Below are 124,809 nucleotides of genomic sequence, written 5' to 3'. Positions count from 1 at the left end.
TTTATATCACTTCAGGAAATTTACTTTTGTTTTTATTGGTACCAGAGATGGCACCCTTTCTCTAAGGAAGGATTAAGAATTCCAGAGTGATCATACTGGACACAGTTTTACACACCAGAACTGTGGAGAGAGAAAAACAAGGAGGGAATGTTCCTTTGCAGCAATTTCCAGTCACATATAAGGGTGACCCTTCAATGAGGATCAACTTTTAAAATCAGCCTTTTAAAATAAAGATTATTTAAACAAACTTATTTAAAATTATTTTAAATATAATTCATTTGCCTTGCTCTTGCCTTCTAACATTAGCCATTTCCCGGAGACGCTGAAATTTATACCCCACAGCCCCCCCCAAAAAATGTGGGAACACATTTTAATGGGAGTAAGGTTTTAAAAATTTGAGAAAGGGTAAAGACTTACAGATACACATCTTCTTAGCTGTATCCTTCCTTTGATATATAGGTACCTAGGCTCTTATTTTCTTCTCCCTGCTCCCTGTCAAACAGGAGGCAGGGAATCTGGTCATTTCCTTAGCACAATGCTTACTTCTTTGCCTTGAAACATTGATTGGGCATATCACCTGCTGGGCCAGTGACAGGAAGTCTTAATCCCAAGTCAGTGATTCCCGTTTCCTAGTTTTGGGAACTACTAAGTCACTCAATTTTTCGAAACAAGTAAATCAAAATTGATTTAAAATATTTAATGTGCCATATAGTTCTGTTCCTTGTTTTAATGAGCCCCACCCCCACCCCCCACCATGGAGGAATAAAGAAAGGGCAAAGATGATCCCAAAAGAGGCCTTTGGGTTGCTATTCTTAGGAACCCGGATGTCATTGTTGTAATTCTGTTGTCTGTATAAACCCAGCCTTTGCCTGGATATAATCGCCTGTGGCTTTGTACATCCAGTGGGCAGTAGTAATAGCCAGAGAAACTAGTGTGAAGGTAATCTGTGAGGGTTGATTTTGTGATACCTGTATGCATATTAAAGGCCAGAAAATAGTTTCTTGAGACCTTTTTGGCTACCATTTCTCCTTCACCAGAGTTCAACAGAAAAGGGTCCTTTTTTGGACTTAATCATATTTTCCCTGCATTCTACACATTCTGTGTGAGCCTGGGAGTTTTTCTACTAAAGTCAGGATTAGCTTGAGGCAGTCCAGATATGCCGGGAAGAAGTGTTAAGGACCTTCTTAAACAGTTTCTAGTTTTGCTCATATGCCTCTTCCCTGGTACTGCACTTTACCTGACTGTGCCTCTGGTCTTAAGGCCAGCCATTGGAACATATTACTCACCTTCTCCTCTGTTATAGCAAAGGACCAGCCTGGATGGTACACATTAAGTAATCAAACACCTGAAAGACAAGTACAGCTGATGTTTCTCACTGTTGCCTTATTCTCTGAGCCATCTTTGATTCCAATCTTGTAAAAAAAAAACTTACTAGGTAGAAGGAAAACTGTTAAACTCAGAACTTGTATGTGATGGTCATCCAACATCCTTATTTCTAGATTTGTGTAATCTTTTTTTTGTCTCATGCATGTATTCATATGCTACATAAACACGAGCCAGTTTTCATTGAAAATATTGGGCATAATATCCAAATTAGTGTTATTTTGGATGACTGCATAATCTTCATTAGAGATTTCATGAGGCATAGAAGGTAACTCTTCACTTGCAACTTAAGCTTAAAAAAAAAAAAGATGATCCTGAGTATTTATTTTTTTGGTTCAGCTGTGTGTTCAGTTATACATCATACTATGTCATAGGAACTTAATGTTTACTTTAGCTAGATGCCCTCTTCACTTTTCTGGATCTCTGTGCCCCATACCCTAAGTCTTAAAACCATTTTTCATCTGTGAGGTCATTGAGGCACTGGACTTGATTATATTGGTAACCTTTAAGCGGAGTCGAATTGTTGATCTTCCAAGAAGAAAGGGACCAGACAGTGTTGCTTAAAATGCTGCAGTTGTGTTACTGTGAAGAAAAGATTTGTTTCCACTTTCAGCAGGCCACATATATATTCATTTTGGTAAAAAATAGGTGGAAAAATCTGAGAACATAATCACCTTCACAAATTATTTATAGATACACTGGGCAAGAAGCTTACTGTAGGGCAGTCAGGAAAAAAACCTAACTGTAATGCTCTCAATAGTGTAATATTTGTATCTATTTCCATGCTGGCAATGTCCGCTGTGCACTGTGTCCTATTACTGTAAATCACCTGGTTTATAATTCTAATAGGAGCTAACTTGTTTTGTAATGGAATCCAGAGCAGATGTGTATAATATAATCAGGATTGTCCTACAGTTGTAAATAAGAATAGGTCCTGTTTATTTTGACATCTTTTTACAAATGCATTGTATTAGGGTGTGAATATTCTGAACCATGCTCTTGTTTAAAGTTTTGAAATTTTTATTGGTAAATGTAACATTTTAATGGTTGTAATAATTATTTGTATAGATATGAAATAGTATTTTATTTAAGAAAATAAACTTTGCATTTTTGCATTTTGAGTTCTGTCTTTTCTGATCATTGCATGTGCCTCTTCAAGCCTGGTATTTAAATGACTTCTCTTTAAAACTAAAGTCTTATATTCAGGTAATCTTTATTTGCTAAAGTGTCTGAAATGATAACATGACACATTTCCCCTTGGGATTGTGTTACTGATTAGAGAGTCAACTTCAAATAAATCATAATTATGAGCCCCACTATATATTTTAGAGCAAACTAATATACCTCTATGCTTATTATAAAAAGTAAAATTAGAATTTAAGATCTGGAAGAATATTGAGAGATGACTCAGTTTACACTCTCCTCCTTGCTTATTATAGTGGAGGAAACTGAAGCACAGAACTTCAGAACAAGAATTAAGTCTTTTCATTATAACCACAGAACTTGGTCACATCTCACCTGTATTAAGTTTGAGGGAAAAAATATGTTGCAGAGAAACTCGTACAGGATAAAGCTATATAAAGCTTAAGTGCCTATAAATTAAACATTGTTTAGGGATAGTCTACAGAAATGGTAAAAATTATGAATTCAGGAAATGATAAAGTTCAGAATAATGGATACTTTTTAAGGGCAATAATATCAAGGACGGTACTTCAAAATAAAATACTCAGGTGTTTATACTCAGATTTTTGTCTTAAAAATGTACAAAGTATGTCCCAAATTTAAAACAGGTAGGGATCATTAACTTCCATATGTGCTACATAAAATTAATACAGCCCTGGCTGGTGTGGCTCAGTGGATTGAGTGCCAGCCTGTGAACAAAAGGGTCGCTGGTTCAATTCCCAGGCAGGGCACAATTGGGGGCGTGTGAGAGACGACCACGAATTGATGTTTCTTTCCCTCTCTTTCTCCCTTCCCCTCTCTCTAAAAATAAAAAAAAATCTTTTATAAAAAAGAAAATACAGTATTTTTCTTGTTTCAGCTTCTTGGAAGTTCAGATTAAAACTCAGTATTCTGACTCAAGTATTTAGTGTTCTTTCTATTGCACATTGCCTGTCACACAGAGGCCACGGATGTATCATATATTTTGATAATATAGGGAGCCCTTATGTGCCCTAAAGGGTATGCAACCCATAAAAACATAAACACTGCACAAATTCAATCTCCCTAAGGTGAAAGTCCAAGTTATAATAGCTATATAAAACTTTATTGGCTTTCCAGTTTAGTTAGGTGTTTGAGGGAAAATGATTTTAATTACATATTTCTTTAAAAAACTATGCAGGGGATTTTCACTGTTAGGTAGTATGTAGAAGCTAGCAGCAGGTCAGCAGTCCCATTACAACAACTAGAACAAAAAGGTAAGTTGGAATAATCATATTTCAAGAGATAATAAAACCCATCAACTATAAACTAGACCAATGGATTTTAACATGACAATACATAAAAAGTTCACTGATATGGTTTCAAATTCCACATTGCAATTTTGGGAAAATAGCATTTGTTGAGTTTAGGTATCATGAAAGAATAGCTACAATGATCTGGGAAGGCTACTTCCTCTTCCAACTACATATATCTGTAAGGCTAGATTTTCTTCACATACTTCAAGCAAAATACAAACTGCAGCAGAGTAAAGCAGAATCTAATCTGAGAATCCAGCTGTCTTCTATTAAGCCATATGTTAAAAGATTTACGAAAAATGTAAAACACTGTTCTCACAATTTTTGGGGGGGGTGGAATTTCAGGTTGGTGCAAAAGTAATGTCCGACTTTTTAAAAATAAAGTTTTAGGTAGTATAGTATTTATTAAATTTGTGTCATAATTTTTTGATGTCACAGTGACTTATTTATACCTTATTTTTTCAGATTATTGAAGTATTGTTCATAACCGTCTGCAATATTTGTACCCATGTTCATCCTATCTAAAGACCACATTAGAAATGTTTTACTCTATGAGTTTCATAAAGGTGCCAATGCAAGTACAGCAGCAAAGTCTATTCAGAGCGCTTATGGGGACGATGCAGTAAAGAAAAATGTTGCAGGAGGTAATTTTCCCATTTCTGAAATGGGGATTTCAGTTTGAAAAACGAGCCAAAAGAGGGTCATCCAGAGAAACTTGATTCCGAAGTGTTGGAAGCTGTTGTCACAGAAAACCCCATCATTACCTCTAGGGAACTTGCAGAACAATTTAATGTAGCCCATATAACCGTGCTACGCCAACTGAAAAGGATTGGAAAGGTTTCAGTAGTTGGAAAATGAGTCGCGCACGAACTGTCTCCAGAGAATCTGCAACAGCATGTTGCTTGTTGTGAGTCATTGCTTTCATGACACCTTCAGGCACCATTTTTAGGTAGTCTTGTTACAGGTGCTGAGAAGTGGATCCTTTACCATAACGTTACATGCTGCCGGTCGTGGATCAGTCGAGAAGGAAGAAGAGTTCAACAACCAAGAGGAGGACTTTATCCAAAGAAGACCTTGTTGAGTGTATGGTTGGATATGGAAGGAATTGTCCATTATGAACTGTTAGACAACAACCAAACAATTACTGCTAATCTTTACTATGAACAACTTCGTCATTTGAAAGAAGCTTTGAACCAAAAGCGACCCTCCATAAAAGGGTGTCATCTTTCATCACGATAATGCTCGTCCTCACACAGCTTGACTCACCAAAAATTTCTTTAAAGAACATGGATGGGAAATATTGCTTCATCCTCCATATTCTCCTGACCTTGCTCCTTCTGATTATCACTTATTTTGGGGACCACAGAACCATTTTGATGGTCTTAGGTTGACATCAAGAGAAGAGGTTGAAAATGAGTTGGATTCATATTTTGCTTCAACACCTAAAGAATTTTAAAAGTGTGACATTTAGAAGGTAGTTGACAGATGGAATGAGGTTCTAGAAAGCAAAGGAGGTTATTTTAACGAATAAATATTTTCATAATCATGGGCTTTTTTATTTTAAAAATAGACCTTGAAATAGGACATTATTTTTGTAAATTTTATTTAAAAATTATTTGTATTCTATAATGAGTTTATTACTATCTTTAAATGAATTGATGTTTTAAATTTTCCATTTTTATTTCTAGCATGGTAAATATTGATAGATATAATTTACATAGACAAAAGTCTTTGGGGTCCTGAATAATCTTTAGGAGTATAAATGGGTCCTGAGACCAAATAATTTGAGAACTAGTATTCTAGAAAAAAAAAGCACAGGAAATATTATGTGAGCATAACCATAAAAGAAAAAATTGTTATACTGTATTAGACTTACTAAAATTAAGAATTTCTCAGCATCAAATCACAGACTGGCAAAGATTACATATAACAAAAAGAAAAAGATTCATAAGCTGATTTTTAAAAAATAGGCACAGAACGTGAAAAATTCTTTGCATATATGGCCAAAAAGTCTATGAGAAAGTGCTTAACATCAGTAGTCTTCAGCGAAATGCAAAATAAATTGAAATACATTACACTCTCACCCAGAAAGGTTAAAATGGAAGGAATTGACAAGTTAGTTTCAAGTGTTGGCAAAGATGTAGAATAACTAGAAATCTCATCAGCGATAATGGGAGTGTAAATTGGTATAACCACTTTGGAAAATTGTTGGCAGTTTCCTTTAAAACTAAAGACTTTCCTATCCTGTAACTGAGAAATTCCATAGGTCATTGTGTATGTACCCTGGAAAAGAATGTTTGTATAAGTTTACCAAAAGATATGTATAAGAATATTCATAAAAGCCTTCTTTACACTAGCCCCAAACTGGAAACGATCCAAACACCCATCAATAGGAGAATGGGTAAATGAAATGTTAAATTCACAAAACGAAGTGACCGATACACACAGATGAACCTCACAGACACTATATCAAGTGAAAAGTGCCAGGCAAAAAGGAGCACATACTACATAATTCCATTTATATGAAGTTCAAGAGCAAGCAAAATTCATCTATGAGGAGAAAAATCAGAATAGTGGAACAGACACGAGGATGCTATAAATGTTTTGTATCTTAATGTGGGTGTTGGTTAGATACACGTATATGTGTCAAAATTCACTGATCTATATAAACTTTAATAAGTGCACATGTTGTGTATTACTGAACATACTTTATACATAAATAAAAAGGTTAAGAAAAACTACGTATGAAAGTCTGAACTGATGTTGGTTTTCTTTCTGCTAAGTTTCTTGAGTCAGCCAAATCCAAATCTTTAGAAAAAGAGCGAGCCATGACACCATTTTGTATGAGGTTGCCATTATTGCTCTGTGTGACTTCGGGCAAGTAGCATAACTTCTTTGCACCTTAGTTTATTTGTTGGTATAGTATCTGTCCTCTCTCCTTCACAGGGTTGTTGTGAAGGACAAAGAAGTTTTATATTTGAAGTGTTTTCACACAGTTGCAAAGAAATATTTAAATGTCAAATGGCAATTCTTTTCCATGACCTTCCTCATTTCCATCCCCCTTCACACGTGAGACTGAAATGCAGGGCTCTGCTGGAATATAGTTTATTGGTCAGCGACAACAGTTCCTTTGACCCGTTTTTCTTTTTGTGAGAAATTAAGGAGATAAATGCTAATTTGCTGCATACTGAAGTTCAGAAGTCAGGTAGGTTGATTACTAGTATCAATGTGCTCCTTAATTTTTCACATAAGCAAATAAGCTACAGAGTTTTGAGAAGATATGAAAATGCAGCTTCTAGCTATGTTTGTGCTGTGCAGTTCTTGCTTAGTGGTATCTTCTTGCATGGTTTAATCACATTCAGATCTGTGGTTTGGAAAGAGGCTGAAGCTAAATTGTAGTAGTGGAGAACTGACTGCCTCAGGGAACTTTTCTGGGAGTTCATGAATTCAATTAGGTTAAATTGCTGAGTGGCGAATGTGCAAATTCACATTAAATATTTTTTTTGAAAGCCTTAGAGACAGCTTAGTGTAGGAGAAGAAAATTGGTTAGTATGTCAGTGTTTCAAAGCAAGTCCCATTGCTTGTTGTCTTAACTCTGGACAAATTTAGAAATGCTTATCACCATTAATATTGTGCCCCAAATGAAGAAGTATGATTTCCCAGTTCATTGCAGGCTAGCTCTCCTGCCTCAGTCTGGCAGATGAAAGCCCTCCTTTATAGGAAGGGAGGGCTGGGCCCAGCCCTGGAACACAAAGATGGTTCAGCATCAGGTGGAGGCAAGATTCTGTCCGATCTACTGGGTCTGCATGGATTAGTTTGGAGGCAGCTTTGGAGGACTTTTTGACTCTTGAGAGAGAGAGAGAGAGAGAGAGAGAGAGAGAGAGAGAGAGAGAGAGAGAGAGAGAGAGAGAGTGTGTGTGTGTGTGTGTGTGTGTGTGTGTGTGTGTGTGTGAATGTTTTTTGGGAAATAAAAAAGCCCTGCATTCCCATGCTTTCTCTCCATTGTTAATTTTGGTTCTGAATCAACAGCCTCCTAGTGGAAAGCTGACACTTTATGCAACATGTATTTTAATTTAAAATGAATCTTTGAGTTTATTGCTATTTGCCAAATGCAGTCACTGAGTTTATAAAAAAGACTTTGGTCTTAACTTTACAAGCTTAGAAATTGAAGCAGCAGTCCTCCTATGAATCCAGCTGTTCCAGTTTAGAGAGCCAAAACCATCCAAAGCAGCAGTTTTATTGGATGGCTTCCTTAAAAGCACAGTAAGTTTCACTGTACTCAGATTTATATAACAGACACATATCTTCTGAATTTTGGAAAAATCTCTCTTTTTAAAAATTTTATTGTAAATATTTTACTTTATTTTTTTTTAGAGAGAGGAGGAGGGAAGAGAGAAAGAGGGAGAGAAACATTGATGTGTGAGAGAAACATCAATCCTCTCACACGCCCCCAACTGCAACTCAGGTAATTGAACTGGTGACCTTTCAGTTCCAGGCCAGCACTCAATCCACTGAGCCACACCTGCCAGGGCAAAACTTTCTCTTTTTGTTAAGTTCAAGAGTTACCTCATTTTAGGCTGTGTGTTTTACATATATAGATACATGCACAGGCAAGTGTTCAGTCATTATTGTGCCAAAATCTGTCTTTCTTTTCTTTGGCGTTGTTACTTGAACTACTCATTTTTGACTACTAATCCAGGTTTCTGCAATATTTGCTTCATAGGGAACAGTGACTTCCTCTATGTTTCAGTTTCTCCATTCGGGAAACGGGGCTAATAATAACACCAGCTTCCCAGAGGACGTGTTCCAGGATTAAATATGGTAATGTATACAAAACCCTTGGCAGAAGGCCTGATGACAGACATTGACTATTTTAATGACCAGTTCTGCCAACTTTACTCTTTCAGGGGCTGGAGATGGGAACTGAGGGCAACAGTTTCCTTTAGTAAGATTCTACTGAAAGGGCAGACCCAGAGCCTCAGTGCCATGCTTGTCCTCCAGCTGGGCAGTGTTGCAGTTCCTAAAAATTAGGGAGCTAATTCTTGGAGCTCTTTGCCCACTTACAATGAACAAATTATAATGATCTGTTTCATGTACATCTTCCCTGTTGAATCGTAGGCCCCATGATGGAAGGAACTGTGTGTTTTGCCCATGGCTGTGTCCAGCTCCTTACAGGGCCTGCCCAAATATTTCTTGATTGTCCACTGACTGAAGCAGTATTTCTGATTCTACATAAGTGAACAGTGATATAGCAAGGAAGGAGAGGATAAAGGGGAAATAGACCCTTAAAGAGCAGGTTGCTTTACAAGATGTCCCATGTTGAGAGAGCAGCAGAGTAAACCTCAAGTCTGAATTTGTCCTCAGTACCTAGAACCAGGTACTGAGCTTTGCGAAAGGCTCAGATAAGTGACATGATAAAAATCATAAAATGCAAATCAACACTTTAAGGCTGCTCTGTGTTAAAATATGGTGATCAGCTAGTGTTGTTCTCCAGTGAAATGAATGTCTTAGATGAAATGGTTTTTTTTTTAAAATTTAGAGTTCAGGGAAAATTATGAAATCTAATCTAGAGATAGATAGGAAGAGGGCAGAGCTCCATTTCCCTAAGATTTGGGGGAGTAAGGAATAATTCTATGTGAGTGATGGGAACCACTTAGTCTTCTTTGTAGTTTACCATGAATAGAAAGATCACACTTCCGGAAAACCATGTGATGAATTCCAACCTTCCTTGGAGCTCAGAGAATGGGGTCTTTTTGCGGAGGAGTCCTGTCCAAGTGAAAACTCTCTTACTACGGCCTTTTAGAAACTCAGTGGTGAATGCTGATCTGTGCCTCTTGCCAATCTTATTTGAATTCATGTGTGTTAAGGCCCAAGATTTAGCAGGCACTTAACCTTGCTGAGAGTGATGCCTTCATATAGAGGAGCTATTAAAACTTAGCCACGTGGGTTTATCTTCTCCAAACAGCATTAAAAACAAAACAACACCCCCCCCCCCCCCAAGCCCTACTTTTAACTGGGCAGAATAGTGGTAAGCAAGGGTTTATATTGCTTCGGGCAGAGGCAAATGGTAGCTTACTCATAATGTTCTTCCTAATTTCACCAGAGGATGTTAGAGTCATGTCCAAACCTGAGTGACCACCCATGCTTCCTCTCTTTGGGACCTGTTTTTAACTGGCAGGCTGAAGCCCTTCTTCATACAAGCTGAACACCCAGGCTTGCCCCACAGCACATTTGGTGGCCAGGGTGGGGAAGATGTGGGGAACATTTGCCCACAGCATGCCCTTGACCACAGTAGTAACAGCTGCGCAAGGGAGGAGAACACCCAGGGCAGAGATGGGAATAATGAAGGGTGACACCATACCCAGCTAGACCTCCCCCATGGTAGCACTTTCTCATCTGAGTCAGAATATGAGTATTAAGGGCCAGAGGCAGTAAAATGCAGCAATAAGGGGCAAGGAAGGGGCTAGGAGCTTGGAGAGCTCTGAGCAGAATCTCAGAAGGTGAGGTGGCTGCCCACCCCCTCAGGGCCTCCTGGAATGGAGGACAGGGAACAGAACAGCTGGTTTCAGTGGAGTCTCACATCTCCACCTCTGTCACCTTCGCGTAGTGTTAGCCTCGCGTAGATGGGGAAGGTGAGAATCCTCAAGTTCCAGCAGCTTACCGGAGGTCACATGGCAAATGTATTTGGACTAAAGCCTGACTCAAGAATCCTTCTCCAACTTTACTGTTCCTTTTACAAATAATATTTCTCTTTGCTTCTCCCTTTCTCCCAAGTTTTACACAGAGAGATTGTCTCCCAGAATGAGAAACATATGGGTATTATTTAATTTACTGACATGTGCATTTTGTGGTCCCACGGAACATTCTGGTGGCTGTTTGGAGCTACCAAGGAAGCAGCTGCCACCTTCTCTGTCCCAGGAGCTGGCTCGGTGATTTTCAGTTGTGGAAAGTCCCCGTCCTCAGACAGACTCCAGTTTCAAGTGCTGCTAAAATAAAACCGGACTAAGCTCTCAACCATCCAGCACCAACAGGTGGCGTGGCCTCTCCAGCATTCGTCAGAGGTGTGAAGAGGTTATTTTTTATGTGCCTGCTTGCCCCTCTGGCTGCCACATCTCAGTCCTGCTCCGGCTGACCTGTTCTTATTACCTCTGGGCCTGCTCTGCGGGGAACCTCTTTGCAGTGGCTGTTTTTCTCCAGTTACCCTCCTGCTGAACTCGGCTTTCACAGTTGCTTTCCCTTTTCTTTTTTTTTTTTATAGAATATTGTAATCATTTATTTTAACATTCTCTAACACTTCAATGTTTATTTTATTTTTTAAATAGTTTATTTGTTTGTTTATTTAATTTTTTTAGAGAGAGGGGAAGGGAGAAAGAGAGGGAAAGAAACATCACTGTATGGTTGCCTCTCACTCACACCCCCAACTGGGGACCTGACGTGCAACCTAGTCATGTGCCCTGACTGGGAATTGAATCAGCCACACTTGGCTCGCAGGCCCCCCCTTTTTTTTAAAGAGTGAAGTCCACCAGCACAGGCAGAAGTTGCACAGGCATTGCACTACATAAGGACAAGGGATCGGTCAGCTCTGAAAATCTCTGCTTGCCCCTCCACCCCACGCTTCCATCCACCCCTCAGGTGCAGTTGAACTACTTCCTTGAGTCTTCCAACCACAAGATGGGTACTGTAGGAAGAAGAAGCAACAAATGGGCTTGGTCCGGGTTTTTAGTCCTGCTGTGGAGAATAAAACAGACCATAACGTGTGAGTTTATAACACAACACAGGCGGTAGAAAACGGTCAGGAATACAGGAGCACGATTCATCCATTTCAACAGGGCCGTCCCCATGTTCATGGATGTATTTTCTAAACAAGCTACCAAACAGGTGATGTGTCTGAGAATTTATTCACTTCAGGCTACAGGGCTCCTTGAACAGTCTTTGTTTACATTTCCTTAGTGGATCTTTTTTGGGGGGATTTGAAATGATAAGCACATGAAAAGAATTGGTTCAAATCAGCCATAGTTAAACAAATTTGAAATTTCTTTTAGGTGTTAGATTAACAAAACCATTTAATAGGTGACCTTCATATGTCTTGTGAAAGCCAACAATATATATATATTTTTACATTTGCATATGAGTTTTTATTTTATAGAACACTTTTCACTAGTATTAACTTATCTGATTATACCAGGATCATGTGAGGCAAGGGTTTTGTCTTCAGAATCGGATGCCAACAATTTTTAAGGAATGAAGAGTAACAGAAAACCAATAACAAATTTGGGGGCATTTTAGGGAAAAAAATCACAAAATATTTCATTAACAGCATCTTCGTGTTTTTAAAATTAGGGAAAGTTTGCTATTCAACTTCCAAAATGTGTTTTTGAACATTAGGCAGATATTTGAGAGAGAATAGTAGTTTAAAAAGAAAAAGACCCATTTCTCTAATGAATGACCAGGAAAGTGGAGGTGAGAGGTGACTTGTTTCACAGGCACATATATCTATGTGCGCACATCAGCGTGCACGTTTTCCAATGCCATCGTTCTCGGGTAACAAGGAGCCTAGTCCAAGTGGGACTCTCAGGGGCAAGGCTGCCAGATGGCATGGAGGGAAGTGGGATGCTGGGCTTTCAACACCTTACTAAGGAGACCATGAGAATCAGGGGCAATCAAGACAATCCTAAATTCGTCTGTGCTCTTTGCAACTAGAAAGTTAGAGTAAAACGCATTCACCCCGAGAGTCACTTCTAGAGACTCCAGGGAGCAAGTCTGGAGGCCTGCTCTGCACAAAGTGATGTCAAAAGGGCTGGGTCAGTGGTAGAGGAGCCCTACAGCAGTGTCCCTGGTTAAACACCTGTTCCTTCCCCAAAGGTCAAGTGGGCACAGAATCAAGCTGTTTGAGTTGGAGGTAGGCGGAAGTCCTTCTGCCTTGGCTGAATTTGCTCCAGGAGCCCAGGGCCTGTTTGCCTGATGCTGACTGATGTCGCCTGTCTCTTAGCACTGTCGGTCATTTCTCTTGCTGCTCCTGCTTCTACAAAAGTTCTCTCATGTCCCTTCCACCTTGGAGCCCATCTGTGGAATAACAGGGCTTTCTCAAGAAGGCAGAGCCTGAGTTATGTGGTCAACACACAGCAGTGAGATGAAGATGCTAAGGAATGAGTAAGCACTCAAGCTCTGGTCCCAGAGATGCGTCAGGAGTGTGTGACAAGCGCAATCTAGAGTCTCCCTAAGGAGGTCAGGAACCAGGGGGAAACAAACAGCATTCCTTCTGAGGAAGTGACAGCTGGTGCTGATAAAACATCTGTCCCAATTGGGTAGGGCATGGGTCCACCCACTACCAGACTTTGAGGAACCACGTCATCCCAGGACCCTGGAGAAGTGAGATGGTGCTTTGCGATGTCTAGAGCAGCAGATGTTGCAAAGGGGGCCCACCTAAGTTTCTGGGTGTAGAATCTGAGCTGCAGACCTTTGTGAGCAGGGGTACAGCTGGAGGGAAGAGTGCAGCATCGTTCTGCCATTGCTGGCAAGTCCCAGGTGAGGTGGGAGCAGTCCCTAGACAGTGAGTGGACTTTGATGCAGTGTTTATCTGTGTTCAGAGTTACAACATAAGGGAATGGGGCTTTCTCCACTCTTCAGAGCTCGCCTCTGTCTTTCTCCCTCCCTTCTTGCAGATTTGAATCTCCTCCGTTCCTGTCCTCCCATGTGAATGTATGCAGAGTTGACTCCACAGGGGCTTAGCGGAGCATTTGGCAGTGGTTACTTTGCTGTAGACCCTGCATTTTTTAAATGAAACAGCACCAAGATCGATGGCTCCCTCTCTCCCCTCTTAATGCTGGAGGCTCAGAAGACAGGGATCTGGTCCCTCCGAACCACATCCAGGTCATCATCCAGGGTTAACAAAACCTGAAAGGTGAGGGGCGAAGAAATGAAATGAACACACAGTAAGTTTCTGCTTTCTCTCTGAGACTCACCCAGACTGATCCCACAAGTGTCTGACTCATTTTCATGTCTTCCGCAGCTTTCTACAATGCCGTGTTTTTGACATAATTAATTAATTCAAATGTTTATCAAGGGTCTATCATGTACTTTTCCAGGCTCTGGAGATGGAGTTTGCAATGAAAGAGGCAAAAAATCCTACCCTCCTGGAGCTTACATTTGAGAGAGAGCTTCAGATAGGAAGAAAATATGTGAGTAAAACATATGTAATGTATTAGATAGAAGTGTGCTAAGTATAGTATGTTAGATGGTAATATGTACTAGGGCTAAAAATTAAATTGTGGAGAGAACATGGGAAGTATTGGGTGGAAGAGGTAAAATAATTTTGAGAAGGTGGCTGGGGAAGTCATTACTTAGAAGGACCATTGAGGTCAAGGTCTAAAGGAAATAAAGTCTTATTGCATGAAATGTTGCTATACACAAAGTGTACCCTCCTCTTCCTTTTTTATACCCCACACCACCACTCTCTCCGCTTGGAACCCTTCACTTCACTTCTGTTGTCTCTTTCTTTCTAATGAAAGAGACTCAAAAATAAAAAAGCCTTAAGGAATGATTATACAGATTAGTTAAACTTCCAAAACTGGCCACTAGGGAGTAGCCCTGCTCCACTTTTGAGGTCATACGGCTGGCAGAGCCTGTTTAAAGCAGGCAGCGTGCAGAGTCCTGGAGACCTGCTCCTGTTATTTGTCAACTGAAGCTGTACAGGTACCATAGGCTTTTATTTGGAAAATAAAAATTAATATGAAAGGATGCCAGGAGGCATTATCCAAGACTCTTATAATACACCTAGCTTCTGGGAAAATGTTTGAGTAAAAAAAAAAAAAAAAAATGGAGGGACTACAGGGAAGATTTGGAACCAACTGGTGAGAAGGCAACAGAAGCCCGGTTGCTTTCGTGAGCTGCTCCAGGACCTTGTAAATTATTTGTAAGCTAGTCCATGAGACTGGAAGAGGAGGAGGAATATGAGTCTAGCATAAGAAGGAATAACCTAATGTTTTTAAAATCTTAATGGCGGCCCCATGATGCCTGGGGGATTTTGCACATGTGAGTTCCAATGACCAGTTCACTCCAAGCCTTGCACAGCTGCAGGAAAACCACTTAAAATACTGAAGAGTAAAGGAAAATAAAAAGAACTGTCAAACCCAACGATAAACAATGTAAAGAAAGAGAAAATCTGTACACTGAATTACAATGAGAAATTGGAAAGGGAAATTAAGAGAGAAGTATAGTAGAGGGTGTAAAGAAGAGGGTAAGAAAACAAAAGAGAGTATAGGATTCAAGAGAGAAGAAATTAACAAAAAGGTATTATAAACTCACCAAGAATGAGAAAAACAGGGCAGTGGCAGAGAGGAAGTGCCAGATGTCATGGTCGTCAAAGAAATCCAGCAGGACACATTCCCGGTTCCTCTCCCGGGACTCAGCCGGGGTTCCCTGCGGGAAAGCAGGGCAGGACGTGGGTGAGCATCCCCACCATTCAGCTGTTCAGAGGGCTGAGCACCCAAAGCTACACAAATGCAACTAGATGCCTGGCTCAAAAAGTTAGCTTCCAAGAAAACATATGTTCACATACACACACACACACACACACACACACACACAAAATCTGTACATATATGTTCACAGCAGCATCATTCCTGAGAATCCCAAAGGGGAATAACATAAATGTCCATCAACTGATGAGTGAGTAGGTAAAATGTAGTGTATCCATACGATGGAATATTATTGAGCAATAAAAAGACATGAAATACTGATCCATGCCACAACATGGATGAATCTAGGAAACATTATGCTAAGTGAAGGAAGTCAGACTAAGAAGCCACAGAGTATATGGTTTCACTTATATGAACTGTCCAGAATGGGCAGATCTAAAGAGACAAAAGACAGATAAGTGGTTGCCCAGGGCTAAGGGGTTCAGGGGAAATGAGGAGTTAATTTCTGGAGTGATAAAAATGTTCTAAAATCGATTGTGGTGATTGTGGAGATGGAGTGGAAGGTTCCTTGTTTGATGCCCCAGCAAAAGCACTAGTTTCCTAGGCCTCAGCTTTCTAATCTATGAAATGTATTTGTAAACACCTGCACTTGAATATTTGTTTATGGATGGTGATTACAACGAAAAAGGTGGAGAAAATATCACTAATTGTTGTTTTACACGTTAAACATTCTTTGGGAACAGGATCATAACACAGCACATAAGGAAGATCAAATTTGTAGAGTCTGTGGGGCTTATACATTTATGAATGCTACCCTGATAATGATGGCAACGTGCCTTTCATTGAGATACCAAAGCTTTTAGAGACAGCTCTTGCTTTAGACAATACCAGAAAGATGAACAGCAGCAAGCATATGAAGAGAAGGAGGCAGGATGGTGAAAAGGCAGAATGGAGAGAGAATATCACGCTGGGAAAGAAAACTGTTCTCTTACCTCCCAGCTGCTGAGATTCTGGAAGAAAAAGTACAGGGCAGCAGCCCACAGCACAGCGGTGGCCACGATGCAGAAGAGCGGGATGGGGAGGACCTTCTCTGAGCTGCGGAGCTGTGGGTGAGAAGCAGAGGCCTCCATTCACATTGCCAGCCTTAGATGGGGCACTGCAGGCCCCCAACCACCTCACTTACCTTCATAATGATGTAAAAGGCCAGGTAGAGCAGCAGGTTACAGATGAAGATGCCCAGCATGTAGGAAGCAAAGTCCCTGGGTCGGCAGATCAGTCCAAAGAGGGCGCTGAGCACATGGACAGAAATGATTTTGCATCCATGTGCGTGGATTTGTAACATTATTGACTTTTTGGCTTTCCCATTCCCATTCCCATTTTTGCAAGGAGGGGAATTGAAATAAAAAACAAAACACCTCTTTAACATATAAGTAACTTTTAACTGAATACATCACCTTCAGAACATTCATTTTTAAAGATTGTAAGGTTCCCATAAGTGGATGCACCATAAAGAATTATATTTTCTGTCCTGTTGAAATGAGTTTTTCCTTCACATGACATTCAAGGAAAGCTAAACCACAGTGTCACAGTCATTAATAAAGGAGAAACAAAAAAATGTGTTTTCCTGGGATTACTTACAAGGACCAGTTAACCAGATTCCCCACAATGAGCAACACCATTCTGTCCTGAAAAAGGAGGGAAGAAAACCTTGAAAAACCCTGAGCCTCCATTCCCTCCATTTTTAGTGCCTACAGCTCCTATCCAGGCTCTAGGTGGCAAAGGGGTTCCCACGCTCCTTTTTATAAACATCCTTCTGATTACAAACTGTTAGCAGGTGCTTAGTGAGCCCCTGTGTGCCAGGCCCCAAAGCATCACTGGTTTTGAGCCCCGCTCTGTGTCAAGGCTGGGGCAAAAGCTCAGAGGAGGCAGGGGGCTTCCTGGGGTCACTGGCCAGTGAGCAGAGACACAGCCGCGATCAGGGTGCCGATTCCTCCGCTCAGCGTACAAATGTATAACACACCGGAAACTACAATGGAGAATTTTTAAAAGTTGTGTTTCAACCATTAAGCAATAATGACAGTTTTAAAAAAATATCCTTGCTCATTATAAAAAACAATGGATAAAGATCAAATAAATGTATAACGTGGAAAGTGTACGTTCCAAATGAAAGTGACTGAGTGGCCATAGGTCCCAGTTTGCTTGGGACAGTCTGGTTTCTACCTGCTGTGCTGGTGCAATTATTAGTAGTGCCCTCTTCCACTTACACAGTGAAATAACCTTACCTCTTTGGATGGTTCTTTATAGAGACCGACACCCCCACAGCAGCGATCGTTGTTTAACAGTTTTGTACACACACACACACACACACACACGCATTTCTTTATGTACTAGCAATCTCTCATGTACAAAAATGGGACCATCCCAGTTTGTTTCTTACAAACAAGAAGAGTAAGCCACATGCTTCTTCCCCCTAACTGGGGCCATCTGGGGCCATCTGGCCCTCTAGGTTTGGGGCGCCTGAGTGACTGCCCTGAGCCCGCCCTCCCGAGGCCCCGCTCCCTGGGAGGAGGCCAGGAGTGCAGGAGCACACGCACCATGTACAGAGGCCGGCTGCACTGATGGACGCAGTCCGTGTAGAGCACCATGGCGGCCCGCCGGAACATCCCCAAATCTGCTGGTGACACAACCGCACAGTCAAAAGGCTTAGTCAGAGATAATACAAAATGCTCCATTTGGCCCAAGCTTTTGGGGCCAGAATGATGTCATCTTCACCTATTAAAACAGTACTTTGCACCTAATAGGTGCGCAATAAATGTTTGCTTTAAAAAGCGGCACCACCTGCTTTCATGGAGAGAGTGCTGTCTCCATGGGTCACACTGCAGAAAGGGAGCCAGATGTGCATGAGGAACCAGCAGTCACCAATAATTTGGGTGCCTGACCAAGCCTTCTATGGCCTCCTTCAGCTAAGTTTCCCTTTTTTACAATTTACTCCAATGGTGTTTCCTTTATAGCAGAGGTGTATGGGGCCCCTCAAACCCACCTTAAAATGTGTGCTCTCTCTAGAGGATGGGAAATGTTAGCTTGTCAAAGTTCTAATCTGTAAGTACTTCTCAATCTGGTTATGAGTCAGTAAGAATTGAACCAAGGGATACGGGGGTTTACTGAGGAGGTTCAGAAAGCCTAAACCTGTACTGAAATAACAATCAAAGGAATTTAGTTAAGATGGGGAGAGAAAGACAGGAAAGATTTTTAAAAACTCAGTTCTTCAAAAGGATGGTATGAAACACAGTGAGTGTTGGTGATATAACTGTCATAAGAAGAGTCAGTATCACAGTGGGGCTGTCTTTCTCTGAGCCGTCCACCTCATGCAAGGCTGGGTGAGCATTCAGTGAGAGAGGATCCCAGCTCTGTTGGGAATGCTATCCCTGGTGTCAATTTAATTAGCCCCTGCTAGACTCTCAGGTACACGGAGGGAAGAAGGAGGCCTGGGGCATGCGCATGCAATAGCCCAAAAGAGGTGTGCAGCCTGGCTGGACTGAGCCTTGCCTCTGAGCCCCTCTCTGGCTCCCCTGCTCACCAAGCCTGCGCAACCTGGAAGGAGATGTTCAGGCAGCAGAGCCAGTAGGACACCCAGGAGGGTCGCTTTGTTAAGAAAACAATCTAGAACCCCGAAAAGGGCCGCTGAACATTACCTGTATCAGACACATCTGAATCAGTGGAGAGCAGAGGAGAAATGAGAAAAAGAAAGGTTTGTAAGAAGGTAGCCAAACAGGTAAATTACTGGTCATTTTATATTTCTCTCTAAATGGATGACTTGAATGTTCTTTTCTGATTATAAAAGTAATGTTTGCTCATCATAAAGAATAGAATTTTTCTGCCTCTCCTGAACATTTATTATTCCTCAAAGAGGGAATCAGACTTTTCCTTCTCGCTGTCTCCTTTTGTGCAAGCTTAAAATTTATAACCCATCCTCTCTCATGGGCACTCCCTGTGGTCTTTGCTGGCCTCTGACAGCACATTAGTAACCTGGGCAAGTAGTTCTCCAGTTTTCTGTCCCACTTATGAAATGCTCTGCCTCACTGCTCTTGCCTTTCCTGTGTCCATGCATGTTTCCACGTGTAGCCTGAGGGCCATAGAGAAAGGGGCATGGGACTTGAGAAAGTAAAGTGAACTTTTGAAATGGGCAGCCAGGGGCCTGTACCTCTCTGTCCACTAACTCAACTTCCTGCCTTTGAACTAAATCTAGATGCAATCTTTGTCCCAATCAAATAGGGAGTTTTCCTTTTGACTCTGATAAATCCATAACCACTTGGGAAAGGAAGACTCCTGGGTAAGGAAATTGAAAGTATTCAGTTAAGCTAGAGGCTGGCTATCTTCCATCTGCCCTTTCAGACTGCTTGCCGGGCATGCCTCTCTGTCCTGCACCTGCCCAGGAGGCACACTGTACGGGCAGCAGTGGATTTCCTCACCCTCCATGGATTTGGACAATGGGAAATGCCAGCAGGAGACTGGGGGAATGGAGGGAGAAGAGTGAGCTCTGAGTGTTTCCCTTCCTGGTGCCTTGCCTGTGTTTGCCAACCAAAGGTCACTGCTCTCTTCAGAGTGGCTCCCTCCCCATAATGCTCTCTTGCCACGTGTTGGTAACTGCTTCCTGCCTGTTCTTTTGGGTTTATGGAGAGTAACAGTTCTCAGCTACTAACCTGGGGTTACCACGCTATCTCTCCCTTTCATTCTTCCCTGCCGCACCCTTGTCTTAGGAATAGTCCTTTGTGAACCAATTCTTGTCAATCTTTGTGTGACAGCTATTTTCTACCCAGATCCTGATATATGTTACGTGGTGATAATGGATTAAATTTCTCCTTTTTCAAAAGGTAAATAATTCAGCTTTGCAAGACTGTAGGCAGTAAAGGTGGTATAAAATATAGTCAAAGCTCCTCTCTGTATTAATGGTCACCATTACATGTACAGTGGTCCCCTTTTGTTCATGCTTTTGCTTTCTGCAGTTTCACAACCGGGGTCTGAAAATATTACATCAAAAATTCCAGGAATAAAGTTTATAAGTTTTAGATTGTGCACTATTCTGAGTGGCATGGTGAAATCTCCTAAATCCCATGCATTTGCCTGGGATGTGACTCATCCCTTTGTCCAGCATCTCCACACTGTATAGCCAACTTGCCCATTAGTCACTTACAGCCATCTAGGTTCTCAGATGCACTGTCATGATACCCTGGTGCTTGTGTTCAGGTAACCCTTATTTTATTTAATAATGGCTCCAAAGTGCAAGAATATTGATGCTGGCAATTTCAATATGCTACAGAGAAGCTGTAAAGTGCTTTCCTGAAGTGAAAACGTGAGTACTGTACACTAAGATATTTTGAGAGACTGACCACATTCACATAACTTTTATTACAACAATTGTTACAATTGTTCTACTTCATTATTAGTTGTTATTGTTAACCTCTTACCATGCCTAATTTGTAATAAATTAAACTTTATCATAAGTATGTGTGTATAGGAAAAACAGTATATACAGGGTTCAGTAGTTTCCATGGTCTCAGGCATCCACCGGGGGACTTAGAACACATCCTCTACGGATAAGAGGTGGGGGACTACCGCATCTATATTCATTTATTTTTTCAACGCTAGGAGAACCCAGAACAACAATGCTTCAACTTACTTTCCTTTTGAAAATTGACTTTGTATGACTTAACTCACCTGTGAGTCTGGAGGATGGGAAATGACCAGTGCACCAACCCCAATATTCTATACAACCAGCTAATGGTGTTTCCACTGGGGGATATGAAGGTGCACTGACTATGTTACTGCCAAGGGTAAACCTGCTGACCATACCAAAAAGGAAACCTAAACTGCCAAAATAAGAAAATGTTTTATTCAGTCTCCTACTCTTAAACAAGCTACTTGTTTATGTAGAATCACTCTTAGACCTGGGCAAGAGGGGTTCCATATTTTAGAGGCCCTTGATCCCCCCAAGGGCAGAATCTGCAGGGCAACGGGACTACTCTTTCCCCTTCTAGATCATATTCTGAATTCCTGGACCCCACAATATCCTGCCCTGATGACTCTGAGCCTGCTCTCAGGGTCCGTACAGTCCCATTCCCTGGTCTATCTTCCTGCAGGCAGATGGAACCATTAGGGTATGTACTTGTAAAGGCAAGAAGTGGTCACCTGGGTGTTGAACAAAGGGTCTACATGTATACCTGTGAGATCCCTTAAGATGCAGGACAGAGGCAGAGGTGGGCAGAAAGAAGAGGCAGGGGCTGCGGACCAGCTCTCCTGTGTAGCTATGTTCCGAGGAACCAAGAATTCTAAACCTGGACTGTCTAGGTTATAACGAAGGCATATTTATCAATTTGTTGGACTTTCTTCCTGTTTTCCTTCCATGTATTTAATGGTTTTTAAGTCTGCTTTATCACTTTAAAATCTTTATACATATGATATGTAAGCATTTATTTGCGATCTTGCCTTGGGCTCTGCAAACATTCGAAGTAGTCCTATTTTTACATATCACATTTTTACTTGACATAGACAAAAGATATTTAAGTCTGACTTCATGGACCTTAAAATGGCTGATGAAATGTAACTGCTCTGAGATGACTGGAACTTGTTCCCATGTTTGATGACTGACACTGATTTCTGGCCAACACTCAGTGTCCTGATGGTCACACTATCACAGGGCTTTCAGGAGCTGTTTTGCCTCTAAGAGTGATGAGTTGGTCTCAAAAAGTTCCAGAACCAGAATTTGAAAATAGTATATAATTCATTCTTAAAAAAAAAAAGACTTTATTTACTTATTTTTAGAGAGAGGGGAAGGGAGAGAAATAGGGATAGAAACCTCTAGTTGCCTCCTATACACCCTACCAAGTAGGGACCTGGCCTGAATGGGAATCAAACCAGCGACATTTCGGTTCACAGGCTGGTACCCAATTCACTGAGTCATACCAGCCAGGACTATATAATGCATTCCTGATAATATTTTAGTATGGTTAAAGAAATGCTCCTTTTAAATGCTACAAACTGGAAAATATCCCCTAGGTAGAAAAAAAGAGTGGTATGATAATCATATTGTTCTGCAAATATACTTTCAAAGTCTGGTGGATTGTGAAGTGTTTGGGACTAGGAACTGGAGGTGAGCTCAGCTCTCAGGTATGGCAAGCTTAGTTTCTCAGGTGATTAGAACTAGTGATAACAGTTTATTGCAATTCAATAAAGGAGAGGAAGCTTTTAGAGAGAATATTTGCTTTTAAACACAACACAGAATTCAGGGCATTGTATTCACAATGACCCGTAACACTTACATTTAGGATCAGTGAAAACAATGTTTTTGCAGTATGTTTAGTGTAATAGGCGACTCACCTATCTTGAAACGACCCATGTAGTAGATCTGGGTACTGAGGGCCAGAGAGGCAAGTATGTGGATCACAGAGAAGACGAGCCAGAACCACACGTCATTTTTTCCAAACACCTAGGAGTAAAGCTGGAAGTTACCTTCACTGGGGTTTTTCCCAGAGAAGTTTTCAAAATCAGCTCTGTCTCATATTTGTGTAAGGAATCAAAAACTGAGCTGTGCATACACTCTGACCCCCCACCCCCAACCCCTGCTTCTCTGACTTCACAGGGGCCTTACTACATGCAAGGCAGGAAAAAGAATGGCTACCTGGCCAAATAAAAGTGAAAAAGGGAAGAAATGGGTGGGGCAGCTGAACAACAATGGTGAAGGAGCAGTAGGTTTCAAGTTGGGGGCTGCTGCTCTTCAAATAGCTGTAGACAACGAACACTTGTGCATGCACATTTAGAAAGTAGTTTCTAATCTTTTAATTCAGGCTCTTCAGTCTTGCACATCCCTCTTTCGGTCTCATATGAGTCCAGTCCCAGCTTTACATTAAAACCCTTCAGGGATAGTTTTACTGGTACCAATTGCATTATAAATGGTAAGTAGCTAAGTAAGTAAATACAATGCCATGAATTGATCGATGATGACAGTGCCATGAAGCAAGGATTATGATTATGATTAATTTAGTTCTATTCACCTGAGCTCCGACAAACAAACAACAAAAAAACCTCTCAAGAGGGCACTTTTTGGAAGGGAGGCGGCAGGCCGCGGGCTGGGACGCACCACTCCAAGGACGGTGAGGGTGATGACGAAGGCGAAGGAGGCATAGGCGGCATAGGCACTGGCATTGATGTCTGGGTGGCGGGTCTGATAGAGCTTCAGCATGCAAAGGCCGGCGATCATGTACATGAAGGACGTGTCTGAGGGCGCAGAGGAGGAGCCAAGACCATCAGGGAACAGACAGATTTCTCCCTGACCTGGAAAACCCCCTCCCTTGGGGCCTTGGAGTGTTTTTTGCCCTCAGACCTTGCAGAGATCTCTAGCACTCCCGCCTCCCAGTTACATTTTCTAGGCAAACCCTGCATACTCCATTTCCAAATCCCACCAAAGCCGCTCCTAGTTTACAGAAGAAAATCATCTAATGATACGATAAATAAGTGACTATTCCCGCTTGCAGGGTATTTGTGTTTAAACGCTGGTGTTCAACAACAATAACAAGGAAGCCCTAATGGTGACAGTTATGCAGAGGGATGATAAAATGAGTATGGGAGGTCGTTCTCAGCATCCTGACATATAACCACATTGATTACTGCTGCTGTATAGCTTTCTAGCCTCACAATGAAAAATAGCTAGAAATTAAATGTGGCTTATCTGCAGGAGAGTTATGGAAATGCAAATTCAAACAACAATGTAATATTCCATGTTATTAAAAAATACAATAAAAATTTAAATGTCTGACAATAACACATGCCAGCAATGATGTGGGGAAATGGGAAATCTCACACAGCTGGCAGAAGTTGGAATTAATGCTCTGGAGAGAAACTTGTCAATTTTTGGTAAAACGGAAGATGCATAATTTGCATTGCAGGTGACTCCAAAATTCTACTTCCAGGTATTCCAGAGAACCTCTCTCACCCGCCCACAGAGCTGTACATAAGGATGTTCATTGTAGCACTGTCTGTGACAGCAAAACATTGGTAACATCTGAAGGTTGTTCAACAGAAATTAATAACTGTGGTATATTTTCAGTACAGAATATGATAATCCTTAAAAGTGAATGAACTGATAAAATCCACCACCCATTTATCATATAAACTCTCAGAAGAGTGGGATTGGAGGGAATATACCTAAACATAATAAAAGCCATATCTGACAAACCCACTACCAGCATCATACTCAATGGGCAAAAACTACATATGTTCCCCTTACGATCAGGAACAAGTTAGGGATGTCCGCTTTCACCTCTCTTATTCAACATAGTACTGGAAGTCCTAGCCACAGCAATCAGATAAGGAGAAAAATAAAAGGCACCCAAAATGGAAAGGAAAAGTAAAACTATCTCTATTTGCAGATGACATGATACTGTACACAGAAAACCCCAAAGATTCAACCAAGAAACTACTAGGACTGATAATTGAATTGAGCAAAGGAGCAGAGTACAAAATAAATATCCAGAAAACAGTTGCATTTCTATATGCAAATAATGATGTAAAAGAAAGGGAAGTTAAGAAAAAAATCCCATTCACAGAATAAAATGCCTGGGAATAAACCTAACCGAGGATGTAAAAGACCTGTACTCAGAAAATTAGAAGACACTAAAGAAAGAAATTGAATAAGGTTCAAAGAAGTGGAAGCACGTACTGTGTTCATGGATAGGAAGAATTAACATAATTAAAATGTCCATACTACCCAAAGCAATCTATAGATTCAGTGCGATTTCTATCAAGATTCCAATGACATATTTCATAGGACTAGAAAAAATATTTCCAAAATTTATATGGAAACACAAAGACCAAACATAGCAACAGTGATCTTAGAAAGAAGAACAAAGTTGGAGGAATTGTACTACCTCATATGAAACTATACTATAAGGCCATAGTAATCAAAACAGAAACATAGATCAATGGAACAGAATAGAGAGCCCAGGAATAAACCCACACCTTTATAGTCAATTAATATTCAGCAGAGGAAGCAAGCACATACAATGGGCTAAAGATAGTTTAATAAATGGTGTTGGGAAAATTGGACAGATACATGCAGAAAAATGAAAACAGACCACCTTCTTACACCTCCCTCAAGAATAAATTCAAAATGGATTAAAGACTTAAATGTTAGACTCAAAAGCATAAAAATCCTAGAAACCATCGGAAGCAAAATCTCAGATATTACTTGTAGCAATTTTTTATCGGATATATCTCCTCAGGCAAGGGAAGCAAAAGAAAAAATAAACAAATGGAAATACATCAAACTAAAAAGTTTCTGCACAGCAAAAACAAAAACAAAACAAAACAAAAACACAACAAAATAAAAAGACAGTCCACAGAATGGGACATATTGGCTGATACACCTGATAAGGGGTTAATATACAAAATTTATTTAAAAACTTAACAAAACTCAACACTAAAAAACAACAACAACAACAACAAAAAACCAACCCAGTTAAAAAATGGGCAAAGGAACTGAATAGACACTTCTCCAAAGAGGACATACAGATGGGCAATAGACGTGAAAAAGGGCTCAATGTCACTAATTATCAGAGAAATGGAAATTAAAACCACAATGAGATATCACCTCACACCTGTCAGAATGGCTGTCATCAATAAATCAACAAATAGCAAGTGCTGGCGAGGATGTGGAGAAAGGGGAACCCTCTGGCACCGTTGGTAAGAATGCAGATTGGTGCAGCCACTGTGGAAAACAGTATGAAGATACCTAAAAAATAGGAATGGATCTGCCATTTTGACCCAGCAATCTCTTTTCTGAGAATATATCTGAAGGAACCCAAAACACTAATTTGAAAGAACATAGCATCCCTATGTTCATTGCACTGTTATTTACAGTCACCAAGCTATGGAAACAGCCCAAGTGTTCATTACAGATGAATGGGTAAAACAGCTATAAGATATTTACATAAAAGAATACTACTTGGCTGTAAAAAAAATAAGAAAATTTTACCCTTGCAACAATGTGGATGGACCTGGAGGACATTATGCTAAGTGAAATAACCCAGTCAGAGAAAGAAAGACATACCATATGATTTCACTCATATGTGGAATCTAATGAACAAACTCAACTAACAAGCAAAACAGAGACAGACTCATAGACAGAGAGCAGGATGACAGCTAAGATGGGGGGAAGTTAGGGGGTAGAGGGACTGAGCAAAAAGGAAAAAGGATCAATGGACATGGACAATAGTGTGGTGATTGTGGATGGGGGTAAGGGGGGTATAAAGGGGCTAAATGTAATGAAAAAAATTAAAAAAATGAATGAACTAGCTATCATTGATCAATATTAATAACTCTTTAAAACATATTGTTAGATGAAAAAAGAAGGTTGCATACACACTATGGTAAATTAATATCAATTTAATATAAAGGTAGTAAAACTATAAAAATGAACTGGAAGAATAAATACCAAATTAATCACAGTTGTCTCTGGGGAGGGAAAGAGTGGAATAAATTTGGAAAGCAGTTCTAAAAAAGGACTTTAACTTTACACAATATTTTATTTATTAAAAAGTAGATTTAAGGCAAATATTTTAAAATATTGTCATTTGTTCATTCAGGGTGGTGAGTGCTATTGTTCTGTATATTTTTCCCTATTAAAAAGTTTTGTAATTTTAAAGAATTAACATGTGACAGAGAATTTCTGTGGTGTTCTCACTTAACAGCCAGAGGCTAGAACACAAACATAAGAATGACTGTTTTAAAAATCCTTATTCTTGATTGTGGAGGACACTGTTAATTGCCTCCTCCCAGCATCAGCTCCTCTCCTGCCTCCTTCCTGACAGCATCTCAATACTAACTCAAATTTCTTAGCCCCGTTTCCAGTTCAGAAAGGCACACCTTTCCAGGCAATTTGCTCCAGGAAGGCTAACCTCATCCTTGGTACCAGAGGTGGGCCCCATTGATCTAAAGGTAAACCCACCTCCATTGCCACCATGACTGGTGTAGCCACCCAGCCCTGAGCTAACCAGTACACAGAGAACAGTTCTGGAATGGGCTCATGTCTGGATAAGCTATTGAGGTGTAATGGGGCATTATCTGGGGGCTGGGGGAGGTTAGAAAAGATGTTTCCTTGCTCTTAAATGAAGGCTCCTGGAAGCCAGCTTGCTGTGTTCTCCAGACATTGTGGAGTGGGGACAGGGAGCCAGAACCTACTGTGGCTGTATGTGCCACTATGAGTTCCTTGATAGCCTGAGAATAAAAGCAACATGTGAGAAGAGGAGCCAGAGCCCTCCTCTGCAGTTTCAGATGGTGAACTGATAAATGTCCTCATTATTCAATTCAATTCAATTTGAATTGGCTTTTCTATTACGTTCATCGCAAGGTAGTCTAACTGCTAAGGTAGGCCAAGTTGCACAGAAGAACCTTTCCAGACACTTGTTGGTGAGTTCTATCCAACTTGCTGCCTAATTCTTAGCCCATGGCCCACCTGTAGATCTAGCCATGAGACCATTACTGAGCGTTGAGATTTCTCGTCTAAAAGGTGGTCAAAGAGAAAAAAAATAGTACAATATGTGAAAACTATGCCCTGTGGTGCGGTGCCTTCACATCACTTTTGCTCATGTAAAATGCCACTTAATTCTTACATATATGACCTTGGCATTTCTGGAAGGATCCTAGGATAAGACTCTTATAACTGAAATCTATGTAGTTAATGTAAATTCTAATTACCAAATTGGAAGTTGGAGTAATTAGGGCAGATGTGGTAACAAGCACTGAGCACTCCTTCCATCATCAATGCGATGCCCATGGCATAGAAGAGACCAAAGTGTTTGGGAATCCCATACTCCTGAAAAAGGAGAAAGCATGGTCAACAAAAAGATACCAGTGAGTGACACAGCCACAGAATCTGGAAGCCCATGCTTCTGGCCTCAAGCATCATAATTCATCGTCACCATCAAGCCAGGTGTCCTTTCTTTTTGCAGACCGTGTTTAGAATCATAATCATTCTTAGCTCCCACTCCCAGTGTGCCTATCCTCTTCTCACCATGGCAAAGAGGTCCTTGGCTTCTAGGGCTCTTCGATGGAGAATGTCCCGGCGCAAGACTATCAGCAAGAAGAGGAAGCCCAAGAGCACGTGTCCCAGGTTACTGAGAATGTTGTTGAAGGCACTAAATGGATGAGAGAGACAGACCATGAGAGAGTCCGGCCATCAGAGAGATTTAAAGAGTGAAGGCACAAATTAATGAGGGAATTGAGCATTTGTATTTTCCACTGATAACCTCTTCATGAGATCCCAGGACTGGAAAATAATCAGAGGTCATCTTTAAACTTTCATTTCAGGGTACTTCACTTGTAAGATATGTGTTTCCTCTTGGGGTGCCCACCAGGCTTCCCTCACACCCTCCCATCCTCTCTGATCCCAATGGCACTGGCATGGAATGAATCCAAAGGTGTGCAGTTCTGTTGAGTGTTTCAGATATATTGGGAGAGGGAATTCTCATAGATGGGCCCATGTTAGATATCCCCACTCAGCTCTGTAGGCGTGGATTTCAGGATAAGTGTTAGAGGGTCATAACCAGTGTCTTTAATTCAGGAAACTGAGGCTAGTTCAATTCTAGAACAAGAAGCCAGGCTCCCTATTCCCAGGCACATGTTCTTTCTGCTTCTGGTGGCTACAGCATGGTCTTGGGGGCAGCAAGTGTGGGTTCAAGTTGCCACATCACTAACAGCTAAAGGACCTTCTTAAGCTTTTGTATCTTCATCTAAGAAGGGGATGATAATAACAATGCTACCTTTCTCATGAGGTTGTCTAATGAATTGCATGTACTAGCACCTAATGCCCATGGAAGGGCATCATTGCAAGTAGGGACCTGCTGTTTTCAAAAATATCCCTGTCCTTGCCTTGGCCAATTGTTCTTGGGAATAATCCAGGTATGAGAGAAGCATACCTGGTCTCAACTTCTTGATTTCACTCCTTTTTACCCATGACTGGGGTAGTTTTCCACAGGTGTTTTCAATATTTTTAAAAATTGAAATCACAGCATTACACAGAAAGGCATTTCCAAAGCCTCATGGGGAACCCGTGGGCTGCGCTTACCTCAGGACACCCAAGGGGTGAGCACAGAGGAAGTTGTAGTAGCAGATGTCCTGGTTTCCAGTGACATTTACCACCTGCAAAATCAAGAGCGAGGAGATGCAGTTTTCCTCCATCCCCTGAGCCAAGCCCGAAATCACAAAGAGCAGACATGACTCCCAGTGATACACTGTCAGCAATTCCCAGTGGAACCAGCGCTCCTTCTCCTCAGGGCTGGGTCATTATCTGCCTCTTGTACACAGTACAGGCACATTTCCTTTCGTTACTTACTTATTTATATTGTTCATTCAATTTATTGGAGTAAAATTGGCTCAAAATTATACAGGTTTCAGGGGCACAAAAATGCTACCCTCTGTCTTGGAATTGAAATATTATGTCTTCCTCATTATATGGCCTCAAGGTGCAATTCAACTATGTTTCCTTTGTTCTCATGGTAAAAGGAGTATCATTGGAATATGCTACTAGGACTGTCACGGTGCGCCCCATTTTCTAGATGAGCACCGGAGGATAGGAAGCTGTCCCATCCTCTGTGGAAATGATACCCACAGGCAGACAGGTATGCGCACATGGTGTTCAGTTTTCCACAGTCATCACTGTCTCTACCATTAAGAACCTTCCCAGACCACAGCATATCTATGTCTTCTGACAGGGTCCCAAAGTATTCAGAGAATATTTAGGTTATAAAGTGTGGTATGCAAATCTCATAAAGTCCTTGTCTGCATCATGTAGTAAGTACAAAATTGGCTAAGTATTATTAGACCATTGGCTCTCATACTTGGATGTACATTGGAATCACAGGGAGTTTAATCAATTCTGATGCCTTGTTCCACTCCCGGAGACTCCGATGTAATTGCTGTGGGGCACAGCCTGGACACTGGGATTTTTTAAAGTTCCCCAGATGATTTTAATGTACAGCAAAGTTTGAGGCCACTGCATAAGACACACATTCAGCCTTGTACTATTCTAAGTGGGTTTTCTCATGCAGAATAAGTCGTAGAGAAGGTTACTTAAGTGACCTGGATCCTTGGATTCCAGAAAGGAGTAGTAGAGATTCTTGAGCTGTTTTAATTATTATTTTTGTTTGTTTTATTTTAGTTTTTATTTTGTTTTCTTTTAATTTAACATTTTATTAATTTTATGAAGCTCTTTTTATTTTTACCAAAAAACACTTCCCCTTAGTGAAAACGCACAGGCTACAAGAGGCATTCGGTTTCTTTGTTTTGTTCTGGAACTTTATTTACTCTGCCCATTACTCTGGTCAAAATTTCAGACTGGTAACTAATAGATGAAATTGATAGATACTATGATTGAATGAATGCAAGACTGGTAGACAAAATAATACAAGTAGTCCCAGATCCATTTGTGATAAGACAATTGGGAATTAGATTTAAAGGTCAGTCAAAAATAAAATATTGGAATAGTTGAATTAGAATCCTAATGGGGAATTGATTTTTGGACCAATTCCAACTTTTACCTTTCTCTATACATCACAGCAAAGATCTCTCCCCATAGCACGAAAGCTGGGATGTTGGGGTTCAGGGCATCACTTACCGTCTGGTAGGTGATGACCAGCTGGATCACAGGTAGTGCATAGAACACAGCAATAGTGATGATATTCCTATGCATGCAGAAAGAACCCAAAATAGTTATTTCCAAATTAACAGTGGAATCTTTGTTCAACTGTTAAAAAAGAAATGCTTTCACCCCATAATTCCGTAGTCAACTTACAAAAGCAGTTATAAACTGATATTGTGGTTCTTGTTTCTCCAGTCATTTGTAAAACAGTGTAAATAATACTTAACTCTGGCTTAACTAAATTATTAATGAGAACTTATTTCTTAAGAATGATGTTAGAGTAAAAGTCATCAAAATGTAAGTAATGGGAGGTGGATCTCATGAAGGGATGTGGCTCTCTTAGATTCCTTAGTTCCAAAGTGAAGGCCCCACTGTGAAATTCCATGAGGCCCCCATTGTTCCTTGTTTTCCTCTAATATCTGTATCCAATTAAAGGGGAAAGAATTGGGAAGAGTAAAGAATGGGAAGATCTGTCACAGTGTCAGCCTGGGGTTTCTGAGAGGAGAGAGGGATCCCTGCCAGGCAGCTCAGCCTCTTAGCCTGAAGGGAGAAGTTGCATCTGTGTGATTGACCATTACAAGGCTTTATATCATTGGCTGGTAGTATCATTGCCCGGGGTAATTTACAGCTGCTCAGAGATAGATGCTCTAGACATCTAGTTCCTGAAGCTACTGCTTCTTCCAAGAACAAGGCCTGGTGAGGAGAAAAGGGGATGACTGCAGTTTAGTGTGTCCCATGCAAGGAAGTGATGTTAATGTCATTGTTACATTAGCCTTCTGGAAGAGGATTTAGTGAGCTTCCTACACACATGGGAGTCTACTGCTATTCTTATTTTTCCTTTGTATTTATTTAAGTTAGGGTCAGTTGCCTTTTGTAGCCTATTTTTGTTTTTCCTATGGAATGCGAGCATGGATCCTTGAAACACATATACCTGTCCCTCATTAAACACTGAAACCTGTGATCTAACTGACTGTACCTTATACAAAGAGAACTTAAATTTTAATAAAGATAACTATGGCCCTCCTGGTCATCTACTCACCAGAAATAAATCTTATATTTTTTGCTGACAATTCTCCGATCCTTCCTGGACAAGTCTGACAGGTAAAGGAACATCTGGGAAGCCAAAAACAAAGAGAATGCAAAATTGTACTTGTTTTGTACAATATACAAAAGAGATCTTCACAAATTTCAGTTCAATTCTTTACTAGGGATTAAAATTATGTAACAAGATTTTTCTTTTAATTTTGCTTATCTGAGGATACCTTAATAAAAATCCCAGTATGCCTCTTGGCTGATGTGGGAAAACAATTGGGAATCGAATGCTTCCTATATCTCAAGAATTGATTTCCCAGCTTTTGGAGATGTCCACATTGTGATTCTTGAATTGTAGGACTGAAACTGTGCAATTCACCTTTGTCTCCCTTACTGGACACAACACAATATAATAAACATATACCAGAAAGAAACAAACTTTACTCCTGAAGGATGATATGTACAGAACCAGAAAGTTTTCCAGCTGCACCCCTCAATGAATCCTTCCTTCCATCTGGTTGGATTCCTTCCTCCTTTATTGTCCACGATCTGTCACTTCAGACCTTAAGTGCATTTTAATGCTCTCACTTTTTTCCTCCAGAATGAAGTGCTAATTAGAGGACTGCTTTTAGGCTATAGTTATATTTTACCTAAAAAGCCCTCAGGGAGATTTGACTTCTCCTGAAGGGAAAAAAATTAAAGGAGACTAAGGCATTGCTGACGTGGTATTTAACTGCCAAACTTTCTGCCCTCTCACAGAGTATAGCTAGGCAGAGGTACCTTGGTCCTGATGACATTCTTATCACTCTCAATGTCTGGCATGGTGTCGAAGTCACTCTCCTCCACGGAGCTGTCCGTGTCCGACTGGCATGGCTGGCCCCCATCAGAGGAGGACACCTGTCTGCCGGGACTGGAGCTTGACTCATCTGAAACAGAGAATGCTCACCTGCCTTCCAAAGCCAAGGAGAACCAAGGGAGCCATTCTTCTCTGCCAAAAGCACAGTGCTGACTCATACTTAAAAATGTCAGTAAAAATTAACTCTTTACCCACAACACCTGACGTTTCTCCTGATTTCTCCTCAATGAACTTTTAATTTTCCTCTTCTCCTATTTTTACATTTAAATGTCTAGTTATATACATATCAAGCATATAAAGACATCTGATACTAAGACATCTATTCTGTTAACTATTGGGTATAAAGATAATATGCTGTACTTCATGTTTCATATTTAAAATATGAACATAAATAATGTAAACATGCACATGCACATAGTTATGTATAGCATCTACCACATATATGTGTAAGTACACTCATATCCAGCATCTATACATGGCTTGTGGATGAAGTATTTGTACACAGGAATCCCCCACATGCCGCATCTAGGATTACATAATGTAAACATCATTCTCAGGAATAAGAATTCTTGTGTTCCTGTGAACATTTCCCAGAGCAGATGGGATTTGTGCTGCTTGATGAACATATGAACTGAACCTACATTCTGCTTTATTTCTTCTGTTCAGATGGTGAAACAAAAAACAACAAAACAAAACAAAAAAAATAAGCCCTGTTTTGGCAGAGCCAGAAATAAATCTTATTCACTGAGACCACAAGGCTTCTTAAAGTTACAGCATAACAGGGCAGGAATACAGGATTGTCAGTCCCTCTACACTGACATTTTGAAGTGCACCATTCATAGGCCCGCAAGCGTCATGGAAATACATGGCAGCATCAAAGTACTCCTACTCTAACAGGATGGCTAGGAATTCTGTTCCTTTCAGGCCACTTAATGAACACTGAGGGCTGCCATGTGAATGACTGGGTGGCAGTAAGCAGGTTCAATTATGAAGTTAGCCAAAAAGAAAGACTGTTGGACCTCAGCCGTGTTCACCTGCACCTTAGCCTTAGTCTTCTGATGGCCCTTCCTCCACTGAAACCTGGGGTTAAAACAGCTGGTCAATTGAGGCCGAGTTCCCTGACATCAGATGCTGACACATCTTTCAAGTCCTAAAGTCAGGCTGGGTATGAAATATTCCCCATGGGGGCCTTGGCAGTTGATGGCAACCCTGGTAGGGAATTCTGCTCCAGTGTGGCCAGAAGATCCAAGAAGAAGAAGAATAGAACTGGAGAATGTTAGAACCGGAAGGAACCTTCCAGACCATCCAACCAACTCATCTTATAAGGACAATACACACTAATGTGATGCCTTCCTTGCCCACTCTCGCAGTTACCAGTGGCTGGAGGACCTTTGTGTCCTGCTCGCTGGAGAACTAGGAAACACTTCCATGAATGGACTCATAGAAAATACCTATTGCCCCATAATTGCTCCCTTCAGGGGTGCTGGCAGCAATGGGATGGGACACCGCCATAGTTCCAGAGCCTGCAAAAAGGAAAAGCAAAGAGGCAAACACTTTAGTCCAGCTGCTAAAACAAAAGAACACAGCACAACTTTAAGTAGTCTGAATGATCAGGGCACAATATTTTAAATTTGATACACTTTTCACTCTAATACAGGAGTCATCAAACTATGGCCTACAGGCCAAATCTAGCCTGCCACCTGTTTTTGTATGGCCCTTGAACTAAGAATGATTATTAAATTATTGGATGGAAAACCAAAATAAAAATAGTATTTCATGACATGTAAAAATTCTAGGACATTCAAATTTCAGTATTCATATATAAAGTTTAAATGAAATAGAGTCACATTTATTTGGATATGTCTATGGCTGGTTTTGGTTACAGTGGCAGAGTTGAGCAGTTGTGACAGAGATTACATGGCTGGCAAAGCTTAAAATATTTACTATTTGGCACTTCAGAGAAAAGTTGTTGGTTCTTGCTTAAGAGTATTGCAGAATCACAAGAACAAAGGGGCATGGGTCTTGAAATCACTGTGAGGAAGGCCACCACTGAACAAAAAACATCAAAAACAAATGTCTGTGATTAAAGCACTGTCACATGCACATTTGTTTGTTAGAACAGTTAGCAGTACCCTCACTAGAGGTGGAAAAAGCCCAGATAAGAAAGGAAATTGCTGCACTCCTTGGAGCAATAAATAATGACAGCATGAAATAAGGATGTGTATGAACATTGGATATTTTGAGAGGTTTTCAGGAGGTAGAATAGGCATATCTATTGTCAAGTGGTTGTTAGTAAGAGAAAAATAAAGACTCTAAAAAATGTTCTTCAAACTTTTTCAGTGAGGTGCTCCTTGCAACAAGGAGAGTTAACTCATGGAGAATCGGGAAGTCATCTGGAGCCACCTCACCACAAGCATCAGAGACAAAGATTGCCCACCTTTCTCACACGTTGTTAGGCAAGGTTCTGTCCCATTAAGTCTACCCATTTGTGAGAGTTAGGTGGAGCTGAACAAAAAGAGCAGAAATCACATCTAAGCAGGTATCTAGGCAGTTTCTGACTCTGACTTAGAGCCACTGTATTTCCAGGAGCCACACTCATCTGTGGTGATGCACAAGAATGTTCCTTCACTTCCTCCTGAGCTTGGCCAAGGATGTGGGATGTTGTTGGGCTGGTGGGAATTTTTATTGGTATTTTCTTGCTGAGAGATGAGATTGCTTGTATCACAATACAGGCAAAAATTCTGTGAGTTAACGTCAGTCTCTTGTGCTCTTGCAGGGAAATATATTTTTAGTGAAGACACATAACTGAGAATATTCTTTAATACCCTCACTGTAAGTATATTTCAATTTCTTCATTGAGAACATAGTTCATTATAGTTTACATTAATGCTGCAGTGTGTAACACATGTGAAAGAACAAAAAGCCTCAAACAATTCATTGCTTGTCACAGTCAACTCTCTTCATCCAGCTCTCAAACTTCACACATTGGTGGGCAGTAAAAACATTCACAGTTGCAAGCCAACTTTGTAGGCTTTTCATGTTTTTTACTTTTTGTGTGCCCATTCATTTTCTCCATGAAGAAAAGTAATTAAATGCCCAGTTCAAAATATTTAGCCAGATGATGAGAGACAAATCTGATGGCTTTGGAGACTAAATTTCCTTCCTCACTTTGATGGCTCAACTAGACAGCAATACCTTGGGGCTAATGCAGCATTCTTGGCAGGCAAGGCAGAATGCAGACTCTCTGGCATTGCTCCTAGGCTTGGAGGTCCCTTGATATATTTCTTCTTATTATAAAAAAAGTAGATGTTTCTTGGCAATTCTTGGGCTTACCCATAATAACAGGTATCAGCACTATCTAAACTTTGTATCCAACTTTGAGGTATAGAAACAAGTTACTTTCAGACTCCTAAGTATGGGAGATTAAATCTTTTGAGCAAAATAACAGAGTTTGGGAAGATCAGGTGTCTACAGTTTGACTATGTTTTTTTGACCTAGGACAGTTTTGGTCACAGTTACAGCACAGTGCTCTGCTGCTACTATTGACTATAACAAATATTAATAATGCCCTGGTCAGTGTGGTTCAGTTGGTCGGAGTGTTGTCCTATAGATCAAAAGGTCACAGGTTTGATTCCTGGTCAGGATACATATCCAGGTTGCGGGTTTGGTCCCCAGTTGGGGTGTGTGTGCAAAGGTAACCAATGGATATTTCTCTCTCTCTCTCTTCCCTCTTCCCCTTTCTCTAAAAGCAATTAAAAATGTTCTCAGGTGAGGATAAAAAAATAAATAAAATTAAAAAAAATAAAAAAATAAACAAGTACTTATACTATTACCGCCACTACGACTGCTACTACGAATGCTTCTGCCACTATTACTTCTGCTGAGGTAGCTGCTGCTAATACTACTATCACAACTACTGGTTAATGGTTACTGAAAACTTACTGTGTGTCAGACACTCTTTTGAGTTCTTTACAAACCTTTTAATCTTTGAGGTGGGTACTATTGTCATCACCATTTTGAAGACAACAAAAGGGAGGTGCTGAAAGATCAGTAATTTTTCCAGAGTGACTCAGATATTGGATGGATATTGGATTATCATATTGCTCTCAATTACAATTTATTTTCTTAACTGAAAAAATACACAGGTTTTTCTTCAAAATATGAATAACTGACAGTAAGCATGTTACTTTGGTGGAGTGCTCAAAAATATCTTTCAGAAGAGACAAGGAAGTGGAGGCTCATATACCTCTCCACGATACAAACTCTCTCTCTATATATACACACAGTATTCCCTCACTTATCGTGGGTATTACATTCTAGACCCACCCGCGAAGTAGGAACCTTACATTTATTCTACACTCTTAAACCTACATAACTTTAACAACATATGTACACAGCACCGCAAATTCCCACAATATAGCAAAAAATCCGCGATAAATAATTAAATAAAATATTTTTAAAAATCCCGCAATACAGTGAGGCCACAATATAGAGAGGGACTACTGTGTATATATATTTAGGTTTTTACACCAGGTTTATCGAGGGAAGGGGGGAAAGGGGTTAGAGGTAGGAGGAAAACTCCTGGTTCAACTCGAGGGCCCACAGGAAAAAGGGAAGGGGGAAGGGGGAAGAAGATGGAAGAAGAAAGGGGGGTGAAGGGGGAAGGGAGAAGAGGAAAGGGGAGTGGAGACGGCCGGTTGCACAGAAGGGCCTATAGGAATTGCCTCTTCATAAACTCATATTTTAAAACAGTATCTAAGGACAACCTTTGCTTCTCAGATTGGCTGTTGTGCTTGTTAATGATGCCCTCTTTGGCCATGCTTGTGTCTTCTTTCCGTCTAGCTCATTTTGGGAAGTCTTACAAAAATCACTGTATTGGTTTTACCCCTAGGTGCTATCTGTAGTCTTTTACATTTTGATTTCCCTCAGTCTCTTTCACATATTTTTCTTTTCAAGCTTAAGCTCCCTATTTACAACCATTAATGTCTATCTCTTACTTATGATTTAACTTAAGAAATATTAAATGTGCAAACAGTAAGTGAAGAATGATGTTAAAATAACAAAACCCAGAATTTTTGGCATTTTGGTGCCACTGGAAAGTCCTCTGAGAAGGTAAATAGAAGTGTGATCAGGAGAATGTTGAGGTCAGTTATGGCCAGAAATTGAAATGGTTTGTGGGAACCAATGTTTTGTTTTGTTTTTTTGTCTGTATAATCAAAAGAGAAAAAAACACACACACACACACACACAAAACTAAAATCAAAGCAAGTGAGAAAAGAAAACCACTGTTTTGTTAAGTGATTACTTCATTAAAAAGAAAAAGCCAGCTCAGACTTGGATGTATTGCCGATTTCTTCACTCTGCTCTGGCTCATAATTGAGCCTGATCTGCTTGTGATGTAGTCACTAACCCTGTCCATTCTGAGGCAACAACAGTGGTTCTGTGGTGATTAAGAGCATCAAGATTTTCATGTGCAATACAATTGCCAGCACATAAAGTGTTTTCACTTTGTGGGCTTTTACAGGCACAATTTAAATATAAGATTGGTCAACATTGGATAAGTTTTCTTATGTCTAAGGCTTTTCAGAATGCAAAATCCTAAGCATTTTCTCACAGTCTTCAAGTATGATCAATGGTCCTAGAAGGCAAACCATATTTATACTTAATTTTATGGTATTTCAAAAGCAGAATTAAATAAAAAATATATTAACTCATAGGACAGACCAAGATGTTCTGGCTGAAAATAAGCAAACATATAAGGTTGTGAATGAGCTTATCTAACTGAGGAAACTTGTTCTGGAATGTTTTTCTCTGATCACAACCCCCCTGCCATCTGTCTACTTTACTAACAGAATAGAATGTGCTTTCATGCTTACTTTTTATGCTAAATACTCTATGTAAGGGGGAAAAGTTCATTTAATTTTGAGCATGTTTGGAACCTTCAGAGACTTCATATTTTTAACTGTTCCTGCCTCTTTCTGTCTCTGAACTCAGGAGGTTGGAAGCCAAAGAGGGAGTCAGAAATAATGTGAACTAGCTGCCATGAAATTCCATTTTTATGCCGACTGGCTGCCTACCTCAACTAATTTCATGTTTTGTTTCAAAAGTTGAGGAGAAAATGAAGAAAACCACTAATCTTTGCAGAGGGATATAAAATTCCTCTTGAAGAAAAAACAGGGCAGGAAAAATTAAGGGACTTTGGATAAAGAAGAGTAGAGAGTCAGGACTAGCATTAGAGACCCATTGCCCCAGACCCTGGTGATGGCTTGTGCTCCCTGACCCCTCCAAACTCAACACACTGCTTGTTTTTTCCCTCCAGACCCTGCTCTTTGCTAAGAGGCTGGTTCAGTAATGGCTCTCTACAGGGAAGGATGTGCTTGACCATTTGGTTCTTAAGTCTACAAACTTGACACATTTATCAAGCTATCACAGTTAAAAATGTAGCCTGCTCTTTTGCTGCACCCCATGCTCATGGTGACAGCTCACCGGGTCCCACAGGCCTGGGAGGCATGCTTCATTCATCTCTCTTCCCAGGTGGTAACTGAATTTCTGTATAGACTCTTTAACAATGATGTGAAATGTAGCTTTCTCCACTGATGCAGCCAGTGGAGGAAATGTTTTTTTATGGAGAGTACACTGCCCATCCATGCATACCACAGGAAAAATGTCTCTTGAAGGACCGAAGGAGCTCTTTACCAACACTATTTTCACTTCAGCTGGTTCTAAGGTCTCATCTCCTTTTTCATCCCATGAAGTTTAAAATAAACTCTCTTTTTAGAATAGCTGTAGCCAATGTTGACACTTTTCAAATGCAACTCAAAGAACTGCAGACAAATCAAAGAAAAACAAAAGCAGAGTAGTCGGCAGGTTTTCCAAATGCATCCTGCCCATGGTTGCCTAACCAAAACAGAGCTGCCATCAGTACCCAAAGCCTTTCCTGAGGCTCTGAGCTTCACTGAACTTCCTGTAGCTCTACCTTTACACTAATCTTGGCACCTGGAGAGAGAGACATTCCTGAATCCTGGTCCTCTCCAAGGGTTCTTGCCTGAATGTCTCACGTTAGCTTTCAGATGAGGTCCCTCATGCAGGCTGGCTTATTGATGTTCTGGTGATAGGCTTAAGAGAGTCATTAACTGGTTTTTCTCTTGGGTAGAGCTTGTCTTCTTTGCTCTTGTTTTTGTTGTTGTTGTTGTTGTTCACCACTGTATTCGTTCTTTCCCTTTTTATTTAGTTTATTGGGCTGACACTGGTTAACAAAATTATACAGGTTTCAGGTACAAAATTCTACCACACATCATCTGTACTCTATATTGTGTATTCACCACCCTAAGTCAAGTCTCTATCCTCTCTGCTTTTGTTTAATCATCTTAAGTCTTTCCCTGGTTGGGTAGCTCAGTTCGTTAGTGTCATCCACATACACCAAGGTTATGGGTTTGATCCCTGGTCAGGGCACATATAAGAATCAACCAATGGATGTGTAAATAAGTGGAACAACAAATTAATGTTTCTCTCTCTCCCTTTGCAGTGAACATTCTTATTCCCTACTTCCTAACTAAGTTGGGATTTTGTTCAGATACCCTCATCTGTGCCTGGCAGCCCAAATGTGTAAGTCAGTGATTCTCAGTCAGGGGTAGGAAAACTGTTTTGCCCCCAAGATGACATTTGGCAATGTTTGGAGATATTTTAATTGTCACAGAGAGGAATATTTCAAATATTTCAGTTTCCTAGATACTTGAACAAAAAGGTATCTCAATTTAGGTAAAGTAAACCCCAGATTAGAGTTAACACAATACATTTTTAATATTGTTCATAAATCAACTTTGGGATAAGATAGGTATAAACAATTTTTATCCCAGAAAAGATTAAACTTTATAAAAGGCGACTGGCTGACAAATGGGCTGTGGGTAATTGCAAGGGACATTCCAAGCAAAGGTTTTTAGTGTGAGTTCCATATCTCAGTAATTATCAACTTTAAAATTTGGTTCTCACTCAGCTCTATTTTCTGTAGAAGGACTGCAGATTAGACTACTCTGTGAGTTATGAATTAAGGGAGGGTTTGGAAATTACAAAAAACAGAGAGAAGAAATACCAAATGGGAGTGTTACCATATACATGACACCAATTTTATTTCAAATCAAGGAATTTTCTTACCATCATTGGAACCAAAGCTTCCATCAATGGATTTTCTCTGAAACCTGCAAAAAAAACCAAACAAACAAAACAAAACAAAACAAAAAAAAAGCACATATACATGGTCCTAAAGCAGTGAAAATCTCAGCATTTTACATTTGTCCCTTATAGACTATATTGAAAATTTGTCTGCTAGAATCTTTTAAAAATGGGCGTCAGGATGTGGAGAAATTGGGACTCTGATACTTTGCTAGTAGGGTTGTAAAGTGGTATAGCCACTTAGGAAAACAATTTGTCAGTTCCTTAAAAAGTTAAACATAGAGTTACCATATGATCCAGCAGTTCTACCCCTAGGCATATACACACATAGATACATAGATTCATTACTTTATTTTCAGGTTCACTTATTTTCAGATAATTCACATACACTTTAATATACAAAATTCAATGAGTTTTAGTATGTTCACAAAGTTGTACAACCATCACTGTTATCTCATTCTGGAACATTTTCATCATCCCCTCAAAAATCTCAAACCTATTAGTTGTTTGCCTTCCTCCCAACCCTTGGCAACCACTAATATACTTTCTGTTTCTACAAATTTAATCTCTCCTGGACATTTCATATAAATAAAATTATACTATATGTGGTCTTTTTTGACTGGCTTTTTTCACTTAGCATAATGTTTTCAAGGTTCATCTACATGGTGCATGAATCAATACTTTAGTCATTTTATGGCTAAATAATATTCCATTGTATGAATATACCACATATATCTGCTCATTCTTAATCAAAATTTTGTTGTTTTCACTTTTTGGCTATATAAATAGCATTTCTATGAACATTTGTATACAGGTTTTTGTGTGAATATGTGTATTAAGATCTCTTGGCATATACCTAGGAGTAGAAGTGCTGGGCATGAGGTAATTCCATGTTCAACTTTTTTTCAAAACTGTTTATAGGAGCTCTACAACATATTATAAACTATTTTACATCCCTACTAGCAATGTAGAAGGTTCTAATTTCTCTAAAACCTTACCAATTCTTGTCATTTTTCATTAAATGTTTTTTATTATAGCCATGAAGTGATATCTTATTGTAGTTTTAATTTATATATAGGGAAGTGTAAGATCGCTAATAATATTGAACATCTTTTCACATACTTATTAGCCATTCATATATCTTCTTTGGAGAAATGTCTATTTAAACCCCTTGCCCATTTTCACCGTGGGTCATTTTTCTTTTTTATCAGTGGGTTGTAAGAAACATTTATATAGAGTGGATACTAGACTCTTACAAAATATATAATTTAAAAACATTTTCTCCAATTTTGTGTGTTGTATTTTCACTTCCTTGATAAAGTCTTTTAAAAACACAAAGTTTTAATTTTGATGAAGTCCAATTTATCTATTTTTCTTTTGTTACTTGTGCTTTTGGTGTCATACCTGAGAAACTATTGCCTCATCCAAGACCACAAAGATTTATACCTATGTTTTTTCTAAGAGTTTTACAGATTTAGTTCTTATATTTAGATCTGTGGTCTATTTTGAGTTAATTCTTAAATATAGTGTGAGGTAGGGGTACAACTTCATTCTTTTTCATGTGGATAACCAGTTGTCTTAATACCATTTGTTGAAAAGAATATCCTTTCTCCACTTAATTGTCTTGGTACCCTTGTCAAAATAGATTGATCATAAATGTAAAGGTTTATTTCTGAATCCTCAATTCTATTCCGTTGATTTAAATATTGTTTCTTACATCAGTGCCAGAATGTACAAAGCTGTAGCTTTGTACTAAGTTTTGATATCAGGAAGTGTAAGACCTCCAGCTTTTTTATTTTTATTTTTCATGATTGTTTAGGCTTTTCTGAGTCCCTTGGATTCCCATAGGAATTTTAAGATCAGTTTGTCAATTTCTATAAGAAAATCACCTGGGCCTTTGATTAGGATTGTGTTGAATCTATAGATGAAGTTGGGAAGTACTGTCATGAGTTTTATTGCTGCTGTAAAAAATTTCAGAAACTTAGTGTTTCAGACAATACGAATTTATTATCTTATAGTTCTGGATGTCAGGATTCCTAAATGAGTTTATGTTGCTAAAATCAAGATATCAGCAAGGCTGTATTCCTTCTACAGGTTGCATAGGAGAATCCATTTCCTTGCCTTTTCCAGCTTCTAGAGGTGGTCTGCATTCCTTGACTCATGACCCCTTCCTCTATCTTCAAAGTGCATCACTGCAATCTCTGCTTCCATCATCACATCTCCTCCTGTCTTTGACCCTCTTGCCTCCCTTTTATAAGAACCCTTTTGATTACATTAAACCCATATGGATGATCCAGGATAATCTCCATACTTTTATCACATCTGCAAAATCTCTTTTTTCATGTAATATTCACAGGTTCTGGATATTGGGATATGGACATTTTGGGGGAGTCATTATTCTGTCTACTACACCATCTTAACAATATTAAGTCTTCCATCCAACCCATGAACATGGGACATCTTTCCATTTATTTAGGCCCTCTTTAATTTCCCTCAAGGATGTTTTCTAGTTTTCAATGTATAAATCTCATATTTAATTTGTTAAATGTATTATTAAGTATTTTATTATTCTGATGCTATTGTAAATGAAATTGTTTTCTTAATTTCATGTTTGAATTGTTCATTGCTAGTGTATAAAAATCCAATTTATTTTTGTATATTGATTTTATACTCTCAGTGAACTCAGGGCTTCTTTTTGGAGGTGATGAAAATTAGGTTGTGGTGATGGTTGTGCAACTGTGAAAACCACTGAATTGTATACTTTAAAAGGGTGGATTTTACGGTCTGTGAATTATGTCTCAACAAAGCTATTATTAAAAAAAACAACAACTATGTATACCATTTGGGAATGTCTACCAAAAATTAAAATGTGAATTACCTTCTTCCCCAAAATGAGCCTCCCTTTTGGATGTGAATGAGGTTGGAGTGGAGGAGGAGGGGGTTTGGGAGCAAATGCACCTGTGCTTTGGTATATACTTATTTCTTTCCAGATGGAGACTCTAGAAGTTGTACACTCCTGATCTTGGTATGTTTGGTGGAGAACCTTCTCTTTGTACCTCTTTTGTCCCTATACATAGCAAACTCATCGCTGCCACGGGTCTTTTGCTCTTGTGCCTGGGCCACTCTCTTTCCAGATCCTCACATCGTTGGCTTCTCCTTGCTATTCAAGTCTTGCTTCTGAGAGGTCTTCCTCACTGAACAAATCAAATCTAAAGTAGCTTCTTCAATCCAATCATTCTCTAGCACACCAGAGTCTTTATCCTCCTCCTGTCATTAGCTGAAATTATTTTCTTTGTTAATTGCTTGCTTGCTTCTATGTGTCTCCTCTGTATCATGTAAGCTCTATTAGAGTAGGACTCTAGATAGTCTTTTTCACCACTGTGTCCTTAACCTCTAAGACAGGCCCTGTCACATAGGAAATGTAACTAAGTATTTGTTGAATGAAAAAGGTACGTATCATTAGGGAGAGCAGTTACAATCTGGCCTAACTGTTCTAGTTGGCAAATGAGGCACTAGTGAAGTCCCCTTTTAAAACAGTTTTAGTGATATTAACTGAAAAGCAATTATTTGGGCTCATAGAAGATGATGTGTTTGGATTGTGTGTTTGTATTAACAGGCTTTACTCACTCTAGCCCTAGATTAGGGAGCTGATAAAATTTTTCATTAGAGGAGTTCAATGATTTACAAAGCTAGGGTAAGTCAGGCAGTATCAAGGGAGCAAAAGAAAAAACTAAATGAGAACTGTGCTAGACTGATTAAAAAATGGCTACACCTCATCTTGTATCCAGCTCCTTTAATCAAAAGTGGAGTCTGTATTTTCACATCTTGAATCTGGACTGGCCTCATGACTTGTTTTGACCAACAGAATGAGGGGGAAGTAATACTGTGCCACTTCTGAACCTACATCTTAAGAAGGCCCTTATCTCTCCTGCAGACACAATAAACCAGGGTGGCTCTGCAGAAGGAGAGGCTGAGTGTAGTCGAGGGCAGTCTAGAAGAGCCAGCTCCTAGATGGTCTGCCAGCTAGTTGCATTCTAGGACCATATTCAGTTGAGATCTCTGAGCCCAGTCCAGCTGGCCCATAGATTTGTGAGCCAACTTAAATATTTATTGATATATGCCACTGGAGTTTTTATGCCGCATTATTGTGGCAATAAATGACTAACACAGGAGTCAAGAGAAGGACAAGCATTCAGAAACGAGCAGTTCGAACTCAATGTCTGGCAGAGTGGTTGAGAGGAATAAATGAGAGAATATATACGCAGTACTTGGGCCAGGGCCCGCACATTCATTGTGGGTGCTTCATGATAACTTGTTGAATAGACTGGGTCTGGGGACGGGGAGGGGAATGGTATTTAGTCTGTGTTCAGCCAATGTACCATAAACACACTTTGGATTCTTAGCTCCCTGAGGGCCAGGTCATGTCTCTTACCAGTGTTTTCAGCCTGATTTCACAGCATGTATGAAAACTCCATATGTATTAATAATAAGGTACAGGGGACTCATTGAGAAAATTGCTTTATTCTCCAAAACTAGTTTCATTTGGTTTTGTAGAAAGTTTTGTTATTTATTCTTAGTTCAATGAAGGAAGAGTTGTATTAGCATTTTCCCTCAGTCTATTTTTCTATTTAGATGCCAAATAGTTCTTATGCCTTCAGATTCCTATTTTTAGTTTGCTTATATTTGGAAAGAACCTCTGCTCATGCAATTGACTCCAACAAAGTAATCTGGCAGCTAGAGGTTTCAACAGAGCCTTATACCACAACTTTGAAAAACAGCGCTTGCTTCAGTAGGTTGAGTAACAGTTATAGAGAGATAGATATTTAGCTATTAATTTAATTTTTGTTTGTACAAAGGGGGGTCCCAAAAAACCAGAATTATCTTCTGAAGAGTGGGTCCTTTGTAGTACAGGCTTCTCCCATTTGGTGAGTGTTCTAGGAACCTATCTGTATCAGCATACAACCTGGTGTTGTTATGAGAGGCTGCATTCAGCTTCTGTGAATTTTTCTGAAGACTCAATTTGTTTGCCCATTTTATGATGGGTGATTTGTGAGTGTACCTCCCCATACCGTGCTGACCAAAAATGGCATGACCCCCATACCCTACCCTCCTTATTCACCCAATCTTGCCCTGAACAATTTTCTTTTTTGTTTCCCTGTGTAAAAAAGGGAAATGTTTTGTTGTGGAAGAGATGAAACAAACAAAGAAAATAACAGCAGAAGCACTAAAAGACATGAAAATCAATGGACAGTCTTCCTAGGAGAAGCAGAAGAGGCAAACTTCTTTTTCCATGACATTGAAGCTCATCTGAATCAAAACAGGAAGCTTTTGGACCTTTCTGCAGTTGAATCCATGCTGGGGGTCCAGGCGTTTGGTCTGGCCTCCTTGATCAGGACTGTCCTCCCTCACATGCCCTGACCACTCTACACCCATTTGACCTGCTTTCTTAAGAGCTAAGGCTCAAGAGTCAGGCTGCTTGGGTTCAGATCCCAGCTCATTCATTTACTGGCTGTGAATTCTTGGTCAAATTGCTTCATTTCTCTATGCCTCAATTTCCATAACAAATGATGATAATCCTAGCACCCATTGTTGTGGGTCATTAGATGAGATCATCTGCTTAGAGAGTTTGGCACAGAGCAGGTACTTGTTAAATGTGATTGTCATGTGATAAATTAATTGAGCTGATAATTAATGTATGTACTTTCGAGGTATAGTATTTGCCTGTAGACTAGAGTTTTTGTTTTTAACTTTTTATTTGAAAATAACCTCAAGTTTGCAAAAAGGTTTTAAAAATAAGAATAGAACACCCATATACTCTGTACCTAGATTTACCTATTGTTAGCATGTTACTCCATTTGCTCTGTTATCCTGTCCCCTCTCTGTGTGTGTGTATATATATATATATATATATATATATATATATATATATATATTTGAATATATAAATATGTTTTTCTGAACCATTTGAAAGTAAGTTACATATCATGAACTCTTATGCCTAAATATTTCCAAAGAATAAAGCTAACCTCTTACATAACCACAATATAGTTGTCAAATTTAATATATAATACTCTTTTTAAATTTATTTATTTATTTTTATTGTATTTTTTCCATTACCATTTAGGCCCTTTATACACCCCTCGCCCCAGGCAATCACCACACTGTTTTGCATGTCCATGAGTCCTTTTTCCTTTTTGCTCAATCCCTCCACCCGCTAACCTCCTCTTAGCTGTTATCCTGTTCTCCATTTATGAGTCTGTCTCCATTTTTCTTGTTAGTTCAGTTTGTTCATTAGATTCCATATGTGAGTGAAATCATATGGTATTTGTTTTTCTTTGACTGGCTTATTTCACTTAGCATAATTTTCTCCAGGTCCATCCACATTGTTGCAAAGGGTAAAATTTTCTTCTTTCTTATAGCCAAGTAGTATTCCATTGTGTAAATGTCCTATACTTGTTTTATCCACTCATCTATGATGGACACTTGGTTGCTTCCATATCTTGGTGATTGTAAATAATATTGCAATGAACATAGGGGTGCTTATATTCTTTCAAATTAGTGTTTTGGTTTCCTTTGGATACATTCCCAGAAGTGGAATCACTGGGTAAAAATGGCAGATCCATTCTTAATTTTTTGAGATATCTCCATACTGTTTTCCACAGTGGCTGCACCAATCTGCATTCCCACCAACAGTGCAAAAGGGTTCCACTTTTTTACATCCTCGCCAGCACTTGTTCTTCATTGATATATTGATGATAGCCATTCAGACAGATGTGAGATGGTATCTCATTGAGGTTTTAATTTGCATCTCTCTGATGATTAGTAATGTTGAGCATCTTTTCATATGCCTGTTGGCCACCTGTATGTCCTCTCTGGAAAAATGTCTATTCAAGTCCTTTGCCCATTTAAAATTTGTGTGTGTGTGTTAAGTTTTGTTAAGTTGTTTATAAATTTTGGATATTAACCATTTATGAGGTGTATCAATGAATATGTTCTCCCATTCGGTGCATTGTCTTTTTATTTTGTTGATGTTTTTCTATGCTGTACAAAAAGTTTTTAGTTTGATGTAGTCACATTTGTTTGTTTGTTTGTTTGTTTTTGTTTCCCTTGTCTGGGGAGCTATACCCCATTAAAAATTGCTACAAGCAATGTCCAGAATTTTGCTGCCTATGTTTTCTTCTATGATCTTTATGGTTTTGAGTTTAATATTTAAGTCTCTAATCAATTTTGAATTTATTCTTGAGTATGGTGTAAGAATATGGTCTAGTTTCATTTTTCTGCACATGTCTGTCCAATTTTTCCAACATCATTTATTGAATAAATTATCTTTAGCTTTCTCTGTCAAATATTAATTGACTATAAAGTCATGGGTTTATTTCTGGGTTTTCTATTCTGTTCTATTGATCTATATGTCTGTTTTTATGCCAGAACCATGCTGTTTTGATTACTATGGCCTTATAGTTTCATATTAGGTAGCGTGATTCCTCAAACTTTGTTCTTCTTTCTTAGGATCACTGTTGCTATGTGCAGGTTTTGTAGTTCCATATACATTTTTGGAATATTTGTTTTAGTTCTGTGAAATATGTCATTGAAGTCTTGATAGGAATTGCATTGAATCTATAGATTGCTTTGGGTAACATGGACGTTTTAATGATGTGAATTCTTCCTGTCCATGAACACAGTGTGTGCTTCCACTTCTTCGTATCTCCTTCAATTTCTTTCTTCAATGTCTTATAATTTTCTGAGTACACGTCTCTTACATCCTTGGTTAGGTTTACTCCTAAGCATTTTATTCTGTGAATGGAATTGTTTTCTTAACTTCCATTTCTGTTATTTCATTATTTGCAGCTGATTTCTGGATATTAATTTTATATCCTGCTACTTCACTGAATTCAATGGTCAGTTCTAGTAGTTTGTTGGTGAAATCTTTGGGGTTTTTTATGTACTCATGTCATCTGAAAAGAAATAAATTTTACTTTTTTCTTTCCAATTTGGATGCCTTTTATTACTTCTCCTTGTCTGATACTGTGACTAGGACTTACAGTACAATGTAGAATAAAAGAGGTGAAAGAGGACATCCTTGTCTTGTTCTTGATCTTAAGGAGAACACTTGTAGCTTTTTCCCATTGGGTTTGTCATATATGACCTTTATTATGTTTAGTTATGTTTCCTCTAGTCCTACTTTGCTGAGAGTTTTTATCATAAAGAGTGCTGGATTTTATCAAATGTTTTTTCTGCATCTATTGATATAACCATGTGGTTTTTGTTCTTCATGCTGTTTATTTGGTGAATCTCATTCATTGATTTGTGAATGAATGTTGTACCAACCTTGCATTCCCAGAATAAATCCCACTTGATCATGGTGTATGATCTTTTTGATGCATTGTTGTATTCAGTTTGCTAATATTTGGTGATGAATTTAGTGTTTATATTCATCAGGTCTATAATTTTTTTTTGTAGTGTCTTTATCTGGTTTTGGAATCAGAATAATTCTGGCCTTGTAAAATAAGCTTGGGAGTCTTTCCTCCTCTTGAACTTTTTGAAATAGTTTGAGAAGGAGAGGTATTAGTTCTTCTCAGAATGGTAAAATTCACCTGTGAAGCCATCTGATCCAGGCTCTTATCCAATCTACTGTCTGTACTACAATTTGTCCCTTATAACATTTTTTCTTCTAGTAAGAGATCCACTCTGAGATCAGGTATCATCTTTAGTTGTCATACCTCTTTAGTTTCCTTCAATCTGGAACATTTCCACAGCCTTTCTTTGTCTTTTATGACACATGTTAATAGAATGATCCTCATTCTAAGTTTAATTTTTCCTTTTGATTATATTTAAAACAATATGTTTCTCGCTGGAATACTGTATATGTGACATTGTGTCCTTCTCAGGGTGTCACATCTTGGGGCAGATGATGTTCATCTTTTCTTTGGTCATATCAATTTCAATCACCCACCCAGTCGTTTATTGCTGGATTTCTTTACTGTATGGTTGCTATTTTCCCCCTTACAACTACTAAGCAATCTGTGAGGATATTCTTTAAGGCCAAGCAAATATCTTGATCCTCATAAGATTTTCCTCCTAGTTTTAATATCCATTGAAGTTTCTTAACCTGATCTATGCAAAAATGATGGTGTTCCAATTCCAACACTCCCTCTATATTTACATCAGCTTTTGGCATTGTGCTGTAGACAAAAGCCCTCCTTCCACTGTAAGTATTTGTTAATAACCCCTTTCCCTAATGTGTACTTGTTTTAGTAACTTTGTTGAATTCATTGGATGTATATCTACAAGTATTTAGGTTGTTTCTCATTCCCTCCCTTCCTTCATATATCAATATAAATCCATGAATTTCTGTTTTTCTCAATGATTAATAATTCATTATTCTCCTTAATTGTTTTGGTGCTCAGACTATCCTGGATATAACTAGTGATGAATCCAGGGTTTCAGAAGTCAATTTATTGATGAAAAGTTTCATAAAGGCCACAAAAGACAATTATTTATGAATCAGAGACTGGCCTGTGTCACTGAGATAGCTGTATCACTATAGTGGCAATGAGCCGCTTCTACAGATGGGAGAGGAGAAAGAACATTTATGTATTGTAAGCCTCCTGCCATTCTTTTGTCTTTTGCAGAGGCCGCAACAAGTACAGAATTCTCAAGGTTCTTGCCCATTGAGGGCAGTAAGGAAAGATGAGAGATCATTTTATTAGAGACTCCAAACTCTGGGAAAGGGCATTTCCTTGATCAAATCATAGCTCTATTATTTCCTTTTATTTCTCTCAAGGAACATTTTACCTGAAAATTGATGGTACAACAGTAAGAAAGCACCTGGTAATGCAGTATCAAAGCATATTACTCATGCTATTAATAACTAACTCCTGCTAAAATAACTAACACTTTACCAGCACTTACTCTGTTCAGAACACTGATGTAAACACTGCAGTGATACCATTCTATAAAGTAAATTATTATCTCATTTTACAGATGAAGAAACTGAAACACAGAGAGGTTAAGTAACTTGTCCAATATCGCACAGTTAATGGCTGAGTAGATTTAAATCCAGCCAATATGGCTCTAAAGCCTGAAGCCTAATTAGTAAGCAGAGATAGGCAATGGAGGTTAACATTTCTTGAAACTCTTGACCTACCTGATATGATGAACAAACGCGATCAGCAGGCACCCCAAATAAAAGGAGAAGAAGATGAGGAAGCTGAGAAGAATGGATTTCACAAAAACAGAATCTGAGGGAAGAGAAAGAACTTTAGTCAGGATGTCTTCAGGAGAAAAGAGGGCCATGTTAGGGACAAAGCAGCTTCAAATGCCTATCTTCATCATACTTATTCTTAAGTCCTGAGATATCTCCACTTAAAGCAGCAAAGCTACTGGGAGTCATCCAGATATTTAATCTACAAAGGGCAGCATTTTACTATGATGACTTCCCAGTGGAAGCTGGGAAGAGACTTCCTGTATACAACAACTTCATAATTGAGGTCCCTTTCTTTCCAGAAGGGATTTAACAAATGCTTTGATTCTCTCTTCTATCTCTAAGGTGAACATTAGTTTTCTTGTATTTCTCTGGAAGGATGATGTTAGCATTGAATTATATAATTGACTGCCTGACATAGGACTCTCTCCACTGAATCCTAAAGCCAATTCTGACCTTTAATGGAAGGAACAATGGTCACTTTAAGGTTCTTTGTTCGTTGCAGATTCCAGGTCTGGTTCTCATTTTCTGGTAAAAAAAAAAAAAAAAAAAAAAAAAAAGTCAAAATGTACCAGACACTAGGCTCTTGGCCTCTCATCTGAGCAGTTGTTTAAAAACTGCCCAAAATTAACTCTGGTTGCAAATGTTCTTTTAGCAAGAACTAGAGGAAGACCTAACCCCCAAACCTTCAAACCATCTCATGCTCCTCCTGGTTAAACTTTCAATTTGGCCTTTGCTTGGGAGCATTTTGATAGCACTAACAAATGCAAATGAGACTTCAGCCTCCCCACTTGAATGGAGAAGGCTTGACTCTTTCTCTGCCATCCATGTGGCTTAACATATGACAGGCATATGAAGAAAACAGCTACAAAAATAGGAACCTACATTGCCTTTTGGTTTGCATTTTCTAGCCAGTAAGAACTTGTTTTTTCTTATATAGTCATCAAGGAGCTTGTAGTTTAGCAAAGAACATTGGACATTAGCAAAACTCTATACAGCTATGTAATTAAGAGATTAAATAATACAGGAATAGAAATTTCACCTAAATACCAAGGGAACCATGTTCCACTTAACAGTAAACATCCTCTGTGTTGATCACATATCACGTCAGCTGCTGGGGACCTGTGTTTTCAATCAACAGCCTATTCCATTCCCAAGGTAGTTACTGGGTAACTAGACAGTTACTCATAACCATTTGTACTATGCCTCAGAGCTCACACAGCTCCTGTCATTGAGCAAGTTGTCCCTCTTTATTATTTTGCAAGGTACAAATTGAGAACACAATTTTCCTTGCACATCCTTGTGGAAATGATGACTACTGATAAATGTGAGTGACTTTCTTACTGCCAGCTACCAAAATGATCTTAGAAAATGGACCTTGGTCTGCTCTATACAAATCATTACTTCTTAGTAGCAAATATTTGTGGAGTAAAGAGTCAATTTCACATAGTCTAAGGGAGCACAACATTTTGGAATGGTGCAATACACTAAGTGACATTTTGTAGTATCACTAATATCTCTAGGTCTATCATTTTCTTCTCTTTATTTTTTTTCCCAAGTATTTCTCAGACTGCCTGACCAAGTCACTGCTGATTGACCCTCACTTAGTGGGAACTAGAAATGGTTGTAAAAGGCTAAAGTGAGCTTTTGATTTCCCTTCCATCCCCTCGGTCAGGTTTTTCTAAGTAGCCTAGTATTCCTCACTACCTCTTACCCTGAATGAAGAAAGATCCTCCGCAAGCATAATCTTCAGGCTTTATCACAAACACCACGAAGAACTGCTCGGCTGGAAAATCCTTCTTCTGCATAAGACATAACAATCTTATGATATGCTCGTATGTTCTTATGATAAGAAAGTTAGAGGAAGAGATAAAGTCCATGGCAGTGGGGTGGGAGTAGAAAGAAAGAGGAAAAAGAAGAAAGGTAAAGTTCACCCCTGCCTCTTTATTTCTTAGAAGGAACTTTCACAGATCCACAATCTACTCTAGTTTACCCAAAATAAAGTAATCGCCACATCCAAGAAATTAGGGTAAATATAGGCACTACTCTAACTTCAACCTATCTTGTGCCCACTTGAGTGCTTAAAACTGTATAGGCAACACATAAGTAATATGTTAATAGCCTATGTGTAATAATTAACACTTGTACATTGTTTTTAAAGTTAATAAACTTTATTTTAAAGGCAGTTTTAAATTCACTATGTTAAATTTTTATTATTTTAAAATCTAATGATAAATGACTTTGCTAAATGCCATGCAGTCAGCAGTTAAATAAATAGTTTAGTTTAGGGAGGCAAAGATAAGTCAGGAGACCTGAGCTAGCCATGGCTTTGACTCTCTCTAAGTGGGCTTCTTTGTGTCCCAGTTTCCTTACCCATGAGGGAAGCATGGTTGGCAAGATGATCTTTAAGGTCTGTTCTATTCTACAACTTTGTTTTCTTTTAATATCCCCAGATTTCTGGTATCATCACTGAGAAATGGCCCAAGACTGAATCATGGGTCCAGAGAAGTAGCAATTTATTGCCAAATATATTCAAAGTAAAGATGTACTTATATACTTTGCACTTTGTTAATTTAGTGTCCTCACTGATGTGAAATATGAGTTCTTTATTACAATTATTTTTCTGTCCTTTTTTACTTGGAGACCATGTAATGTGGGACTGCTGAGGAAGAAGCAAATATCTGAGGCAGTAGAAAATTAAAGCTGGACTAATAGAAATTTTAGGTCTGATACCTAAATTATAATTAATCTCTTTGCTATTATTTAACAAACAGCGTCAAGTCACAGATCCCTCAAGTAATACCATCCCAAAGCCAGGAACAGAATCTCTTAGAAAATATCTGCCTTGTGTGTATATTTTTGCTATACAATTGCCATTGAAATGATAATTTAATTACAGACACCAAAAGGGCAAATTGCTGCACAGATATATGGTTCATATTCTTTTGAAACTGTCTGTTCTGCCCAGAGTTGAAGTCCTCTTTTGCTTACCATTACTGCTACAAATTATTATTCAACTATGCTTAATTGCTTTAAATGGATGAGATAAACCTGACCCTAAATTGGCAACCCCCATTAAGTAGATTGAAATATTCTGCCTTTACCTTTTTAAGCAATCTGTCAGATATATAACCCACTGCATCATGGGTTCCCAAGATTCCACCATTGCCCAAGCTCCGATTTCAGGCACAGCAATCTCTCTTTTAAAACCACCAGAAAGGGAAGAGATCCAAGGCACACAGTGAATGGAAATCCCTTGTGGATGCTGCTCCAGGAGGTAAACTGACACACTATCATTGACAATAGTGACCACACAAGTGATGTCTCACCTGTAGTGTGATGGCAGCTTTCTTGGTCATGGACTGATAGACACCATTAAATTCCACATTGTGGTCAAGATCATACACTGGGCACTGCAATGTATAGGAGGGATAAAAAGGAAAGCATCACTAATGTCATATGTAATGCTGCACATGCCACACATATGGAGCAGGGGGTTCCTTACCGAGTCATAAACCATAAAATGTTTACCCCTAGAACAGTCATGAAACACTCTCCTAAAACTTGGTGCCTTGTCCTCTAAAGTCAAGGTTACTTTATATCAAAGAGAACTGAAGAGTTATCTTAAAGTTTATAATGCCTTTCCATTTTTTATTAATACCCTGACAGAAAGGACCTAATGTTACAATAAAATTTTTAAAATTAAATTTATTGAGGTAACATTGGTTAACCTTTTATAAATTTCAGGTGTATGACGTTATAATTCTGTATCTGTATACATTCTTGCACACTCACGACCAAAAGTCTAATTCTTTTAATCAGAACATATTTGACTTCCTTTACTCAAGTCACGTTTTCCCCGAACCCTCTTCCCATTCTATTGTCTATATCTATGAATTTGTTTTTATTTTGTTAGTTCATTTGTTACTTTTTTGCTTTCTATTCCATGTATGAATGAAATCATACAGTTTTTGTCATTTAAAAAACCTAGGCCCTGACCAGTGTAGCTCAGTTGGTTGGGCATTGTACTACAAAGTGAAAGGTCACTGGTTTGATTCCCAGTCAGGGCACATGCCTGGGCTGAAGGTTCAGTTCCCAGTCAGGCATGTATGCTTAGGCACGTACAAGAGGCAACCAATCGATGTTTCTCTCTTGTATCTGTGTTTCTCTCTCTCCTTCTCCCTCCCTTTCCCTCTCTCTTAAAAAAAAAAATTTTTTTTAAAAAGAAAGAAGTAAATATTAGAACAAGTGGGATGTTTCTATTTTTCCTCCTATATTCCACGACTTCATCTTCCTTGTGCTTTGTCATGATCATATGCCGCCACCCCCCTCCCTGCGCCCCGCCTGCCTTGTTTCCTCCCTTTGCTTGATTCGGTGAGGAGTCAACTATTCACTATCGCTCCAAACCGATTTCTCCAAATATTGACTGTCCAAGATACTGTTGTTATAATTTAGCAGTTTTGCAGGAGATACATAGATATTCCTCCACCCTTCTCTTTCTTTGATCCTGGGACAATATAATGCTCCATATTGGAAGGCTGACAAGTTATTAAGACTCACCATGATATTCTGGACTGAGACAACAGAACATGGATAAGCCATTCTAGACACAACTTTAATGATAACTGAGTCCACATCTTCAGGAAATTTGTATAGAAAATACTGAGAATAAGGAAAAGAAATACATGATTCATTAATATTAATAAAAGTTTACAATCACAAACTCAAACTGTTTTCACATGACTAGGATCATTTTCTCTAATATTAGGCACAAAATTCAGGTGCAAATCCCAGTAAACCTCTGTTAATTCAGTCAGCCATTCAGCTCACAGGTATTGAGCAACTGCTCTCTACAGGGCTCTGTGCCAGACATGAGGAACATATCAATCGGTAAAACAAAGTAGCCATTTCATACAATATAGCCATTCAGTTTTCTATAGTTTTTCTTTCTCAACTCTACTTCCCTATACTTCCTTGAGGTTTCTACTTAAGAAGATCACTCCAGCCTTTGAATTAGGGACATGTGGGATGTAATATGAGATGATTTACTTCTGTATGGGCATTTTGAAATACGAAGCTCCACCTTGAAAAGTAGGTAAGCCTGTTGTTCAAGAATCTTAACCATTTTTCTTTCTTTCTTTCTTTTTAAAACTGTTGTTAGATTACAGTTGTCCCATTTTTCCCTGGTTGCTCTCCCCTGCCCTACCCAGTCCCCCACAGTCAATCCCCAACCTGTTGTCCATGTCCATGGGTCATTTATACCTGTTCCTTGACTAGACCCTTCCCCTTCTTTCTTTCCTTCTTCCTCTCCCTCCACCTCACCTGGTCTCTGTCAGTCTGTTCCTTGTCTCCATGCCTCTGGTTCTATTTTGTTCTTTTGTTCTAACCACCTTTCCATAGGCAAGAATTAGCACTAGACCCACCTTTACCCTACACTTTTTCTAAAGAATTTATCTCTTGGCTGGAATAGAGTGAGATGACATTTAGATTCAAAGACAAAACTTTATATCCAGCCCCCTGAAATAAATGTTCACAATTTTGGGCAGGCTGAGATATCTCTAAAGTATTTCTCAAATATCTTCAGAATCAGGAAACATAATATAGAGAGGTTATACTATTTACCTACTTAGATTATAAATGCCCTGAAAAAATTAACTCTACCTTTTAAAGATGTCACTAATAATGAAGAAAAGGGTTTCTGCCCAATAATCATACATATGGTAACTGGTTGAGAAACCTGACATAAAATACATGACCCAAAATTTGAGGGAACCACCCTGGCCAGTGAGGCTCAGTGGATTGAGTGCCAACCTGAGAACTGAAAGGTCACCGGTTCATTCAATGTATCTCACACATCGATTTTTCTCTCCTTCTCTTTCTCCCTTCCTTCATCTCTCTCTAAAAATAAATAAAATTTTAGGGAACCAACAAAAGCAAGTCCCATATTTTAGGACTCATAAATCTATCACTTTAAAGGAGAGGCAAAACATGTCAAAGTTTAGTTTTGCATCCCAACATCCTCTTTACTAACCTTATTCTGAGAACAAGAGCAATAAAAATAGAATGTTTTTCAATAATCCAAAGCCTTTTGATGGGGAGGGGGGGTGGAATCTAGGATTAAGAACTGTCATTTAATGCTGCTATTTGGAAATCTGTTCATGCCTTGTAACAGATGGCTACACTTCCAAGAGCACACTTTCTTTTGTGCTTTCATTTTGCAGCTTGATTCAAATGCACATAACACAAGGCTCTTCCAAAAGTAAATCCTCTAGAATTAGCAAGAGGTGCTCTTGCTTTTTAGTGAAACCAACCTTTCTAACTCAAGAGCAAATCTATGATTATTATTAGCAACAATGAGCAACAGATACAAATACACACACACACACACACACACACACACACATCAAAGGAGTTGGTTTTGTGCAAGCAGTAGACCTCTACTGAAGCCTTAGATGAGGCAAAATATTATCAATATTTATCTCTAACTTAGCATAAATCCCATATAAATGTTTTTGACCTTTGCCTTGATAATCTAACTTTTTTTATCAGAAATAAGCAAATAACAAGTACCCAAAGCAATGGCTGGAATTTAGGCCAAAAATAATCGTCTTGGGTCCTGATTACCTGCCAGTTTCTATAATGTGCTTCTCTCTACAAGAATAGAGGCAGAAAATGATGATGACATTTGTCTGAGAATGTGCAATAGTTTGGATGTGTTTAAAATCTTTTCTATAGTTGAGGAGGATATAAAATTCAGGCCGAAATGGGAACAAATATAGTAAAGTAAGACTTTCATAGATACCAAAGAGTTTCTATTCTGTTTTAACAGTTCGTTCTAAGTATATTTATTCTCGTTTAGGGTTTATATACAAATTACTTAGGCTTTAATATTTACTTACCATTTTATAAGAAAAGGAAGCCATAATATCTGTCACTGACTTTCAGTCTACAAAATGTGAGTGCATTAAGACATTCAGGAACTTCCAGCCAAGATGGTGGCCTAGACAGACATGCTCCATCTCCCTCCACAACTAAGAAGGAATACAACTACCTCAAAACTAGAGACAACCAGAAGTCCCAGAAAATCAAGCGACATTGAAGTCCAACAAAAGAAGATATAAAGAAGAAATACTCATCCAGACAGGTAGAAGGGGCTAAACCAGGGCAGAGAGGATGCAGTGAGGTGGCTGCAGCAGCAGTAGCAGGCCAACAGAAAGCTCAATCACATGATTTAAAAAGTTGGGAGGGACACCTGGGGAGCACTTCCAGCATTAGACCAGATTGCACAACTCACAGTCCTAGCACTGGGGAAAACAAAGCCTCATTGCTTCTGACTGTGCAAAACCGTGGAGGTTGAGGTGGAGGAAGAAACTGCTGGTCTATCAGCAGAGTTTGTTTGTTGAAAGGGCCCCCACAGTCCTAGAACATCCGCAGACCCACCCACTCTGGGAACGATGGACAGGGTAATAGCTAGAGAGGTGCCAGTCCCATATGAAAGTGGGAGAAATGTCTGGAAAAGGGGTGAGTACTGAGCAAGCAGCATTGTTCCTTCTCAAACCCCTCCCCCACATACAGTGCCACAATGTGGTGAAACGGGTCACCCTGTACTGACGAATACCTAAGGCTCCTCCCCTTACAATATAACAGGTATGACAGCTCTACCTAAGACACAGAGGCAAACAAACACAGGACTCTCAAGTTGAGGAGACAGAGAAGTATGGCCCAAAAGAGGGAATGGATCAAGGTTCCAGTGGGAGAACTAAGTGACGAGGAGATAGCCAACTAACAAATGAGGAGATAGCCAACCTAACAGACGCAGAGTTTAAAACACTGGTGATAAAGATGCTCACAAACTTGACAGATATCCTTAAGTACAACAAACACAAAAGGGAAGAAGTAAAAGTTATGCTAAATGAAATGAAGGAAAATCCCCACAAAACCAGTGGTGACGGGAAGGAAACCAGGGTTCAAATCAATGATTTGGAACATAAGGAAAAAAACAAAAAAACAAAACAGTCATCCAGTACAGAATGAAGAAATAAGAATTGAAGAAAATGAGTAGAGGCTTAGAAACCTCTGGGACAACTTTAAATATGCAAACATTTGAACCATAGAGGGGCTAGAAGGAGAACAGGAAGAACAAGAAATGGAAAACTTATGTGAGAAAATAATGATGGAAAACTTCTCAAATTTGGCAAAGAAAATAGACATAAAAGTCCAGGAAGCACAGAGAGTCCAAACAAGCTAGACCGAAAAAGGACCACACCAAGACACATCATAATTAAAATGCCAAAGATTAAAGATAAAGAGAGAATCTTAAAAGCAGCGAGAGAAAAGCAGAGAGTTACCTAGAAAGGGGTGTTTATAAGACTATCAGCAAATTTCTCAAAAGCAACTTTGCAGGCAAGAAGGGACAGGCAAAAAGTATTCAAAGTGATGAAAAGCAAGGACCTACAACCAAGATTACTCTATCCAGCAAAGCTATCATTTAGAATGGAGGGGCAGATAAAGTGCTTCCCAGACAAGGTAAACCTTAATGAACTCATTATCACCAAACTGTTAATATATGAATGTCAAAGGGACTTACTTAAGAAAAAGAAGATCAAAACTATGAACACTAAAATGATAACATACTTACAACTATCAACAATTGAATTTAAAAAAGAAAAACAAAATCCAGCTAAGCAAACCAGAATAGGAACAGAATCATAGGTATGGGGATCATTTGGAGGGTTATCAGCTGGGGGGAAGAAGGGGGAGAAATAGGAAAAGATGAAGCCAAGTAACTTATATGCACGAACTATGGACATGCACTAAGGTGGGTAGGATTGCTGGAGGGAAGGGGGGTGCTGGGCAGAGGGGAGCAAAGGGAAAAAAATTTGGAACTACTGTAACACCATAATCAGTAAAATATACTTAAAAAAACATTCAGTGTATCATATTTACTATAATTCTATACAGAACTATTAGACTATACTCATTCTGTAGTTGAGGTGCAAGCTTTTTCCTCCCTTTAGATATCTCCTAATGCAACTAGCAACCGGTACTTTCAAATATCTCCTGAATTAACTAGCCAATAAATGCTGAGGGCACTGGTTTGCGAACCTGTAGTCCTCTTCTATCCCTGGGTGGCAGTATATAGGCACTGTGGAGGCTTTCACTGCCAAGAACTTGAACTCCATATGTGGGAGTTGGCTCACACAGATTAGGGGAGCTGATTGTACATATCTCTCCCCAGTTCTTTGTCCACTGACATCATGTTATCAGCTTGAAATTGATCTTGGTGAAAGTCTTTACACCCCAGAAATGGGCAAATGCTACAAATCAGGGTTTTCTGTTTGAAAATTAGTTGCTAAATATTTATCATCACACAAGTGGTTGTAATACATTTACAATGGTGTCCATATAATATTAATCCCAGTTTCAGTATATTCAAAACAAAAATTAAGTAGTTATTTATGATCAAAACTGTATTTCAGCTTACAGAAGATTTACAATAAATATCAGGACATTAAGTAAATCTGTTTTAAACTATTGCATAAACTTCACTCTTTCATAAGCCATGAAAGAGTAAAAAGAAGGTTACTAGTGGTGCCACCAGAAAAGCAGCCTGAATAATCAAAGTTTTCATGTATTTATTCTGTATATGATTATAGTTTAATGGAGAGCACAACACAAATTCTAATTCTTATTATAATTCTTTTCAGCATTCTTGTTCTCTCTTTACACAAGAGAAACAAATTTATTCCATCCACAGCACTGTAGAAATTAAAATTTGTTTTATTCTATTGTATCTTCAGGTCAATTAATCATTCATGTATCTGTTTAGTGATGGTTCCACTTTCTATCTCCCCACCCCCATCCTGATTATTAAAGGTCCATGAGGGCAGAAGTTGCATCTATCTTTTCTTCCTCCTACTACTGCAGCACCTAGTACAGTCAAACACTGCTTGGTACATAGTAGACACATGATATGCTGAATGAAAGTTAAGTCAAGGAACATCTATAAACAAATATCATGCCTCCCATTTCACACCAATTTAGGTGATAAGATTAAATGCTGTGTCCAAAATCCTAGCAACATGAATAATATTCCAAAAATAAAAATATATCTTAAGTTGTGAAAAATGAAGAGCAGCACCACATGCTGACTCCATTTGTTCCCATAATTCCTTTGGGTAACACTAGTAGGAGAGGCATAACCTTGACCCCCTTCACTTACCTGGGGTTGAGAGGGGCTGGCAGTGAAGTGAAAGGCAACATTTGTCCTGAGAAATTTAAGTGGGAGAGGGGAAGTGAGAGAAAAACATAACAAGTTAGCAGGCAAAAATTATTTAAAAGAAAACCATCTTAAACTAGATGCAAGAAAAGCCTTATGCTTTGTGAAGGGAGATCTCTTCTCATCAAACTTACAAAGTAAACTGCATGGAAATTTGGTGGTTTCAACTCTCAAGAACGACTAAACTGGGGAGGGAGTCAATGTTATGTCTTTATGCAGGAAGTTGTACCTATACAAGTAAGTACTTTGTTTACTTTTGTAGATACTTTGGACTTTAGATTCTTTTAATATTTTACAATCAAGCACAGGGTTTAGGGGTTAGAAGTGGGCTGAAAGAAAGAGGAAAATATTTGAGGTCCTTTTAGACAATGAAAGTAACATGTCAAAATAATTTTGATCTTATCTATGGCAGAGATAATGTTTTAAAAATGTGGTGAATAGATCATCGCCATGGAAGGGTCCCTAGGGACAGGGGGATGCTCTTCCTGACCTCGAGCACCACCCCAGTTGTCTGTCACACCAGCTGAAATTCTCCACCAAGATTTTGTTCTCTATGGGTCAGGCATTGCTGTGAGGATCTCCTTTACTGTTTATTATAAGATCTTAAGAGAGTCCAAAGGCAAAAGTGTCTAAAAAGGTAAATAACAAATAACACCAAGAGAATATAATAGAGTTTTCTCTCCAGTTAGTAATTTACTGTGATTTTCTATCTTTCTTTCCTTCTTTCTTTCTTTCTTTCTTTTCTCTCTCTCTCTCTCTCTCTCTCTCTCTGTCTCTCTCTCTGTCTCTCTCTCTCTGTCTCTCTCTGTGTCTCTCTCTCTCTCTCTCTCTCTCTCTCTCTCTCTCTCTCTCTCTCTGTCTCTCTCTCTGTCTCTCTCTGTCTCTCTCTCTGTCTCTCTCTCTCTCTCTGTCTCTCTCTCTCTGTCTCTCTCTGTGTCTCTCTCTCTCTCTCTGTCTCTCTCTCTGTCTCTCTCTCTCTCTCTCTCTCTCTCTCTCTCTCTCTCTCTCTCTCTCTTAGGTACTTTTATTCTTCTGTGAAAGACAGCAAGGATCCAGCACTGAGGAAAGGAGAGGCTGAGGAGCACGTGGGGAGCACACACTTGTAGCATAGAGTGCTGTCTTGAATGAACATGTGTGAAACAGTCCAAGACGCTGGGAAACACAAGGACAAGTTTGTTCCTCACTACAGTTTTGTAAGGGCTACTTTGGCCTTTTATTCTTTCTTGGTTTTGCCTCATCTTCAACCATGGAAGTCATTTATACAAACCCACTGCACACTCTCAATGTCTGCACCTGGAGAATGGTGTCCCCCTGCCCCTCCAATGTGGCCTGTTATTCTGGGATTCTAAACCTGACCTTCTGGGAATTTTAACCTGAACTCAGATTTACAACCTGGTGGTCTCTAAAGAGCCTTTCTTTGCACTTATAATTTTCCTTTTATAAAAATTAAAGAGTTTTTAACAATTTTATTAAAGATTCCTTTAGAAAGGGCATATCAAAACATTTAAGAAGCTTATAATTGGAGGTGTTGTTTAAAAGTCATAAAATTTGAGCACTATTTCTAAAGGTAATGACCAACAATTTAGGCTCTGGGCAGTCTGGGCTCAGGATTTAGCACTGGATGCAATTTTTATATATCCACTCTCAGCAGAAATAATCATCAGTGTCGAGGACTGATTCTGCTGAAGCACGGTTGAAAACTTGTGGCCTTAAGTCACCTAAAAAGCTGAAGTGTCAAACCCAGTCGTGTGTGTGCTCCTGAGATGCCACAGCCAGTGTGTGGCTAGGTGTTGTGTGTGGTTAGGTGGTGGCCTCTTTGTGTGGGGAGTGTCATCTGCTGTTAGCAGGGCAACTATTCTATTCATTGTCAGGTCAGGCAAACAAAACAGACGCTGATCTTGGCTAGCAACAGATAGTGTGAGGTTTCCAGAAGCAACCCGTTTTCTTTGGCCAGAAATGTGTTTTTTTATTCTCTCCTATCACTTGAATTCCAGTTGTAACAGGATATAAGGACATTAATATGAATTTTCTGAGTGTTTTTCCTTGTTTATTTTTTCTTTACTAGTACAATACATACAAACATTTAAGACATATTGTTTTTCTTTAAGACCATCACATTTAAGTCCTCTCTTTCTCATGTAGTCAACAGTGTGTGCAAAACAAACACCATGTCTATTCACGTGAAAAGTTCTGCTTCCTTTCCCATAGGCTCTTACAGAGGTGCCAAAAGTTTATTTTTATCAAGGGTCATTAACCAACAGAACAAAGCCAATGGAGACTTACTTTTCGTTTTAGAGAAAGAAGTGTAAACTTCGTTTTATTTGTTTCAAACACAGGAAACAAATGTTTTTCAATAAATATAAGAAAAACTGAAAACTGAATTACTTCCCTTGTTTTGGCTAATTTGAGGAAGAGGGAAAGAGTAAAGGAACAGATGGAGTCAAGAGACATGGGTGAGCCAATGAGATGGAAGAAGAAGAGAGAGGCTGGTGGGGAAGAGAGAAGTATATACAGGAGGGCAGTAAGACAGAAGAAAAAGGAAAGGGGGTGGGTGGGAAGAAAGGGTAAGTGGAAAGAGAAACAAGGACAAAAGCTAAGTAGTTTTTGAGGTAAGTACCAGAGAGGACTGTGAGATTCATGGCATATTGTCCACTTGCTGACAGCAAGTCCCTGTCATAGAGCAGAGAAGGCATTCTAAACCCCAATTTGTTGTTGAAGGATATACCCTATTTTCACTTGGACTAAGGACTTTAGAATATCACTTCCTGTTATCTACTTACTGCCATCTGTCACGAACTGCTTTTGCTTACCCAACCCTTCCAGCAATGCTCTGGTCCTCTGTTACCCTCACGTCGCTCTAGTTTAAGGACAGACTTTGCCTGCATGTGCAAAATCCTATCCTTTCTTTCCTTCTCTGGGGTTTTGGTTATACAAAATCCAATTCTCCTATGAATTTTATCTGCCTTTCTACCCCTTGGTTTATAAATATACTACTCTAGTCCCAACCATTTTCAAAAGAAATAACAAACAAAAATGCCCCAACAAACTTTCCCCTTTTCCCTGTATTTCTCTACTTCCTTTTCATTCTATATCCTCCTTCTTCACAAAACAGCTTCTTAAAAGAGTGTTCTGCTCTCATCTCTCGTTCATTCTTTCCTGTTCCCATTGCTTTCAGGATCCTTTTCGGCCTGAAAACGTATCAAGAGCCTTTTCTCATCATTCCCCTGATGTTGCCTTTGCTAAGGGTAACAGTCACCTCCTAATTGCGAAATCCAGTGATTTTACCTGTGATATTTGATACTGACAACCACTCTGTGTCTTGAAGCTCTTTCCTGCCTTGGTCTTTGAGACAACTGCTTTCCTGGGTTTTCTTCCACACACCTGGCTATGCCTACTCAGCTTCTTTTGATTGTTTCTGTTTCTCAGATAATCCCTTAAATGAGAATGTTATCCCCAGCCTTGTTTTTTAATCTCATTTTCCTCACCCACATACATTTTCATATATTTATATATATATGTGTGTATATATGTATATATTTCATTGATATAAAAACATTCTGGGTGGAGGGGGGCAAAAGTGGAAAAATTGGGACAACTTTAATATCATAATTAATAACATAATTTTAAAAAATCACATATATAGTATTGCTACAAAGACTACAAAAATGCTAGTAAATCCCAAGTCTCCATGTCCAGCCATGTCCAGACCTATCTCCTGAGCTCCAGTCACAGAAGATTAATCACCTGCTGGGCTACTGCCCTTGATGGGTCTCTCAGTACTTCAAACTCCACATGCTCAAGATGGAATGTTCCATCATTTCCCTGATCCTGAACCACTATGTCTCTTTGTCAATGAACCTCATCAGACCTCAGACATCATTTTTACAGTCATTTTGGATTCCTCCTTTTTGACTACTTCCCATTTGATCAATCACCAAATCTTACTGATTCTATTGGTGTAAAAGTAACCTGGATGTCCCTGCTCCCACCTGAAGCCCCATCTTTGCCCAACATAGCATCCAACAGAAACAAATAATTTTGAAAACTAATGTAACTCGTTACAATAGCCTACCCCCAAATACCAAGGGGTGATTACATTACGCAGAGCAAAATGGTCTAAAAACCTCTTCACTCCCATTTCCTCAAAAATCTACTTTACACAGCGTGGTAGCTGAGCCATGTCACGTGGAACTCTCTCTCAAAACAGACTCAAGATCCCTACATAGATCTTGAGAGCTGAAGGCTGCAAATACTCATATAGAACTATATATTCTATTCTGCCACACATATTTGTTGAATTTGTGAATTATCCCCATATATGTTACTTAACTCTTTTTCCCCTTTAAAACTTTGTTGCTGTCATAATATGTTCAGGTTCTAACTTTTTTTTTATTACTCTATTCAAATAACTTTTAATTGTTTTATTTACCTCTACCCTCTCCTCTCTCCAGTTCATCTGCCACATTGACACTAAAATCATTTTTAAAATCAGATCTGTTCATGTTATTCTGTTGCTTAAAATCTTTTAGTGGCTCCTATAACATGAACGGTGAAGTCTAAACTCCTTAGTGCTTCATACAAGATCTCAAACACCAAGGACTGGGTACTGCCTATGTGTCCGGTCCTCTCTCCTATAACTTCACCTTTGGCATCATGTGCCCAGTCTTCCTGATGCACTTCTACCCAGTCTGACATCTGTAACTCAGGCTTTTCTCCTGAACATCATGATGGTATAGCAACACTCTGGCAGACATCTATACTTCAAGTTTAACATATACCAAAGTGAGCTTACCATCTTTTCCTTCCCTCCTTGAAAATCCTCATTTTCTCTTAATGGTGTCACCAGCTACAGGTTAGAAGGTCATCTTTGACCTTCCCATTCTACTTACTCTGCATATCCAATTAAGCTTTATCAATTTTACCTCCAAATTCTTCAGTTCATCTCCTTGAAAACTGCCTCAGTGTTTGAATTTTTCTGCATCCCATCTTGTTCTCTTCAAATCCATTCTCTACACAACTATTACACTTTAGACCACTGCCTACATTTCTCAACACCCCTTCTAAGCTCCTCCCACCACATGATCAGGTGCCTGCCTGCTCCTTCAGCCTCTTGCTCTTCCTTGTCTGTAATTTCACACTCAGCAGCAAGCACACCAGGGCACTACAGTCTGGGAAAACGAGTGGTGGTGAAGCTGTGTATGTGTGTCTGGAGGTGGGTGGGAGATAGTTAGATGGCAGAGAGTAGTGCTTTAAGGCAGAATTTTATTTTTAAAGCTGAATTTAAATAAACAAACAAACAAATAAATAAATGTTTCATGGACCTGAGAAACATTTAGGGCAACATAAGAATTGTGAGGACAGTTTTTAACAGAAAGTAGAAACAGAATTTTATAGTGAGAAGAGCTCAGAACTGGGAGTCAATTATAATGTAGTATTGCTTTTGCCTTTCCTAGCTGTGCGAGTTTGGACAAGTCACTTATCCTCTCTGGGCATCAGCTTGCTTGTCTGTAAAAATGAGGTGAGTAGATTAGATTCCCCAAAGTCCTTCCATTCTTAAAACTTATGATACTAGAAAAAAAAAATTCCCAGAATGTGTTTCATATACCTTCTACCCCACTACTCAAAAACATGTAATTGAACTTGTCACTGAATAGCAAGTTGGGCTCCTGCTGCCTGCTACCACCCTCTAGACAAAATTTCAGAGGCAAAGGTTTGGTGATAAAAGAAAGGAGTCTTTATTCAAGAGCAGTCACTTGAGCCTATCAAGTCACAGCTTTAATTACTTAAGCATAGCAATCAAGGTTAAATTCTAACACCTGAGTTCTCCTAGCATTCGCCTGTTAGTTTCTGTAGGTTTAGTTTACAAACTAAAACAACGTAATACACAAAAGCTACACAATTCTGGAAGAACGACAGGCTCTTGTCTCAGAGCCAATTCTCTCTAGCACACCCAAAGAATAACCCTGCCACCCTCTGCCAGGTCAGCCTGATCTAGGCTGTGCCTGGAGTTCCTTCTCATCCAAAATACGGTGCATTGGGAAATGCAGGCAGCTGCAGCGCAATCATCCAGGCATCCTTGAGGAAGAAGAGCCTGAGAGCCTGAGCCAGAGCCAGACCCTGAGAGAGAGAGAGAGAGCCAGCTCAGGAGCCAGAAAAGCTCGTGAGCCAGCCCTCTTTTTATTTCCATTGTCTGGAGGCATTCAGCTTTTCAGCCAATTCTGTCCTAGACTGCTTTCCATTGCCTCAGCAATCTCTTCCCACTTCTCCCCAGTGATCTTAATCAGATTTCTCTGTATCAAAACTGCAGTATTAGAAATTTTGAGTTGGTTCTTCAGTGTTTCTCTCAGTACCTAGAGTCCAGATCTTGCCACAGTCCCCAGCTCTTGTCCTTTACCATCATCCTCTGGATTTCTGGGTCACCAGCAAGGCTTGTGTGGGACAATCCAAAGCCAAGGAAGAAGAGACATATATCTCAGTAGCCATCTCTTCTTAGGCTTATCTTATTCTCATAAAAGCCCTAGTAACTATGAATATATTGAGATGCTCTGAGTGTCTGATTCCTGAGGGCAAGTCACATTGCAAGAGGTGGAAACAGAAAACAATGTGAGGAAATAGATTTGCAGTTTCACTGGCATGTATATCATTCATTAACACTTGCATAGAGTTATGACTTTATGATTTCAGTTTCATAGAATTCAATTCTCTAAAGAGTCTAACCTCACAGAAAACTGGCCCTAGAATTTAAGTGCACTGCCACTAGGAGACAGTGACAGGTCGAAGACACAGAAACCAATTAGTAAAGGCAAGGCTGAAGGTTGGAACTGCACTCTGTTCAAGTAATGTGCTGCCATCTCCTTCAACTTGTATAACCACGAATTCTTTTTTTTTTTTTCAACTATTTTATTCAAATGTTTGGAACTTAAACACAAAACATCATTAAGTTTTCACAAAATGAGGCATCTGTCACTTGAAAGGAAAAAAATATTTCAGAAATATGTTTACAGAAATGTAAAAATATTAGGCATCAAGACAGATGTGAACATATTCAGTAACTTGTCTTGTCTGTCGGTCTTCTGCTGAGCCGAAGATCTTATTGTACTCACTCAGCATGAGCTCAGCTATCTGGTTTTGGTATACCATGTGTATCGCCATGTTCCCTGTTTCATTTTCAGCTCGCAGAAGGGTGGGTCCAAATACAATCCCTCACCTTTGGGTCGACATGAGGTTCTTGGAGGCTTTGGCCACTATCTTAGTTAGATGTCCAAAGAGGACTTTCATGGTGTCATGATTCGGTGGAGGGAGTTTTTGCACAAGAGACTTCACAGTTTCAATTCTTGTGTTGTTATCTTGCTTTTCTGGTTTGACTTTAGGTGCTGAGAATCCATGTCAAAACAGTTCAGCTTGAGAACGAGGTATGTGACTTGCAGGGCAGAAAAGATGCAGCAGGAACTCATTCTTATATTGTTTATACCAGAAATAGTTTTAATTGTTAAAACAGTTAAATATAAGCAAAAGAGTTAGAAATTGTTTAAAGGTAGTGGTTCTCATTTCTGGCTGCACATTAGAATCACCTAAGAAACTTTAAGAAATATATACTAAGTACCAAACATCCCTCCTAGAGACTCTGATTTAATTGATCTAGGTGGATCTTATCCACCAGAAAAGCTTTTCCTGCTTTTTGGGGAGGCGTGAGTGGTGGGTGGGAGGGTGGTTCTTTGGTCTTGAATTATTATGTCACCTTTTTCTATGTCGAATTAATGGAAGACTTGGAAACATACTATGACTAATTCTCCATCATTCTGACTAATCATTTATCCATCTGTCCATCTGTCTCTATGGATATACACTGTCAAGGGGTGTAGAGAAGACCAAGACAAACATCTTATTTCTGTTAGCACCTCTGTTGGCTACAGAGATTTTAATAGATTGCCTTCAAAAATTTAAGGAGCACTTTATAATAGAACATAAAATTTAAATCTAGAAAAAAAAGCTGCAAAAAATAAATATGTACTGTGCTAAATATTCTGATTAAAAATAATTTATTCAAGTATAATACACATAGAAAAATGCACAAGTCATAAGCATATATCTGAATGAATTCTCACCAGGCAAACATAACCATGTACTTCCCTTTCCTTCTTAAAGATACCATTCTCCTGACTTCTAAATTACAGAATAATTTTGCCTGTTTTTACACTTTATATAAAAGAAATCAAACAGCATGGATTCCTTTTGTCTGGCTTCTGTAACTCAACATTGTGAGATTTTTCTGTGTTGTTAGGTATACCAATAGTTTATTCATTTTTATTGTTGTGTAGTAGTCGATTAAATGAATACCACAATCATATATCTAGGAGTTGAATATATTACTAGGAGTGGAACTGCATTGTCAGTCCTTTCAAATGATAGCAATTTGATAGTTGTAGTGAAATCTCATTATCATTTAATTTATAATACTGACAGCTAGTGAGGTTGTTGTAATTTTGGACCATTTGGATAGCTTTTTTTGTAAAGTATCTGTTCAAATATTTTGCCTATTTTTTTCCCAATGGGCTTGTCTGTCATTTTTATTTTTTTAAAAGCAGGTATTAGAAACACTAGTCATTTCAAATAATTGACGTGTGGTTTGGTTCATTTTGTCCATTGTGGATTTGTTTTCTATTTCATTTTTGTGCTTTTATTTTATTAGTTCCTTTTACTTTCTTTGAGTTGTATTTTCAGTTCTTTTTCCAACTTTGTGAAATGGATACTTAAAACATCGACTTTCAGCCATTCTTCTTTCCTAACATTTACATTTGAGGCTATATCATTTCCTCCAGCAGGGCTTTAGTTGCATCCCAGGAATTTAAGTGTCATATTTTCATTATCATTTATTCAAAATATTTTCTATTTTTTATTGTGATTTATTCTTTGACTCAATTATTTAGAAGTAGACTACTTAATTTTCAAACACTTGTGATATTCTATATGTCATTCTGTGATTGATTTCTATCTCAATTTCATATAAAGGATTTCAGTCCTTTTAAACTTATCAGGATATGCATTAGAGCTTGGTAATTTTGGTAAACGTTGCATGTGTACTTGAAAACGTTAGTCACTCTATCATTCTATCATTCTAGGGTGCAATTTTCTAAATACATTAAGTCAAATTTGTTAATCATGTGCCTACTCTTTCATATCAGGAGTTGGCAAACTTTTTCTTAAAGGGTCAGAGAGTAAATATTTTAGGCTTGCAGACCATAATGTCTCTGTCTCAACTACTTAGTTTTGTCATTGTAGCATGAAAGCAGCCATAGATACTATGTAAATGAATGGGTAGGGCTGTGTTCTGATGAAACTTTATTTACAAAACCGAGTGGCCGGCCTGTGAGCCATAACTTGCCAATGCTCATTATAATTACTCTGTGTGTGTGTGTGTGTGTAAAATTTTTGGTCTGCTTATTTTATCAGCTGTAGACAAGTCTCCCACAAAAAATGTGAATTTGTCCAGTTCTTTTCATTCTGTAATTTTTGTTTTGTATATTGAACTAATATTACTAGATGCATACAAATTTAGAATTTAAATTTAATTCTTCCTAGTAGATGATTCTTTTAGAAATGTGAAATGTCCCTCTATCTCTAATAAAGCTTCTTACATTAAGGAATATCTTATATAATATTGATATACTACACCAACTTTCTTTTAGTTAATATCAGTGTGGTATTTCTTTTATAACTTTTTATTTACAACATTTATATGTTCTTTCATTTAAGGCTGTACTCTTGTAAACAATATATAGTTAGTTTTCTTTTTGAAAAAATCCCACTTGACATTTTATGTCTTTACCTGGCATATTTGAGTTTATTTATATTATACATATATATACCCCCATTGGGTAAATATAAACGTCATTACCCTTCTGAGACTCTTCTTTCATTATTTTTTCAAATAACTTTTTAATTTCTTGCTTTTCTTCTTCTCCTTCTGGCACCCCTATGATTTGATGTTGGTACATTTGGAGATGTCCCAGAGGCTCCTTAGCTGATCCTCATTTTTTTGAATTCTTTTTTCTTCTTGCTGTTCTGATCAAATGATTTTTTCTTCCTTATGTTCAAAATGGTTGATTTGATTCTTAACTTCATTCTGTTGGTTCCCTATACATTTTTCTTTATATCACTTAGTGTAACCTCCCCCAGCCCACCCCTTCTCCCACAATCATATCCCCCTCCGTTGTCCGTGTCCATAAGTTATTTATACATGTTCTTTGACTAAACCCTTCCCTTACTTATCCCCCTTCCCTCCTACCCCTCCCCCCTAATAACGGTTATTCTGTTCCTTGTTCTATTTAGTTCATTTGTTTGTGTTGTTCCTTAGTTTTCTGTATTAGGTGATATCATATGGTATTTTTCTTTCCTGTCCTGGCTTATTTCACTAAGCATAATTCTCTCTAGTTCCACCCATGTTGTCACAAATGACAGGATTTCCTTCTTTCTCTCTGCTGCATAGTATTCCATTGTGTAAATGTACCACAGTTTTTTAATCCACTCTTCTACAGATGGGCACTTAGGTTGTTTCCAGCATTTAGCTATTGTAAACAGTGCTGCTATGAACATAGGGGTGCATAAGTTCTTTTGAATTAGGGTTTTAGAAGTTTTCAGGCATAATCCTAGCAGTGGTATAGCTGGTTAAAAAGGCAGTTCTATTTTTAGCTTTTTGAGGTGGTTAAATACTGTTTTCCATAGTGGCTGCACCAGTCTGCATTCCCACCAACAGTGCATTAGGGTTCCTGTTTCTCCACATCCTCACCAGCATTTGTCTGTTGATTTGTTGATGATGGCCATTCTGACAGGTGTAGAGTGGTATCTCATTGTGGTTTTCATTTGCATCTCTCTGATGCTAGTGATGTTGAGCATTTTTTCATGTGTCTATGGGCCTTCTGTATGTCCTCTTCGGAGAAGTGTTTGTTCAGGTCCTTTGCCCATTTTTTAATTGGGTTGTCTGTTTTCTTAATGTTTAGTCGTGTAAGTTCTTTATATATTTTGGAGATCAGTCCCTTGTCTGAGGTTTCATTGGCAATTATGTTTTCCCATATGGTTGGTTTCCTTTTCATCTTGCTAATGTTTTCTTTTGCTGAGCAGAAACTCTTTAGTTTGATGTAGTCCCATTTGTTTATTTTTTCCTTTATTTCTCTTGCCTTAGGAGATGTATCTGTGAAAATATTGTTACGTGGGATATCTGAAATTTTCCTGCCTATGTTTTCCTCTAGGACTTTTATGTTGTCATGGCTTACATTGAAGTCTTTGATCCATCTTGAGTTTATTCTCATGTGTGCTGTAAGTTGGTGGTCTAGTTTCATTTTTTTGCACGTACCTGTCCAGTTCTCCCAGCACCATTTGTTGAAGAAGCTCTTCTCATTCCATTTTATGTTCCTTCCCCCTTTATCAAATATTAGTTGACCGTATAGTTCTGGATTTATTTCTGGACTCTCTATTCTGTTCCATTGATCTATATGTCTGTTCTTATGCCAGTACCAGACTGTTTTGATCACAGTAGCTTTGTAGTATAGTTTGATGTCTGGTATTGTGATTCCTCCTGCTGTGTTCTTCTGTCTGAAGATTGCTTTGGCTATTAGGGGTCTTTTTTGGTTCCATATGAATTTTTGTAGTATTTGTTCTAGGTCTGTGAAATATGTCATTGGTATTTTAATAGGGATTGCATTGAATCTGTAAATTGTTTTGGGTGGTATGGCCATTTTAATGATATTCATTGTTCCCATCCACGAACATGGTATTTGCTTCCATTTATTTGTATCTTCCTTAATTTCTTTCCTCAGTGTTACATACTTTTCAGAGTACAAGTCTTTTATCTCTTCGGTTAAGTTTATTCCTAGGTACTTTATTTTTCTTGTTGCTATAGTAAATGCTATTCTCTTTTTTGTTTCTGTCTCTGACATTTTATTGCTGGTGTACAGAAATGCCTTAGATTTCTGTATATTTATTTTGTACCCTGCTATTTTGCCAAATTTGCTTATTATATCAAGTAGTTTTTTAGTGGAGTCTATAGGATTTTCTATGTATACTATCATGTCATCTGCATATAATGACAGTTTTACTTTCTTTTTCCCAATTTGGATCCCTTTTATTTCTTTTTCTTGTCTGATTGATGTGGCTAGGACTTCCAACACTATGTTGAATAGGAGTGGTGACAGTGGACATCCTTATCTTGTTACTGATCTCAGGGGAAATGCTTTCAGTTTTTGTCCATTGAGTTTGATGTTTGCTTCAGGTTTCTCGTATATAGCCTTAATTATGTTAAGGTATGCTCCCTCTATTCCCATTTTGCTGAGTGTTTTCATCATAAACGGGTGTTGTACTTTATCAAATGCTTTTTCTGCATCTATTGATATGATCATGTGATTTTTGTCTTTCATTTTGTTTAAGTGATGTATTATATTTATTGATTTGTGAATATTAAACCATCCTTGCATCCTTGGGATGAATCCCACTTAATCGTGGTGTATGATCTTTTTAATGTGTTGCTGGATCCTGTTTGCAAATACTTTGTTGAGGATTTTAGCATCTATGTTCATCAGTGATATTGGCCTGTAGTTTTCTTTCTTTGTTGTGTCTTGACCTGGTTTTAGAATTAAGGTAATACAGGCTTCATAGAGAGAGTTTGGGAGTTTTCCCTCTTGTTGGATTTTTTGGAATAGTTTGAGAAGGGTAGGAGTTAGGTCTTCCCTAAATGTTTTGTAAAATTCGCCTGTGAAGACATCCGGTGCAGGGCTTTTGTGTGCAGGGAGATTTTGGATTACTGTTTCAATTTCATTTTTTATTATTTGTCTGTTGAGACTTTCTACTTCTTCTTGATTCAGTTTTGGAAGTTATATGTTTCTAGAAATTTGTGCATTTCATCTAGGTTGTCCAATTTCTTGCCATTTCTTACAATCCTTTGTATTTCTGTGGTATCAGTCATGATTTCTCCTCTTTCGTTTCTGATTTTGTTAATTTGGGTCTTCTCTCTTTTTTTCTTGATGAGCCTGGCTAAAGGCTTGTCGATTTTGTTTATTTTTTCAAAGAACCAGCTCCTACTTTTGTTGATCTTTTGAATTGTTTGTTTAGTCTCTGTGTCATTTAATTTTGCTCTGATCTTGATGATTTCCTTCCTTCTTCTTGTCCTAGGCTTTGTTTGCTATCATTGTTCCAGTTCTTGTAACTTTAGGGTTAGATCTTTTATTTGAGATTCTTCTATCCTTTTCAGATATGCCTGAATTGCTATGAACTTCCTTCTCAAGACTGCCTTTGCTGTATCGCATAGGTTTTGGGCTGTTGTGTGTTCATTATCTTTAGTTTCCAGAAATTTCTTGATTTCTTCTTTGATGTCATTTTTAACCCATTCATTATTTAATAGCATGTTATTCATTCTCCATGAGTTTGGATGTCTTTGATTTTTTTCTTTGAGGTTGATTTCTAGTTTCGAGGCATTGCGGTCTGAAAAGATGCTTGATATGATTTCAATTTTCTTGAATTTGCTGAGGCTTGTTTTGTGTCTTATCATGTGGTCTCTCTTTGAAAATGTCCCATGTGCATTTGAAAAGAATGTATATTTTGCTTCTTTGGGCTGAAAAGTTCTATATATATCAGTTAAGTCCATGTGGTTTAGTGTGTTGTTCAATGCCTGTATATCCTTGGTGTTTCTTTGCTTCGAGGATCTGTCTGTTGTTGATAATGGAGTGTTAAAGTCCCCTACTATGAGTGTGTTGTTGTTAATATCCTTCTTGTGGTCTTCTAATATTTTCTTTATGTATTTGGGTGCTCCTATATTGGGTGCATATATGCTTATCAGTGTTATATCTTCTTGATGGATTGTTTCCTTAAGTATTACGAAATGTCCTTCTTTGTCTCTTTTTATGGCCCTTGCTTTGAAATCCGTTTTGTCTGATATGAGTATTGATACCCCAGCTTTTTTTTTTTTATGTCTGTTTGCTTAGAATACTTTTCTCCATCTCTTCACTTTCAGTCTGTGTAAGTCTTTTGTTTTGAGGTGTGTTTCTTGTAAACAGAAAATAAGTGGGTCCTGTTTTCGTATCCATTCTGCTACCCTATGTCTTTTAATTGGAGCATTTAATCCATTTACATTTAAGGTTATTATTGACATGTATTTATTCATTTCCCCTTGTACCTGTGTTCCTTTCCCTCTTTTTTTTTTTTTCCTTCTCTTTATTAGATCATTTCTTTTAGCACCTCTTGTAATGCTGGTTTGGTGGAGATGTATTCTTTTAGTCTTCCTTTGTCAGAGAAACTCCTTATTTCACCTTCCAGTTTGAATGAGAGCCTTGCTGGGTAGAGTATTCTTGGTTGTAGGCCTTTGTTTTTCATTGCTTGAAATATTTTTCACCATTCCCTTCTGGCTTGTAGTGTTTCTGTTGAGAAATCGGTTGACAGCCTTATCGGAGCTCCCTTGTATGTTATTTGCTGTTTTTCTCTTGCTGCTTTTAGGATTCTCTCTTTGTCTTTGAATGTTGCCATTTTAATTATGATATGCCTTGGAGAGGCCCTTTTGGGGTTCCTCTTCATTGGAACTCTCTGTGCTTCTTGGACTTGCATGACTTTTTCTCTCATCAGGTTAGGAAAATTTTCTGTCAATATCTTTCCTATCAGCATTTCTACCCCTTGTTCTTCTTCTCCTTCTTTTATTCCAATGATCTGGATATTTTTTTGTCTCATGTTGTCCTGTAATTCCCTTAGACCTTCTTCACACTTTTTCAATCTTTTTTCATTTTGTTGTATTGTCTGGAAATTTTTTTTCTACATTGTCCTTTAACTCACTAATCCGATCCTCTGCTTTGTTTAGCCTGCTTTTGATTGATTCTACTGTGTTTTTTAGTTCCGAGATTGTATTACTCATTTCTTCCTCGTTCTTATTAATAGTTTCTATGTCCTTTTTTATGCTGGTGTGGTTCTCTGTAAGTTCCCTGTAATTTTCTTGGAGCTGTTGGTAATTTCCTTGGAGATTGTCATAGTTATCTTTGAGGTTGTTGAGTATATTGAGCTTCGTCACCACCATTGTTTTTAATTCCATGTCTGACATTTGGGTTATGTCTCTTCCATCTACCTCTCTTTCTGGGGATTCCTCTTTTCCTTTCATTGGGAGGTTGTTTCTGTGTCTTCCCATGTTGGATCCTTCTTATTTGTTTTTGTTTTTTGGATTTATCTGCTTTGATTTCCCACCTTTGTAGTTTGAGATTCTTTATAGGAGATCTGGGGGTTTCAGTGGTGCAGTCTCTTTGATCTCCTGAGCCTGACGTTCTTGGGATACCCTTTATGTTGTTTGCTTATAATGTCTGGTTATGTTTCCATTACTCTTTGTTGGGACCATCTGTCTGGCTAGTTGATTGAGAGTCACTCTGCCCACCTTGTCTTCAGTTCTTTTGTGGAGATGCTGTAAAAAACATAAACACACAGCCCAGGCAAGAAACCCTCACCCTCAAAAATATCCCCCACCCTCTATCCCACTATCGGCAGCAAATGAGCCAGTATTTATATAAATGTAGAGAGGTTAGGGCTATTATACTATAGGAGAAATAGATAAGAGTTGTTTTAAATGCAGAAAAAGATGATTTTTGAGAGGGGGGATGATAGAGTAATAGTAGTAAGTAGTGTCAAGACTATGCAAGACAGTAAGTAATATTTACATTGTATGTTAATTTAAAAAAGCTAGAGGGAAGAATGCAGGATAAAGTAAGAAAGTAATAGTGTCTAGTTTTAGATTTATATAATAGTTATATGCTATATATTTAGTGTGAAAGGGAGGCTAAACAAAACAGACAAGCGAACAAAAAAAATTAAAGATGAAGGATGGGAGGGAGAGATGGTATGAAACAGATTAAAGAGATAGTTTAAAGAGAAAAAATATTCACAAAAAATTAAAATTAAAAAGAAAGTTTTTACTCAGTTCAGCCTTTGTGTGCAGTCTTCTTTTTCTGGATCCACACCTGGTCAAAATTCCATGAGTTTCAACTTTTTTCCTGGTTGGCTGGCTGTGAGTAGCTCTGGCTGGTTTCTGTGGCTGCTTTTCTCTCACTCGGGGGCCTGCAGTAACTATCTGCTGTGAGCCGCGGAGTTGGATCTCTCCCCACTGTCCTGCAGCACCCTCCAGCAGTCCTCAAGCTTCTGTAGTAATGCTGTTCTGTTGGTAAGCCAATGCGCATGTTCCTAGTCCCCACCCTGCCCTGGATCCTGCCTTTGCTCCTGCTTCCAAGAAGTCTCTGTGTTCCAAGCTGCAGCACCAGGCTCCGTCCCTGGCTGGCAGCTCCTCACTGTTCGCCTGTGCGCCCTGCCCATCCGCTTTGGGCCCTGACCGAGACCGTGTTTCTAATGCAGTTTTCCTGGCCCAATTCCACTTTTTTTCTGATCAGTGGCAGTGTGATGCACGTGCACGCCTGGTATGTGGTACTGCCAGCACCAGACTCAGTTCACACAGCTTCCCATATTCTGGGTCACTCACCATCTCACCATTGACTTGCGCACCCTGCCTGCCGGTCTGGAGCTCTGACTGAGACCATGTTTCTAACGCAGCTCTCCCGGCCCAGTTCAGCTCCTCTCTTTTAATTGGCGCCGCGATGCGCTCACCTGGTGTGTGGGGTCACCATCCCAGACCTGCCTGTTTGGGGGATCTCCACCCAGATTCAGATCATACAGCTTCCCACAGTCTGGGCCGGTCGCTGTCCTCCCATACCTCCGTCCGCTTCACAGAAAACTTTCTATTGTTTCCCTACAGGACTCCACTGGTCCCGGCGCCCACAGTAGGCCACAGTCTCCAAGCAGATTCCAGGCGGTGAGCTGGTCTGCAGCTGTCCCTCTGGGGTGCGGTCTAGTAGGAGCGCGGGGCCTGGTGGGTCCAGCGACTCCTCCCAAGAGCGCTGGAGAGCCTTCTGCCCTTTTCTACTCCATTCTCGCTCTTCCTTCCCCACTTGAGCTGTCCGAAGTTTGTACTCACTCACTCGTCTCTCTGTCCATATCCCAAGCTTTCCACAATAGGAGCAAGCAGACAACACTGCTACTTACTCCTCCGTCACCTTCCTCTCTCATAACCTAATTTCTTACTTTATGTTTTGAACTCTGTATCTGATAGGTGGGTTCTCTGTTTTATTCAGTTCTTTTTCTGGGGTTTTGTTCTGTTCTTTCATTTGGGCCATATTTCTTGTATTCTAAATTTGACAGCCTCCCTGTGTTTGTTTCTCTGTATTAGGTAAGGCTGCTTTGACTCTCTGTAATAGTAGTGTGGCCTATTGAAGAAAGGGCACCTGTAAATTGTGTGGGACAGAGCCTTAGGTAATCCCCAGGACAGGGCAACCCAGTCTACTGCTTTGTGGCTTTGTGTAAGGGGAGAGTTTGGAGAGCGGACAATGCCACTGCATGGCTTCTGGAAGTTTACCTGGTACCTGCCCCATTTCCAGTCACTTCACCTACTTCCATGCAACTGGTACCCTTCTAGCGGTTGCCCTGGTGGTGAATCCTAGAGTGGGTGGGTTTGTGTATGTTCTAAGTCCTGAAAATCCAGCACTTTCTCCAGTGCCCCAATCCCCACTGATTTTTTTAGCCAGAAGTTATGAGAATTTATCTTTCTGGCTCTGGAACCCTGGGCTGTGCAGTCTGGCCTGGGGCTGGGATAGCTCGCTCCCAAGGTATCCCTCTGGATTTTTATCCCCTACATGTGAATGTGGGACTGCCTATTCTACCACCACCACCTTTCTGGGCCACACCACGTCTCTACACCTCTCCACCCATCTCTGCAACTCTGCCCCTCCTACTCATCTGGATGAATGTGGCTTCTTTTAATCTTTGGTTGTCGGACTTTCATACAGTTCTATATTCTCACAGTTATGGGTGTTATTTGTTTTGAGATCAGGTTCTAATTCTTTCTATGGTTGTATGAGAAGGTGAGGCATGTCTACCTATGCCTCCTTCTTGACTGCAAGTGCTATCTTTTTGTGGTTTTAACGATGCTTTCGATGAGTATAAATTCTAATTTTTATATAACCAATGTAACAATACAGGTTGGGGCAAAAGAAGATTTCAATTGTTTGTATGGAAAATAGAAAATTAATAAATAATACAAGAATAAACTCTGTTTCACTTACTCACAAATGTAAACCTACTTTTGCTTCACCCTGTATTTTCATTTCAAATTGATTTAAAACAATGAGAGGGGAGGAAATGGTTTGAACCCTTAATAAGCTTTGAGCTTAGAGTTGGATAGTACAGAAAAGTTCCTGAAGTTTCTGGCTTTATTAGGAAAAGTTTTAGCCTTTCTCTTTAAAATTTCTCACAGATTTACACAATGTTTTATAGGAGTAGCCTTGGGGAGAGAACAAATCCCTTGGGGACAATGCCACCAACTGAATTTGTTATACCCCACCTCTAATATAAACAACTTAAGGCGGTGTCTCCCAGCTGATTTTGTCACAAAGAATGCAAGTGCAAGGAGAAAGAGGAAATAGTCTTTAGTTTTTGCACATAGAATAAAACCACATAACATATTTTTTCTACCTATATACATTCCTAACCTTGGAGGAGAAAACTGGAATAGAAATAAGAGTAGAAAAAAATTATGTGAGGTCTCCTTTAAAACAAAAACAAAACTTCCTTCAGGAAAGTGGCAATGGTGAGTAATACAAGATATCCAGTCACCACAGACTTCTGCTTGGACTGCAGACAGGACAGGGCCCTCACCCAGAGCCCCAAGAACAGACACACCTATGAGGTCAACACCCTTCCTCTCTGCACCAGTCCCCTACTGCCTCCCTACTGCACAGAACATATAAGGCCCTGTTGCCCAGCTGTGAGGAGGAGAGTTCAGAAGGTGCTAAGACAATATGCCAAGTAGATAATTTCTTTCTAGAGTGCTGATCTGTAAGGAAGGAAGTTGGATTGGGCATTCACAAGCACAGAAAGAGCAGACCAGTGAACAGAGAAAGGCCCGGGGAGTCCTGCTTACTGTAGCTGGAAGTGCTTGATCTTGGTAACCAGCAGTTTGTACTGGGCACCCATGGGTGCCATGGATGCTATATCTACAAATATCAGTTGCTCCAGCGGTCCTGTTTCATTGGTTGCCCCTGAGGGACATAAGGTGCGGCTCACTTCCTGGTAGCTGTAGGTCCTCTGGTATCTGCAGCAGCCAATAAAGGGAAAAAACAGCCAGATTAAGACAGAGAGACTCAATGAACAGCAGGGAAAGAAGTCTACTGCTTTTCAATTCTCCCAAATTTGTTTTTTTTGGCACAGGGCTCTGTGACATAGTAACAGGGATGAGAGATCTGTTTAGTGATAACTAGTTTACTTAGGCGCTGTCTATATCACACTAAGTCATCCTCTTAATTCAATGAGGAAAATATCAAATTATAAAAAGGAAACTCTCCTGATAAAGCAATCATGTGACTCTGTTTTTTCATTCTTCAAGCTTTTACTAAATGGAGCACAAAAAAAGCCCCAAAGTCCAAGTCAGTATTTTAACTTTCAAATATCTTGATCTTTAAAAACAGTTTAACACATACTGTAAGTCCATGTGAATACCCTTTGGGTTTTTTCTTATAGCCCAATAGTGCCTTGCATAGTTTCCCTTGTGAAAATATAAACTCCATGTGGGCAGGGACTATGCTGTTTTTTTCCTGATTGTTGTATCATCAGTGCCTATCACCTAGTAGTTCTCAATAAATATATGAATGAAGAATGCACACTTGGTGGGCATTTTGAAGAATGGAAGAAGTGTTACTCATTTAAGTTGACTGCCATGTCCTTAGTGTATGACTCATTAACCAATCAAGAGCTAAACAGCATTTATTTAATTCTGAATAGAATTAAAATGGTAGAAGTTCTACTAGGTGCTACATGTCTAGGCAGAGTTCTTATGTGAATTTCAAAGGGCATAGAAGTTGAACAGAGCTGAACACATCAGGAAATTTACCACAACTCCTGTTTGCAGTGAGCATGCACAATATGTCCATATTCCAAATGTCAGATTTCTCATTTCACTAGGGGAAAGATCAATTGAGATCTAGGCTATTGAAAGAAACCAATGTAGTGAAGCTATCTGGGAAAAGACCCACTTACAGTCCTTGGAAGGGCAGAGGAACCTGCCAGGAGAGCACCTCTTTCTGCTGGCGAACCACCACCAGGACTGGGTAGTCGAGGCTTTCTGAGGAGCTGTTCACATACACCCGCACGGCAGTTACCTGTGAGCCAGGGCAGAGAGAGGTAACGCACATCACATGTGCACAGGCATGCGCATGCACACACACGCACATGCACACACACATCACAGCTGACACACGAAGCTCCAAAAAACTAATTTCTCACATTTACTTCTGACCATAGACAATCCAAATGCCTCAGTTGTCTTTTCCTCACTCATATTGTAACCACAGTGGGCCTTAACCTTGATTGCACAGTCAAATCACCAGGGAAGATTTTTAAAAGAATTGATGCCTGGGTCTAACCTGTCAAAATTCTGATTTACGTGGTCTTCAGTGAAGCCAAATTATGGAGGTTTCAAGTGTCAGGCTGAGGAGTTTGAATTGAGCAGTCAACACAAGATTTTGAGAATAAACCCAGAACAGAAAAATAAATGTATGAATGTCCTTTTCTTCTTATTTGAATATAAATGCTAAAGATACAAAAAAAACCCTACAAGAATCTCAATTGCTGATAAACTTCATTTTCACTTTGGAAAATCATTCTGTGCTTCAAACCAAAATGTTACTGCCATGTTTTATTAGAGCCTAGCAGATGGCCTAGAGCTTCCCCAGCAACAGACATCACAGGGGTTTTCTTCTCCTTGTGCTGCTCTAAGGCATAAATCAATTCCTGACATATATCAATGACTATGGCTCCTTCTGAATACACATGTCAACACAAGGATTTAACACCCTAATGGCTGTTTTAGAGGCAGGAAATTGAACTATGGCCCTAGATCTAGATGGTTTGAGTGTTTTCCTTCAGTTTTTTCAATACCATAGGTAACATGGAAGGAGCAAAACAGAATAAAGGCAAGGTGAAAAAAAAAAAGTAAAATTTGTTTTTTTACATGAGATTTTCTTCCCCTGATGTTTTCTTGAAAACTCCATTAGTAGGGGAAAGGAAATGAAACAAGAAAATTCTGTATTTAAATCCTGAATATCTATCACATGTTCAAAATGGAAATTGAGAGGAAACAGAATAGCATGGATATCACTTACTACCATTTGCTTCTCTTATATATTCTCCTGATTAAGCCACTTTGATTTGTTAATGTTAAAACAGTCCAAGAGTAATTTATTAATTTGATAGTAAGTACTTGCTCATGAAGGGAGCATTTTTTTGTGTCTACACCCTACATGCTTCCATGGAAATCATGCTGCAGCTGATAATTGCCAAAACCCCATCTCTAGTGCAGGCCTCCTTCCTAGGCTCTGATGTTCCACAAGCACCTCAAACGCAACCTGTCAGAAATGGAATCTATCACTCCCTTCACCTCTAATTTTAATCTTTCCTGAATTCTTTTGCTGGTGAATGGCCGCACTATGCAGCCATGTAAGCCTGAAACCTGAGAGTCATCCTTGATCCCTGTTTCTTTAGCTTTCTCAACTAACAGGTCATCAAGTTCTGCCACTTCTTTCTCCCTCATACAGTCCATATCCAGACCCTCCCCTCCATGCTCAGAGTTCTGTCCTTTATAACTGTGAACGTCCTTGAGGGCCCCCTATCTAGTCTTCTTATTCCCTGGCTACACTTCCTCGGATGCCAATTTCACTTTGGCATTCTCCTGCCAAAAAGGTCTTCAGTGGCTCTGGGAGCTTTCAGATTTACCCCAAAGAAACAAGAATAGTATAATAAATCTTCATGTTCTTATCATCTAGCTTTTTTTAATCCTCACCCAAGGATATTTTTTTTTCCATTGCTTTCAGAGTGAGAGGAAGGATGAGAGAGAAACATCAATGCAAGAGAGAAGCATCGATTCATTGCCTCTGTACGTGCCCAGACCAGGGATTGAACCTTCAACCTTTCGGTGATGGAGTGATAGTCCAACCAACTGAGTCACACCAGCCATGTCTCATCTAACTTTAATAATTATTAACTATGTACCATTTAATTTCATTTATACCTCCTATTTTCCACAGAGACCCTTACTGGATTATTTTAAAGTAAATACCAAAGATTTTACCATTTCATCTATAAATAGTTCAATCTTTATCTCTAAAAGATAGAGACTCCTCTTTTAACATAAACATATTTCCACTATTGCACCTAATAAAATTAATAACTTTAAAACATTATCCAATATCCACACAGGGTTTGAATTTTTTTATTTGTTTCAAAAATTTCTTTTCTATTCCCCCCCCCCAGGAAAAAAATCAATTATTTATTTATTTATTTTATTTTATTTTTTTAATAATTTTTTTATTTTGGTTTTTCAATTACAGTTGTCCCCTTTTCCCCCAATTTCTCTCCCCCACCCAACCCACCCCCTCTCCCCCAATCATATCCCTCCCCGTTGTCCATGTCCATGAGTCTTTCATACAGGCTCTTTAATTAAACCCTTCCCTTACTTATCCCCCTTCTCTCCCTCTCCCCTCCCCCCTATTGACTGCTATTCTGCTCTTTGTTCTATTTAGTTCCTTTGTTTGTGTTGTTCTTTAGTTTCCTGTATTAGGTGATGTCATATGGTATTTTTCTTTCTTTGCCTGGCTTATTTCACTAAGCATAATTCTCTCTAGTTCCATCCATGTTGTTGCAAATGGCAGGAGTTCCTTCTTTCTTTCTGCTACATAGTATTCCATTGTGTAAATGTACCACAGTTTTTTGATCCACTCATCTACAGATGGGCACTTAGGTTGTTTCCAGCACTTAGCTATTGTAAACAGTGCTGCAATGAACATAGGGGTGCATAAGTTCTTTTGAATTCGGGTTTCAAGATTCTTCGGGTATAATCCTAGTAGTGGAGTCATTGGTTCAAAAGGCAGTTCCATTTTTAATCTTTTGAGGTAATTCCATACTGTTCTCCATAGTGGCTGCACCAGTCTGCATTCCCACCAACAGTGCAGTAGGGTTCCCGTTTCTCCACATCCTCGCCAGCACTTGTTGCTTGTTGATTTGTTGATGATGGCCATTCTGACTGGTGTAAAATGGTATCTCATTGTGGTTTTTATTTGCATCTCCCTGATGGCTAATGATGTTGAGCATTTTTTCATGTGTCTATGGACCTTCTGTATGTCCTCTTCGGAGAAGTGTTTGTTCAGGTCCCTTGCCCATTTTTAAATTGGGTTGTTTGTTTTCTTGCTGTTGAGTCGTATCAGCTCTTTATATATTTTGGAAATCAGTCCCCTGTCTGTGATGTCATTGGCAAATATGTTTTCCCATATGGTTGGTTTCCTTTTCATCTTGCTGATGTTTTCTTTTGCTGAGCAGAAACTCTTCAGTTTGATGTAATCCCATTTATTTATTTTTTCCTTTATTTCTCTTGCTTTAGGAGATGTATCCGTGAAGAGATTGTTACGTGAGATATCTGATATTTTCTTGCCTATGTTTTCCTCTAGGACTTTTATGGTGTCCCGGCTTACATTGAAGTCTTTGATCCATCTTGAGTTTATTCTCATGTGTGGTGTAAGTTGGTGGTCTAGTTTCATTTTTTTGCAGGTCCCTATCCAGTTCTCCCAGCACCATTTGTTAAAGAGGCTCTTCTCACTCCATTTTATGTTCCTCCCTCCTTTATCAAAGATTAGTTGACCATAGAGGCCTGGGTTTATTTCTGGACTCTCTATTCTGTTCCACTGATCTATATGTCTGTTCTTATGCCAGTACCATACTGTTTTGATTACAGTGGCTTTGTAGTATTGTTTGATATCTGGTGTTGTGATTCCTCCTGCTGTGTTCTTCTGTCTCAAGATTGCTTTTGCTATTCGGGGTCTTTTTTGGTTCCATATGAATTTATGGAGTATTTGTTCTAGGTCTGTGAAATATGTCATTGGTATTCTAATAGGGATTGCATTGAATTTGTAAATTGCTTTGGGTATTTTTCTATTTTTTAACATTTACACATTGGTTGATATGTTTGTCTTTTGAGTCTCTTAATCTAAAGGTATCCCTCCCTCCTTTTGGGGGGTGGGTGGGTAAGGGCATTTATTTGTTTAAAAAAACAGCTTACAATAGAAGCAGAACAAATGTCAAGTAACCACATTCTGGATTTTGCTGATTGTCCCCTGTGGTATCTGTCACTGAACAGATTCCTTTATCACTTACATTTTCTATAAACTGGTAGTTAGAGCTAGAGGCTTGACTGAATTCCAATAGCCAAAGTTCTTAATCTTTTCCTTGGATTTTGAGTCATAGTTAAGATTTTTACCATTTCAGGTTACTGAGACCTATATTTTCTTCTAGTATTTTATGGTTTCATTTTTATAGATAATAGTATACAGTATGAGAAATAATCTCAATTTTATTATTTTTTTAAAATATGACTCTTCAGTTAAAACAACACCACTTATTAACAAGTCCATCTTCTCTCCACTGACCTGAGTCCCTCAAGGCACTTCTTGATCCCTGCCTTCTTCTCTAATTTCTTGGCCTGTCAATCCTCTATATGCACAATTACCTGCTGTTCCTCAAAAGGGTTACATCCTAATGACTAGCCTCTGGATATCCTTATCTCTTAAGTCCTCTGTGGAGAGTCTTCTCTAATATTGCCCCATCCTACCACATTGACTCTGATTACCTTTATATGGTATGTTAATACCACTGTGAAATGATAGAAAAAATTATATATATATATATGGTCTCTACTCCCAGTTCACCCTGGCTGGTTTGGCTCAGTGGATTGAGCGTCGGCCTGCGAGCTAAGTGTCGCTGGTTTGATCTTCCAGTCAGGGCACATCAGAGAAGGAAAACTCTGACTCCAAAAAACCTCCGCTGCCTTGCGGCATACCTCTTCAGGGGAAAGGCTAAGGGAGTAAACCCCAACAGAAAATCTGGAGCCGGAGTCCCTAAGGCGGTTTGACGTTGTAGTCAACACCGGCAACTCCTGCGGCGCACCGGAAGCCAAGCTGTATTGACTCTGTCTTTCCCTTGGATCCTTCAGCTGCGAAGAGAGGGGGAGTCTGCTGCATGGGCAACAGCAGACCCTCCATATCACCCTGCCCAGGCTCTGTAGCTTCAGCTTCACTGGAGAGGACACTCCAGCGTCATCGCAAGATGTCGATTCAACACGGGAGGAGACAGATACCGTGTCACTCCCGAGTCGGACTGCACAGCCATTCTCGGCGGTGCAGATAGACTCTTAAGAAGCTACACCATCGTCTCTCGAGACGGACGGCTGCCGCCGACGACGACTCCCAGTTCCTAACACAGAGCTCCTAAAACTCTTAAAATTCATTTTTTAAAGTATCTTTTATTGATTATGCTGCTACAGTGGTTCCAATTTTTTTACCTTTGCTCCCCTCCGCCCAGTACCCCCCTTTCCCTCCAGGATCCCACCCCACCCTTAGTTCATGTTCATGGGTCATGCATATAAGTTCTTTGGCTTCACCCTTTCCTATATTATTCTTAACTTCCCCTTGTCTATTTTGTACCAACTGATTATGCTTCTTAATCCCAGCACCATTTTGCCATTTCTCCCTCTTCCCCCTCCCAGCTGATAACCCTCCAAATGATCCCCATACCTATGATTCTGTTCCTATTCTGGTTTGCTTAGTTGGATTTTGTTTTTATTTTTTAGATTCAGTTGTTGATAGTTGTGAGTTTGTTGTCATTTTAGTGTTCATAGTTTTGATCTTCTTTTTCTTAAGTAAGTCCCTTTGACAGTTCATATAATAATAGCTTGGTGATAATGAACTCCTTTAGCTTTACCTTGTCTGGGAAACACTTCATCTGTCCTTCCATTCCAAATGATAGCTTTGCTGGATAGCATAGTCCTGGTTGCAGGTTGTCTTTCATCACATTGAATACTGCTTGCCAGTCCCTTCCTGTCTGCAAAGTGTCCTCTGAGTAATCAGCTGATAGTCCTATAGGCACCCCTTTGTAGGTAACTCTCTGCCTCTCTCTTGCTACCCCCAGGACTCTGTCTTTATCTTTCAGCTTTGGCATCTCAATCATGATGTGTCCTGGTATGGTCCCCTCTGGGTCCAGCTTTCCTGGGACCCTCCGTGCTTCCCAGACCTGTGTGTTCATCTCCTTCACAAAATTTGGGAAGTTTTCCTCACTTTTTTCAATTCTTGCTTCCTCTTTCTGCACTGGTTGACGGTTTTTTTTTTCTTCCTTATGTTCCAAATCATAGATTTGAACCCTGGTTTCCTTCCCTTCATCATTGGTTTTGTGTGGATTTTCCTTCCTTTCACTTAGCATAGTCTTCACTACTTCCCTCATGTGTCTGCCATACTCAGGCATATTTGTCAAGCCTGTGAGCATCTTTATCTCCAGTATTTTGAATTCTGTGTCTGTTACATTGTCTATCTCCTCATCTGTTAGGTTGGGTATCTCCTCGTCACTTAGTTTTCCACTGGAACCTTGATCTGTTCCTCCTTTTGTGCCATACTTCTCTGTCTTCTCATTCTGACAGGCTCCTGTGTTTGTCTGCCTCCTAGTCCCAAGTAGAGTTGTCACTCCTGTTACGTTGTAAGGGGTGGAGCCTTAGGGATTCATCAGTACAGGGCGACCTGTTTCACCACGTTGTGGAACTGCATGTGGGGGAGGGTCTGAGAGGGAACAATGCTGCCTGCTCAGCACTCGCCCCTTTTCCAGGCACTTCTCCCACTTCCACACCGGACTGGTGTCCCTCTAGCTGCTGCCCTGGCCATCGTTCACAGAGAGGGAGGGTTTGTGGACATTCTAGGACCATCGGGGCCCTTTAAACAAACAGACTCTGCTGAGAAACTGGCAGTTTCTTCCTCCGCCCCAACCCCCACTGGTCTGCACAGTCAGAAGCAATGAGGTTTGATTTTCCCTGGTCCTGGGACCATGAGCTGCGCATCTGGTGAGGAGCTGGGAACACTCCTCAGGTGTCCCTCCTGACTTTTTCAAACATGTGACTGTGCTTTCTGCTGGCTTGCCACTGCCGCCGCCTTGCTGCCACCACCACACTGTGTCCTCTCCGCCCCAGCTCCGCCCCTCCTCCCTGTCCGAATGAGTATTTCTTCCTTATATCTTTATTTGCTTGATTTTCTGGAACTTCTGGTTGTTTCTAGTTTTGAAGTAGTTGTATTCCTTCTTAGTTGTGGAGGGAGACAAAGCGTGTCTGTCTACACCTCCGTCTTGGCTGGAAGTCCTAAAAGTTCTTAAGTGATAAGAGCACCAGGATCATCTTTTACTCTAATATTTGAACTTTGACCCTGGCCCTTGACAGACCACCTAAATCCCTTGGAATTTCCTGGGTGATAGGAGTCTCCTTTGTTCTAATGAGGAGACTCTTGGTGCACTCCTGGATAACTTCAGGATGACAGATGATCACCAGAAAGACCAAATAAGCCATAAGTAGAAGGTTGAAACCCCCCCCATCCTCCAGAAAGTAGAGAGAGCTGGCAATTGAGTTAATGATTGACCATGTTCATGTGATGAACATTCCATAAAACTTCCCAAAATACAGAGTTCAGAAAACTCCTGGGTTGGTGAACATATCCAGTCTACATGCTCGGAGGATGGCACACCTAAACTCCACAGGGATGGAAGCTCCTGCATTTGGGACCCTTCTGGACCTCACCCTATGCATCTCTTTCCCATGGCTCTTCCCGAGTTACACCCTTTCATAATGAACCAGTAAGCTAGCCAATAAACTGTTTTCTTGAGTTCTGTGAGCTGCTCTAGCAAATATTCGAACTTGAGAAAGCAGGTCATGAGAACCTCTGATTTACAGCTAGTTGCGCAGAAGCATCAGTGACAACCTGGGCTTGCAATTGGCATCTGAAATGGGAGGTGAGCAGTCTTGTAGAACTGAATCCTTAACCTCTGAGATATGATGCTAACATCAGGTAGATAGTGTCAGAACTGAAATTGAGGGACCCCCACCTGGTGTCACAGAATTGCCTGATATGTGGAAAATCTACATCTGGTGTCAGAGGTATTGTGAGTGCAAGAAGAAGAGAACAGAAGTGAGTTTTTCCTATAAACAATCACAAAAAATTTTTTTCCATGTAGTCAAATTTACGACTTTTGTCTTGGACATTTTTTCTATGACTTTTTAAAACTGAAATATTATTCACACACTACACAACTCACGCTTAAAGTGTACAATTCAGTAGTTTTTAGTATATTCACAGAGCTGTGCAATCATGACCACTATCTAATTCCAGAATATTTTTGCCAGCCCCAAAAGAAGCTCTGCATCCATTAGCAGTCACTTCTCATCTCCTTCCCTCATTTGCTGGTAACCACTAATTCAATTTCTGTTTTGATGCACTTGCCTATTTTGGACATTTATCATAAATGAAATAATATAAATGTCCTTTGGGATCTGGCTGATTTCACTTAGCATAATACCTTCGGTGTTCTTCCATGTTGTAGCATGTGTCAATATTTCATTTATTTTTATTGCTAAATAATATTCCATTGTATGAATATATCACATTTGTTTATCTATTCTTCAGTTGATGGACATTTTGGTTGTTTCTACTTTAGGGCTATTACAAACAATGTGGCTATACCAGTTTTGTGTGAACATATGTTTTCAGTTCTTTTGAATATATACCTTGGAGTAGAATCGCTGGATGATATAGTAAGTGTATGTTTAACTTTGAGGAACTGTCAAAATGTTTTCCAAAGAGGTGCATCATTTTACATTCCAGCAATTTATATTACCAACAATGTATAAGAGTTCCAAGTTCTCCATGTCCTTGCCAACACTTGTTATTGCCTGTCTATTATAACCATCCCAGTAGGTGGGGGGCAAGTGGTATCTCATTGCAGACCGTCCTCATTTTAACCGTTAGTTTACCTGCCTGGCTCTTCTAGGAAGCTGTAGACTTCATCTTTGGCATCCCTTGTGCTGACAGAATGAATTAGCTTAGAGGTGTGCTCACTTTTGAGGTTTGTAACACAAAGAGTCACCAGTATTATAGCACAGCACATCTATGAAGAACACACATTTGTCTGGCTTAAATCTACAGTAGTCAGAACTATAGTAAAACTTAAGGAAAGTTGTGAACTAGGCAAGCTTCATCTTTAGTTTGTTTGCTTCCCTTTTCTTTACTTAGAATCCAACCTCTTTCTTCCTTCTTAGTGCCAGAATGAATTTCCCTCCATTTTTTTTTCCTCACACTTTACTCTAAGTCAATGTTTCTCAAATTTCTGATTTAACAGATCAGGAACAGAACTTTAAAACATGCATTTTCAATAAGCATGCTGGGGGATTCTGATGCACATGGATTGGAGCCCACACTCTGGGAAGCACTGTTTCAAAGAAACCATCTAGTGGATGTGCCTGATTTGTCAGCAACACATGAATATCTGGAAGCTGGTGTCTGGTAGGACTGAATCTGGGCTGGCAGGAAGGAGGCCTGCTGGGAGCAGAGCCAAACAGCATATCACTGCCATGGTTACCCAATCTACTGTCCATCTCCACACCTGAATTTTATTCCTGGTCTGGCTCTTGTAACTCACTTACTTTTTTGTTATTTAATAATGATATTATCAATTATAATAAAAACGAACTCAGTTATACTGTTGTAATACATTGCAAAAAACATATTAAAGTAGGAGCTAGAAGACACTGGGCAGTTTTTTAAGATGAACAGATAATGCCTCACCCCCAGGAAAGGATAAAGAGCCCTGTTCACAATTTGCTTTGCCTTTCCAAAAGCTAATGTGCAACTGCAAATATTACATTACATTTGTACAGCGAAGAAAGCTGTGTACACTAAACGAAGAACAGGGTATTGACCAGACATAACGGACCCTGACACCTCGCAACACACCATTCTTAAGAGCCAAGATTTTTCCTCCTGTTGCTTCTTCCTGTTGTCATGACAGCAGACAATTTTTATTACGTAGATTTTGTTTTCTTCTTATGTTTATTATAAACACAGAATTGTATTACAGCTAAGGGAGAAGAATTGTTTAAGTACTCCCATCTCTGATATTATATAGATCATGATCATGAAAGATCTTAAAGCTTAGATTCCCTTTTTAATTTCTGAAAACATGTCAGCAGGGAAAACTTCAGAATTATAAGTAATAAGGTTCTACTACACGAAGAGAATGAAAATTAGTTTAATTCAAAATCTAGTTTGGTTTTGTTACAGTAATGTAGGCTCTATTAGCTGGAAGATTAGAATAAGAATCAGAGATTATTGGTTTCCATTATTAAGCACACCACTGTTTTCCTGTGTGATCTTGAAAAACTGACTCCACTTATAACAGAACTACAATACTATTTTAAATGCTTCTTTTTCCTGATATATAATTGTTTTAGTAACTGTGATATTCACTTGGTGTATATCTTCAGTGGGAGGGGGCGGTTTAGATTTTCTGGTTCTTCCTTTCTTCTTTTCTTCCTTCCCTCTTTCCATACTTTCTTCCTCTCCTCCCATGCTCCCTCCATCATTCATCAACTATTTCACAGAGTCAGGAGCTATGGGAAGTATGGAGGATATACTAAAGGCAACCCTGTCCTTGAGAAGCTCATGATCTAGTCAGAAAGACAAATGGTGTTATCATCAACAGTATAATGTGATGCCAGTATTGTAGCAGCATGAGGAGGCACTGTGGGCACATGGAGGACAAAGAGGTACCCTTGTGAGGGAATCAGGCAAAACAACACAGAAGCTTGCCAGTCTCTTCCCAGGTTATAGTGAAGTTGGGCACATCTGCATCAGTCCTGCCATTAGGTGACTATTGTACGAAAACAGCTGCCCTCGAGCAAAGTGGTCTTGCTGTTCTGAATCCCTTTCTTACTAGAGGCTAGAAAGTCTATTAAATGAAGTGTTCCATCCCAAGCTTTCATAACAGGGAACTGAGCTGCTATAGTCACAGGTTATACTTTTTATTTTATTTTATTTAATATAAGCATTAAAACAATTGCTGTAATTATTGATGTGATTGTTTAAAATTCCTTCTACCTGACTCAGCCCTGAAAAATCATCTTTGTAAACTAATGCCATAATGAGGAAAGATATGTAGACCAAGATTTTATTTTTGGCATTTACTTCTATTTCTGGGTGACCTTGGGAAAATCACTTAATCTCTCTGGGCCTCAGTTTACTCAACTGTAGAATGGGAATGGTAACACCCAGCTTATCCATCTCCCTAGTCTGTGGGTGACCGTATTTTGTGAGTGCAGAGCACCAGGCAGAGGAGAAGGCAAAGCTGTCCCACCTGGGCCTTGGAGCTGTCCCCTCCCACCCATTCACCAATCAATTATTGACTGTCTGTTTTCCATGTGTGGAGACACACTTATAAGCCCAATCATCCCTGGCAGAGGAAAAGGTTATACTGTCCACCTCATGTAGGATATTAATTTCCTTTCACAATTTGGTTTTTATCTTTCCAGGAAGAGCTTATCCACCACATTGAAAAAAGCAGTTTGCCCCTTGGGAGCCCTTTATTCACTATACTTTTAGATTTTCAGCATTTTGTATTCAGAGCACTTTTCTAAGAAGCATACTTTGCAGACCTCATCTTACAAATTTCACTGGGCCAAAAATAACAGAAAAAATATTTATATTCTATTTCCTCTTTTGGTTTATAATCTAAATTTTATTTTGAAAATTTCAATTCCAATAAAAACATGAAAAATATTGAAGAGAGGTATAACAGTTGGCAGGCTAGGAATACATAAAGATATCCAGTCTCAATTCTAGCTATTGTACTTTAGGATGAACTTTGTTCCTTCAATAAATATTTGACTGCCCCTCCTGTGCCAGGCATTGTTCTGGGTGCAGGACATGTGTAACTAAGCAGTGTAGACATAGTCACTGCCCTCATTGAGATCACAGGTTTGCACATGGAATGCCAAGTAAACAAGTCATTGCCTTAACATTCAAGTTCCTGTGGAAGCGCAGGGCATAAACTTTCAAGAATAATATTTTCCTAAAGGATAAGTAGGAGTTAACCAGAAAAATGTGGGACAGAGCAAGAGAAGTGTCCAAACAAAGGGAACAGTGTAGTAGACATAAGGTAGGAGGGAGGGAGGAAAAGAGAGAGAAGGGCGAGGAGGAATATTTGAAAGACTAAGAGAAAATCAATCTGTCTGGAACATGAGGTGCATGAAGGGCCATTATAGTGTTGAAGAATCTTATAAGTCACCCGAGGGAGGTTGGTGTTTACTCTAAGGGCAACAGAAAGCCTCTGGGAGGCTTTAAGTGCCACCACCCCATTGCCATGACCATCCCTGGAAACCCAATGTTGCCTCTGTTGCTGCTGAGCAGCTTCTTCCTTGCATCATTGGGTCCCAAGTCCATATCTTCAGAAGGCAGATGTGACTGGCACCACTGAGGCCACACAACCATGCCTGAGCTTGGGTTGGGGGTGGGGAGAGGATGAGAAAACAGGTGCCGCTTTGTTTGGTAGTGGAAGTGGCTCTATCTCTAGTGGAGACTCATGAAATTGGGAATTCCCCCAAACATTGAAAAACGGGGTTCAGATGTTCGGACGTCAAAATATGGTCGTTTCAGTATATGTGGAACCCCTTTACATGCAACACCAAAACTTTCCTATAGAATAAGTATTCCACAGAACACACTTTGGGAAATGTTATCTTGGATAGTTTTCACAAGAAATGATGTCAGGTATGTCCTGAAGACATTAAGTCACCCTGCTCTTACCACTTTATACTTGTAAAATTTATGGACTGTACTATCCAGTTTAGCACTCAATGACATCATTTGCTCATGATTTGTAATATTTGCTACTTGTTCCGTGTATTTGTTTTGTTTCTCATCAAGGATTTTATTTGTGACATATTTGGACTCAAGCATGTATTTATGCTTAGTACATACACTATAAATATTTATTGTTTCTTTATGAGTGGAGGTAGTCCAGCTAAGTTTGTAACTTTCAACAAGTCCCAAAAATACCCATAAGATGTCAGGGAAGTGATTGTTCTGAATTCTTCAGCATTATTTCTACAAAAATTTCTCTGTCCATTTATTTTCTTCTTGTGGGACCCCTGCTATGTAGATGTCAACACTTCTCCTTCAGCCCCCCAATTTCTTTTTTTGTTTCTACTTTATATCTTTTTAGGTAGGACCTCAACCTAATCCTCCAGTTCTCTAATCTGTTGTTCATACTAATGCCCAACCCACTGCTGAGGTCTTTATATAAACAGTATTATTTGTTTTCTTTAAATATTTTATTTATTTACTTTTAGAGACAGAGGGAAAAAGAGAGGGAGAGAAACATCAATGTGTGGCTGCCTCTTCCACACCCCCAACTGAGGACCTGGCCCACAACCCAGGCATGTGTCCTAACTGGGAATCGAACTGGCAACCCTTTGGTTCACAGGCCAGTGCTCAGTCCACTGAGCCACACCAGCCAGAGTAAACAGCATTATTTTTAAAATCTGGGATTTCCTGTAGTTCATCTTTATAACTGTAACCTGCTTCATTTAAACAATGTCCTTCTATCCATATCTCTGTGGACACTCACTTTGCTTAAAGTTTTATTCCTTCTGTTTATTAATTCTACTACATCTAGTAAAGGTCATTCAGTTTGATGTCTCTCATAACTTCCTTCTGTAGACCTAATGTTATTTTCTCCTGTGAGTTCCCTAGGGCATCAGCTATCTAGGGCAGTGCTACTTAGACCTGTGGAGGTGAGGGGCTCAATGTGAGAAGGGTTCAGAAGGGAGATGAGAATGAAACCCGCTTTGGGTAGAGGGCCTCCACGTTGACCACACCCTTTTCACCCCCCACAGCAATCCAGTCTGCCTCCTCCCATCTAAATTTATCTTTACATCAGCTCCCCACGTTTCCTGCTTCCTTGTAATCTCCTGGCCCTTTCTTGTGAAGGGGGCAGTGGGGAAGGAGAGCATACTCAGAGTCAGCAGGTCAACTGTACAGGGTCACTTTTCTGCCTCCACAGACATTACTCTTCAGAGCCCAGCCAGCCCCTCACAACTCACAATGGCTATGAAGCAGGGCAGGTGACTTCCACCTACGCCAAACTGAGGGAAGCCAAAAAGCACAATAAGAAAGATCTCACCCAACCTGGTTCCTGCCCATGAGCTCTTAAATTGTGAACTGCCATTTGCCTCTCACTTCAAGAGCTAACCACCTTCTTCTGTCTCTCCAGAGTTTCTCAGGTCTTTGCCTTGGGCCCTCTGCCCACTGACCTCCCTCAGTCTTTTTTTTTTTTTTTTTTTAAGATTTTATTTTTAGAGAGAGTGGAAAGAAGGGAGAAAGAGGGGGAAAGAAACATCATGTGAGAGAGATACATTGATTGGTTGCCTCTCCCATGTCCCCAGCTGGGGACCTGGCCTGCAACCCAGTCATGTGCCCTCAGTGGGTTCAGAGGCTGGCACTTAATCCATTGAACCACATCAGCCAGGGCCTCCCTTAGTCTTTAGGCCTCTCCAGTTTTGGGTCTGGGAGAGAGTGAAGGGCTGTGCTGAGACTGCTCATCTCTTGTGTGTGATTCCTTTTCTTCTTTTTATACCTGTCTTTTTCTATCTCTGGCTTATACTATTTCTCCCATAAAGGGGTTGAAGAAGGAAAAATAATTATTTTATGGTTTGAGGCAGAAGTCAGGATCCACTCCCTGGATTTTATTTATATGCTGAGTGACTGCACTGCAGGCTAGTCTCTTCTAGAGCTATTCTGAGCTCTCCTTAATTAATGCTCTGGAGGTGGAAAAGCACTAGAAAATTATTGTTATGATAGAGTTGTAATCTGGTGCTTATCAGCTATTTATTTCTGGAGTGGTATTTATTGCCAGACTGGTGCCGTTTATAATTTAAGTATGTGTCAAAACATAAATATTACCTAAAGGAAACTGCTTTCTAAATGTGTCAAAACCGATTATCTGCAAACATTTTCCCCTTCAAAATCTTCAAGAAAAATTCTTGAGACAGCAGAAGAGACTTCAAGAAAGGTCATGTTTACAGACAAAACCATTACCGTGTATGGAGTGAACATTGTGGTAGATATGATATATATTACTTGAATTCTTCTTTGATGTTCAGGTTGGATATTTTTCTTTGTTTTTTAATGTACCATATTTAGTTTATTTTATTCAAATATAATTTACTTCCAATATTATTTTGTATTGGTTTCAGTTGTATAGCATAGGGGTTAGACAATCATATAAAACTTACTAAGTTTTCCCCTCAATATTTCCAGTACCCACTGGCACCATACATATTTACCACAATATTATTGACTATCCCATATGTTGGTCTCTACATCCCTGTGACTATTTTGTAACTACCAATTTGCGCTTCTTTTTTTAAAGTATATTTTATTGATTATGTTGTTATAGTAGTCCCAATTCTTTTTCCCTTTGCTCCCCTCTGCACAGTATCCCCCTTCCTTCCAGCAATCCCACCCTCCTTAGTTCATGTCCACGAGTCATGCATGTAAGTTCTTTGGCTTCACCCTTTCCTATACTATTCTTAACACACCCTTGTCTATTTTGTACCAACCAATTATGCTTCTTAGTCAGTGCCCCCCTCGCAGCTGATAACCCTCCAAATGATACCCATACCTATGATTCTGTTCCTATTCTGGTTTGCTTAGTTGGATTTTGTTTTTATTTTTTAGATTCAGTTGTTGATAGTTGTGAGTTTGTTGTCATTTTAGTGTTCATAGTTTTGATCTTCTTTTTCTTAAGTAAGTCCCTTTGACAGTTCATATAAAAATGGTTTGGTGATAATGAACTCCTTTAGCTTCACCTTGTCTGGGAAGCACTTCATCTGCCCTTCCATCCTAAATGATAGCTTTGCTGGATAGAGTAATCCTGGTTGCAGGTTGCCTTTCATCACATTGAATACTGCTTGCCAGTCCCTTCCTGCCTGCAAAGTGTCCTCTGAGTAATCAGCTGATAGTCCTATAGCAACCCCCTATAGGCAACTCTCCGCCTCTTGCTGCCCCCAGGACTCTGTCTTTATCTTTCACCTTTGGCATCTCAATCATGATGTGTCCTGGTGTGGTCCCCTCTGGGACCCTCTGTTTCCCAGACCTGTATGTCCATCTCCATTGCAAAATTTGGGAAGTTTTCCTCACTTTTTTCAATTCTTGCTTCCTCATTCTGCACTGGTTGACTGTTTTTTTTCTTCCTTATGTTCCAAATCATTGATTTGAACCCCGGTTTCCTTCTCTTCACCATCGGTTTTGTGTGGATTTTCCCTCATTTCACTTAGCATAGCCTTCACTTCTTCTCTTATGCATTTGCCATACTCAAGCATATCTGTCAAGCCTGTGAGCATCTTTATCACCAGTGTTTTAAATCCTGTGTCTGTTAGTTGTCTATCTCCTTATCTGTTAGTTGGCTATCTCCTTAACTCTAAATTCTCCCACTGAAACCTTGATCCATTTCCCCTTTTGGGCCATACTTCTCTGTCTCCTCATTCTGACAGGCTCCTGTGTTTGTTTGCCTCCGCGTCCCAGGTAGAGCTGTCGCTCCTGTTATGTTGTAAGGGGCGGAGCCTTAGGGATTCATCAGTACAGGGTGACCTGTTCACCACGTTGTGGCGCTGTATGTATGGGAGGGGTCTGAGAGGGAACAATGCCACCAGCCCAGCACTTGCCCCTTTTCTAGACAGCTCTTCCACTACCACACTGGACTAGCTCCCCCTAGCTGCTGCCCTGCCCCTCGTTCCCAGAGTGGGTGAGTCTGTGGAGTTCTAGGACTGTGTAGGCCCTTTAAACAAGTGGACTCTGCTGAGCCTGGCAGTTCCTGCCTCCACCCCAACCCCCACTGGTTTGCACAGTCAGAAGCAATGAGGCTTGGTTTTCCCCGGTGCTGGGACCGTGAGCTGCGAGGTCCGATGAAGACCTGGGGACGCTCATCAGGTGTCCCTCATGACTTTTTAAAACATGTAACTGTACTTTCCACTGGCTTGCCACTGTTGCCGCCGCTGCCACCACCATACGGTGTCCTCTCCACCCTGGCTCCGCCCCTCCTACCTGTCTGAATGAGTATTTCTTCTTTATATCTTTGTTTGCTGGATTTCTATGTAGTTTGATTTTCTGGAACTTATGGTTGTTTCTAGTTTTGAGGTAGTTGTATTCCTTCTTAGTTGTGGAGGGAAATGTAGCGTGTCTGTCTACGCCTCCATCTTGGCTGTAAGTCCAGTTTGCACTTCTCAATCCCTTCACCTTTTTTATCCAGCCCCCTACCCCACTCTCCTCTGGCAACTACCAGTCTGTTCTCTATGTCTATGAATCTGTTTCAATTTTATTTTATTCACATATAAGTGAAATCATATGTTATTTGTCCTCTGTCTGACTTATTTCAATTAGCATAATACCCTCTAGATCCATCCATGCTACCGCAAATAGTAAGATTTCATTCTTTTCGTGGCCAAGTAATATTCCATTGTATATATATATTACCACTTTTTTATTTACTTGTCTATTGATAGGCACTTGGGTTGTTTCCATAGTTTGGCTATTGTAAACAAAACTGCAATAAACATAAGGGTGCATTAATTTCTTTGAAATAGTGTTTTGAGTTTCTTTGGATAAATACCCAGAAGTAGAATCCCTGGATCATAAGGCACTTCCATTTTTAATTTTTTGAGGAACCTTCTTACTGTTTTCCATAGTGGCTGCATCAATCTGCATTCCCATCAACAGTGCACCAGGGTTCCCTTTTCTCCACATCTTCATCAATACTAGTCATTTATGGATTTATAGATGATAGCCATTCTGACAGGTGTGAGGTAATATCTCATTGTGGTTTTAATTTGCATTTCTTATGTATCAGTTCTAGTAGTTTCTTAGTGGAATCTTTAGGGTTCTCTATATACAATATTATGTCATCTGCTAATAATGAAAGTTTTACTTCTTCCTTTCCAACTTGGATGCTTTTTATTTCTTCTTGTCTGACTGCTGTGGCTAGGATTTCCAGTACTATGTTGAATAAAAGTGGTGAAAGCAAGCATCCCTTTCTTGTTCCTGATCTGAAGGGAAACATTTTTAGTTTTTCTCCACTGAGCATGATGTTGACTGTGGGTTTGCTATATATGACCTTTATTATGTTTAGGTATGTTCCCTCTATTCCCACTTTGATGAGAGGTTTTTATCATAAATGAATGTTGGATTTTGTCAAATGTTTTTTATGCATTTATTTATATGATCATATAATTTTTATTTTTAATTTTGTTTATATGGTCTATTATATCAATTGATTTGCAGATATTGTACAAACCTTGAATCACAGGACTAAATCCCACTTGATCATGGTGTATGACATTTCTAATGCATTGTTGGATCTGGTTTGCTAATATTTTATTGAGGATTTTAAGGATTTTTATTTTATTATTTACTTTTAGAGAGATAGGAAAAGAGAAAGAAAGAAAGGGTGGGAAACATTGATGTGAGAGAGGAACATCAATCAGTTCCTTCTCATATACATCCCAACCAGAAACCAAACCTGCAATCCAGGCATGTGCCCTGACTTGGAATTGAACTGGTGACCTTTCAGTTTGTGAGATGATGCCCAACCAACTGAGCCACACCAGTCAGGGCTATTGAGGATTTTAGCATCTATGTTCATCATGGATATAGGCCTATAATTTTTTTTCTTTGTAGTGTCTTTATCTGGTTTTGGGATTAGGATAATTCTGGACTCATAAAATTAGCTTGGGAGTCTTCCCTCCTCTTGAATTTTTTGGAATATTTTGAGAAGGAGAAGTGACAGTTCTTTGAAGGTTTGGTAATATTCACCTGTGAAGCCATTTGATTCAGAACTTTCATTTGCTGGGAGTTTTTGATTACTGTTTTGATTTCATTAGTTGTAATCAGTCTATTCAGATTTTCTGTTTCTTCTTGATTCAGTTTGAAAGATTGCATGTTTCTAGAAATTTCCATTTTTTTCAGATTGTAATATAGTTGTTTGTAATATTTTTTTATGTTCCTTTGTATTTCTGTGGTGCCTGTTGTTACTTCTCTTTCATTTCTGATTTTATTTATTTGAGTCTTCTCTCTTTTTATTTTTTTCTTGATAAGTCTATTTAAATGTTTATCAATCTTGTTGATGTGTCCTAAGAACCAGTTCTTGGTTTCATTGATTTTTTAATTGTATTTTTAGATCCTTCTGTTTATTTCTACTCTGATCTTTATTATTTCCTTTCTTCTACTCACTTTCAGATTTTTCTCTTGGTACTCTTTTTCAGTTCCTTTAGGTATAAGGTCAGATTGTTTATTTGAGACTTTTCTTCTTGAGGTAGGCCTGTATTGTTATGCATTTCCCTCTTAGGACTGGTTTCACTGTGTCCCATAGATTGGGGTTGTTATATGTTCATTTTCATCTGTCTCAAGGTAACTTTTGATTTTTTCCTTGATCTCACTGTTAACGCATTCATTGTTCAGTAATATGTTATTAGCCTCCATGTGTTTATCAGTTTCATTTTTGTAATTGATTTCTAGTTTCATACCATTGTGGTCAGAGAAGATGTTTGATATGATTTCAATCTTCTTGAATTTATTGAAAGTTGTCTTGTGTTCTAGCATGTGCTCTGTCCTAGAAAAATGTTCCAAATGCACTTGAAAAGAATGTATATTCTGCTTCTTTGGGGTGAAAGCTCTAAAGATACCAGTTAAATACATTTTATCTAGTGTCATTTAAGGCTACTATTTCCTTGTTGATTTTATGTTTGGAAGGTCGATCCATTTATGTCAATGGAATGTTAAAATCCTTGACTATGACTGTATTTCTGTCAATCTTTTCCTTTATGTCCATCAAGATTTGCTTTATGTATTTAGGTGCTCCTAATGTTGGTTGCATAAATGTTTATAAGAGTTATATCCTCTTGTTAGATTGCTCCCTTTATCATTATGTAATATCCTGCTTTGTCTCCTTTAGCCTTTTTTAAAAATCTATTTTATTTGATGTAATTATTGCTACCCCAACTTTTTTCATTTGCATTTGCATGGACTATACTTTTCCAACCCTGTACTTCCAGTTTGCACATACCTTTTGTTCTAAAGTGTGTCTCATAGACAGCATATATACAAGTCTTGTCTTACTTATTCAACTACCCTATATTTTTCTATTGGAATATTTAAGCCATTTACATTTAGAGTAATTATTAATAGAAACATATTTATTGGCATTTTATTTCCTATAACTATGTTCCTCTTTTTTTTCTTCTTCTTAAAGAAGATCCCTTAACATTTCTTATAATATTGGTTGGGTGGTGATGAACTCCTTTAGCTTTTTTATTTCTCCTTCAACTTTAAATGATAGCCTTGCTGGGTAGAGTAGTCTTAATTGTAAGTCCTTGATTTTCATCACTTTGAATATTTAGTGCTAATTCCTTTTGTCCTGAAAAGTTTCTATTGAGAAATCAGCTTTAGTCTTATGGGAGCTCTCTTCTAGGTAACTGTCTTTCTCTTGCTTTTAAGATTATCTCTTTGTCTTTAACCTTTGCCATTTTAATTATGACGTGTGGGCCTCTCTGGGTTCATCTTGTTTGGGACTCTCTGTGCTTCCCGGACGTGTGTGTTTTTTTCCTTCACCAGGTTAGGGAAGTTTTCAGCCATTATTTCTTCAACTGATTTCTCAATATCTTGATCTCTTTCTTTTCCTTCTGGTAACCTTATGAGGTGGGTGTTGTTATGCTTGATGTTGTCCCAAATGTCCCTTAGACTATCCTCATTAAACTTTTTTTTTCTTTTTGCTGCTCTGATTGGGTGTTTTCCTCTACCTTGTCTTTCAAATTGCTCATTTGTTCTCTGCTTCATCTAGCCTGTTGCTGATTCCTTCTAGTGTATTATTTATATTGGATATTATATTCTTCATTTCTGATTTTTTTTAATGGTCTCAATGTCTTTTTATGCTTGTTCTTTGTTGAAGTTTTCACTAAATACTTTGAGCATCCTTATAACCACTGTTTTGGACTCTGTATTTGGTAGCTTTTTGCCTCTATTTCATTTACTGTAGTTCTTTTCTTTTCCTGGGGATGTTTTCTTCTTTCATTTGGGGCATGTTTCTTTGTCTCCCCATTTTTTTCTGCCTCTCTGTATTTGTTTCTGTATATGAGATAGATTTGCTTTGCCTCCCAGTCTTGGTAGGATTTCTTATGTAATAGATGTCCTGTGGGGCTCTGTGGGAGAGTCTCCCTGGCACTTAAGCTAGGTGCTTCAGGAATGTCCTTTGTTTCAGTTATGCGAGCACTCCTGTTGTAGTTGAGTCTTGATTGCTTTTGGTCTGTTCGTGGGTAGGGTTGCCCCTCCAGCTGGCTGTGAGGATGGACTCTGACTGCAATGTATGTGCTGCTGTGCAGGGCCGACCCCATGAAGTGGAATTCACCTCATTGGGGTCTAGTGCCTGCCAAGATCTCCCAATGGGTATGCCACTTGTGGAGCTAATTGGGTCATGCTCTGATGTGGGCTAAATCTAACCACTGGGTGTACTGGTTCTGGTGCCACTTGGGAGCACTCCAGTGCATGTTAATGTCAGGCACTGCCTGTGACTGGCCCTGGGCTATCTCTTTTGAGACACAAAATGATTCACAGTTTGTGGCTGCCTTTGCTAGGCATGGGAAGGGCCAAGCTGTGCATCAAGGCTAGTTTCCATCAGCACTGAGCTAGGAGTAGGTCAGCAAAAGGCACAAGTGCCCCCAAATCCACTTCCACCTGCTAGATATTTATTAGGATCAATTAGTGAAAAAGCCTCTGGTGAAATGTGAGAGGCATGAGGCAGGTTCTCAATGAGTCACCAGAAGGGTGGGGGGTGAGTGATGTTCACCAAATTGATACAGATTCAGACTCCATGCCAGTGCTGGGTCTGAGGCACTCAGCAACAGTCTCAGGGTACACCAAGGTCAGCTCCCACCTGCTGGATGCCCGGGGACCTTTGTGGTGCAGTGGGCCTCATGGAGTCATCAGAATGAGATCAGCATTATCAGACCAAAGAGACCAAGATATGGCCCTTTGAGTGGAGGGCCCTGCACAAAAACAGTGGTGCTATTCTTGTGTGTGAGAGAAAAATGGCCCTGCCAAAGAGCCACACAACTCAGTTTTTCCCAAAGTCTGCCCAGACTTCTGCAGAATCTGCACCTCAGAACCATGCTGGCCACAGTCCACTGACCTAACTGCAGAGCACAAGCTTGTCAGAACAGGGCTCCTGGGAGTTGGGAGGGTGGCTAAGCTAGTGAATCTCTCATAGCATTGGGTGGGGGTTGGTGGAATGCTTCTGCTCTGGCATTGGGGTGGGGGGACAGCGTGCTGCTGCTCTGGCACAAGTGGTGGTGGGGGAATGGCCTCCGCCCTAGAGCCACACAAGTCTCAGTCTCTAATTCCTTCTGAGCTTGGCTTCAGGATCCCTGCCATAAAGTCAACCCCAGCCCTAGCTGGGTGGCTCAGCTGGTTGGAGTGTTGTCCCATGCACCAAAAGGTTGTAGGTTCACTCCCCAGTCAGGGCTCATACCTAGGTTGCAGGTTTGATACCCAGTTGGGGCACGTACTGGCAACTGATTGATGTTTCTCTCTCACAATGATGTTTCTCTCTCTCTCTCTCTCACTCTTTCTTTCTCTCTTCCTTCCTCTCTTTAAAAAATCAATAACCATAACCTTGTGTGAGGATTAAAAAAAAAAAAGAGCCTACTCCATAGGCTCAGGCAGCAGACTCCTCCACAGGGTGTGAGCTCAGCAGGATGGGGCAACAGGGAATCAGGATGGTGGGGTGAGTGCAGTTCTCCATGCACTATAGAGGGGAATGCTTGACCCAGGAAATGTGGCCTCTGTATGTAGTGTCAGAAAGGAACTCAGCATAGGGTCCCTGGTGGCTGTCCCTTCAGCACCTTCCCTGGAGCCACAGCTAAGTCTGTCCTCCCATGACTCTAGTCTACTGTGATCTGCCATCTCTCTGCCAGAGCCTCAGGTGAGTGGCCAAGATGAGATTTGTTCATTGGCCCTTTAAGAGGGCACTGGGTTTCTAGCAAACTCCCATCTCTCCCTGGCAGACAGAATCCCTGCTGATTTTCACAGCCATATGTTATGTGGGTGCCTCTCCTGGCTCTGGTGCTCCAAGCTGGGGAGCCTGGCCTGGTGTTGATACCCCATATTCCTCAGGGGGGATGTTTGTAGCTGAGATATCCCTCCAGATTCTCAGCTGCCACATGGGGGTGTGGGCCCATCACTTTTCACATCTCTGCCTTTCCTACCAGTCTCAGTGTGGCTTCTATAAATTCTTGGTTATAAGACTTTTGTTCAGCTAGTCTTAAGTTGGTTGTTCAGGTTGATTGTTATATAATTTAGTTGTAATTCCAGTTCAGACCTGGAAGGAGGTGAGTGTAACCTGCTTCTCCACCACTTCTTCCTGTATCTTGGATGTTCCTCTTGAAATGGGCCTAGGTAGAAGGCTGCAACACCCGTTTTCCTCCCTGCCACATCTTGGTCCCTTATCACCCATGTCTGAGTCTGCACAGCTATCCTCCAACAAATGCCCTAGAAACCCGTCCTGTGAGGACTTTTGGAGGGGTTGATTTAGAGGCCTACCCAGCATCCAAATCCCTGGCATGTGTTAGAGGAACGTCCTCCACTCCATTCCCCTGAGTGAATGTTGTGGGATGCAGTGCTGCTTATGGATGTCAAAGGCACCAAATACATGACCCATGCTTGGATGGCTGGATGCTCCCACATGGTATTATACTTTCAATGGTGATTAAATGATACAAAGATGAAGGGAGAGTTTAGAAGTCACTGGCAACAGTGACACCACTGGATTCCATGGCAACAGTGTCCAGGAGTGGCCATATTTAATGGCAGTGGAGGTGGTGGTGCCCAGGGAACCATCCCAACCAAATCATTCCTGTGGCATGGCTGTTGCTATGATGTTTTTTCTTTGTTTTAATCCCTAAAAGTAATTTATATTTGTCTTCATTTTCTTTTTAAATTTTCCCCCTTTCATCCATCCTTCTCCTTTTTGGCAAGCATAAGCTTTATCTCTGTATATATGGGTTTGTTTCTGTTTTGTTTTGTTTATTCATTTTTTAAAGATTACACATATAAGTGAAAATTATAATGGTATTTGCCTTTCTCTGGCTTATTTCACGTAACATGATACTCTCTAGGTCCAACAATGTTGTCACAAATGGCAAGATTTCATTCCTTTTTATTGTTGAGTGATATTCCATTGTATATCTATGTACCGCATTTTTATCCATTCATCTGTTGATGGACACATAGGTGGCTTCCATATCTTGGTTACTGTAAATAACGCTGCAGTAAACACAGGGGTGCATTTATCTCTTTTAATTAGTATTTTTGTTTCCTTAGGATAAGTACCCAGAAGTGGTATTGCTGGGTAGCATGGCAGCTCCATTTTTAATTTTTTGAGGAATTTCCATACTGTTTTCCAGCTCTTGCTGTAATTTCCTGCAGTTCAGTTTCCTTTGATTTCCAATCTTAGTCTGAGCCTAGTAACTCATATTTGTGAGATACCCAAATCCTACTAATAAATTGCTTTTCTGCTTATATTAGCCAGTTGATTTCTGTTGCTTGAAGCTAAAAATCTTTCCAGACCCAACATTCTCTTTCCTTCTCTACTTCACTCATATTCCACAACTACCTTGGAGTCTCACTGCCTACAGATCCCTCAAACCATCCCTTAACTCCCAGACTTCACCCTGTTGCCTCTCTCCTTATTGCCCACTTTTTCTCTCTTTACCCAGGTAAACATAGCCATTCTCTTAGAAAGCTATAATTCTTCCATTCTGGTGAAGATGGCATAGAGAGAGAGGGGAACAAATACAGGTTCCTTTTTGCAAAAATAGGAGAGGCTAAAATAAAGCTGTGGGCATTTACATGTTAATTTTTGGGGAGTATACACATGCTTCCAGTTAGGTTACTTAAACGAGTGTGAGTCACTTTGTCCACAAAGGGCAGAAGCCATCATTTATTGCTGTTTGCGATGGCTTATCTTCATGGCTGCTTAGTGGGAATCCAGAAATACCAGTTCTCATGATTAATATTGTCCTAGAGCAACATACAGGCTAGTTGCTCAGGTCTCCAAGCTGCCGTGTGACTGGCACAAAGAAAGAACCTGGCACTGATGAAAATAAAGCACAAAAGAGAGGAAGATTGACCTTTTTAGTCCACAGGAAGTCAGAATAAGATCATGGTTGGTGGTTAGCTGTGGCTCCATGAAACACTGAAGAAAATATGCCAACTTCTCAGTTTTACTTAGTGTCAATGTTCCTTGCTTGACTTACACAGACAGATGGATGCCCGGACAATGCATGAGGGAAAACAAAAATGGAAAACCTCTTGCTTCAATTTTCAGTAATTGTCAGGGATTCATACATGGTCAAACAACCTGACTGTGGAAGTATAACTACGATATTTTAAAATTATTTTTATTGTTGTCGATTAAAAAAGGTGCTCTTGTGGGACAAAGAGTGGTTTAGTAAAAATATTCTAAGGAAATATTCTCAGGAATCCAAGTTATGTTCTTGGTTTTGCATCAAATTAGTTACGTGATTTTGGACAAGTAATTTATTTCATTGGCTCTCAGTTTTCCTTCCTGTTAAGTGAGAAGTGATTGGGTAATGTAAAAGATCTGTTAGCTCTTAAGTTTAAATACAGTTCCCTTTCTTGTGGTTTCGAGGGATAGTTTAAATGTTTCTTTTAGTGTTGGAAAAAATCATAAAAAGTCTCAACTGCAAGCCCAATTACAATTCTGTAGCTAAGTAGCCTTGACAAACAAAATCCTTCACCCTCTACCATTAGCATTATTAAAATTCTGTAGCAAAACCATGAAAATATGGACACAGATCTCTAATAACTGAGATTACCCATCCTGGCTTTCGATCAGAAGTAAGGAACAAACCTATGTCCTGAGATGCAGAAGGACTGTTTGCCAGCAGCAAAGCCTCCAACCACGTGAGGAGCTCAGCTAAAAAAAAGGAAGAGTGTGATGCTGTAACAGCATTCCTAAAAGATTTGAAAGATAAAAAGGATGGGAGAAGCAGACACATAAGAAATAAAGAAAAAAGGAGCAACAAGCGAATGGTACAAATTAGAGGTGGTGGCCTTTGAAGGTAAGGCTGAGAACCATGATAAGAACAATGAGCTTCAGGTAAGAAACTGCTTCAAATTCTTTGATTCAAGTCAGGACATCATATGCAAAAACAAAAAATCTAGTCAGAAACCTTATACCTTTCACAAAACAAACCCAAGATGGATCATAAACCTACATGTAATTCAAACCTAGAAAACTTCCAGAAGACAACATATGAGAAAATCTAGGTGACCTTAGATTTGGTGACAACTTTTTTATTTTTATTTTTATTTATTTTTTTAGAGAGAAAATAAGGGAGGGAGGAAGAGAGGGAGAGAAACATCGATGTGTGAGATAAACATTGATGGGTTTCCTCTTGCACGTGTCCAGCTGAGAACCCGGACTACTACCCAGGCATGTGCCCTGACAGGGAATCAAACCAGCAACCTTTTGGCAGGATGATGCCGAATCAACTGAGCCATGTCAGTCAGGGTGGTGAAAACTTCTTAGATACAATACCAAAGGCATGCCCATGAGAAAAATCTTAAGTGATACTTCATTAACTTTAGAATGTCTCCTCTGTAGAAAAAGAAAACAACACTATTAAGAGAATGAAAAGACAAGCCACTTACAAGGAGACTATATTTGCAAAACCTGTATCGAAAAGACAAGCCACAGACAAGGAGAATATATTTGCAAAACTTGTATCTGATAAAGGACTGGTATCCAAAATCTATGAAGAACACTTAAAACTCAAGAGTAAGGAAACAAACAATGCAATTTAAAAATGGACAAAAAATTTGAATAGACACCTCACCAGAGAAGATGTATGGATGGCAAATGAGCACATGAAAAGATGCTCAACAGCATATGTCATCAGGAAATTGCAAACTGAAGCCATGAGATACCACTCTACACTTATCAGAATGGCTAAAATCTAAAGCACTGACAATACCAGATGCAGATGAAGATGTGGAACAACAGGGACTTTCATTCACTGCTGGTGGGAATGCATAATGGTACAGTCACTTTGGAATACAAGTTTGATAGTTCTTACTAAACTAAACATACTCTTACCACAAAACCCAGGAATTAAGCTCCTTGGTATTTACTCAAATGAGCTGAAAATTTAAATCCGCACAAAAATCTGCACACAGTGTTTACAGCAGCTTTATTCCCCTTCCTTTCTGCCTATCCAAGTATTTATTAATACCTATTCAAGCCTCATTTCCTCCAACAAAGCTATCTTTGGGATGAATGAGTTATCGAAAGTCTTGTAGTACTAGGAGAAGTGCTGTCTAATACACATACAATATGAGCCAAACATGTTTTTAACTTTTCATTAAAAAAGTAGAAGGAACAGGTGAACTTTATTAATATATTTATGTAACTGAATACATCCAGTATATAATACATAAGCAATAAAAATATTAATGATACATTTTATGTTATTTTTTCATACTGTCTTAAAATCTGGTGTGTGTTCTACATTTACAGCTGATCTCATTTTGTGACTAGTCCCATTTCAAGTGCTCCGAAGCCCCATGTGGAAAGTGGCTGCCATATTGGACAGCACATAGCTACAGAATCCTTTATATAATTTAGCACAAGATTATCAGGTCTAGGCAGGCAGAAGATGGGTCCTCCATAAAATCAGACCCATAACTGGAATATGGTCAGCCCATAACACCCTCATGGCACGTTGATGCTCCATTTTCAGAGCCACAGAGACAAATGGGGGAGGTGACTGCTCTGAATGAATGCATTCCCCTCCACCCACATTCATAATCCTCAGTGTGATAGTATTTGGAGACAGGACCTTTGGAAGGCAATTAGATCACAAGGTTGGAGCACTCATGATGAGATTAGTGCCCTTTATAAGAAGAGATGAGAGAGAGCTTGCTTCTCTCTCTGTTCTGTGGGCCAGGTGCAGACACAAGTAGAAGGCACTGTCTATAAGCCAGGAAGTCAGTTCTCAACAAATGCCAAACTGCTGACACCTTGATCTTGGACTTCCCAGCCTCTAGAACTGTGAGAAATATTTTTAAGGCTCCCAAACTATTGTATTCTGTCATAACATCCTGACCTGACTGAGACAGTAACCAGTCCCCCAGGTCATGTGCCAATGGGATGATTTTCTCCTCAGCAAGCAAGTGCCAGTCCTGTTCAGTAGGAGGACATCAGAGGAGGCTTCTCTGCCTCAGCATATAGAGAACACAGGGAGCATACATATGGGACCAGGAGAACTGAGGCTATCACATCACAGTTTTAAATTCTTGTACCAAAATAGTCATGCATATAGCTAGAAATTACCATTGTTCATGAGAACTGGATAGGCTTTTTGAATCTGGATCCAAGAGGCTGGTATTACTGGTTCTAGATACACAATGGCTGGTTGATATTAATAAAACCAAGGATTGTTACCTGAGCATAGAAAAGTATATGTCATTAAAAGATACATGCCTCAGTTTAATGAGCAAAATAAAGAATTATTTCCAGGGAAACATTCCAAATTCAAAGTTTCATGGAAAACAATGAATTCTGTTACTGAAAGTCTCAGAGAAGACATCTCATTGCAGAGTGGGTAGATTTTCCTTTAAAGGCTTCTTATCACCATCTAGCTCAAATATAAACATCTGGTTATTGCCGCCATCTGTCTGTACAAGCCTATTCTCATTTCCAACAAACCTGTTTTTTTGCCCTCTGTCCTAGTCCAAAAAGGTAATTTCCTTCCAGTTTTGCTCCAGTCCTGTGGCTTTAGAACACCTTGTATGCCACCGTGAAAATCCACTCCTCCTCAAAGGAATCTCCAGATACTTCCCCTTCAGGGAAATGAAATGAACCATGATCTTGCCTAACCTGCATCTTTAATTGTTATTTTCATTATTCTTCTTTAAACCAATCACTCCATTCTTTCAGTGATATTTTTTTTAAATGATAACTTCATATTTACATTATTTTCTGCCCAGAAGGCCTGTGAGACTTTTTCTGGTGCCGAGCTCAACTAATTAGCATGACACGTGCTTGGCTAAATCGTTCTCCAGGACAGCAGTTTGGTGTGGGAGATGCAGTGGCTGACAGGAAAGATTAGGAGGGAAGGCTCCCACTGTAGCTTCCTCTCTTTACCAAAGCCTAAATTTAGAATAGCCTTTCTCCTCCAAGCTGAGGAAAAAATAATGGCAAATATAACAACGTTTGAAGAGAAAAGGAAAAAAAGATTAAAACTCAAAAAAAATAGAATTTTTTTTTCTAAACCAAATTCTTTGTTGCACTGAAGAGGGGTAGATGGGAATGACATCTTCGGGGGAGGGAGCCCTGAACAGGACTTGCTCAGTTAAAGGAAACTGGTCATGGTCAAGCTTCTTTTCTTGGGTTCATAGGCCTATATTTACCAGAGTCCTCTATTGAATTTGGGTTTGGTGATGGAGGCAAAACTGCTTGATATGAGAGAGTAACAAAAATTAAGAGAGTGGGAAGCTACCATTTGGAGTGGGGGATGGTCAAGAAGATGGTGATAAACCAGGGCCCAAAAAATAGTGCCACCCCTTGAAATTTCCCCTGATGGGGAATAGCTGATAAATTGTTATGACAGTGTTGCCTAGATTTCTTATTTAGTCAGAAATGGTGTTCTGCACTTTCCTTACTTTACCCCAAACCTTCAGTAAAATTCTGTTACATCCAACAGCACCATATTCATAGTATTGGAAGGAGGGGCCACTGGTATTCAACATGGGGCAAAAGGGACCAAGAAGAGAGGAGGCTATGAACAGAAACTAAATAATGGTTTGGACACATAGGTCAGAAAAATGCAATCAACAGGAATACTGACTGGAGGGAGAGAACAGTAATTTCCCAAAGTAAATATGTTGAGAGTTCTACTGTCTTATTTGGATATTAAAGAGAGGTCTCAGAAAGCTGTAAGATTTGAGAACATCTGGTTCACATTATTGCTTACTGGCATTAAAATACTTGAGTTATCTGTCCCCAACTGTAAAATTTTAGGGACTGCTGAGGTAATCAACTTTCTATTGTGCTATGCAAAGATATTTTAAAAACTAATATCCTCATTGTTTCATAAAATAAAGGGCATTTTAAACACACATATAGGCTAAATGGAAAGGGCATAATATCAGAAAAAGATTTAAAAATTTTGTTTTTATCTGAAATGACTTCACACTTTCAACCTATTAAAACAGTATGTCGTTTATTTTATTTAGCTTCAGCTTATAGAGTCCTTAAATCTTTGTTCACTTATTTATTAATTTTTTTCAAAAGTACTGGTAAACCTCTTACGTGCCAAGCACTGTGCTAGGTACTAGGGTACAGAGATGAACATGACTTTGCCCTTTTTCTCAACTTCTCATGGTTCTCTAGCAAAGTCAAGCTGGTGACCCCAGCTGCAAACAGTATCATCTGTACTGTATTGTAGTAGAGGAACTGGCAGAATACTAAGGGCAAAAAGACCAAACGACAGTAAAAGAGTAGCCAATCTATGTTTAAGTAGAAGGGCAAGAAACATAAAAGCCTGATGTTAGGACTTACACATTATTTGAATTTTCTTACCAGTGAGTTAGGGGGAAACTGACAGTACACCCCAGAAATCATGGAGTTTTTCAGACTTTTATTTCTCAGCCAATCACAGGGCTAGGAATGTACTTCATGTGGGATATGTCAACTGGTCCACACCACACACTGGACAGAAAGAGGTCACTTACATGAGGTTTGGTGAATAAAAACTGCCTCCCCCACTTGTTTGTAATGGAATGGCTTCACACACAGCCACATAGCCACTCTGCTCACTTCAGGACACACAACCTGAAGGTCATAGGAGGACAGGACTGGGTGAGGGCCATGCTGCCACAGGGAATGCACCTTGGAATGTAGAGTCATACTGGAGATGGAGTGCTTGCTCAAAACACACAGTTGGAAGATGTCTGAGAGGGTGATAGGCACATTGGTCCCTCCGCTCAGTACTACCGGAAGTTCCCAGCTCTCTGAGTTCTTATCCTAAGTTAGAGTAAGAGAGGGAGGCATTTCATGGTATCCCAATAATCAGTTCCTGAATTCCCCAGGGGGTAGGGAATGCTGCCATAGTAAGAGATATATATATATACACACGTTTACATGAGAAGTAGATCTGGACACAAGTACAATGGGGAGTTTTCTCTTTTCTCTGCTGTGCCCCAGAGGGTACCATGTTAAAGGGAAAAATCTAATTATGCGTTTCTTACATTATATAATCAGTGTGTATGTGTCAAAGGGATAGTTGCTGGAAGTTATCACCCAGCCTTGTCTCACCTCAATTCTTGCCAGAAATAGGTCTAGAATTTTCACACAATTATCCATCCTTATTTGAAATAAAAATCTCACTAGATCAAGGGCTGGCTGGCTGCAGTTCCAATGTCTTTGGCCAAGTCTTCTGGCTTGTCTGAAGCACAGACATGTGACAATGGTACAGAAACACAGGCAGTGACTATGAATACACAGAGGTTCTACAGCTTGCGTCCATTCTCACACATTCCCATTTTAGATTCTGAGCAGCTCTCTCTTCCTAATGCTCTACGAAACACAGGCGTCTGGCTGAATTATCCAAATGAAATGAGTTTCTTTCCCAGCGGGGGATTAGGAACAGAGTTGCGGTCCCTTCCCTCCACTACCCTAGAAATCGTGACTTTCCTAGAGAAAGGCCCAGTAGGTGGCCAGGACCCGCACACCGTTTCGGTGAACCAGAGTCTTAAAAAGCCCAGAAATGCCAGCTACCAGGCCAGGGGGGAGGCGCCAAAAGAAGCGGAGTTGTTCCCAAGGCCGGTTGCGGAGGACGCTGCCTCTCTGGCTGGGCAGTAATTGCTTTGAATGAGAAAGGGAACTAGGGGCCCCCAGTCCCAAAGGTCTCCCGAGGTCAATTCTGAAAGGACCCAAAAGGAGCAAAAGGAGCGATGGGGCTCTGAGATCTGGCAAGTTCCTAGAAATCGAGCGAGGGAAGCAAGTGTCTTACCTGTCCAGGCTGGCTGGTGTAGTTGAAGGAGTAGATGTTCTCGGTGCTGAGGTTCACCACCCCACTGTAGACGCGATCGAAATCGGCGCCCCTTGCAGGGTCGTGGGGGTCGCGCCCCTGCTCGAGGGGGTGCGAGGGGCTCCCAGGAGTCGCCGCCCACAGGGACCAGGGCAGCGCGCAGAGCAGCGCGAGCCAGGGGCAGCGGGGCATGGTGGGTGCTGCGCCCGGCCGGGAGGCAGAGCTGCCCTGGGGAGGGGCGAGCGCAGAGCCGGTCCTTCCAAAGCCCCCCCCTGCTGCGGACTCAAGCGCCTGCCTCAGCGCACCGCTGGCGATGTCTGGCAAGCTCCGCAAGTGAGTACTGGCAACGCACTGGCGAAGGACGGATCAAATATTGATGCAACCTCCGAGGGTCTCCAAGGGCAGGTCACGGGCTGTGAGTAAGGGGCGCAGGGGATACCGAGACCGTGAGCAGCGGCTTTGCTCTTAGTCTTCTAAGTCCGTTTCCTTCTCCCTTTCTCGTTTCTGAGAATGTCCCACTCACCTAGCCGGAATTTCAACCGATTGTTTCCTCCTCAACCTTAAAAAATAAATACAAGTAAAAAAAAGCAGGGGGGGGGGGTATTAGAGACATTAAAAAGAAATATCCACTAGTCTTGAAGGGTCAACCTGACCAGCCATTGAGCAGGAAATTCGATCCATTTCAAATAAACGTGCACCCGGGCTGCAAATGAAAAAATAGAAAGCAACAGAGCTTGTCCTCCAGTCGGCTATCTGCAGAGAACTCCTGCCTGTCTGAATGATGGGTAACGATCAATTCTCCCTTCTCTAACAGAACCTCTTTTCCAAACACCTGTTTTATTTCCTTATCACCTCCTATTCTCCAAGGAGAGCCTCACGTCATCACTTCCCTCTCTCTCTCTCTCTCTCTCTCTCTCTCTCTCTCTCTCTCTCTCTCTCTCTCCATACGTGTATGCAAATATGGACGGTCATAGGGAAAAATTATGGTTAAAAGGACAGATTTGAACACTGCCTGAAGTCTGTCTGGTCCAGGAACTTACCAAAGGCGATTCAGAGTAACAATATATGCAGAAGGTATTTCTTTCCATCCAATCTCTTGCCTACTTTACACTGTAATGATTTCTCAGATTCAGAAAGAGTCTTAGGATTCTGTATTGTTTTTCAAAAGAGAGACACAACCCACTATTAAAAGGAAATTTTCTGGCAAAAATTAGGGGACTCTAAACAGTTTAACAGCCAGATAAAAGGTGGGATGAAAAGAGGATTCCTTGGAAGCCCTAGGAGAACATCAAATAATCACAGTTCAGGTGTAGAAGAGGACTCACGGTTTCATTTCAGCTTCAAGTTATTTACAAACTAGAAAAGCATAGAATTGTACTCAACATGAAGGAACATTAAAAAAGAAGCCACAAAGAGAAACAGATCTTGTTCAAAGAGTTAAGGTTAAGATTAAAATCCTAGCACTTATCATTCAAAGGGAGTTTTTTTCTTTTTATCCCACTGAATTCTTACAATTTATTAAAACTTCAAAAACAAGTACATTACATTTGTTGTAGTTTTATAACTGCACTATGAGAAAGCAATATTAATGGCAGAATTGAGTTAGATGACTCCTTATTAGGACAATTTTTACTTTAAAAATGTTGTTGAAAATGTGTGGCATAAGGACAAAAATACTAATTTAATCAGAAGTCCAGTGGTTGAAGTTTAAAATAGAGCTCACTGTTTTGAAAGAACATAACATCATAACTTCACCCAGAATTTGAATGACTTTAACTGCTGTATTTAAAATGTCTATGTCTCTTTTTAGAATTTAACAAAATTTCATAAACTTCCAGTTTATGAAGCCCTTGGATGTCAGCTGGCCTAGCTAGTTCAAGTGCTCAATAGAGCTGTAGTATCATGGAGTCTCACTCAACACTGGGAGAGATGATGAATGGGCTCTTTCATAAGACAACCTCTTCTTTGGGTGGCAAGTGTGCCATTAGAAAGATATTTTCATATTTTAATTGAAATTTGTCTCTCTTTCACTCACTGGCATGAATTCTGTCCTCTGGAGCCAGAGGAATAAACCTAATCCTTCTTCCACATGACAGCCTTGTAGGTATTTGAAGAGAGCTGTGATCCTCAAGGATTTACCCTACTTTTAAACAATGAAATTAGAAACAATTGGTATAGACTATCACTGTACAAAACCCAAAATATTTATTTTAAAGACATTATAGGTGATAGCTATACCAGACAATTTGAGTAATATATTACAAATCACTCTATATTATAATGTAATCCTAATCCTAGCCCAAATCCATTGGATGACTTTAGGTAATTAACCTCCCAGGATCACATGATTGCTATAAGGATAAAACAAGGGAAGAATGTACCTGAAAGTGTATTAGACAGTTTAAAATGTTCCACAACTAAATATTATTATTGTAGGACTCCCAGTTCAACAGCTAGAGTAAAATATGATCCACAAGCCAGGTTTTAAAAATATATACAATGCAAAGCTTCCATTGTGAGAGACTGAATGTACAGACAATGGCCAGACCATATATGACAATAGAACTTTGATCTACAACCTCTTCAGGAAATAGTCCACAACAGTTAGGACTTGATCAGTGACTACCAACTTCCCCAATTTTTGTCCCTACTTCCAACTCAAGATTGATCAGTGAAAACCAAATATGCTCCTCAAACCACAAAATGCCCTGCTTCTAGTTAGCAGGCCTTCTGCTGTTACTGAGATCTAATCAGAGCATTTCTGAAACCTTCCCTTTTTTCCCACTACTTTGCAAGTAGAACTGCAATATTAAATGCACACCAGAGGGACTATTTCTTGAGGTTTCAGAGGACTCATCTACAATATCTGTAGTCAAGTTGTGTCTGCTCTACATAAGCTTTTCCTTCTCCACTATGCTTGATGTATACTGCAGATGAATATCTTAACACTGTACCTAACTCTCTATATGGTAAAATTCTTCTTAACAAAGAAAAAATAATTGGAGTGGAATCTGTTAAAGTTCAAATAGATTCTACCAAACTGTTAACCAAACGTCCCCAAAGCTAGGAGCTCTAGAACAAATAAAAACCTCAAATCTATAGTCAAGGGCCTTATATCCCAAGTCCTTTTCATAACCTGCACTAAACCTTGTAACACTCCTGTCTTGCCAGTAAAGAAACCAAATGGATAAGAATACTGATTTGTTCAAGATCTCAGGGACATCAGTACAATTGTTGTTCCTTCCTTCCCATTAGTATCTAATACTAAATGCTATCCTGTCATCAGTTCTTCCCAAAACCACCTGCTTCACTGTAGTGGATTATTGCTCTTTCTTGGTGTGTCCCAACACCACAAATGTTAACACTTTTTGGCCTCATTGAAGAGGAAAACACTCAACATGAACAGCTAGGTCCAAAGAGTTCACTGAAGTCCCTCCTATTATCCTAGGTCCTTAATTAAAAATTAAAAGATCCAAATTTCCCTTGTGATTTAGTTTTGATATAAGATAGTGATGATTTTCTACTTTGTTCAGAGAATCCTGTAAAAAGGATTTAATTTACTTGTTCTCGGCTTTAGCAGAAAATGGAAATATAATTTTAAAAAATGTAAATTACAATTTTGCTAAAATATAGTCCATAATTTAAGGCATGATCTATTTAAAGAGGGGGAAAACATTCCCTCACAAACTTATCCTAGACTCCTCACAAAAGTACAGTTGAGATGATGTCTAGGTTTCGCTGGATGTTTCAGATAGTGAGTGTAGATTTTTCCGATATTGTGACACTTTTTTATGAAATGGCTTGTCTTCAGTAAGAACCATTCTTTTTTGAAAAGAGCTTATTTATTTATTTTTTTAGAAAGAGAGGAAGAGAGGAAGAAAGAGAGGAAGAGAAACATCAATGTGTGGTTGCCTCTTGCACACCCCCAACTGGGGAACTGGCTTGCAACCCAGGGACGTGCCCTGACTGGAAATCGAACCAGCAGCCCTGTGGTTAACAGGCTGGCCCTCAAACCACTGAGCCACACCAGCCAGGACAGAACCATTCATTAATTATGCTGTTAGAGTTGTCCCAATTTCTTTTCCCTTTGTTCCCCTCCACTCAGTGACACCCCTTCCTCCAGTTGCCCCCCCACTTAGTCCATGCCCATTGGTTGTGCATATAGTTCTTCTCAACCTCTTCCTATCTATGCCACTGCCTCCTACTATGCTTCTTAATTCCTGTACCATCTCTCCCTTTCCTCCCTTCCCCCTCCCTGCTGACCTCCCCCCATAATATTCCCCATACCTATAATTCTTTTCCCACTCTCGTTGCCTACTTAGTTTGCCTTTGTTTTAGTTCCCTGGCTTCTGTTGTTGGTTGTTGTGAAACAGTTTTCATTTTAATGTTCATAGTTTTGATCCTCTTTCTCCTAAACAAGTCCCTTTAACATTTCATATAACAGTGGTTTGGATCTGATGAACTCCTTCAGTTTTACTTTGTCCTGGAAACACTTTCTCTGCCCTTCTATTCTGAATGAAAGCTTTGCTGGATAGAGTAATTGTGGTTGCAGGTTTTTTCTTTTTGTTACTTTGAATATTTCTTGCCAGTCCCTTCTTGCCTGCAGAGTTTCTTTTGAGAAATAAGCTCATGGTCTTATTGGAACCCCTTTGTACATAATTCTCTTCTTCGCTCTTGCTGCTTTTAAGATTCTCTCTTTCTCCTTAATTTTTGACATTTTGATTATAATGTGTCTTGGTGTGGTTCTCCCTGGGTCTAGTTTTTTTTTGAACTCTCTATGCTTCCTGGACCTGTAAGTCTATTTCCTTCCTCAAGTTAGGAAAATTCTGCTTATTATTTTTTCACATAATTTTTTAATTTCTAGTTCTTCTTCACCTTCTGGCAACCCTATGAATTGGATGTTGGCCTGCTTATAGCTGTCCCATAGGTTTCTGAGCCTCTCCTCATTTTCCTCATTTTTTGTTTCCTCTTTCTGCACTGGTTGTTTGTTCCTTCCCTATGTTCCAATTTGTTGACTTGATCCCTGATTTTCCTTCCCTCACCACTTGTTTTTCTATATATTTTCATTCATTTCAGCAGGACTGGCCTTCATTCCTTCCCTGTCTTGTTTAAGAGCTACTGTTAGGTCTGTAAGCATTCGTATAACCAAAGCTCTCAACTGTGCCTCAGAAGGATTTCCTATCTTCTGAGCCATTAGATTAGATATTTGCTGTCAGGTCATTTGTGTCTCTGGGATCTCTATCATGATCTGTGCCATCCTGACAGTTTTGTGTTTACCTTTGCTTCCTGGGCTGGGCTGTCACACCTCCTATGTTATAGGGGGTGGAGCCCCGTGCACTCATCACAACGGGGCAACTCTTCTCACCACACTGTGGTGTTTTGTGTGGGGGCGGGGATCCAAGATTTTTTCCTGCTGTTCACTCTCCACTGAGAGACCGGGAGCCTCCTCCTCTGTCCCCACCCCTTCCGGCCCTCACAGTCTGAGGCAATTGGGGTCTGCATTCCCTGGTGTTGGAATCGCGAGCTGATGGGTTTGGTCTGCAGCCAGGGGTGCTCCCTAGGCACTTCTCGCCTCCCCTTAAATACGGGTGTCTGTGCTTACCGTAGTCCTGCCACTGCCATCGCCACAGCTGCCGCTGCCAGCACAGCACACCTCTCAGCCCCGGCTTCACTCTTCCTCTCTATCTGGACGAGCACCACTTCTTTATAACTTCATACGTTGGATTTCCATGTAGCTTTATTTTCTGGAACATCTGGTTATTTCTGTTCTTTTTTTTTTTTTTTTGCAGTAGTCGTATTCCTTCTTAGTTGGAGGGAGATGGAGCATGTCAGTCTAGGCCTCCATCTTGGCCAGAAGCCCCACCATTCTTTTTTTTGAGAGCCCAAGTATTAAGCAAGACTTCTATAATCCAAAGAAGGCTCTTAACGGCCTGCTTCCCTAGACATCCCTAACAGAAAAAAAATCCTTTTGTCTATTTATGCATGAATGTTCTGGGCAAACCTTGGGCTTTTAACTAAACTTCATGGGAACCATCAAAAACCCATCACTATTGTAGCCTCACCCTCAATCCAGTTGCAAAGGCTGATACCCCTTTTGTTAGGGCAATACTGCCTCTGCAAAATGTATCAGTGCTTCTGCTGAATTTATTCTGGGCTGCTTGCTTGACGTTATGGTTCCTCATGCAGTACAGACTTTACTACTGACTGAGAATACATAGCACTTCAGTCAGTCAATTAGCCTCTTAGGAATTTCTGTTGCTCTTTCCCTCTCACATTACTATTACTGCTGCAAGACCCTGAACCCTGGTACTCTACTGCCCTTACCATAAGAAGGGGAACCTCAGAATTGTCTTACTTTAGTTAGGGCTTTTAATAATCATCAACCAGGAAATTTCATCTGTTGGAAAAGATATTGGGTAAACAATGCTCTTGAAACTCATCAGAAGGGACCTTATCAGGAGCAATTAAAAAGAAATACATTAGTGAAACTTTGGCAAGTCAACCCTTGATTTCATATTGGTCTGTTTTCTGTCATGATATTAGTTTTAATTTTCTAGAGTCTTATATAAATAGACCCACACAGTATGTGTCGCTCTTCTCTCTTCTCCCTTCTCTTTCTCTTTATTCTTCTCTTTTTGGCTTCTTTCACCCAACATAATTATTTTGTTACATGAATTTTGTTGAAATTTTGTTTAAAATTTTTGCACCTATATTCTTGTGGGATATTGGTCTGTAGCTTTCTTTTTTGGTAATGCCTCTCTCTGGTTTAGCTATTAGGGTAATTTTGGCCTCAAAGAGTCAGTTGAGCGGTATTCCTTCTTCTTTAATTTTTCAAGTGTTTTTATAGGATCGGTCATATTTCTTTCTTTCATGTTTGGTAGAATTCACTACTGAAGCCATCTGGGCCCATAGTTTGTTTGTTTGTTTGTTTTTTAATTGCAATTAAATTTTTTTTACTAGATATACGGCTATTCAGGTTATCCATTTTTTTCCCTTGGGAAAGCTTGGTAATTTATGTCTTTAAAGGAATTTGTCCACTTTATCTATGATGTCAAATTTATTGACATGAAGTTGTTCAAAATATTGTAGTATTCTTTTAGTACCCACAAAATCTGTCACCTCCTATTTCTGATATTGGTAATTTAGATGCAGTTTTTCCTGATCAATTTGTTTAGAGGTTTATCAATTAAGTAATCTTCTCAAAGTCCAGGTATTAGTTTCATTGGTTTTTCTCTATGATTTTTGCTTTTCTACTTTATTGATTCAGCTTTAATCTTCATTATTTCTTTTCATCTTCTTACTTTGGATTTAACTTGATCTTCTTTATCTAACTTCTGAAAGTGGAAGTTGGTATCATTTATTTGAGAACTTTTTTGATACAGGTGTTTAGTGCCATAAGTTTCTCTTGAAATACTATTCTCAGTTACATCCCACAAATTTTGATATGCTGTATTTCATTTGCATTCATTTTAAAGTATATTCTACTTTCCATTTTGATTTCTTGCTTGATTAATGGCTTATTTAGAAGTATATGTTTTTTCTTCAAATTTTGAGGTATTTGTCAGGAATAATTATGTTATTGATTACTAATTTAATTTAGTTATGGGCAGAGAGCATATGCAGTATGAATTAAATCCTTTTGAATCGACTGAAACTTGTTTTACGGTCTATTTCTCTTCTTTGGCCTTTATGCTATTGTTGTCATGCATTTTACTTTTACATGTAAAGCTCACAGTACATTTTTATTATATTTAAGTAGTCAATAATCTTTTAAAGAGATTTAAATAATAAGAAAAACAATAATATATTTACCTCCTGTAGCTATTTCTTCGTATAGATCCAGATTCCCTTCTGATATCATTTTCCTTCTGATTGAAGTACCCACTTTAACATTTCTCATATTGAGGGTCTTCTCATAATAAATTCTGTCAGTTATATGTGGAAGCATGTTTATTTTATCATCATTGAAAAAATATTTTTGTCAGATATAGAGTTCTAGGTTGATAGTTTTTTTTCTTGCAATATATTTAAGATGTAATATTGTCTTCTTGTTTGTAATGTTTCTAATGAGAAATATGTTATCTTTAGTTTTGTTCCTCTGTAATGTCTTTCCTCTCTGGCTATATTTAAGATTTTTTTTCTCCTAATTATTGGTTCTAAGCAATTTGATTATTATATGTGTATATTATGTGCTGTTGACTCCAACTCTTGGTGATCATATGAACGAGTGATGTCTACAATGTCCTGTCCTCGACAGCCCTGTAGACCCATTCCTATAACTTCTTTTGTGGAGTCAATCCTACTCATAATTGGTCTTCTGCTTTTCTTGCTGCCTTCTAGATTATTATATACTTGATGTAATGTTCTTTGTGATTCTTGTGTTTGGGTTTCTTTGAGCTTCTAGGAGACAGGTTTGTGGGCAAAGATGCTGTTAGGAGGATTGAGTTAGTGATGGGATCTTATGGAAGTTGTCTTCAGATTGTTTCAATGTTGTCAATGAAGTAGAAAGCAAGATCACTGGCTGAGACTGAACATAATGGAAGAGATGAGAGAAGGTATAGAGTTGTCATTTAGAATGTTAGGAGAATCAATGGAGCAAGGAACTGTAATATAGTCTTCAGGCATTGCTAAGGACCTCCCCAAAATTAGTGATCATGAATATAAAGTCTGCTTGGACGGTTGTTTTTCTTCTTCCAGTTGTAGCTGCAAGGGAGTGGGCACTTAGTAAGTACAGTGTTGGGGGGGACAATACTGTGGTTTTGTCAAGTGTTACAGTAACTCAGAGTGGGGCAGGGAATAGAAAATGTATGCAGGGAATGATTGTATTGATTGATCATTGGATATATCTACACCAAACTTCCTTAATCAGAGTAGAAGCTATTGGAAGGCAGAGGTTTTTAAAATTTTATTTTATTTTTGCATCTGTGTGTTGACTATGTATTTGCTGGTCCATGTATGGGTGTGTCTTAATAACTAGGGATTAAAGGAAGTTGTCTCATTGGAGCAAATTAACTATTTTTGATGACTGCTTTGTGAAGTCCTTAACATGGCCTGCACAGTGCTGCCTGTCCTGGCTCCTAAGGACAGCCTCCCTCACGCGAAACTCCCACTGTTCTCTGAACTCCAAACATACTGGACTTTTCCCCATCCTTTGTACTTGTCACACAGGGTTGCATATATGGCTCCCTCTGATTTTCAGCTTTCCTGAATAATTCAAATTTTCTTATAAGTGTAGTATCTATGTAGTATGCCTAGTTCTTAGCGCTTGTCATAGTTTTAATTTTACATTTGTGTCATTGATAGCTGTTTGTTACTATGCTGTAAGCTTCCTGTGGACAGGGACTTTGCCTGTTTTTAGATCCTGTTAAACCTAGCATAGTCTCTGGAACATTGGTAATAAACATTTATAAATAGAGGTGAAAGCAAGTTAAGTGTGATATGTGAATTTTGGTGTGGAGAGCAACATCTTTCTTTTAGAGAATTCACAAGAAAGTGGCTAATGCTACATGTCAACCTCCAAAGCTTTGCCTGAAATCCTTCGGAGGGCACCTGGAACGCAGGTAGGGCACAGAAGAAACTTTCCATCCCCCAGCCCAAGCCAAACAGTGGTAAGCGCCTGCGCACTGGCCTTGCCGGATATGCGCAAGGGAGAGTGGGCTGGACTCCCGTAACCCAGGCAACATCCCGGAAGCAGCGGGCTGCGTTTACCTGTGGCGGGCCGGGCTGTTCTGGTGCCTGAAGTTTTCGGTCGAGGAAAGCATCAGTCACTGCGGCAAGGCAGGTTGTGATAACAGAGTGAAGTACTGCAGCTTTCACCCCCACCGAGCCTTAGGGACCCGGCTACAGTCCGCGGCAGCGGTGGCCTTGCGTAGAGGATCATTACTGTAGAAGGCGCGCCTGTGACTGTGTTTTGAGTGTTTGCGTTCCAGGATGCGTGTCTGAGTGCGTTGGTGTCTAGAGCGCACTGCTTTGGGGCACGTTTGCGTAGGGCTAGAAATTAGAGGGACCCTATTGTAGCTTCTAAGGAGTTTGCAGTCTAGCTGGAGAAACACTAGTCAGCGTACTCCGGGACCGGGAGGGTTATGTAAGTCGATTGGATGGTCAGGGTTTATCAGGAAGAGGGGCCGCTTGAATAATTTTGAAGAGTGGGAGTTAAGCCCGTGGAGAAGGAAATGAAAGTCTGAAGGATGTTCCAAACAGAGCGTAAATGGTTAGACCTTTATGTGAAAGCGAGAGTTTTGTTTCAGGATGTGTGGGAGATTTGAGAGGAAAAAGACTGGAAAGAAAGGTCCGCCAGGCCACAGGGGGAGGAAGGGCCGGGGATTGGGGAGAGGACCTCTGAGTGCCAAGCTGAGCTGGATTCTTCTTCGCAGCGGGGGAGTTATTAAAATGTTTTGAGCTATACTCTGGTCATTTATCTGGGTAATAACGATTGAAGGGACAGTGTTTGGAAAGAGGACTTATTTTCCTTTGATCAGTTTTACACTAGCCAGAGTGGATTTGCTAAATCCCATCATAACTCGTGCTTAAAATCCTTAAGTGACTTCCTCGCAAGTTCGTGGTCTGAACTCTGCCTTTCTTTCGTTCTCTTTTTGGCCTCTCATCATAGCAAATCTTTGATGGTCAGATTGAACTTCTCACAACCTTTTTAAAGCCACTCAGCCCCCCAGCAATCTTTCTCTCTCTTCTAACTTTTATTCATGCTTTAGCTCTCAGCTTAAACATTTTGGGGGAAATTCGAGGGAAGAGGCAGGCTTTTCTTACTGTGTACAGTGAGGTATTTACATGACACTAAATTTACTTTGCACATTTCCCTTTTATTACAATTATTCATTTAATTGTGGTCTGATAAACTAATCTCTCTGAGGGTACAGACTACTTTCTTGCTGTGTCTGGTGACTGGCTCTTGGCATGTGCTTTCAAAATATTTGTTGATTCTTGTACGTGCTCTGACTGGAGGTCGAACCTGCAACCTTGATGTGTGGGGACAACACTCTTAACCAACACAGTATGTGGATGATGAAGTGAGTGAGTGAATGAGTGAATGGAAGATCAATTAGGAGAAATAGTGAGAGCCTGGACAAAATAATTTGTAGTTGAAATGAAGAGGAGGGTACAGATAAGTGAGGTATTTCAGGGAAAGAATAGATTCTGGTATCTAATTGGTTATGAGACAAGAAGAGAAAGTAATGCTAAGATTTTACCGGAGGA

At 39.6% G+C, this 124,809-nt stretch overlaps 1 protein-coding gene across 1 annotated transcript; it reads right to left on the bottom strand.

The window, feature by feature from the left end:
- Positions 1 to 11,718: 11,718 nt before the first annotated feature.
- Positions 11,719 to 113,865, bottom strand: SIDT1 (SID1 transmembrane family member 1). Its single transcript, XM_090276721.1, has 25 exons — positions 113,581 to 113,865; positions 81,576 to 81,697; positions 80,464 to 80,634; positions 61,428 to 61,473; positions 55,766 to 55,867; positions 54,535 to 54,618; positions 52,920 to 53,007; positions 51,662 to 51,733; positions 51,149 to 51,242; positions 40,984 to 41,027; positions 34,284 to 34,355; positions 32,757 to 32,902; positions 31,984 to 32,057; positions 30,921 to 30,987; positions 29,373 to 29,446; positions 28,320 to 28,443; positions 28,004 to 28,121; positions 23,391 to 23,527; positions 22,631 to 22,739; positions 17,851 to 17,927; positions 16,895 to 16,941; positions 16,440 to 16,545; positions 16,249 to 16,359; positions 15,144 to 15,257; positions 11,719 to 13,733 (listed from the first exon to the last, which is right to left on the bottom strand). Exons 1-25 carry the CDS (start codon positions 113,788 to 113,790, stop codon positions 13,671 to 13,673), a joined length of 2,472 nt encoding a protein of 823 aa, XP_090132847.1. The 5' UTR covers positions 113,791 to 113,865; the 3' UTR covers positions 11,719 to 13,670.
- Between the last annotated feature and the right edge of the window lie 10,944 nt (positions 113,866 to 124,809).

Source organism: Furipterus horrens, unplaced genomic scaffold, assembly GCF_987537825.1.
Source record: "Furipterus horrens unplaced genomic scaffold, mFurHor1.1.pri manual_scaffold_1, whole genome shotgun sequence".
In the NCBI taxonomy this organism is placed as follows: domain Eukaryota; kingdom Metazoa; phylum Chordata; class Mammalia; order Chiroptera; family Furipteridae; genus Furipterus; species Furipterus horrens.
This window is presented reverse-complemented; position numbering and strand designations above follow the sequence as displayed.

Excerpts from the sequence above, each read along its gene's own strand:
- SIDT1 (XM_090276721.1), bottom strand. The coding sequence starts at position 113,790 with ATGCCCCGCTGCCCCTGGCTCGCGCTGCTCTGCGCGCTGCCCTGGTCC. Across the intron at positions 81,698-113,580 it reads ACACCAGCCAGCCTGGACAG|GTAACTGCCGTGCGGGTGTA; the intron begins GTAAGACACTTG and ends CCTGGCTCACAG. Across the intron at positions 32,903-34,283 it reads GAGCAATTATGGGGCAATAG|ATGAGTCAAGCTCCAGTCCC; the intron begins GTATTTTCTATG and ends TCTCTGTTTCAG.